At 41.9% G+C, this 120,340-nt stretch overlaps 6 protein-coding genes across 8 annotated transcripts in view; 3 read left to right on the plus strand and 3 right to left on the minus strand.

The window, feature by feature from the left end:
• Positions 1–10,821, plus strand: part of LOC135463440 (potassium voltage-gated channel subfamily KQT member 1-like) — a 161,597-nt gene extending 150,776 nt beyond the window's left edge. The window contains exons 8-12 of the mRNA XM_064740699.1: positions 1–99; positions 5,806–5,903; positions 6,703–6,907; positions 8,699–8,795; positions 10,015–10,821. The exon at positions 1–99 is cut by the window's left edge and continues 102 nt beyond it. Coding sequence (XP_064596769.1) covers positions 1–99; positions 5,806–5,903; positions 6,703–6,907; positions 8,699–8,795; positions 10,015–10,821 — 1,306 coding nt within the window. The remainder of the gene's footprint in view (positions 100–5,805; positions 5,904–6,702; positions 6,908–8,698; positions 8,796–10,014) is intronic.
• A 10,841-nt stretch (positions 10,822–21,662) lies between these two features.
• Positions 21,663–37,658, plus strand: LOC135463618 (bone morphogenetic protein 7-like). The gene is made up of 6 exons (XM_064740954.1): positions 21,663–23,836; positions 32,346–32,532; positions 33,446–33,594; positions 35,826–36,020; positions 36,466–36,536; positions 36,807–37,658. The coding sequence occupies exons 1-6, from the start codon at positions 23,446–23,448 to the stop codon at positions 37,065–37,067; spliced, it is 1,254 nt and encodes a 417-aa protein (XP_064597024.1). The 5' UTR covers positions 21,663–23,445; the 3' UTR covers positions 37,068–37,658.
• A 4,426-nt stretch (positions 37,659–42,084) lies between these two features.
• On the minus strand, positions 42,085–53,680 carry LOC135463441 (uncharacterized sodium-dependent transporter YocR-like). Its single transcript, XM_064740700.1, is given in 14 exon segments — positions 42,085–42,735; positions 44,803–45,046; positions 45,240–45,379; positions 46,139–46,273; positions 47,362–47,416; positions 47,419–47,467; positions 47,469–47,524; positions 47,994–48,195; positions 48,729–48,843; positions 49,892–49,962; positions 49,964–50,076; positions 51,211–51,240; positions 51,243–51,342; positions 53,666–53,680. Coding segments are annotated over 14 exon segments (1,635 nt in total). The 3' UTR covers positions 42,085–42,425.
• A 4,641-nt stretch (positions 53,681–58,321) lies between these two features.
• LOC135464168 (uncharacterized sodium-dependent transporter YocR-like) lies at positions 58,322–76,746 on the plus strand. The gene is made up of 11 exons (XM_064741668.1): positions 58,322–58,435; positions 63,077–63,236; positions 63,504–63,687; positions 64,661–64,775; positions 65,348–65,549; positions 66,405–66,567; positions 71,842–71,976; positions 72,815–72,954; positions 73,859–74,102; positions 75,497–75,626; positions 76,127–76,746. Exons 1-11 carry the CDS (start codon positions 58,403–58,405, stop codon positions 76,304–76,306), a joined length of 1,686 nt encoding a protein of 561 aa, XP_064597738.1. The 5' UTR covers positions 58,322–58,402; the 3' UTR covers positions 76,307–76,746.
• Positions 76,747–77,654: 908 nt separating this feature from the next.
• LOC135463555 (myosin regulatory light chain-like) lies at positions 77,655–104,958 on the minus strand. 2 transcript variants are annotated; one of them, XM_064740851.1, is made up of 4 exons: positions 104,862–104,958; positions 81,693–81,851; positions 79,150–79,390; positions 77,655–78,593 (listed from the first exon to the last, which is right to left on the minus strand). In XM_064740851.1, the coding sequence occupies exons 1-4, from the start codon at positions 104,955–104,957 to the stop codon at positions 78,412–78,414; spliced, it is 678 nt and encodes a 225-aa protein (XP_064596921.1). In that variant the 5' UTR covers position 104,958; the 3' UTR covers positions 77,655–78,411. The 2 variants fall into 2 exon arrangements, with proteins under 2 accessions (XP_064596921.1, XP_064596922.1); XM_064740852.1 differs by having other exon boundaries at positions 104,745–104,930.
• Positions 104,959–105,543: 585 nt separating this feature from the next.
• On the minus strand, positions 105,544–117,120 carry LOC135463557 (myosin regulatory light chain-like). 2 transcript variants are annotated; one of them, XM_064740854.1, is made up of 4 exons: positions 116,939–117,120; positions 109,155–109,313; positions 106,612–106,852; positions 105,544–106,053 (listed from the first exon to the last, which is right to left on the minus strand). In XM_064740854.1, exons 2-4 carry the CDS (start codon positions 109,263–109,265, stop codon positions 105,872–105,874), a joined length of 534 nt encoding a protein of 177 aa, XP_064596924.1. In that variant the 5' UTR covers positions 109,266–109,313; positions 116,939–117,120; the 3' UTR covers positions 105,544–105,871. The 2 variants fall into 2 exon arrangements, with proteins under 2 accessions (XP_064596924.1, XP_064596925.1); XM_064740855.1 differs by lacking the exon at positions 116,939–117,120 and adding an exon at positions 113,247–113,278.
• Positions 117,121–120,340: the final 3,220 nt, after the last annotated feature.

Genomic DNA, 120,340 nt, shown 5'->3' on the forward strand with positions numbered 1-120,340 from the left:
ATGTCCGCCCACGCCGACGACAAGGTACGGGTCTGGTCGACGTCATAATATTCCTAACGCCAACACGGACGAGAACGAGATTCCAGACGCTCTAAACAGGTATGGTAAACACACCACACACCGCCTACCACTTTGCGATGATTGGTCAGAGTGAAGAGGGGAGAATGCTGATTTAATATATGGTGATGTGGAAGCAAATTAACACTTGTGGCGATGTGACTCTCTGAAATTGTCTGATATATCTTCGTATAAAAACGATAATAAATTTTAATGCTCAGTAATTACCACAACACATAACCCTTTATACCCTAATTCTTCTAAAACTTGGGACAGATATTAATAGTGTTGAAAGTAGAATATTACATTTCTTTACCAGCCTTTTAGAAAGGTAAACATATGAGTATGTTGTTCATTAAATGGTGAGAAAAAGGAAATTCAACATTCCTGCTAGAATTACACATATACTGACTAAAATGAGCAGACCAAGTGTCCCAAATTTTAGAAGAAATAGGGTACCTTGGCATAACTTTCCTGTTTTAGGAAAGCTGGTTATTTACCTGTCCTTTAATCTTTTCACACAACTTCGACAGGGAATCTGTAGACCTCCCCGCCCTTACAGCTTCTAGGGCTTTGGTGGAAAAGTTCGTCAGTAACTTGCCAAAGGTCGATGGTTTACCCCGAGCAGTTCTGTTTGCTCCACCCATAAAACTGACCGCCATCGTATAAGTGAAAAATTCTTGAATATGGCGTTAAAGAGCAATCACATAAATAAATAAATAAATAAATAAATAAATAAATAAATAGTATAATATGAATGCATAGAACTCATTTCCCCACAAACATTTGTAGAATATTGTAACAAGGAGGTATTCCAAACCGAATCAATAATATTTAATAGTCACCTTTTTCTCGCTTCCCCACCCGTCATATCCTTGGAACCCTTCTTTGTAAACAACCCCAGCTTGTTAAATATTGTCTTGCTTGACCATATTTATAGCCATTTGTCACAAGTCATTATAGTCATCAGTTGTCCCCGTCGCCGATACACACTGAATTAAAGAATCAATCAATCAATCAATCAATCAATCAATCATTCATTCATTTATTAATTCATTCAGTCGATTAATCAGAGTTTCAAATGACTCCCTTGGTGACTTGGTTCGCTTGTAACGCTGCTGTCTTCACGCGGATTTCGTGGCATGGCGGTGCATGCGTACTGACAAGCTAGGGCAGCGCTGTCAACAATTGAGGCTGGACGAATACAAAGTTCGCCCTCTGTAATTGAAGATATTAACAATAGTTATGCATGTAGAAACCTATAAAAATAAACCAGATACATCCAAATAAAAATTTTAAATATTCATTCTTCATTTCCAAATATAGCTGTTTTAAAAATATTTGCGCAGGGTATTGTATATCAGCAAACGTCATATCGTCTTGGCGCATGCGTTGCGAGCAAGCTGGTGTAATGATGTACTTTTATGAAGAAGCCCTGCCTTTTAAACTGAAATAGTTTTGCCGTTCATTTTAACTTGCTCATCCGCAGATCATGATTCTTTACTTGAGTAAGTTTCAATCAACTGTAAACTAAAATTATATTAAGTGCCATCTTTAATGAAATGCTGCGTCCAAGGAATAGCTTTCTGGAACTCTCGTGAGACTTGCGTTATTTGAAAAGCTGAGAATGTTACAACAATAGCAGACAGTTTTTTTTCTAACACAGATCCAGTGTAACCTAACCACACGTGTTTTTCATGGGATTGTATTGATGATAAGAATTGAAAAGCTACGTGAGCACTACGTCAGCGCTACGTCAGCATACGTCACATAGTTCCCAACTGCACGTCGCTCTGCACGCCGAGTTATGTTTCATTGCTTTGCACGCCTGTTCATTGTTTGATTTCAGCGGAGTGTTTGAAGTTATTTTGTGTATCAAGATGTTCAAGTTTAACTTTGGCCGTTTTGTCGTGAACATTTTTTTACAGTTCCCTATGTCTTAAAGAAGTGAACTTGAAGGGGCATATGATTTTTGTTAACGTGTGCCATGGGTATTCTGTTTCATTCCTGATCTCATGTCATTTTAACACTGGAAACACTTAGCGAAAAACGAAATATAACAAGGAATGTAGAGACAAACGTGAAAGCTAATGATAATATACTTAATCGGGTAATTAAGCTCATGGAGTCATTTGTTTTCATTTTAAACTTTTTTGTTTGCAAGAATTAAAAACAAAATCTAGATCCTGGTGGCCGTTTGTGTCATGTCGTAAAGGGAGATAACTTACAGATATTGCCTCCCCATTTTTACTGATTTGCTTTCTTCTGCCTTTTCCACAATTTTTCCCGACCTAGTCTGATTAATCACACATGGTAAGACTTTCCCTTTCCTCAGTGGCTTTTTAGTTTCCGACATAGGACATAATTCCCTTGTAGTAGGAAATCATTTATCCCTGCACAAATTTGTGTGTTATTAAATCCTAACTTATTGTTCGTTGTGTTTGTTCATTGTGTTGTACCGTGTTTTACATATGAATTGTGTTGTTCGTTGGGTTGTTCATTGCGTTCTTCATTGCGCAATGTGATATATCGTGTTTTATGTATGAATCGTATTGTTCGTTGGGTTGTTCATTGTACAATGTGATGTATCGTGTTTTACGTATGAATCGTTTTGTTCGTTGTGTTTGTTCATTGTACAATGTGATGTATCGTGTTTTACGTATGAATCGTATTGTTCGTTGTGTTTGTTCATTGTACAATGTGATGGATCGTGTTTTACGTATGAATCGTATTGTTCGTTGGGTTGTTCATTGTGCAGTGTCTTATACCGTATTTTACGTATAAATTGTATTGTTCGTTGTTTGTTCATTGTACAATGTGATGTATCGTGTTTTACGTATGAATCGTATTGTTCGTTGGGTTGTTCATTGTACAATGTGATGTGTCGTTTTTTAGGTATGAATTGTATTGTTCGTTGGGTTGTTCATTGTACAATGTGATGTGTCGTTTTTTACGTATGAATTGTATTGTTGTTGTGTCTTGTATTCTGAAGTGTGTGTGATTTGACCTTCACGTAATTCCATTCCCAAGATCTTCCTAAAATGTGTGTGTGCACAAATTCTCTGAGAGTAACACAGTAGTGAACTATTAGCGTATTAAAGACTGTGGTGCATCTTATGGTTGATTGTGGTACGCTAGAAGAAGATTTCTGTAGGTTGGTCACAACACTAAACCTAGGCTCGTGGGTAAAGAATAAGCCGACATTTGAGGAGTCCCGCGAGTTCACGCAGATATAGACGAGGCAGGATGGGGGCTCTAGCTAACGCAGATAAAAGGCGAGACTTTACGGTACTTGCTAGACTGAATACACATCTCGCACAGCACGGTCTGTCGACCCGACGGCTTCGTAAAATCATGCCTTTTACCCGCGTTAGTTCGCGAGAGCCTCCACCCTGATTGGCCTCAACCTGCGTGAAGTCGCGCGATTCCTCAAATGCCGACTCAGTTTACACTATATGAATAACAGAGGAATGTTAAAATAGTGTTTTTAAGCGCGTGAGTAGTGAAGTAGTGGCATGGAAATGATACCCCTTAGCTCGGTCTGTGTCATGTATCTGGGCATCTACGTTGTGTATCTAAATCGTTTTGTATTTCTCATTTGATTGTATCTGTAATACACATATCATGTTATCTGTCATAATACACGTTTGTTGAGCAAACTGTCACCTGACAGTGGCATCGGAAGCAGTACGGATGGTACGACCATGGTTGTACCACTTTTCATAAAAAAAAACGTGAAAAAAGTGAAATCAAAAGTGAAGTCGAACCAATTTAATGGCGACAAACAGAATGAAGGCCCAAGCACACACTTGTGCATTATAGACTGTTAAGCACAAAAAATCTACAATGGATCTCCATGTATGTGAAAAAATAAAAGCCTTGTAAAACGATTTTAGTGCTTCTCCTGCTGTCAAGCATGCCAAAGCTTCCGGGGCCTCGCCTCGCCCTTTGTGTTGGGATAGTCGACGGATGGCCGTACTAAATTCGAATTGCTTCCGACGAGCCTGCCTGGTTGTATTAACCTCAAGAAACACACCTGTGATTTGTGTGAATTGTGTGAATTGATATAATTGTTTACCCTAATGGAAGTCCATGCTTCGTGGATATTTTGAGGCAACGTGGATGGAGTTTTAGCTTTTAATGTGAATTTGCCGTGTGTGGCTTATTCGTCGTCTGTTAATATCACCAAAGATGTTATGTTTCGCTGTGTGTCCGCTCACTCTCGATATCCTGGCTCTTTGCAAATGGCTCTAGTTACAAATTTACTTTTAGAAAACCCATCATTGGATGAGCAATCGTTCTTCAGTTACTTGCATATTTGCATAATACTTTCACATCGAATCGAAATGGCTGGTTTTCATTTTAGCGTTGTTAGAGTTATTGCTATAATATAATTATTGCTGATGTCTTAAATACAATAACAATTAAGTCAGATCTGGTTACATGTTTTCCCGTTAGAGGGCAGCAGCATCAGCCTTGTCATGGTGACCTGTACATTCTTTTCTGCGCATGCCTTTTCCGTGAAGATTTAACGGTGTTGCGATGAGAAGTCATATAAATACCGTGACATCGCCCATGGTGGTGCCCTCTAGCGTCAACTTCTGTCACTTTCGTTATGTTCCTATCTTTTTATCAAAAATGTTGACGTAAAATTTAACATTTGATTGATTTGTTTTGTTTTTTTCTGACTGTTGTTTTACGCCGTTTTCAAGAATATTTCACCTCCATAAAGGCGGCTTTAACATTTGGTCCAGAATTTTTTCCCTTTCTCCGCAATTCCCATTTATTACTGTAAAATAGCCATAAATGTGACTTCCCGATGGGAAATTACCGTTACTTTCTACTCCTGGAATTAAAAACCACATGAACGACTCATTTCAATATTTACAGATCATAAGAAAACATTACCCGTACAGCGTAAGGAACATATACGTCTTTGTCACAAGCCACAGAGCTCTTGCTGGCTTTCCACTCTGGTCGAAGTTAGGAAGGTCTTCCAGCAACCTGTAGATGGTCGTGGGTTTCTCCCGGTTTCCTCCCACTATCACTAACATCATTAAAATAAAAAAAAAAAAATAAATCACACACTACAATATCAGATTATTCTGGACTATGCTTTTGACAAACGCCTTTTCGTGAAACAAACAAGTTCTAATCAGCTCCATGCTGGGCAGTACATATAGCCTGGGTTTAAATTAGTAATTAAATTTGTAATTCAAGCCTTGATATATATATATATGATTGATATTTATATAAAAACCATACAGAGAGCAAAACTAAAGCAGCGACAGCGTGGCATAGTTACGAAATGGTCAGACTTAAGCGGTGAAATACGGCTTGTTGTCAATTTCTTTAAGTCAGGCTTTTACTCCGACTGTTCACGTAAATGCGTTAACATAGGAACAGCTTACGTGACCTATGAAAGCCTAAAGCCGAAATTGAGAAGAGATCGGTGTTTCATGAGTTATGAACTGTGACGGATCAGAAAATGTGCAGCATGATATATCAGAATTTTATCAAGTAACATTCGATTAAGACAAAAGCGTTATGTTTTAAATGGCCTGCGTTAAAGCTGGAAACATCTATAGATACTTCTGTAACATTAGCCTCATGTCACACGCAAGTCTTGGTGAAACTTGCACAGATTTGAAGCGGTTTTTATTTACCTATGCCGTTTGATTAACGTAAGTAAATGCCTGGAAATGTTTTTGAGTTTGGCTCTAGTGTCTGTGGTTTTTCTTTTACGAGGAGCCCACTAAGCCTAGCTGTCGGGGATAAAGAATCCATGTCGTCAAGCGTCCGTAAAGAGAACTCCGTGTCTTCCTTCTGCGGAAAAGACTCAGAGGGTAGGTTTGACTTACTTGGTCTACGTTACGTTCCCGCAATACAAACTACCAGTGCAATATGTAGACAACCTGTGTTGAAAACTTAACGGAAATTCCAAAGTGAGAATGTAAAAAACAATCCCTCCCCTTTCGTAAGGGCTCGTGTGATTGGCCAAACACCCGAAAAACCGATCCAACCGCTATCAATGGACAAATGTGGCCGTCGTCAAGTCAATCCCTCCACATTGCTGACCCAAGCTGCTTAGCTATAGAGCACATTTCTTGTAACAGGGGAGGATTGTAGTCTGTATATCCACTGCTAGGCAGGTTGAAACATTATGGTTTTCTTTGGTTCTTGATTTACTGAGTTTAATTGATGCTTGGAGCGGTATGTATCTGCATTAATGTATCAAAGTATAGGTTGAAATATTTGAAGATGCCCGAGTATTTGACTTAATGTTCGCCGTTTTTTCACGATAAATCCCGTTTGGCTAGATTGGCAAGGAATGATGGAAAGGTTCCACTGTAATTTCTTTGAATTTCTTAATTTATTTACTTATTACACTGGCCCTTGACGCCCTGTGCAAGAGCATTTTACTTTTACGACGGTGCTCAGATCAGGTTTACGAGGGTAGGAAACATCAATGATTAAAAAAATTATTTTTAATTAACCATTTTACAGCATTACCACGGTTAAATAGATCAACGGATAATGTTCAATCGAATAAGTAAACCATTCACTTTAGTAGTAAACGTGTCAAACCGTTAAAAAACATTTAATCAAATTTAATGTACATTTTTATCTTTTTTGTCTTTGCAGACGACGTGGACTCCTCATCACCCAGCATGACTCAGCTCACAGATACTCACAAAAAAGCCATCCGGGCCATACGCAAAATTCGATACTTTGTAGCGAGGAAAAAGTTCCGAGAGGCTTTACGTCCTTATGACGTCAAGGACGTCATCGAGCAGTACTCGGCAGGTCACGTGGACATGCTCAGTCGAATCAAAAACCTGCAGTATAGGTAAGATTTTCTGCTGGGCAAATAGTGGACGAATTCTCCAAGGTGGCACGGAGGGACGAAAGACGTCTTTAGTTGTTAAATGAAATTGGCAGAATGCTTGTACTGGTAGCTGCAAAAGTTGTATCTACTGTGTTTTAAATTAGATGAGTTCCGAGTTCGGGCTCTTTTATGACCGAAGATCAAAAAAAGTGTTACTTTATCATGTGACCGGTCAAAAATGTTTTACATCTATTTTGGATTCCATTGACTATAACATGGGCGTCTGAAAAAAGTTCCACAAAACGTTCTGTTGACGAACGATGGAGAAAATTGAGATCAACGTTTGTGAACTTGAGAAGCTCCTCAACGAGGTATCATTTGTGCCTCCGGAACATGGCCAGACAGGTGATCGGTAAATTAATATCAACAAAAGTTGCCAAACATTTTTGACAAATCACATGATTCAGTACGACATTTTTTTCCTTTACCAACAAAAGAGTTCGAACTCTATGCCCCCAGGGCCTCTGTGACCGAGGTGGTTAAACGCGCCAGCGTGGTCCAACGACCCACGAGCCTCTAACCAATGCGGTCGCTGTGAGTTCAGGTGAAGCTCATGCTGGCTCCCTCTCCGGCCATACGTGGGAAGGTATGCCAGTTTCCTCCGGGCTCTGTCCGGTTTCCTCCTGCCATAATGCTGCCCCCCCCCCCCCTACCCTCTGTTGGAACGGTATGCTTAATGAATTAGATAAATCTGCAGAATGTTTGAAATTTTTCATAATTTCATACTCGTCAGTGCATTTATTTTGTTGAGATAAAACTGTCTAATACCATAGGATGATCAGAGTACACTAAAAACATTATTATGTTAAATATAACACATGTATTCAATTAATTCAACATAAAGATTCTATTACTCTAACAGGATATTATGTTGATGAGAACCAGTACTATGTTATAATAAAAGAATACATTCTAGCATCACCCAGGCAACAGCCTGAGAATCCTTGGTAAAGTTAACAGATTAATTTTTGAGTGCATTACAGCCCCCAACTTAGAGACAGTAGAAATTGCTCTCTAAATTTAAAATTGTTGCAACATGATTTTCCTATCTGTTGATAGTAAAAATTGCACTGGAAATTCAAAATTGTTGCAACATGATTTTCCTATCTGTAGACAGTAAAAATTGCACTTGAAATTCAAAATTGTTGCAACATGATTTTCCTATCTGTTGATAGTAAAAATTGCACTGGAAATTCAAAGTTGTTGCAACATGATTTTCCTATCTGTTGATAGTAAAAATTGCACTTGAAATTCAAAATTGTTGCAACATGATTTTCCTATCTGTTGATAGTAAAAATTGCACTGGAAATTCAAAATTGTTGCAACATGATTTTCCTATCTGTTGATAGTAAAAATTGCACTGGAAATTCAAAATTGTTGCAACAGGATTTTCCTATCTGTTGATAGTAAAAATTGCACTGGAAATTCAAAATTGTTGTAACAGGATTTTCATATCAATTGATAGTAGAAATTGCACTTGAAATTCAAATTGTTGCAACATGATTTTCCAGTTGATATCCTTTATGAGCTTTATTATGTATTTCACAGGTACAATGGAATTCACATAAATCGTGAAATGTACATATGTATATGGGGAAACCCCTTTATTATGGACATGTTTGATGAACAAATAAAAACAAATGTTTTAAACATGTTTTAGCGGTTAGCCGTGTGTAATTTTAGTAGCTAGTTCACATGCATTGTTTTTCCGCATAGCAAGTTATTTCGCAAAAACAAATTTTTTCATTGCAGACTGGATCAGATTCTTGGAAAAGCCGGCGGGAAGGGTAAAGACGTCTACGACTCGAAAATAAGCTTAGCCTCTCGAGTAGTCAAAGTAGAACGACAGGTAAGCCCAATGGAGACGAGTATTGCTTTTAATATCAGACTATTTTAAGATTGCAACGAAATTATCTCCCCTTTTCGTAACTCTACGGTTCAGATATATATCTTTATCGTTGGGTACCAAAGTTCGGTTTCCATTGGATGACAAAAGCTTGACTCAAAAAACCTATTGAACTAAATAGTTCCGATACAAATAGAAATTAGTATATAAAGTACATATAGCTAGACGTTTAGACAGGGTGAATTCGGCAACTGCTTCCAAATGTCAGCTTACCAAATTCCTAGCTGTCATCCTATCGTGCCGAAATTTTCAAAGAGCATTTACCAACTCACATGTAATTTCGCTCTGGGACCTGAGATGCCGAGTGGTTAGCATGTTAGCGCATATGAATAACCCAGTAGAAGCGAACCAATGCTATGAGTTCAAGTCCGACTCAGGCTGGCTTCCACTATTGTTGCCCGTTTGAAGGTCTTCCAGAAAACTGCGGATGGTCGTTTGTTTATGTTACCTCCCGCTATAATGTTTACCGCCGACCTATAAGTTAAATATCCTAGAGTATGGCGTAAACCACCAGTCCAAAAAATAAATAAAAATACAGTAGATAAATTTCGTCCTTGAGGACCTGCATGTATGACTTTATTTACAAGTACATGTTCAGTGTTTCTGGTCTTCCGGACAATCGGGCACTGTTTACCGTTTATTCGAGGAATATTTGTTTATTTATTTATTCTATTGGTGTTTTATGCCGTACTCAATGAAACTTCACTTATACGACGGGCAGAACCCGGGGGAAACCCACGACCTTTCCCTAGGTAGCACTGTTACCATCAAATGATTCATCAACCTTCCCAACTACGGCTGGAGATGAAGCCAGCATTAGCTAGACTTGAACTCACAGCAACAGCATTGATGAGAGGCTACTAGGTCACTGCGCCGCGCTGGCGTGCTAACCACCTCGGCTACGGAGTGCCCCCTCCCGTCTTCTTGACACATGACTCTTAATTCTTTGTAGCGAATACTTTGAACCGAGGAGCGAAGGTTGAGTGTTCTGGTTCTGTTTTGCTTTTTTTTTCTCATATTCATCCAGATGAAGAAAACAAATTTTAGAATGTGTCAGATCCAACTTCTCTGAGTGTTGAGTAACCGGCTCAGCTATTTGCCCTAAATGTATTTTTAAATGATTTCATCCGTTATTGTGCTTTTTCACCACTTCGGCTTACAGGTGGATGATATCGAATCAAAGCTCGACCTCTTGATCGACATGTACCGAGAAGACAGGGAATACATGATGCAACAACAACAAGTGTTCAAAGCACTGTTACAATCAAATGACCAATTAGTAACGCAGAATGTAGTTACTGCAGAACCAAAGCCATTCGCAGCTCTGGCAAATGCCGGACATGCACGATCTCAGCCTATGTCAATCAAGCCAAGGCCAATATTAGTGGACAAATCAGCTCGTGGGGCCAGTGAACCGGCCACGCCCACCACGCCCATTTTAAGAAATCCTGTGCGGCCAATGCAAAGAAACCACTCCGACCTTGGCACCAGGGTAAAGAAAAAAGTGACTTACAGTGGCTGTTTAAACCTGGACGCCGCGCCGCTGAGACGTAAAAGAGATGTCAAATTCTCAGTGGAGCCTGTTCACTCCAGAGATCCAGAGCAACCGCGAAATACGCAATCCTGCGAAAATATTCCGCTACGCGAAACTTTTCCACTTCGCGAAGCCATTCCTCTTCGCAACATACCCTCGCCGCCAAAGCCCAATGAGAGTGAGGCGAAAACCACGCCCCTTCCAAGCGCGGACGTCGACGAGGACAATGACGATTCGCTAGGCACTGATATTTATTACACGGACGCTTTTGATAACTTGGACTCGCCCACATTGGACGTGACTTTCTCTACCGGCAGCGTCAGCAGCAATGACCAAACCTACACAGTGCAAGGAGAAGATAGTGATCGACATAGCACGTCAAGTGCCTGCGAAAAAGAGGCTCTGCTATGGGGTGACGACGACGGCATGGTGTAACCAAGGGGAGGCAACTATCACCGGATTTGACAGGGTTGTGCGTTTGATAAAAAAACCGAAATAAATGGACCAAGTGTTTCAAAACAAAATGGCGCACACAGAATATGCAGAAATAGAGGCTGGACCTAATCCCTGTGTAAATTCTGTGCCAAGTTGTGAATCGGGAAAGGCCAGCGTCTGTGAAACTTACGTGTGAAATTCATCAGGGTTTATGCGCTGTGTTTGATTTATTTATTTATTTGACTGGTGTTTTACGCCGTACTCAAGAATATTTCACTTATATAACGATGGACTGGACTTGAACTCCCAGCGACCCGCATTGGTGAAAGGCTCCTGCGTCATTACGCTGCGCTAGCGCGCTAACCAACTTAGCGGCTGTGTTGGGTCACAGTGTTATTAACTGAACGGAACAAATCTGTGTGAAAAAAACCCATAGATAGACTAATGTTTCCAACCCTAGGTCGTTTCTTATCACTTTTTAACATTTTCTAAAAACTATATCTGGGTCCCAAATCCCAAGTGATTCTCGTGGAAATTTATAAGTACCTTTTTATTCATCATTTCAACAATTTAAGAACAACAAGAAACACTTCTAAGGAAGAAAAAGGATGTTTGACATGTATTATAGTTGTTAATTAGTTTCTTACAGAATTCAATTTGATCAGCTGCGTTTATTTTGTAACCATGGATAAAGTCAACACCGTAAATTAAATTATGAAGTAATGCCTAATTTATGCGCATATTTTATGCGAGAAATTATACGCGTTTTTTCCATTAATGTTTCAGGAAATTGTCGCAAAGCAAACCATTTTTGGTGTTGAAGGTCACTTCAAATTGGATAAACTTGCTTGCCAACCTTTAGGTCAAAAAATGCACAACAGATGTTTCCCCAATCTGTTAAGATCGATTTGTTTTATTTGACTGATTCCTGTTTAAGAATAACGACCCATATTTCTTTCTGGAAAAGAATTCTGATTGACTTAACTGGACAAAAACGTAAGGCTCACTTCTTATTCACAGACTCAATGACTCAAAAAACCAGGGCAAGACACTGGCATAGAAAGCGAATAGTTATTCCCCTCCAAAAAAAGAACGGCTGATGAGCCTACTCATTAAGTAAAGCGTCATCTATTTGGTGTAATACCTAACTGCACAGAGACAATGGGGAAAAGTGTGATTAAATGTAATAAGAACTTGAGAGTCGATGAAGTATGCGTGAATGGTTGGCACTATATTACGTCACTTCGAGTGGCAAAGACGTCGCTCACATGTGATATTATCAGACGATGTTATTGTTCAGGTTCCAAGTTCAAAGAGGCATTAGAAGAAAGCCATTAGATTAAGTACTGAATGAGATTTGAATCTGAATTGCCCGATTACGTTGAGAATTTTTTCTATTTAATATTTTTTCATCTAATAAACCCTTTAAAACCAATATATACAATTCGGTATTTGCATAGTTTGCTTGTGTTAAACTCAGGTGAGGAAAGGTACTGGTTGTATGAAAGCGCAATGGTGGGTGTCTCACAGACACTTTATACGCCTTCTCCTTGACCATGTCCAACTATGTCTGCAACTGTGAAGGGGAGATAACTCTTCCAGTGATAGAGCCACGAGCCAGGGTTTGCCAGAGGGCGCTGATGTATACTTAGACCACGTGATCTTCCCATGTGTCGTTAAAAACTGTTCCAACTGTTCCGCATATTGTACATTCACAATGACATTTTCCACTTTGTTACAATATACGAGACAAAAAAGAGAAGTGTCTCAATTTTTTTAAGAATCAGTATTAAATATGCACATTACTACATTCTGTATCACCGCACCTGGTGTGTTAGCCAGGTTTTTTGTCTTTCATATTTCCAGTTGTTACCTAATGATGAAACAAGCATACAGATATAAGGTTTAATGTTTGTTATGGGAACGAATTTATATGTGAAGGAAACGGGTATGTGTACGGTGATATTGGTCAGCTATGAGTTTGTCGCACTATGAGTGTGCTCTATGAGTTGTTCTATATCGATGCGAATTTTCTGGATGTAGCACTATTTTCTCTCAAGCCAATCTATGTCCAGCAAACTCACTGACACACTTGGCATAATATAATGCAACTGATACTCCGAAGAGCGAAAAAAATTTTAAGTTGACTCAATATTTCGACTAGTTTATTCGGCTACAATCAGAAGAGTGCTGTTCCTGTGCAATATACAACAACAAATGAGCCGAAATACTGAGTCAACATGAAATTTTCTTTGGTCTTCAATTAAAGAGATTCTCTAATTAAATGCACATATGTTAAATAAATGTCGTTTACCTGTATTACGTTCTGTGCCAAAGCTAAACATTTTAAATGCTTTTCAAGCGCAAATAATGAATGTCCATTCTTTACGAAACACTAGTAAGTATTGTAAAAACTATGTTCTTGCTTTATTATTTTCTGTTATAATTAAGATCACCATGACAACAAGATCACCGCATGAAGGATTTTATTTAATCTCACGCATAACGTTTATAAGAAGCGAAATCACACGATCCTGACATTTTCTTGTTATTCGCAGACAAAAACATTATTTAATAATTTTCACTCAACTTCTCCAAATTTGAGGACTAATATATCCAAAATGATTCAAATTCTTTTTATCTACATTTTTCTTTAAGATTTTTTTCATTTTTCTTAAGATTTAACAGTTGAAGCACAACACTGATAATAACTAGGCACGCGTGCTTCAAATTTTATGACTTAAATTCAATTTTTTGGTTTGCCTAAAAGTTCAGGATTGACAACATAACAACATATATATATATCGTTTTTTTGACGTTTAATAAGATCAGTTACAAAAATGTTGTCTACATACCAAAGATATCATAAACAAAATGCTGATATTTGTCACAGATGTTCAAATAGATTGTAATTTTGCCCCACTCTTACTTAAAACAAAATCTATGCTTCTAACATTGTTTTTTAAAGGTCTATCTGACTATAAGGCATCAATGTTAACGCTTAAAAACTTCAGCAAGATTTACATTCAGTAAAAAGATAAAGAAATACCAGTGTCGCGAGTTTATGTAGTGTCCTGAACATGTATGTATCTCTTCTTGGTAGGCCATTTTTTTCTCAGATTTTCTTAAACTTCTGTGTGTTCTCCTTAACAAATCTTTTACTAGACAGAGTGGTGCGTCGAACACTATTATAAAATAGACAGCATAGGAGTTTTGAGATGGAACTCTTTTATTGCCAAAGGTGAAAAAAAGTTCTGATGTATCATTTGACTTCTCAAAAATTTTGGGTAGCCTTTGTCAAATTAAATCACTGGTATTCCGTCTCACCATGTTCCGTAGGCACAAATGACACCTCTTTCTTTCAGGAATGACTTTAGATTAGAAACACCCAGTTCCTTAATTTTAGCATTGTTCTTCGACACCAGAGAGCTTTTTCAGAAGTCCACGTGGTGGTAAATGTAATCAAAACATAAATGCACAACATTTCTAACAGGTCACACCGTACACTTGAACCTTTACCGATAAAAGAGTTCGAATTCAAAACTCAGTTTCCGTTCAGGGGAGGTAAATCTGTAATTAAAACTTGCTATGTGACTTATGTCTACCTTATTTGGTGGTAAAGTTGTTTTACTCATCCTATCTGTTTTGCTTAGCGTTAGCTGCAGTTCTCTGTATAATGTACCATTCCAAACACCACGCTGCCAATTTTTCGGTATATCGCCCACTCCCACACCCAACCCACCCCCACTCTACACGCCGCTTTCAAAGTCCGTTTACATCACTGCCACCACTAGCAAATTTTGTACAAAAATCGTGAACAAAGCACAGGTCACTGGGATCACGGGGACAAAACGTGAAGTGACGTCATAAAACACAAAAAGTCCGCTTCAGTCTTTGTTTCTGTTAATTCTTGATATACATGCTTCCTCTTCAGTTTAAGTTATGCACAGAATGATTCTAACTACACCTGAAACAATTTTGTTGATCATGCTGATTATAGTTCCGTGCGATGACGCAAGTAGTGAGGCTCATCCAAGGGTCAGTGTTGTAAAGTGTTGTAAAGCGAGCGTTCAGAGCTGCGCATGCGCTGTATACACTCTCTATGTTAGAATCAGTATACACTCTCTATGTTAGACATTGAGCTGTATGAAAATCTCTAATCAGAATGATTACTTTGAAGAGCTCGATTTAAAGTTTGACGGATAATGTTAATAATATGTTACTTTCGTGATATCTTAAAGACGCCAGTTTAAAAGGAAATGCTATCATCGTGAGACCAGTCGGAACTCCTCGTGTGTTTGCGTACAAGACGAAATAATTCCTCTCAACCTTACCTTAGCGGAATGACACAAACCAAATGACTGTCTTGGTGCATCAAAATTTACAAGCATCGGTGCGATTGAGAAGACAAGGTAAACTGTAAAATCGGTTTTACCGAAGAACGGCGGAAAGACCCGATAGAGTTACGAGCGGAGCATAGGGCCAATACGGGCAATAACTCAGGTTAAGTGACCCTGTGAATTAGATAATGATATTGTATCATCGCCATCAAACTTGTACAAAAAACATCACGTTATTGTTGAAATTCTTCTTCAGACTTGTTTTCAAATAAAGATGAAATATTAAACCATATACCAGGTCCTTAGTTATCAATTGTAGGTTGTTAGAAACAAAGCATTGAGAGTGTTTGAGTTTTTTTTTTGTTTTGTTTTTTTTTTGCTTATAATATTTTACCTTGCATTTATTAAAGTGTTAACACACCTCATCGGATGTTGCCTACGGGAAATCAAGGTTATGATTTTCTCTTATCTTCCTGCTACATTACCGGATATCCCGGACATTATACGGGCATGGTTTTCTCCTGTCATGTTTCCATATTTTTGTACAGGTATAACGAGCACGTTTTTTCCCCCGGTCTCGCTGCTACATAAAATTCCTAACATTACTGACATGCTCTCTCCTGCCATCCTACCGTATTCACACCCGGACATCATGGGTGTGTTTTTTCTTTTGTCACGCTGCTATATTAAAACCCGGACATTACGGACATCTTTTTTTTCCCCTCTCGTGTTTCATTATAACTACCCGGACAGCATGGGTATGGCTATATAAAGACCCGGAATTCATACGGGCATAGTTTTCTCCTGTCAGGCTACTATATAAAGACCCGGACATCATTCGCCATCATTTTCTCCCGTCAGGCTGCTATATACAGACCCAGACGTTATACGGGCATGATTCTCTCCTGTCACGCCGACATATAAAGACCCGGACATATTATAGGGGCGCGGATTTCTCCTATCACGCTGCTATATAAAGAACACGACGTAGCCGGCATGTTTTTCCTCCCGTCATGTTTCCATATTTAGACCCGGATATCTCAAGACCAGTTTTTTTCCTATCTTCTTGCTGCATAAAGTTGTGGACATTACGGACATGCCTTTCTTCTATCACACTGCTATAAACAGACCCAGACATTGTACGGGCATGGTTTTCTCCTGTCACTGTGCTATATACAGACCCGGGTATTAGACAGGCATGGCTTTCTCCTGTCACTGTGCTATACACAGACCTGGAAATTACACGGGCATGGCTTTCTCCTGTCACGCTGCTGTATAGACCCAGACATTGTACAGGCATGGCTTTCTCCCTCACACTGCTATATATACAGACCCGGACATTAAACGGGCATGGCTTTCTCCTAACACGCTGTTATATAAAGACCCAGACATTAGACGGGCATGCCTTCTCCAGTCACTGTGCTATATAAAGACCCAGACATTGTACTGGCATGGTTTTCTCCTGTCACTGTGCTATATACAGACCCAGGCATTAGACGAGCATGGCTTTCTCCTGTCACGCTGTTATATAAAGACATTGTGCGGGCAAGGTTTTCTTCTGTCACTGTGCTGTATACAGACCCGGACATTAGACGGGCATGGCTTTCTCCTGTCACGCTGTTATATAAAGACCCAGAAATTGTACGGGCAAGGTTTTCTCCTGTCACGCTGCTATATAAAACCCGGACATTACGGGCATAGTTTTATCCTGTCATATTTCCATGTTTAGGCCCGGATATCTCGACCATGGCTTTTTCCTGTCTCCACGCTATATAAAGTCCCGGACATTACGGGCATGTTTTTTCCTGTCACGCTGTTATATAAAAAAAGACACAGGCATCAGAGGAAGGTTTTCTCTTGTGAAGTTGCTATGATGCCTAGCCGCCATCAGGGGTACTCATTACTTCCGTCCTGCTGTTTATGCCTCTATACACCTATACATCAGGGGCGGATTCAACAAAACCAACGTTGACTTAAGTCAAAATTTTGAACCCTCTTCACAGTGCGTAGTTTTTGGCAGTGAAAGTTGAAAATGTGGACACAATTGGTTTTCACAGGCTTTGGTCGTAATTACATAACAACTCAGACATCACGGGCACGACATTGTACAGTAATGAAGGCGTCGTGAATATACTTGCTGATGACATGTTATTATATAAAAGAGGGCATGGAAAGGAAAAACTGATAAGGCTTCACCTGTATTTAAACTGTTAAGACCTCTGAGAAACCTAGTCAGACATACAGTCTGCGCATGCGCAAACCATTTCATAACCTGGAACACATGTACTCGACAAGACCACTGCTACATGATTTGTTCAAAAAGCCCTCAAAGACCCTCTAAACTCTCAAGCACACCACCCCCACACCCGCACACCACATACTCCGTTCTCTAACATTCGTGCTCATCAAACAAACCTTCAAATATTCCCCCCGAAACTTAAAGGACTAAATTAGCGGATATCATTTACCACTGAGGGTTCAGATTTCGCCCTGTCGACTGCCGACATTCCTTGTGAAAGGTATGGATTACAGTGTGTTTACATTAACCGGTGGTTAAACACAAAGCTTCAAATACTGATGCTGATAAACATCAAACAGGCGTTCCCAATAAAACTGTCGCCGGCTGGAAATTACAGCTGCGTCTTTGGGGGTCGCCTGCTCTTGACTGACCTCATGTCAGTCTTCGGTAAGGTTCGGTATTTTACGGATGAATTGAAAGCATTCTCATGACGCTGAGTTTGTTTAGAAACCTCATGGATTTCTGAAGGGCACATGTCCGAAATATTTCTTGCTTTTTGATCATTTCATAAACATTTCATATACTTTATGCACGACCAATGACTACCGGTCGTCTAGACCAGCTTAGATAATGTATGTAGATAAGTATACTGGGCTATGACATTTATATATGACGGCTTCAACTTTCATTTTGAATATTGACTGAAACGACTCCTACTCGTAGAAACAATGGAACAGTTCAGTTCATTGACATAAGTGCTTATTATAATCCTTTAAATATGATAATGAAAATGGGCAAATCTGTTTGTTTTGGGGGTTTTTTGTTGTTTTTTTTCTGTTTTTTTGTTTTTGCTGTTTTTTTCTCTTTTCACTACATTAAGGCTATTTTAAATAAATATAAGTGAGTGTAGATGGCTGAAATTTACATGGTCTCTATCCGAGACAAAAGCAAAAAAGATCCCTTTTTCATGGAGGCCTTGTGTTCCGTGTGTTGTCTTGGGTCATAAATTAGACCATTAATTCTACATGCCGTGAGATTCGAAGTATACAAAACTACACTTCATTTGAAGCTGCCTTTCGTGAATGATAAGTCTATCAACGCAGACGGCGTCGGTTTCACTGATGACCCATGACAAACACGCCTTTGCTCCTGTGTGCTCAGATCTGAGGGGCAACAGCGCTAGTTAAGCCTCTCCCTGGGGATTTAAGTGCTAATAGAGAGGGGTGAGGCCCACATGTGGCCTGTCAAACTGAGTTAAAGGAGATGATAATTAGACGGAATTTCCTGGGTTGTAAACTAAGCTTTCCGTATGAGTTGGAGGGTGTAAGTTCTCAGAAGAAAAGGCAGTCAGAAGAAAAGGTGATAAATACAGGCAAGGTGCCGCAGATGAATATATTCACCGTTTGGCTATCTACGTAGGAAAAAGGACTTCATTTTCGGTCCAGTATTAAAACCACGTTCACAGGGTGCGGCTTACAGAATGTATGTAGAACAAACCCTACTCCAGCACGTTTTGTATATAACTGAACAAGCGAAAAGACACGTCATCCTGATTTATTTTCAACGGATTAGTCGAATTCAACGATACGATAGGACCAGTCAGCACAGTGTTTTGAAAAATGGCAAAGAGAAAATTAGCACTTATGCAAGAATTTCGGGCTTCGTTGATATAATAACTAAACTACAATTGTCGAATACGGACACAGAACAATTAATATTTGATTGGCATTAAAACTAGAAATGATTTAAGGCTGCCTCATGTCAGACCACTAACCTTTGAGCACTAGAGTTCGATTCCACTTCTTGTCCGCGCAGCGTCGGCTTTCCCTCCGCCCGTGAATATGAACGCCGACAAAATGGACTAAAACACAGAATGAATTATTCAAAATTATGGTATAAAATGACTTGTGAAATATTACTGCGCAGTCTGTTGAATATCTGTTAGTTGCATAATCATTTATTTATTTACTTATTTATTTATCTCGATTTTAACGCCTTCTTCAATTACACTGCATGCCCAGAGTAAAGCAGGTGCCTGTTAAATACTCAAATAAGATCATTATGAAATGTAATGGCAACACAACATTTTGCGTCATTCCAGACCAGTGATGTTTAATAAATTGCAATTATAGCAGACCATACCAGTGATGTTTGATAAATTGCAATTATAGCATCAATGCGGTTTTGTCATATTGTCAGTCATACTACAACGAGGAGTCCTTAGGTGTGTGTACATATACTGAATTCAAGCCGCAAAAGTGCTTCCACCACTGTAGCTATACGCTGAAGACACCAGACATGACACCCCACCCGGTCAAAATATACTGACACTTCGCCAACCAGTCCTGTTTCCTTGCTCTAACCTCTCAGTGTACAGCTTGGAGAGTAAAGTCAGAACAGCGACGACAGTGTGATACCGTCAGATGGTCCCACGTAACCGGTGAAATACGGCCTCTTGTCAATTTACCTCAGTGAAGGTTTTATTCTAGCTGTTCATGTAAATGTTTAAATGGTAGCAAATTACACGCCCTCTTGCATTATGGCTTAAGTAGGTAAAAACTGGGCAAAGATTTTATCAGATTATATATGCCGGTATGCATTTTATTAGACATCACGGGTCTAGAATTACTCAAAACGACATACAGTAACATAAAAACAGTGTAACAACGGGGCCATACCTCGGAGATGCTTAGTCGACCAGCAGAATGTTTTATACAGCAATATAATATAATAATGCCCTTACAGCACAGAGAGTAACATCAAAGCAGCGACATGGCATATGTGCCGACTGACGTAAGTTATGCATTTAAACTGAGCGGAAATGGGTTTCAATTACAAACTGTTTCTGCTCTTCATCAACTCTCCATATTGATTCTACTTCACTTTCAAGGCACTGCGTGTACGGAAACTCTCAATTCACGAGCCGAGAGCGCGAGTTGATGTATATACTCTAGTCGTCAACCAGATAGGCCTAACGTAAACAAATCAATTCTTAAGTGGGCCGTACAAAACGTATGCTAAAGCCGTGCAAACAACGAAATCTACGGAAGCCCATATTGAAATTTCACGTTTTACCCGTCTGCATCAATCTGGCTACAAACTGACAGCACAGATTAAAGCCGTAAGGCGTAAAAGGTTTTAAAAATAGTCTACAGTATGTGATTTATTTATGTATATATGTTATATCAAAATTTATGTTCTAAACAACCCACCATACGCATTATATATGTCAGATGTTAAATATGCTGAATTACGGAATGGTCGATCTAGCGTACTGTATACAATTTTCGAAAAAAAAAACACTTTAGCGTCAATTTACAAAAGGATAGATAGTTGCTACTAGCCGGCCGTGGCTTAGCAAACGGAACAACGAATGATATGTATTAATTTACGCCATCTTCAAGAATTCAACTTATAGGACGCCGACCAGCATTATGGTGGGAGAAAACCGCACAAAGTCTAGGGAAAATCCACTACCATCCGCGGATTAACACGACTAATAACCTTTATCGCTGGATGTGTGTTGTATATATAAAAAAATTGCTTTCTGTGATATCCCACATGAAACTCATAAGCTGTCCAGTAAAGACATTTTATGGTTTGGTCATTCAATTAAATTTTCTTATTGCGGAAACATATGATTACATCGATGTTCGTTGTCTTTGGAAACACGGTAAATGACAAAAAAAATAAGCATAAGATAATGTTCGAAAAGAAATCGAATTCGTAATTATGACATGAGTTATGTAAATCATTCCATAATGTATTAACCTATACCTTCCACTGATTTTTCAGATTGCACCAACTGTAAAGAGTGAAAATATTTTTCACGAAAAATCCATTGATTGTAAACCCCAGTAATGATTGTACGTTTTTCATTGTTTAATGGACAATAGGCTTCACACTGGACTGTAGAAATGTTATGAGGTTACTCTGTACCCTTCCAATGAGCTCTGCCCGGTTTGCTCCCACGATAATGCTAACGTATAAGTGAAATATTCTGGAGTACGGCGTAAAACACAAATAATATAAATAAATAGACACAAAGGTGAAAATTTCAAGTATACTGATGTAAAACAAACTCAGTCGTTACACGGAAACAACGTCCAACTGGATTTTGTCACCAATGGACCACCATACCACATCCAAAAGGCAATATACAGCCCACAACTTGCACTTTACTGGTCACCCTTTTAGGATTTAATTTTCACCGTTAGTGGTCATACAAATTAAGCTTGAATAATGTCACAAACCGCCCACCGTAGATAACCAACTGAGGTTAGACATCAAGAACGAGGCAGAGCCATTGTAAAGCTCATGGCTCGGATTCTAAGTAGATTACAGTGTTATCCGAGATAAAAATGAGTCCGTAGCCCGAGGGCTGTGAAGTCGAGTCCACTTTTACAAGACGGCTCATCTCTCGTTTGACTTGTCTTCTCACAAAGCAGAAGTCTGCGGTTTTTATACACTGTCTTCGGTGAAGTTGTATCCTGCATACCGTCCGACTGTGCCTTTGATTTCGGAGAGAGAGGGAGAGTGCTAAGGGTAACTAAAGCAGACGAGATGCACACTACGATGTTGCCCTGGGCTAGGTAAAGACAGGTTCACTTTCAGCCGTTGTTATTTCCACGATTCCGAGAAGGGAGGGTGAACAAGAAACACGACGTTAAACAAACTCGGTTTTGAAGTGCGGACTGAGCACACAGAAAAAAAACCCTGATATGGGAAGCCATGCATAACAAACACGGAGATAAGGTCGTACGTGCCTGGCAAATCCGCCCCGCTGTTCTACTCTCAACTGGCACAGGGCATTGTTTAAAATTTCAACCGGGGGTGTGGTGGAGACTTGCGCTCGACATTGTTACTTGATGTGAGCACTGGACAACGGCCTATTCTGAATGAGAGAGCACGCGGAGTGATTTTGGCCTAGCGTACCATGACATAGATTCAACCCGATAGCAGCGTTTGTTGATTTTAAACAACGATCAGTGTACAATATCTGTGGAGTACTGTTTCTACATAGGATCGGGTGAACAGCGAGACAACAACAACGCCGTATATTGACATCCAGGCGCTTGTCTCTGTGGGCCCAGAGGGCTTGCATTTTGAGCCTAATTTTCAGCCCGCGGGACACATCGTTGACACAAGTCCGCTGCAAAACCGGAATATTTACCGTTATTTATGCTCGTGTGTCAACTACTTTGTCTTCTGAGAACAAATTCTAGTGCTCCATGTTTTTTGTCTCAGACCAAATCATTTGTGTTTGATTGTGCAATAACCGTTGTTGTTTACTTCTTTGCCGTTTTAATAGCCTGTACCTGCACGACCAGTGTAGAGGGTCAAATAGCGTGTAATGGTATGTGGTTTGCATGAAGGCTACTGGCGATTGGTGAAATATGTAATACGGTGGCAATCTAAAGGCTTCTCAGCTCGCCTGGTGCTTTGTTTGATCAGTGTACAAGCTGGACGAACCTATCTCTCTTTCTAAACACAGTGCTGATTAGAGGCCGTTTTAAAGCGGACGCCAGGAATACGGACCACAAGAGCAACGGACACCGAGTGCACAAGCCTTTAAAACTGTAGGGGGGAACGCGTGATCATTGCTGGGGAAGCTCACATCATAGTCGGCCGTGCTTTGACTCCCGCCGTCCATAGGGGAAAGCTTACCTGGACAGCCCGACCGGCTTAAATAGGGTGTGCCGAGGGTTACAACTGCAAGCGCTGAAGGATAACCTGGATTTTTGCTGAGCGAATTGGTTCAGATTTGTGACGAATCTGCATACTGATTTCCAACATTAAAGCTAGCGGAAGGAGTGTACCAAATTCTTGTGACTGAAGTGTTAACACTTTAAAAATTTACCATTTTTCAGCGAAACATTACACGTGTACCGTAATTATGTGGAACAGTCGTCTAAATCTTATTGAAACAACGTAAATTGGCTTTGTATTTTTTGACAACAACGAAACAACGAATAGATGTGGTGATTCTTTTTTCTGTCGTTAATTTAAAGAAAAGTGGACTTTCGCCATCCAAGCTCAACAACAATGGCGTCTGTGAAGTGTTGTGATAAGTTTGGTGCCCGGAATATACTGGGAATAATCCTTATGTTTTTAGCCTCTGTGGCACCTACCGCCAGATCCAGCGGGTTTTATGCGGACAACGGACTCCAACAGACGGTTGTCGTCAACCGACTTCCCGGGCGTGAGAGGCGGGAAATGCAGCAGGAAATTCTCACACTTCTCGGCCTACATCATCGGCCGAAGCCGAACTCTTTAGGAATTGACTTGTCGGCACCGAAGTACATGTTGGATTTATACCGGTCTCTCCAGCAAGCCGAAGATGATCCCCTCCATTTTATTCCCAGTCCGAATGCCACCGTGGCGCTGCTGCCAGAAATCAACACCTCTGACGTCATCATGAGTTTTGTCAATCACGGTACGTATGACGTAATAGTTGTGACGCCAAAGCAGAATGTGCTAGATTTAGGTATGCTGAAATACTACGTTAGTGACATACAAGATGTCAAAGATGTGTTCTGATATTTATGTCTTTGTTTTTAAAAATTCTATACCGTAGATTTTGGGCAAAGAAAATCGATCAGGGCAAATCTGATCGATTTCTACACATTATTTTAGAATAATAGCCCTAATAATTACCTTTCAAAACATATCAGCCGATTGTTACCTATTTTGCACGTGTTACCGTTTCAAACTTCATGATCATTGTACAGATAGTACAGGTACGAGCCTGATATATACTGAAATGCAATTCTTGGTAAATACAGAAAATTGGATTTTAATACAAGCGAATGTGGATTATTTCCCAAAAATCTGCGGGTATGTAACCTTTTTAAATGATCCTTCAATATCAGATCACAATATACCAGATCACAGGCGTTCCATCAATATTATATTCGCATTGTCTTTGAGTTAGGGTGAAAGTCCTTATGTGCAATAGGGTGTACATATCGCCTTTATGAAAAGAGTTACTTGCTAATGGCAGGGGGTTTAATCTGGTTTGTTGAGATAGTGTTATGGTCTGTCGCTATGTGCACTAAACCAAGACATTCTTTCGTTGGCATGGGAAGGTCTGATGGAATATTGCGGGTGGTCGTGTGTTTTCCCCGGGCTCTGCTCGGTTTCCTCCCACCATAATGCTGGTCGCCGTCGTATAAATGAGGTATTCTTGAGTACGGCGGAAAACACGGATCAAATATATAAATAAATAAATAAATAAATAAATAAATAAATAGATAAACTTTTTTGTTGGATATCCAACATATAGGAGAGTAAACTACTCTTGCGGACTACTAATCAATGAATATTTGAGCCATATCTAATGTGGACCACTCGGCTCATGTATGTTACATTTTACAATTACATTTTACAATTACAGTGAAACAATTCAGTGAAGAATGTTTTGGCCTTTTCACGAGAAGATTTAATTAACATCTTAATTAAATTTATTTTTCCAATCGGTTAATTCAGTCAAGTTTTAGGTGTTTAATGCTTCAGTAGTTTTGTGTAAAGTAAAAAAAAATTGGTTAATGTAAAAAGAACAGTTGTATCGCATATGTTTTATTTTGGAATCTGTTATGAACAAAACAATTGAATCACGAGCTTCTATCATTAAAAGTTTATTTACTATGAACGTTTAGAAGTAATGTTCCGCGGTCACTTGGCAGGTTATTATTTTATAACAGATTTTAAGATAAGTTTCTGGGTTAGGCACAGCATTCTTTCTCTCGAAATTCTCATACGAGGCAGCGGGCGCAGTGCAGGGCGGAACAAAAAACTGTCACGTCAAATACATCCTGCAAGGTTGTGACAAAAACTTTACGCCCATTTTGCTGAGTGTTTTCATAATGTCTTAGCTGTGCAATATGTCAGATTACACTTTATGGCAAACTAACCGGCTGTATGGTCTACCAAACACCATGGCTGTTCCGATTATAACGCAATTTGATGGGTGTCTACTAACCGCCATCCAATTCGCTGCGTCTACCTAATTCTATGGCTTTGTCGACTACCATATAAAACTATACGCCATGTTTGATAAGTGTGATGTAATTTTTGTGCGAAGAAAAACATGCGCACTTTACGCCTAACTAAGTCAGCACCTAAATTCCTTGACGAAACCACTGGTTACTGAGTTTTTACCAAATGGTATATTCCAAATGAAATACAATTATTTCATCATAATAATATTAGAGTTGTATTACAGCTCGGAAGAAACCATTACCCATCGCAAGGTACCTGGGGCCGATTCCTCAAAGCCATTTCTCACAACTAAGCCAGAATTTGAATTGCAGTATTAAAGCTCATTTTTCGGCTTTTGTAATTAAAATTTTGTCCACCTCCTCAATATTATCTGAGGACAAATGTGTCAAAATTTCAACTTCTACTGCCAAAACTTATGTGTTGTGAAGAAGATTTAAATGGCTTTGTGGAATCGGCACCAAATGATCTTCTGATTTAAGAACATGTCTAAGATTTCCCCACCCAAGAAATAGCTGCCTGTTATACATGCTATACGCCATTCTAATTTGACGTCTACTCTTTTATGTAATGGATGTGGCTTGTCTACCAGTCGATGATTGGCTAAGTGCATAGGAACGACTTTTTTATTGTTCTTTGCAGATCTTTAGCTGGGAGCATTCTTTTCAGGGGGATAAAAACTCCTTTTTCTGTGTAAATATTAAGATTCCCCACAAGAAAAAAGCTCTTGTAGGCTAAAGTAATTGAAGTACTGGCAACAAAAGTGACAGTAAATATTCCACTTGCGGTCACATAAAAAGAGGGAGCGCGGATCTCATTGAAAGCTTTTTAACGGAGTTCCTTACCGGCTTTTCTCCAGATCCAGCTTTTAAGTACACTCTTTCATAAGCTGTAAAGCTGGAGCTATAGAGCGTATTTCGCGGTCACTGTGAATGCCTGGGCGTGTGTGTAGACAGAAGCGGCTTCCATATAACACAAAGGGCTGGTTTTTTCATTTAAACTCGTCCCACATTCTGTTATAGGTATTAGATAACATCAGTTACTGCTTCGGCAGTGGCATTTCCTGCCAACTTAACGACACGTAATACGTCTTCTTTGAAAAGAAACGAGACATTTATTTGGTACAGAGAAACTTGTCAGCTTAGTGACTCCACAAGCTGCATAAGTGGTTACCGGCATGTTTTGGATCTCTGTTCTAGCTATAGATTTTAGCCAGATTATGAAATCAACCTGTCTTATTTCCAGTTTTCCCCATCTGCCCCATGTTAATACATGTCTTACATAAAGACACCCTCCACTGGCTAAACCTATTATTGCGGGTTCAAAACCAACCTGGGAGATCTCATCGTTAAATTACTAAAAGCAGTCGAAGATGCTCATATGCCATTTTTCCGGTTAATTGTCTTTCACCAGTTTGCGTATCTGTACGTCACATGTGGGAAAGTTCGTCAGTAAATTGCCTGTATGTCAGCGGTTTTCTCCACTCATAAACCTGATGGCTATCGTATAAGTGAACAATTGGAGAGAACGGCGTTAAGCAGCAGTAAACCAACTCGGTTGAACACTCTCTTCATTTCTGCAATTCCATTATTGTTATATTCTTCCTAATGCATGTCTTCGCTCATGCATGTTAAACCATAAAAATGATGCCAAAATCAGATGAAAAGATGAACTTATTTCCATATACGATCAATGAAAACATTTTTGTATGGTGGGTATTTGGGACCACCTTTTGGTATATATCGTCTTAGCATTATAATGTTCTCCATAAGGATATCATGCATGTCTAACAAATTTATTAAATGTGAATTTTGTTGGTTATATTCAAACATATGCATTCAATCTGAATTGTTATAATATTTATAAATGTATTAAAAATATAAATATGATCAAAATCCAGGCTGAACACATTTGTTAGCTGAAAAGACCAAATTCTAGGGCTTGATTTACGTTTTATGTTTTATCCACCTTTACGTTTAATTATATCATCAGTTTGATTGAATACGAACTGAACTATATGTTTATGCATGGAAGAAATAAGAGTACCCAGATGGAGCAAACAACTATTCCTCAGAAGATGTCTTTAAAACCTTATCTCTTAAAGTAAAACTGGTGGATTAGTGACGCTAATTGCGCAGAAAGTGTGTCTGTGAGACGTGGTGATGCCCATGATGTGAAATTAGCAGATAGTTAACACACTGTGGATAAAACAGTGTAACGTCAATCAAATCAAGTAAATTAGTTCTTTTTAATTACAATTCCTGAAACAATAATGAATTTAGGTGTTAGAACAGACATTCGTATGTCAACCAAAATGGACGTTCCGGTCAGATGAATTCCAGTGGTATTTTTATAGTGTGCATTCGTTTATGCAATATGTAACAGTATGAAAATGAAGGAATATGACACCACAACAGAAAAGAAAAACATATACTATTGGAAATAAAACCAGAGAGCGTTGCAAAATAGAACCATATAGCACGTTGCAAAATATAACCATATAGCACGTTGCAAAATAGAACCATATAGCACGTTGTAAAATAGAACCATATAGCACGTTGCAAAACCATAGGACGATACAAAACAGAACTTGTTGAATGTCTACCAACCGCAATATGTTTGTCTTCCATATCAGAGAAAAACAACAGATGTATACCCCATTCGTTGCATGTGCCGACATTCGTGGCTTTGTTGACTATTCAATGAAACGATACCTCCATTCTGATAAGTGTGTACCAAACGTGCAAAGAAAAACATTGCAGGACGGAACCATATAGGACGTTGTAAAACGGAACCATGTAGGACGTTGCAAAATTAACCGATATATAGAGCAGAGCATTCACCGGGTGCTGAAACTATCACATCTCTAAGTTATCCGAGCATGTCCATTATCACAATGGCAGACCGGCCTTACACGATCAGCAAAAGTTAATTGGGAGTTTGTTGAAAGTGTTACCCAACCGTAGTTGATTTGCGTTGCGCCCCTAAGTACATGTAATTTACTCCGCTTTGGTACAATTTCCAGCAGTTTCCATATACCTGGGTTGCGATCTGTGTTGGCAAACAGTCAAATCTCTATCATTCTACCAGTCTTTCCTCTGTTTCTGTTTAACAGTCGAGTTGATGCCACCTGGCTCGCTGAGTAAATTGTTTACAAGTTGTGATGGATAAGTCTTCCCAAATGGCCCCGTGTCGGCCCGCGCCATTAGTGGTCACGTGATAAACATCGAGGCCGTCTGGTTTTCGTGGACGAGTCTACTTACATCATCCGGGGGGTATCTGGGGAGATAGGTTCTCCGAGACTTTAAATCGGTGAAATATTTCCCAGAAGATTGTGCGGAAGTCGTCCTGCTTGCGTTACGCATCGTGCTTAAAGATTTCCCTCGATAGAGAAAAAAGCGTACTTACAAAAGAGGGTTATGACAGCGACTTGTTCATGAGGGAGACGACTTGCAAGAAGTGCAACCTACAAAGCCATTCCACCGCCCCATCCATCTTCCCTTTGCCTCAAGCTTCAATGTTCTACTAACGACTTCCTGCTGACAACTGATATGAATAAGATAGACCTTACTTACTTCGGTATATGTAAACATAAACAGACAGAGGCATTTGGCTAGTAGGCATACCAACAGTACAGAGGACTGGGTAATGTTCGGAAACCCTAAAGCTTAATCTGTGTATTTCGTCTGCCATTTTTGTAGAACTACCACATAATATAAGAACAGCATAGAGAGTAATATAATGAAAGACTTACAGAATAAAGAATAAGACCAGAGCAGCGACGACAGTGTGATAGCTGACAGATGGTCACACTGGCCTCTGGGCAATTTACCTTAAGTAGGGTTTTGTACTACCTGTTCATGTAAATGCGTAAATAGTACCAATGTACACACCCTTTACCACTATGGCTTAAACAATATAAGATGGAATGATCATGTTAGGTAGACGTCAATGTATTAGACATCAATGGTCCAGAATTATCTAAATGTTGTGGCATCATCGCATTTAATATACAATCAAATCAAAACAGTGCAAAGGGACCAGTCCGGAGCCGGGACGACAGCGTGATAACGCGTCACACGTAACCGATCAAATACGGTCTCTTGCCAGTTTACGTCAGTTAGGTTTTTGTTTTACCTGTTCCTGTAACTGTCACAAAACGAGATTTGTGTACGGCTTGTTTGACTTGTTGGAGCTAAGAATTTCTTATCACGGGTTATAGTTTCTTAACCTAAACATTACCACCGGTTTAAATGCATATGTTAATATAAAGTAAAACACTATGGCCTGGCGTGCATATGAAAGACTAATACAGAGTGAAACCCGAGCAGCGACGAGAGTGTGATTGTTAGTAAATGATTACACTTAACCGGTGAAATACAACCTCTTGTCAATTTATCTCAGTTAGGGTTTTATTCCAACAGTTGCAGGAAATGTTATCAAATAGTAGCACCTTACACACCCTCTAGTACCATAGCATCAGAAGGTGAAAAAAACAGTGACTAACAATTCATTAGACGTGAGTGGCCTTGAATTACTCAACATACTTTGCTATAGTCCTGGTTTACCCACCAGTTTTCTTTGCAAAATTTAAGGCCTGAATGAAAACGTGGCAAATTGCCGTTGGTCATGGGTTGTGGGTTTCCCTCGTGCTCTCACCCGGTTTCCCCCCACCATAATGCAGCCCGTCATCGTTTAATCTTGATTTATTTATTTATTTATTTATTTATTTGAATGGTGTTTTACGCCGTACTCAAGAATATTTCTCTTATACGAAGGCGGACAGCATTATAGTGGGAGGAAACCGAGCACACCTCAGAGGAAACCCACTACCATCTCCAGGTGGATGGATGACAGACCTTTCCACGTACACCCGGACAGGAAGCCAGCATGAGCTGGACTTGAACTCACAGCGACCGCATTGGTGAGAAGCTCCTGAGTCATTACGCTGCGCTAGCGCGCTAACCAACAGACTCACGGAAGCACTAACATTCCTGAGTACGGCGTAAAACACGAATCACCTTACTAACTGATAAGCTAGATAAAAAATATATAAGTAAATAAATAAATATTTTGTCCTACAAATACTATCCAACAGAAGTATTTTACATGACCCCAGGTGGATCTTTAAATCCACTTAAATTGAGTTCACATGTACCCGTCCTGAATGACTTCCATGTACTCCAAGGTAATGCCGGTGATTTATCTGTAATAGAATACAGAATTCCACAGAGATTAATTGAATGCTAGTTTTAAGAATGATAAAATATGTTTCTTTGAATTGTTTGTTTTGTTTTTATTTTGTTCCTTCCTGCTCTGGGTTCGGAATGTTTTTGGTTTCGTCTTCCATTTCAAGACCCACACTGCTCATTGCATTATAGTTTAAAACAAGAAACTATTTTAAAGACTCTGTTATTTTTAGTCAAGTTACACCACGAGAAGTCAGAATGTCTGTAATCATAAGACAAGCAACAGACGGCCATTCAGACATTCACCTCAGCAACTCGTGTGTCCCCACCATGTGCTACGTATGAATTTCATTTTTAAAGGGTATATTTTCTTAACGTTGCTTAATATCCTCTATTTATTGACATAGCTTGTTAAAAGAATTCCATAACAAATGAGGCATTGTGTAAATTTTTTTCATTTAATTATAATCATTATGATTGACAACGAAACCGGTTCATTTCAAATACATCAGCCTGTCACACCTGATGGCGAACACCTGCACGTGGTTATACTTTACATGTCAAATCTGACACTCAAATCCGACGCACTTCGACGTGTCGTTCATTTTTTTCTGTTAAATGACAGAAGAGCTTTAACTTCTTCATTGTACTTGATTTTTCCCAGACATTTTACAACCTGTCCGTCAAAAACATACATGTTTTATACTATCGTGAATCACGTTAATAGAGTGCATGTACAACAGACGTACAGCATCGGCGAGTTCTGTCAAATTCTAACTATGCTGAAAAACGACTCTTAAAGGCTGCTGCCATGTTGCACCGCCTTTTGCTTCCGATATAAATGTCACTGTTTTGACATGATCTACATACCGCATGGGTAGGCGAGTATTCTCGTAGCTTCACGCCTCAAAAACTAATATCGCGTTACGTCATAGCTGCCGTCGTGGGACAAGACGTTATTCAAATAAGTACTATTGTAGACATTCTTCTGCGAAGTGATGAGAAAGTGAAGAATAAAGCCTGTTATATGTCACGGGGTCAGTGTGTCAGTTTATCTGGTTACAAACGTGATGCTCAGCCTGTCTACTTGACCTTTAACAGTCCGACATATTTTTGTGAACATGGTCACACACACTTTGGATTCATTAGGCAGTTAAAATATCCATAGACATTTACATGTTGACTTATTTACACATTTATTTTCTCCCGGTTCCCCTCCTCCAGCACCATAATGGTGGCCGCCGTCGTATAAGTGAAATATTCGGCGTAAAACTCCAATCAAAGAAATAAATATTTACTCATTTGTTTGTTTATTTAGTTAGTTAGTTATTTAAACCATCGATCTTCGTCAGGTGCTCCCGGCTTGAAGTCGCAACCCTTCTTTCTCTCATCAATGACCGTCGAATTGAAAGCCTGTCAGTACAATAAAAGACTTTCGGAATAGAGAGTAAATTCAGAGGAGCGACGACGGTGTGATAAATGGCAAATGGTCATATTTAATAAGTCTCTCACCACTGCGGTCACAGCTCATGCTGGTTTTCCCTCCCGTCATACTTTGGAAGGTCTTCCAGCAATCTATGGATGGACGTGGGTTTCTCCCGGGCTCTGCCCGGTTTCCTCTTACAAGAGTCTTAACGGACGTCGTATAAGTGAAATATTCTTGAGTGCGGCGTTTAAACACCAATCAAATAAATAAATAAATAAATAATAAGATGTGGCTTGAGATCAAAATATACTATTATGTCTTGTTTTTTTCAGCGGGTAAAATTCACTTTCTTCGTCACGAGCGAGACAAGACGTTTTACTTCGACTTCAGCGAGGTCTCACCGGAAGAGACCACAACCGGCGCTCAGCTGAGGCTATACAAGGACAAGTCTGATCACGTGATCGGGAGACGGGAGTGTCAGCTCGAGGTGTACCGGATACGCCAGGGGTCGGACCCGGAGTAAGTGGTGTGGTTTTAGAAACATTTGAGAAATAGTAAAATGAAATCGCTATTCTAGATCGCGCACAACACTTCACTCGCCTGCAGCAGTGGCTAGCAAGTTAGCTAAAAATTAACATGGAAAGACCTGCGTAAATTAGCAATGACTTATAATAACAATCGGTAATCATGTTTAGGCAAAGCACAGTTCTAGCCTTATGTCCAGAATAATATAAACCTCCTTGCTCTTTAGAAAATATTTTCACCACCTTGAATAAAGCGTGGTGAAAATCGTAAATACCCGGATGTCGGCAGTCTGGAATATTCAGTGCAATGCGGCTCTATTTTTGATAGATATTACAGAACATATTTTCTTTACCCATATATCCGGCCGTACTGGTATAACAGGAAGCTGACGCGCTTCACAAAGATGCCCAAGTCTTTTACAACTAAGCGTTTCATGAGCATGCATGTACGTGAAAACGTGAAATACATAGCATTGTACCGCGTTGTAAGGAGGTATAAAAGTTTCCCATGCACATATTATCTGTACAGGGTTAAAGACCAATAAAAAAAGTAAATAATACCCACTGTCACAATCAAATACTCGAACAAAAAGTCACTGTTATACCACAGGTTGCTCTTGCTACTGTGGACGTGTATGGTATAGTTACCGAATGTTTTGCGATATTTTGGAATCTAGCACATGTTGACCAAGATATTGCATATAGCTAAAGAACAAATCAAGTCAAAAAATCGATGGCTGATCTTCATATAATCACCGAACTGCTTCTTCTGTAGTGCAATGTTGACACATCAGTGAAGGTATAACTGATTGTTTGACATAACATTTGGGTATAGTTTAATACCTTCCTGTTGTTGTTCTTGTTCTTGTATGTGTTGTTACTGTAAACCGTTATTTCGTCTTTGTCAGAGACAAGTACCTGCAGAGTGAGTACAACAGGACGGTGAACTCAGAGTTTGAGGGGTGGATCTCTGTGGACGTTACACGTGCCGCCGACTCCTGGACAGTCTACCCTCAGACAAACCTGGGACTCTTCTACCGGGTCATCTGTAGCAACGGTGAGCACATAACCCTTAGAATGCATGTGCCGCTGCAGACGCTCGCTTTACATCACTGCCACCTCTTGTTAACGGTCTTAGTTCATGTGATATTTTCAGCTAGTCAAGAGTTCGTCGTCAAGCTGAAGGCTATATTTCCGTCTCCGTCATATTATACTTCATTCATTGAAACATTCCAGTATGTTCAAGGATGTTCAAGAAAGGTTTCACCCACTTCTTGAGCCCATAAAACAAAAACAAAGGCAGATATAAGAATTAAGAAGATTGGTTTATAAACAAGAATCATTGTGAAATATTCTCTCAAAAAGGCTTTAAAATATTGGCATTCAATTGGCCACAAAACACAATGAAAGAGACAAGGGGTCAGAAGAAAAAATTACACAAAAATGTAAAGTTAACTGGCAAGTGCATGTAAAGTCACAGTATCCACAGAAATGAAGGACTACAGTCATCAGTAGCGAGTGTGGCCATCCTAGGCATCAATGCAACTAAGAACACGCCTCCGCATTGACGTCGTCAGTCGCCGGATGACGTCGACAGGGATAACTTTCCATAGGTTTAACAGAGCTTGCTCAAGTTCCTGTTGGTTAGTTGGAGGGGGCACCAGCTGTCTCAAACGGCGGTCAAGGTGATCCCAGAGATGCTCAGTGGGGTTCATGTCTGTTGAGTTGGCTGGCCAGGGCAACACGATGACGTTTGCGGTCTCGAGGTAGTCTGTAACAATGCGGGCAGTGTGAGGTCTTGCGTTGTCGTGTTGCAAGATCGATCCTCTTGGCTGTCGTTGGAGGAAAGGAACGACGACAGGTCTCAGTACCTCATCAACGTATCGCTGGCCAGTCAGATTACCTTGCACAATAACCAGCTGCGTCTTCATTTGGTCACAAATCCCTCCCCAAACCATGACGCCTCCACCTCCAAACGGATAAACCTCTCTTACGCAGTTTGGCGCGAGACGCTCGCCTCTTCGTCGGAAAATTCGAACTCTGCCATCGTTCCTGAATAGACAGAACCTGCTCTCGTCTGTAAACAGCACTCTCGCCCAGTCACGTCGCTGCCACCGACGTACAATACGTGCCCATCGCAATCTGCGTTGACGGTGTAAAAGGGTCAAGGCCATCCCACGGAAGGGGCGGTAAAGTCGTAAACCAGCTGAACGAAGACGACGCAGTGTTGTCCTGGGGCTGATGACATGGCCTAGTGCCGTCGCCGCTGTTGACGTCGCCGTGACGAATCGGTTTCGGAGGTGGATCTGCCGGATGTAGCGATCTTCAGCCGCAGTTGTTACCCTCGGTCTTCCCGATCTTGGTCTGTCTTGGGTCTGGCCTGTCTGCTGATAGCGTATCAACAACCTCCTGATGGTGGTTTGGCTGCAGTTGAACGTTCTTGCAATGTGACGTTGCGAGACTCCCATGGTGGACATACCGATGGCCTGGTCTCGTTGCGCTTGCGTTGTCTTGGCATACTGTTTGTGTTTTTTCGGTCACTGAATGTCTGCTCTTTCGAGCAAGAGTATTTATGCAACATTACTGCACGTGCATCACGAGCCATGCCTCAAAAGGACGCTTTGCATGTGGTCGCAATTTCACAATTCCAATTGCTGCGTTCGTGACGATGCGTTCTGGTAGAGGAAACGATGCAGTCATACACTAAGTCCTGCTTAGACTCAAACCCGGAACCGCGCTTTTACTGTTTTTATGACAAAAAATACGGTGAAACCTTTCTTTTGCCTGGTAGTTTATATGGTTTCCATGAACCACATGCAAATTTGTGCCTCCCTGACAACGGTGGAAACTGCTCTCTGCTTCTGTTCCTAAGTAACTAACTTCCACTACATTGTGATGCTAATTTTATTAGTGAAACTGATCTTTGAGAATTTGAATCTGGATATTGTTTTAAAAGTTGACAGCCTCGAACTATGATTTGGATACGTGGCTTATCACGTGCTATCGATGACGTTACATCATCAACTTGTTATATACTGTGAATCTCATATGCCACTTAAGGTTGTCTGAGCGAACAAAGATTTTGAGTTTACTTCACATTTCATCAGATCAAGATTGTAAATGCCATAACGACCATCTTTCAGTCTAGTTTCCTCCTTCATTTTCCATGAAAAAATCATGGAAGATTGTCCGTTAATAAGTTTAATACTTTTTTCGATAAATTTTTGTTCCAAAACTATTTGTAGCATCCAACAAATGTATATTAAAACTTTTGGCATCCTGTCACAGGTAGAGAGATCGATCCTGGGAGATTTGGCATCGTTGGGAGAAAAGGTCCGGAAGCTAAGCAAGCTTTTATGGTGGGCTTTTTCCGGGCAACGATGGAACTGCACATGCGTCGAACTCGTGCGGCCAGGCGGCGCCAAAACACGGATGTGACGTACGCTGACGAAGCAGCTGAATCATGGGGATGGGGCCAGTACCGTAAGTATAGACCGTACCGTATACATAGAGTTGTTGCAAGATGACACATTTCTCAATATATAAACATTCCAGTTGTATTATTGTTTCGCATAATAATGGAGTTGTGTTTTCCTGGTGACACTTTATGTGACAACTGTGTTGGGATAAAAATGACATCAGCCAGAACCTCTTTCTCATTTGAATGGAATTAAGAGAGTAAACTTTCTTAATGCAAATCAACCTGTACTGTACATTTCTAGAATGTTGACATAACGCTCTAAAAATCTAAGGGAGGTGTAAGCACCCTTGGGAATTTGACACTGGATGTTGATTTAAATCGGTTGAATGCCTGAATTGTGATTTAGACACTTCACCGGACACAAAAGCTTTAAAGCCGCTTTGTGGAAGCCTAGTAGCGCATTAATGTTAAACCCCATAGCACAAGACTGTGTTTGTTGTCTTACAGATTCCCAGTACAGCAGAAGAGCATGTCAGAGGCGGTCTTTATTCGTGAGCTTCAAAGATCTTGGTTGGCAGGTAAGATATATCTAAGCTTAACTTACCTCATGACGTCATACGTTTGTATGATCTTTGTGATTTTAAATGAGGGGAAATGTTTTTTTCTCACTATTTTCCCAACATTTCCATGTATTATCATAGACTCTGTTTCATCAGCATATATTTTGAGTTAAGCCTTCGTTTGTTTTACTTCATCACCAGCAGGTTTTTGTAAAAAAAAAAAATTAAATATTTGTAAGCGTGTTATGTTTATTCAACTATTCAACATTTCTTCTTCTTTATTTGCAGGATTGGATTATCGCCCCTGAAGGATATGCCGCGTTTTACTGCCAGGGAGAGTGTTCATTTCCGCTCGGCGCTCATATGAATGCAACCAACCACGCGATAGTTCAGACGCTGGTACATTTGATGAACCCGACTAAAGTTCCGAAACCATGTTGTGCTCCCACAAAGCTCAGTGCCATATCAGTTTTGTACTTTGACGATAATTCCAATGTTATTTTAAAGAAATACCGAAACATGGCAGTGAAGGCTTGCGGATGTCATTGAGGATCCCACTGATTTCAATCCCTTCCACTGTATATATTTTTTAAAAATATCGCAGATGTGTACTGCATTCGGCTTAAATGAGACCACAAAGAAACAAACGTTTTGGAATGCGACTATAGGAGTACTAATGGCATTTATATCTTGTTGAAAAACAGGATGTGTTAATCCAGTTAGCGTTATACGTCATGGGATGCTTTGCCTATGGAATTGCGGATATTGTGTACCAGTGCAGATTTGTGTATGTCAACGAAATATGAGTGACCCTTCGGATGAGCAATGCTTACAGTAACAGTCGATGCAATGGCCAACGATGTGTTTTGTTTAGAAAAATTGCTAAATTGTTTCAGGGATATAACTGTGTTATAATTCATGTTGGATTTGGATCGAGAGATGTCGTGTTTGGACTTTGAGCTCTTTCATTGCTTATTACAAAGCCAGCAGCATTTATGAGGACACATTATGGACACTGAGACAGTTTTCCTCCATAACAGCATGTGACCGGGGACATTTTCAAAATAGGAAATGAGATAGTAAAGTGACTGTGTGTGTTTATTACCACCAGGAGACGACGGCTCTCCTTGAAACTTTATGAGAAGGGCAGCTTTCAGAACGGTTCCCACCTGAATTTGTTGCTTTGAATATTGTCTGGGTGGGTGCACCTCATCTGGGCTTACTGGAGAATATCACGCAATTACAGAAAAAACTGTCTGAGTGTCCTTATTTAGACAGTCAGGAAGTGGACCAGAACGGCGCCAGTGTGAATCTGTTCCTTGACATATTTTGCGGGTGCTATATGCCACCGGACGTGTTTTAGATTTGCAAAATTATAAAACGAGCTACAAAAACAGCAAAGTGTTTCTAGACAAAAGAATGGACACATGAACCAGTAGTACCGAAAATTCTTATGACTGTACGGTACTTCAGATAATTTAGATTTCGCATTACTCTACATGTGTCCCGAGATGGAAGTGATTTTGCAATCAGGAACTTGAGCTCCAGTTGTCTACAAATGGTTGCTCCATAAAAAATAATGATTCGGATGGGAACACTCGGCATACTAGAGTGCGGCGTTGATGTTCTTGAGAGTTCGAGCTCGACTTTTCTGCAAATGTTTGACCCAAAAGAGTAATGATTCTGGTGGGAACGCTCTGCTTACTAGAGCGCGTCCTTGAGAGTTCGCCTTGTGGTTTGTGAGCCATGTTCCTGTTATGTCTAGTGGAATGCCTTTCCCTCCGCTGTAAACCACAACATTCGTTGGCCGTTCCCCTATGCGCAGCAATTAATTTCTACTCGCCTCAGACTTCACTCCGTAGTACAAGTCTCTAGTCCGGCTCCAGTATTGTACATTGACAGTTAGCATTTATAGATAATTAAAGAGGTTTTAAATGTAGAACTGGAGACAGTTAGAATTTAACCACTGTCCATTACTGTTATTAAACGTGTTTGAGTTACTGTGGCTGAATATCATTGTAGATAAACTGTAAGCGATTTCAACTTACTTATATTAGTTTCAGAATATTGCAACAATCTTATGCTGTTAATGATCACTGCTGCTCTCTTTTTTTTACTTTCTCTTTTCTAAAATTTAATAAAAAAAATTTCTGTGTATGTACTCCCTATTTAAATTTTTAAACACCTCATCGGCAACTTTGAGGCAAATCCTTACGAAAATAGTAAAGAGTATGGCGCAGCAATTGAGTAAATACATTTTGTGAGGAAGCAATTAACATTAGTTTCTGAATGCTCAAGAAAGTTATATAAAGTTTGTTTTGTCTGTTTCTTGTGGGAACAGGTCATTCAACATTACCTCCTGTATATCTGTAAGCATCCATGAAAAAGCCTTTTTTCTGGGACACCCTGCTCCTTGTACGAAGCGTTTCCGTAGACTATTAGACACAACACTTTGCCTTATGCTAGTTGGTCATGTGGCCAGTTATAGGCATGGCAAAATCACTCTGATTCCTTGATTGGCAGAGGTCCCTGACGGGACTTCCGGTCTGGATGCTCACAGATCTATAGATTACACATGGTGCTGTTGGGTACAAGGTTTTTCCTCAGAACTGAAGTGTGGAGTGGCACTGATTGCAGAATACTGCCACACAGACATTTTGGTTGTTGATACACTATAAATTTCTGTACTGTTGTTTTGCGCCTAGTTAAGAAATATCAAAACTCTGTCTCTTTTGGATAGAATTGAAAGCTTTTTGCCTAATGGTACTAACCTCTCCCCAGGAGGTTGCCAAGGTGATAAAATGTTATGACTTCACTTCACCTGCAACCGCAACTGAAAAAATGGAGGTCGTTCTAGGTATATTTTTGATGTGTTAAAGAGAACAGTGCACGCTGCAAGTGGAGGTATGACATGGTACCAAGCGAAAGTTATTGGTCATATGTTTTTAAGGCTGAGGATGACAAATTTACAGCATAAACAGTAAAGAAAATCAATGCGCGCGTGTAACCTAAAGAAGACATTGCCGGTGTTACCCTACATATAAACGTGGATATGATTTTAGTTAGACTGATATCACAACGGTGTCAAACTTTAACGCCGGCGGAAGCATTATTAGCAATACGGTTAGCTCGTTTTCGCCTCTACTATGTCTCACACTCAACACTCTGACATGAAGCGCGATTGTTTCAACAGTGTACTTGATTGGTGAGATCACTGACAGTCTGCTGCCATGGGAGCCCACAATCCAGGTTCAAAAATTTATGTATTTATTTGATTGGTGTATTACGCAGTACTCAACAATATTTCACTTATACAACGGCAGCCAGCATTATGGTTGGAGGAAACCGGGCAGAGCAGGGGGGAAACGCACGACTACTCGCAGGCTGCTGGAAGACCTTCCCACGTACCGCCGGAGAGAAAGTCAACTCTAGGTTCTGAAAGTTCACGCGTCTAGGAGGATAAACTTGTAAGAATGACAGGCAGAACGCCGTCAAAACCGGGCTTCCCAGCACTTTTTGATGATTTTTGTAGAGGAAAATTATGTCCTAAGGCATGAAAGAGTGGGAGATTTTTCGAACTTGGTTTCATTTCATAAATTGCTTTTTGAGCCGAGACCGAAACTCACCTCTGTCACTAGAGAGCACTGTGTGGGTCCTAACTGCGCATGCGGAAAGTTCAAATTTCGTTTGGTCACGTGTTGTTGTAGACGGGGATGATATCGCGATGGCCATAAATGACGCGTAGGAAGCGTAGCCAATCGCTGTGACAGCCAGTGTTCAGGATGAACGGTGTCTTGTCGACGACTTGCCTTCCAATATGTCCAGGACATGGAAAATCTACGTTGTCTGAAAGTCAGTAACGCGTAACGGATATTAGTTGACGATGGACAAGGAGCTCTATTGAAGACAATATTGACAAGTGAGGCAGATGTTAGAAACTTCTTTTTGTTTTCTATAAAATGGTCTTATCATTTGTGTAAACGCAATACTTCATTCCATCTGGGTTTCCCCCGGGCTGTGCCCGGTTTCCACCCACCATGATGCTGGCCGTCGTCGTATAAGTGAAATATTCTTGAGTACGGCGTAAAACACCAATCAAAAAAAAAAAATCATTCCATCTGCATTATTTCATGTGTGATGGCCCTTACGTCACTACTGCATCGTCAGAACATTGGCTCTGTACTTAATCTTTATATTTATTTCCACTTAACCTCGGATTAGGACCCTGTCAAAAGTCAGTGGTTTACTTCAGTTCACTCTTAATAGGAATGTTTTACACCATGATTGTGAGAAAGAGCTATCAAAGTTCAAGTGATCAGCTAGGTTAAAAAAACTACTAAAATATTTTGGTGGCTACCTGTTGATTTGCAACAACCCACATGTACCTTATGTTGCCTTATTTTTCTTTGGAGAGAGTATTTCTACAAGTGAAAATTCTCTCAAGCCAAAACTAGACGGAGCTCAGCAATCCGCCATGTGCGATTGTTAACACCAAGAACAGGGAGATGTTGTTGTTGTAGCCGAGACTTCTTGCCCGTTCCTGTTACAGGATTATTAGATGGATGGATGCCAGGGCAGTACATGGTATGACGTTTTGTGGAACTAGCTCATTCACAAACCTTACCATCATCATATCAGATGAACATTCTTGCATAAATTATTAAAACCCCGGGATAAATATTATGTACAAATGGTCAAGAAGAGCACGATATCGTGTTTTCAGCTGATCAACCTTTAGGCCTACCTACTCGTTGTGGACGGCTTCAGTGGCTAATGGTTAGAGGCTCAGCCTCGAAATCGGGAGGGAGACCCAAGATAAGGTGCCGACCAGGTCATACAAAGTACTCGCCTCGCCTGGTATGACATCACGTAGTAATATGACTGAATAATTGTTAAGTACGACGTAAAAACCGAAGCATACACATACTACTTACAGCGCAAGCGTCGCGCTGTACGTTCGCTTTACATCCCAGCCACCACAAGCAAATTTTGTACAGAAATCTTGAATAACCCCGAGGTTAATGATGTCACGGTGATGAGACAGGAAGTGATGTCAGAAACCACTTAAACTCTGTTTCAACCTTTGGTAATAATAATAATACAATATACACGTGGTCTCTTTATCTAAAATACTCCCTAACAAACACCTGGACGATTCTTGTAGCTGAATATTGATTAAAGTTCCGCGCGTGGTGAGGAAAAGCCTTAACAAACCTACGTGCGTCGCACAGGCTCCAAAGACTAAGCTTGCTTAGTTGTGGCAGTGGCGAAAAGTCGGCGTAGAGAGCGACACATGGGCTCGAAGCGGTATGAAGCATGCATGCACACCCATTCGACGTGAACGGGAAGTTACTCTACCGTATATCTAATTGTGAAAAAAACGCTTAAAGAGAGTTATGTCCCCTGCTCAAGAAAAACAATTTGATGTTTTCTAATACTACTAGCATTGTTACACCTTTACCATTTAACACAGCCCTGTCTATTAAAATGTCTGTTATTATTTTGGAATTGTAAGGAATACACCTAGAGAATTAAATGTTTCATGATGACAACGCTTTTTTCGTCTTTGATCTTTATTAATATTCATCACATTTTAGTTACACTGTAGTAATAAACTAGAGTAATATCTTCAGTATAGTGTTTGTATTTTGAACTGATTGGAAAATCGACTAGTAAACCTAGAATCAGTTAGGAAAAATTAATCACATGGATCCCCTGAGGTAACAAAGGATATGTTAACCTTTTAGGAACAAAAATGAATAAATTATTTTTTATAATCTACTAAATCAAAAAACTTCGTGACCTCGACCTTTAACTTTAGAATAACTTCTTTTAAATACGACGCTGAACGAAAACGGCAGACCAGTCCACTGCACGGTTTGACTCCTTTACGGTGTAATGCTACGGTCAGTCCTCCGATTTGACATACGCGTTCGTGTTTTCCACTGCACCGTAATCCTCGGGGGTTATTCTGTCCTCATCCAACTCCAAAGGCTTTTCCTCCGTTTTGTCCAGAGGTGATTGACGTGCCTGACAGTAAATCACGCCCACATTGATCCCGCCCATCAGTACCAGGAGGATCGCCCACTGTAGGAGCGTAGCGGTGAAGGATTCAGTGCTAAAAGTGTACCAAGGAATACCCTCGCTGACGTTTGTCATGATGAGATCCACAGCCCACCATATTAAAATGGCGAGAGCCTCAAGCGGTGCTATAAATCTACAAAATAGAGATTTTCAGTGAGTTCATAATTTAAAAAATAACTCCATACATGGATGTTGAAGACCATTAGTGTAGAATGGGGAGTGACCCAGGAGCCTTGCGGTCGCTGGGAGTTCAAGTCCAGCTATTGCTGGCTTGCTCTACAGCCGTACGTGGGAAGGTTTTCCAGCAGCCTGTGGATGGTCGTGGGTTTCCTCACCCACCATAATTTGTCCGATTTCCCCACCCACCATAATGCTGCCCGCCGTCTTATCAGTGAAATGTTCTTGAGTACAGCGTAAAACCCCAAACAAATAAATATATAAAATACTATAAAATACTGAACCAGTCCCGTGTAAACTGATTCAGGTCCAACCTGTAGTCTTAGCTTTGCGTCGACGACTTCTGGGCAATTGTTAAAGTTTTACTCAAACACTGAAAGAGAATAATTATCAATCCAGCTTGGACCCGAGTCGCCATTGCGCGGGAAAATGTACCCCATTACAAAGCAAAGTAGTTATTAAATGCACAGTTATCATTTAGTGTGGAACTTTTCCCCGCCAAAGTAATTCGGACCAAAGCTGTTTTTGATGGCAGATTTGTGGGCCGATTTGCGGGCAAAGCCGTAAAATAACACCCAAGAGGACTATGGCCAATCCAACTTAGACCCGACTAGAGATTGTGCGGAATAAACGCCGTTGATCACAAGCCTGAATTGATCAAGTGCATTGCACAAAGCTTGTTCACCTCGTTTACATGAAGTGTAACAACGTTATGGTGATTGTTTCAATGTTATCAGAAAATTGTTCTCTCAAAGGTATATGTTCATGGTAGACGCGGAGAAATAGGTAACGAAATGCACCGAGACCAGGCTTATGGACAGTCATCTCCACGCAACTTTTTTTCTTTTCTTTTTTTTGTTTCTTGTTTTGGACATAAGCCTGTTAGATAATTATTTGGGATTACAGACCGTGTATTATTTGTGGAAGAAACCCGGGTAGACCACCAACCTTCGGTTGTGAGACTGGCGAACTTATGACAAATATCATATTCGTGAATAGCATGTGGTCTCCATGCAAGACTACATTAAAAGGAATCGTCGAACGTCGGTTGCCAGCCTAGGCCATTAGGCCGATAAAAGCAGGAGAAACAATGAAAGTCTCTGTCCGGGAATTCATTTATCGCATTGTTGTTGAACGTTATGCCCAGTGGGTTTTTCACTTTACGTAGGGGTGAGTATGGCGTAAAACACCTATCACATAAGTATATAAATACTTGCAAACCTTGTTCACCCAAGCTTTTGTTCAGTAGCCTCCGTGGCTCAGTTGGTTAGCGCGCTAGCGCAGCGTAATGACCGAGGAGTCTCTCAACAATGCGGCCGCTGTGAGTTCAAGTCCAGCTCATGCTGGCTTCCTCTCCGCCCGTATGTGAGAAGGTCTTCCAGCAAGCTGCTGATGGTCGTGGGTTTCCCCTGGGCTGTGCCTGATTTCCTCCCACCATAATGCTGGCCGCCGTCGTATGTGAAATATTCTTGAGTACGGCGTAAAACACCAATCACATAAATAAATAAATAAATAAATACAAATATCCGTTGGGGTCAGTTTTATGGGTGGAGGAAATTTCAGTACCCTGGGTAAAAAACACAAACATTAGATTTCGCAAACAGCCACACAAGGTGTCGGCCATTTATTGTCACAAATGACCCAAGAAAGAAATGATCTTGGCATATATGTATGTAGTCATTATGTGTTTGTGTCTGTCCTCTCAAGGCAGATCAAGTTCATACCGACTAAGTCCAGACGCCGCTGAAGTATCATGCTGACGACACCAGATCTGACACCCCACCCAGTCACATGAAACTGACACCTAGTCAACCAATCCTGTATCATTGTTCTATGCTTGCAGTGCTGAGCTTCAGTGGAAGCAGCAGAAAGTACAATTTTTAAAGTCTATATTATGACCAGACCCCAGTTTGATCCTACGTCTGCCGTCCCATCAATCTTGTAATAACATCAGACTGGCATGGATTTAATGGTGACAGCAGGATATAACTTTATAATAGGATAGTTTCGGTCCATTACTTACTTGACAATCCACTCCCAGAGTTTTGGCAGATACCAGTCCGATGTGCTGTAGTCGTTTACGACGACGCTTCGGAATTTGGACGAACCGTATTTGATGACAAGAAGCTGAAGCATCAGTCCGCTGATCACCAGGGCAAACGCCCATACAAAGTCCTGATTGGTCAAAACTAATACGGAAAGTGCAGAAGGCAGTCCGCCAGCGAATATCGCAAAGAAACACAATGGAACTCCAATATACCGTGGAACTGAGAATAAAAAGAGGACACGAAAAATGACTAATTATAAACAATTATTAATTATTACACATTTTCAACAAAACTATGCTTCATTAAAGTTCTAAGCATAAATAATCCTTGTATAAATATCATACTATTAAAGAATGAAGCTAATCTATCAACTTTAACCCTTTCTTCAAATAGATATAAATAAAATCAATACCTCCTAGATTTCTCAAGGTCTGGGCTGCTATTTCAAAATAAGCGATCATGCTTGTTATACCGGCGAGGGACAAGCACAGAAAGTATATCACAGCCAAACATCTTCCTATAGAGCCGACAGATGAAAAGAGCACTGGCAACCTAAAACAAAATGAGAAATAACAAGAACTGTGCGTTAGATGCGATGTCAGCGTTTTGAGTAATTCAAGACGAGTGACGACAACAGTTTACACCTATCATCACTGTAATTGTTTTGCTACCCTCGGCTTAAGCTATGGTGTCAGGGAGCTTACACCTTGCAACTCTCATATGTGTAAATATGTACACAGTTAAAATAGAACCTTAACTGAGGCAAATTGGCAGGAGGCCGTGTTTAATGCTTACATGTGATCATTTTGCAATGCTATGGTCTTTTATTATATGAAACTTGCAGCTATCGCATGAATGAATAATTCTTAGGTGTAACGTCAAACAACGGTCAAATGAATAAATTAAAGGCCGAGATTGTTTTTTGTCTATACATCTTAGACATCTGCGCCAAGGATGATTATTCAAACAAACATATATGCTCTACACTCGCTTTACATCAGCGCCATCACTAGATAAGGTTGACCTTTGAAGCCTGTGTGACACATTTAGGCTTGTTTACGCTTATCCTCACCTCTAGTGTCCTTGTTCGGAACTGTTTAATCAGAATTCATAAATAATATTGTTTCTTTAGACAAAGAGAATGCATGTGCATTAAGTATTACCGGTATAAGTAATGTTGAGAGTTTTTCTGACATCACTTCCTGCTTCATTACAGCGACACCTGTGACCTCGGCGTTGTTCAAGATTTCTGTACAAAATTTACTTGTGATGGCAGTGATGGAAAGCAAACGTAGAGACTTGATACCCTACCAAATAAACGTCAACCCGGTGCTCGCCGGCCCGCTGTCTTGAATGACGTCCAAGATGTCGGTTTGATTCATTTCCGGTCTGCTTGTCTTCAGCACGGAGAACACGATGCTGAATATAGACATCCCACAGACTAAGCTGGAGGCAAAGAAAACATTGAAAACAGAAAATGTAGTGTTACGAAATGGATCTAAAAATTAAATTAACGCAACTAGACAATGTAAACCGGGAACATGTCAAATGGGTGATATGATAGCATGCCAACTAGATCGCCATTTTATATTTGCTTTAGTTATTTATTTATTTTATTGGTGCTTTACGCCGTACTCAATAATATTTCACTTATAAGACGCCGAGCAGCATTATGGTGGGAAGAACCGGACAGAGTTCGGGTCAAACCCAGGGCCACATTTTGAATTTCCATGTAAATTTCGTTCAGTGAATCCGCAATGGACTGTAGTATACTGAACAGAAGTGTTGATGCACCAATAGTTACAGTTCTTTACAACTTGTGTTTTGCGACACTTTCAGCATTATTTACGTCACAAAACTTGTTGTTTCTTTGTAACAATCCAGTCTCACTGCAGACGTGTTACTAGCGCTGTCTCACTGGTGGAACGCACACACGAAACGGTATTAAAGCGGTATTTTATGATAACAGATATCAAGGAAACTCAACACTTTAAAGTTAACGCCGACAGGAAACTCAACCTGGGTTTCTCTCACACAAAATAAGTTCCCAGTCTGACCATCGGAAATAATGTATGTGTTTTATTCAGCGGATTGCTATAATATTTACTGATATTAATATATCGCGCAATATATTTATTTATTTAGTGGTTACGCCGTCCTCAAGAATACTTTACCTATTTATTTCATTTATTTGAATGGTGTTTTACGCCCTATTCAAGAATATTTCATTTACACCACTGCATACAACATTATGGTGGGAGGAACCTGGTAGATCCCGGGGAAAACTCACGACCATCCGCAGGTTTCTGGAAGGCTTTCCACGCATACGGCCGGAAAGAAAGCCAACAAGGGCTGTACTTGAACTCACTGCAATTAACTCATTGGCTCATGGGTCATTGATCTGAACGCTTCCCACCTCGCCACGGACCACCCTCCACTTGCCCCACCCCTCACCCCCTCCAACCCACCCCAAATGTACTTTAGGCTTTAAGGCTCCACAGTTGTTGTTGTTGTTGTTGTTGTTGTAACCATACCTGATGAGGTTGTTACAGGCTGGGATGAGGGTAGCATACCTCACCACCCCGTTATTCGGCTCATGTAAGTAGAATAGGCCAGCATCAACCCCGATCCGGCACCCGTAATCGAAAGCATTCTGAGCCAAAGCGTCAACAAAAGTTCGGGGATCCGCCAGCGATTCTGTTAAAATAGAAAATAATACCATTGAAGTTGCAGGTTCAAATCCAACTCTCGCTAGGTCGGCAACATTTTTAAGTTAAAGGGTTGTCAGGCACAGTGTATACATGGAATAAATGGGTGGTTTGCTAAGAGCACTCCGGATTCCCCCCACCCATAAAGCCTACCCGCGTCGTATAAGTGAAAATTTCTTACGTACGGTGTTAAGCAATGATTAATCAAATAATGAAATTAGTTAATTTAATCTTCTTTCGCTCCACGTCAAAATTACAATTCAGCCCATACACCAAAATGGTACTCAAAGCCATACTCCCAAAGACCTGTTTCGGATACTGAAATGCCATGCATGCAGTTGTCATTTTTATATCATTCTAATAATTATTATTCACCTTGTCATATCCATTTCGTATTGTTAATAAAGGTATGCTAAGCAAGGCATTCTTTTAGCATTTCCATTTAAAACTGCACGTACCCCAGTTAGGCGTGAAGAAAAAACGTAATCCGTGGTCGGCGTATGTCCTGGATACTGCCCAGATAAACGTAAAGATGATGAGAACGAGAAAGACAGGTACAGTCACCATGTTCACCTTCTCTATCGTCCTCCCACCTTTGATAACGGAGAGCGAAGCGATGAGAACGGAAATAAAGTGAGTCAACACTGGCCAGTTGGATTCCTGAAAAAACGCAATAACACAAAACTGAGACAAATATTTTCCGTTTTATGTAACGGACAGAGAGGCGATGAAAACGGAAAGGAAGCAAGTCAACACTGACCAGCTGGATTCCTGAAGCGCAGAAACACAAAAACTGAGTCAGATACTTTCCGCTTAATACAACAGACAATGAAGCGATGAGAACGGGAAGAAAGTAAGTCAGCACTATCAAACTCTGTCAGTATTCATTTACTTATTTCTTTGATTGGTGATTTGCGCCATACCCAAGAATATTTCACTTATTCGACGGCGGCCAACATTATGGTTGGAGGAAACCGTGCAGAGCGCGGGGGAAACCCACAATCATATGCAGATTCTCACAGACCTTACCCTCGTACGGCCGGAGAGGAAGCCGTATGAACTTTGTCAATAGAGAATGAAATAAATTTAAAAAGTCTGCTATAACAAATTTACAATTTTCAATAAACCGTATATATGTTACTGAAAGGTATAGCATGTGAATGTTGGGGTGCCATTAGATAACAAATACTTACTACGGCAAAAGCGTCGAAAATCCTCTTGCTTTCAGTCTGGTTAGTAGGTAATGGTGTGGTCATACAATGAAAGGCATAATAAAAACACCAGCCCAGGACGACAGAGTACCAGCATCTGAACGAAAAAAAAAACACAATGTAACTGTCCATTTACTTTTGACTGGTTATTTTAACCGGAGTCAAAAACGTTTCAGTTGTAGGATGGATGTATAGAGAAAACAACCCCAAGAGAAACCAAGAAGGAGCTGTCGTTTAGTGTTAGGTGCAGACAAGCCTCCTCCTTCATTAAGAGTGGCAACAAAAGAGACAGCCAGACCTCGGTTTGAACTCACGACATTCTAAACTGATTTAGACCTACTGATCCAACAAAAAACACAGTGTGTCTCCAGATTTACCTTCGATTATGGTCAGCTGAGATTTGCTCAGGATATGGCAGAGATTATAGGGCTGATAATTGGCTGACCGAGTTTCAAACCAGAGGTCTGTTGGTCTAATGGTCTAGACGGTTGACATGTTTTATTGGCGATCGTGTGTCTGACTGAGGTCGCTGGTTCGAATCCCAGAGTTATCTCAGCCAACTATCAGCACTAGATTATGTGCCGTATACCCAGAAAATGTAAATCCTAAACAACTGCAATACTGTTAGATCTCTGCCGTTAAAATATTTATTTATTTAATTGGTGTTTTATGTCGTACTAAAGAATATTTCACTTATACGACGGAGGCCAGCCTTATGGTGGGAGAAAACCGACCAGGGCCCTGGAGGGAAACCCACGACCATCCGCAGGTTGCTGACAGATCTTCCCACTTACGGCGGGAAAGGAAGCCAGCATGAGCGGGACGTGAACTCAAAGCGACCGCTAACCAACTGAGCCACGGAGGCCACGCCGTTAAAATAAAAGTGCGGCGTACGTCGCCTAGTTGTTAGCGTCCTACTACAGAACAATGACGCAGGAGCAATCAAACTGGCTTCCTCTCCGAACATATGTGGGAATGCCTGGCAAAAACCGGCAGATGGTCGTGGGTTTCGTCCTGTCTCCGTCCGGTATCCTCGAACCATAATACTGGCCGCTGATGAAGGTGAAATATTCTTCAGTATGGCGTAAAACTCGAAATAAAATAGATACATAAATTAAAATGGAAGTTTTTGCTTCGGAACTTACCCCATTACGATAGGGATGAACGTAACCCATCCTCCCATCCAGATCGCCGTGTCTCCGAGAAACTGACGAAAATGATTGGACAACAGCTTTCCCAGTAAATCGACCAATCGCGTACTCGATAAGCAGCATTGGTATTGACCAGAAGAGAAGGAAAAGTAACCATACAAGTAGGAATACGAGACAGCCTGTGTAAAATATCAGTAGGAATTTTTATTGGCTGAAATGAGCCTCAGACCATATAATTCGCTGCGAGTACATAAGTTAGCAATGTTGTATAACAATTAATTGAATACACCTAGTAACAACCCTATTTCGCCTTATAATTCTCTCTCCAAAAATTGCAGTTTTAACTTTTGTCTACAGCTCTACGGGAAGGCAGCAATGTTGTTGTTGTTGTTGTTTTGGGGCTGATGATCTCCTTTCTCGTGAGGTGCAATTTTGAAATGCGTCTGCCTCGCAGAATGTGGACCTCACATCGACCCTTTTTCTTGTTCACAACTACATTATGGATAAATCCTTTACGAACAGAACAGAACAAAATGTTTCCTTCCAATCAAGAGGGGCCTTTGTGGCTCAGTCGGTTAGTGCGCTAACGCAGCGTAATGACCCAGGAGCCTCTCACCAATGCGGTCGCTGTGAGTCAAGTCCAGCTCATGCTGGCTTCCTCTCCGGCCGTACGTGGGAAGGTTTGTCAACAACCTGCGGATGGTCGTGGGTTTCCCCGGGCTCTGCCCGGTTTCCACCCACCATAATGCTGACGCCGGTCGTATAAGTGAAAATATTCTTGAGTACGGCGTAAAACACCAATCAAAGAAATAAATAAATAAATAAATAAATAAATCAAATCAAGACACAAAATTGTGTGTCACAAGACTTTTATAACTGGACTGTACCCAGAAAATAACGCTACAACAGTTCACCCACATAGTTTATTTATTTATTTCATTGCTGTTTTACGCCGTCCTCATGAATATTTCACTCATACGACGATGGCGGCCAGCAGGTTGCTGGCAGACCTTCACACAAAAGACCAGAGAGGAAGCCAGCATGAGCTGGACTTGAACTCACAGAGACAGCATTGGCGTGACTGTGACACTCGGGCAAGTGATACGTCTCTAAGTCACATTATTATGACACCAGGTCCACCAGTCATGTTTCCCTACTCTAACCTCTTAGTGATGAGAGCCAAGCCATGCAGCAATACGTTTAAAGTTTAAACCAGACCAGGGTTTGATCTCAGGTCAAATCGACCTCGAGGCGGACGCTCTGACATTATGCCACCGAAGTGGGGAAGTAAATAGAGAAACAAGCATGCTTACCCTTCCCATCACTGTTCTCTGCTACGATTCTGGGAACCTCCAGATGTTTCCTGTCCCTACCATACAGCCCATACAAGATAGGATGAGACCCAGCCGGGAGGAGAAACCCTCGTCCCCAACCCCCGGACCATCCTGTTAAAGGCCAAGTACACCTTGAGAGTTTTGTTTATACAAATAGAGCAAGAATAAAATAATTAGACATAAGAGCACAAAACCAGAACAGCAACGGTATTGTGATGGTTGGAAAATGGTCACATGACGTAACCAATCAAATCCGGCATTATTATATATGGCGACTTATTAGTGCCATGCAGCCGTACGTGGGAAGGTCTCCCAGCAACCTACGGATGGTCGTGGGTTATTTCAGGGCTGTCCCCGGTTTCCCCCCACCATAATGCTGGCCCTGCCATCGTATAAGCGAAATATTTCTTGAGTACGGCGTACAATCAAATATATAAATAAATATGAAATAAGCCAGATAGCTGTTTTAGTTCGTGCATCAATCTGCATGAGCAATTCTGGTAATACGTGGAATAAACAAAAGCACATTGTCATAAATGCCTACGCTACAAGCCAAATTGTCAGCCCAGGTCTAATTTGTGTGCTTATTTTGTCTGATTTGGACTTGAAACAATGATTAAGCCAATTTAATGACTTTTCTGTCACGAAGACTTTCATAAAATGCACGAAACGTGCTGAAACGTGCTTTAACCTAGCCACATGGACTTGTTTGTTCCACAGCGAAGAAATCTCGGTCATGCGCACTGAAAAAAGCTATCTTGCTAACTTCATTTTTCGGATGTTTGCCATGTATACTTGCTGGCAAGGCACCTTGTCAAGCTGTAAAATTAGAATAGTAAGTTAATCGGTTGAAACAGAAAATAATTTTTTTTACAAAGAATATGATGATGTACATTGTAGCCAAAAGCATTTGATTTGGCGAAAGATTTACCGTTAGAGATAAAGAGACACTGTTTGGTGGTCTAATAAACACCGTAATTACTTATGATTATTTTATGAAATCTTCTCAACAGATCATGTATGTTTTCTTTCAATAAAATTTTTCACCCCAAAAATACCACACTTGTAATCCCTTTAAACAGGTGTAATTTGGCTGTTTTTTAAACTTGGTGAACAATATCTCTTTTTTCTCTAATGTTAAACATTTTGCCAAATCAAGGGCCTTTTGTTTCAATGAAGGTTATCCCCTGCGTTTCAACATAGACTGTGTGGCTAGATGAAAGTGAATCCCGAATAACAACAGATATGACACTATATCATAATTCTGCAACCTGCGGATGGTCGTGGGTTTCCTCACACCGCAATGCTGTCCGCCGTCGTATACGTGAAATATTCCCGAGTACGGCGTCAAACACCAATCAAATAAATAAATCAATACATAAAAAGAATACATAAATATTCATGAAAATGAATCACGAATAACAACAGATATGGCACTATATCATAATTCTGCAACCTGCGGATGGTCGTGGGTTTCCTCCGGGCTCTGCCCGGTTTCAGCCTACCGTAATGCTGGCCGCCGTCGTATGAGTGAAATATTCTTGAGTAAGGCGTAAAACACCAATCAAATAAATAAATAAATATCATAATTCTGAATGTCTATGATAAGCTGGATGTTCTTGGAGTATATGTCGTTTCGACATATGCTACGTTAGTAACACGCTCTTGACAGAGCATGCGTTGCTCTCTACGTTCGCTTTACATCACTGTCACCTCTCGCAAAAATTTCTAGAGACATCTTGAACAACGCACGCGCTAGCGCAGCGTAATGTCCCAGGAGTCTCTCACCAAGTTCAAGTCCAGCTCATGCTGGCTTTCTCTCCGGCCGTATGTGGGAAGGTCTGTCAGCTACCTGCGGATGGTCGTGGGTTTCCCCCGGGTTCTGCCCGGTTTCCACCCACCATAATGCTGGCCGCCGTCGTATAAGTGAAATATTCTTAAGTACGGCGTAAAACACCAATCAAACAAACAAACAAACTTGAACAACGCCCATGTCACTAGGGTCACAGTGATGAGGCAGGAAGTGATGTCGGAAAACACAAAAACTGCGTCTTAACATGTGTTTCTAATTTTTCTTTATACACAGGTATTCAATTTGTCTAAAATGTGTACAACACGATTCCAGCCAACACCTGAAACAATCTTATTCATGAATGTTGATCAAATAGTTCAGCGCAAGGACACCGGTGATGAGGCTAAGTATAAACAAGCCTACGTGTGTCAAGCAAAGGTCAAGCTTGTCTATTGGTGGCAGTGATGTAAAGCGATAGAAGTGAGAAGTAAGGAGTATGCGTTAACAAAAGATTTACATTGAATGACACTACATGTATGGAGGGCTGTCACAACAACAACGCAGCTGTTGCCGAGACACCCGCGCACCTTACGGGATTTCTTAGCGCGGGGAATACCTCGAGTAGAGGGCGGAATTGCTTACCTGAATAGCTGTCATTACGTGACACCCTGGCGACGGTGCAAGTCTCACAAGAGGTCAATTCAATTTGACACCTGAAAGAAAGAGAGAGAATATATATCAAACAATCAGCAATCTACGCCTATATTTAACCGTTTACGCGAATAAAAAAAACCTTCACGATTGTTGTAAAAGACGCTGCCTTTTGGGATGCTAAAACGCTTCTGAAAAACAAATTTTTCAAAAGAACTGGCTGATTATCTCGTTGCAGTTACCTCAACTTTACATTTCTCGCACCATAATGTTGGGCGCCGTTGTATAGGATAAATATTTTGGGGTAGCCTACGGCGCAAAACACCAATCAAATCAATGAATATATCAACTTCACAAATCCCATATTTGCATCCAACGGCGAATGTGCAAGAAAATGTGTTAAACCCTAACATGATGTTCAATGTTCTTCACAGCTCAACTGTTTAAGGGTAATCGATATAGCTTCTTGGCAGTAAAATTCATGTAACACTGCACCAAATAGATTCGTATCACCAGATTGAATGGAAGGTGGATAAAACATCATTTTCTACCCACTGCGAGTGAAGACACGTGTCATTTCGTCGGCAAGATTACCTCTCAGGAGGAGGTCAGTCGCCACGGGCAAAATATTTTCCGTTCTGAGCATCACAGTTGAAATTCTGATATATTTTAACTAGGTGCAAAAACAGTACAGAAATTTATAGTGTATCAGCAAACTACAAGTATAATGTCTGTTAAGCAGTATTAGCCAATCAGTACGTGCCCCAGCACTGTGCGAGATTTCTTCTGAATAATTTGGGTAACTGGTTGATTCTCAAAGCTGTCAAATTCACCATTTCCACATTGGCAAATAACACAAAAACATGAAAATATTGTCAACTGGGATCCCAAACTTGTCACTTTCAATTCCAATGCCCTTGATCAGACTACAGCCATTATATTACATCGTGCAACACCCTGGTGTCAAAAACATGAAAAATTCACTCAATTCAAAACACACTCACCAGCATTTAAAAAATGCATTCAACGATCAAGAGTAAAAATGTACATCATCTCAAACAACTATAACAAACACATTGCCGTCCACCGATAGGGCTAGGCGCCACAGCTGAAAATATCTCGCTGAAATCAACTGTAAATAACACAAAATAAGCACTATTCCCTGAGTACTGTTCATGAAGACTACCGCAGAATACAATTAATATAGCTGGCACTCTAAATGTACAATATGAACATGGTACACCCATGCTGCAACAGCTGTGTAATATATACAAGTATCCTGGGGCAGACAATCAGGTGTTGATATTAGATTGATCTCCATCACCCCCAGCTAATACGCTTTGCCCATGGCCATGTGGTTAACACATGAAAGCCTCTAAAATGTGAAAATCAATTCCGTTTTTCATCGATCGTTTGCAGCGGAAAATATTGTAAAACTAAAAATGTTTCGGCCACTCACGCAGTCAAAGTGGATACGAAGTAACGGTATATTAACGGTATACATCCACGGGCAAGCTGACTGTACAGTTGGGTTAATATGTATATATACTTGGGTTTTTATGTCGTACAATTTTTAAGTCAAATGACAACGAGGAGTCATCAGGTGTGTATACATATACTGTGTCCTCTTGTGGCAGGGCGAGCTGACACCGGGTCAACCATTCCTGTTGCCCTGTTCTAATCTCTGACCTATCAGTGTTGAGTGCCAATCCAGGCAGCAACAAATTCCCTTTTTCAGTCTTTTGTATGAATCAACCTGAGCTTCAAAATCTCCCCAATCCTCCGCACTAAAATCGTCTTCCTATACGTTCACAGGACAGGAAACTCTCGCTTCCGTATGGCCACGGCAACAGTGCATAGAGCATAACACCGTGAGCTTCATATAAAACCACATCAATATCTTCACATGCATGGATAATTCCATTTGTTACAAACTGCATAATAAAAATCCGACATAATGTAATACACATTTCATCATCTTAACAATGATATTAATTAATCAACTGATAATACGATAATACATTAGACATCTGCTAATCTATGCTTCCAAGGGACTGCAATAAAATTACTATTTGCAGTCGAGAACTATATAGGCTTATTATATATGCATGTATGTGCTTCATATCCCAACCCTCTTACCTTTTAGTAGTGGCATTCGTGTATACCTTGTCCGGAAACTTTTTCAACGAGTTCGGCAAGCCATGTCAGAAATAAGGTGGAAATATTTCAAAAACTGAAACTGGTACTCACTTTGAATGAACTTAGCCTTCCGTGAAGACGATGTGTTCATGTAACATAATGTTTCACTGCATAATCTGAATCTTACCTATACAGGTTAATATACATCAGGTAAAACTGTCCGCAGTCAGTGGTTCTTCCGAAAAATCCAAGGGCAAATAACCCTTGTATAGCCCGGGTGTATTGTATATTGTATATAGTCCCAGGTACAGCAAATCAGGCTATCAGTTAGGCTCGATCTTTCATAATGCATTCAACATGCAATGCTTCTGTCCCTCTTCTGTATATACAAGTACAGTAATCCAAAACTTCTGATAACATTCATTCTCTAAATTGCCTAGAAACGGGCTAAATTCCGCGACCTGCACAGGGCTGTTGTATACTGACTCCATCAATTTAATCTGCGACTGGCTTGTAAGTGAACTGGTGTTAGGATTTAAGTTTTACATAAAACGGTAGAGAATGAGTGAGTACAACAGCTGTCCAAATCATTCGTAAACCAATCATGTGATCCAGTGTGTGGTAAACTCCACGCGGGCAACAAATGTATAACCCGCGACACCTGTTGTACCTTCTACAACGGACGTCATGCAGTTGGGGCTGCCCCGTTTGATACTTTCTGCAATGAACGTCAATCTGGGCCGCGGGAGTCCAGTTCACACTAGCTTCCACTCCGGTCGGACGTGTGAAGGTCTGGCAATAAAACACCAGTCAAATAAAATCAAATTCTATCAAATTCTATGCCGAAACTGTTCTCATCTATAAATGGTTCTCATTTATAATTATGCTTCTTGTCAGATAGACTACAAATATATATATATATATATATATATATATATATATATATATATATATATATATATATATATATATATATATATATATATATTGAAAAGTAATCACATCTAACGCTATGTCTAGTCTTGCCGTAATTAAACCCTTTTTGAAGCTTTTTTATTAAATAAAACTTAGTTTAGACACATATTTCACCATTCATGCAGTCCTCAATTACAATTATGCTCCTCGTGGAAGCACACTATAAATATACCTCCTAAGGGTAAAATCTAGATAAAGAAGAATATTCTATCGACTGACATTTGAGTACATTTTATACGCGGATTTAATATTCCCGGTTTTGTTTGTAAAAGTCCACATACAGTGAAAAATAAAATCTGTTAATTTTAACAGAAAGTCTGTTGAGTGATACTAGAGTGTATTCTATTATTAAAATATAATGCTGTCTCATATTCAACATATTATCCTGTTAGTCTAATAGAATCTTTATGTTGAATTAACAGAATATGTGTGTTATATTTAAAGGTATAATACAGAATACATTCTAGCATCACTCAGACAACAGACTTTTTATTATAATTAACAGATTAATGTTTTGAGTGTATGTAAAAGTGTCAGGTGACCACTTCTGATGCAATCTCATGTCCAGTCTGGTCTATTTATTTATTTATTTATTTATTTGTGTTTTACTCTGCATAGAGACAGTTTTCTTAACCATGGATACGTCTATGTTTATGGGTGGAGCAAACCGGAGAAAGTTCGATACAAACCAACTTTAGTACATGCGCTAAGAGCCCTTTCTAGATTTATTGATGGAGAGTAATTTAATTTGTGATATTCCGCAGATTTTGTAGAACATCCGTTGGGACGTTTTCTCCTTAAAATATACAATTAATATATAGATTCAAATTTTGATCACTTTCGGTCATACGAAAAGTGCTAAACATTTATGCCCTGATTTCTTTCTGTAATTATTTAAGAGATTCACATTAGAGTAAAGCACAGTCCTTGTAATGCATAGTCCATGGGTCGGCGGCGGCTTTAAGCCAGGTGATTTGTAAGGTTATCCATTAACGTGAGCGCCATCAAACTGGCCTAAGTAAACACATTCTGAGCATGGTTTTGAACTTAAGTCGTATAAATGGGTTAAACTATGAAAATAATCCATACATAGATAATATGTTTTAATTAAATCATCATTTTTCCAGAAAAAGTCATTAAGATGCATGCTATAAAGTGCAACAGTAATTAGAACGTATACCTGATTGTAACTTTAGATTTTATATATAGCAGACGTTTTGTATCGTTTCTTAACTGACTGAGTGTGCGTCAGTGTAACTGGATATTCATGTATCGATTACTCCGACTGTTATCATATCACCGGTCTAAAGTATATTTTTTTATCGTATATCTTATTTTTCAAAGTCATGTGCACATCACGTGGCTTCGTCTGAGTAGGAGTAGACGACGAATAATGTTTGAAAGCTTGGGTAATAAGAATAATGTGTACTTAGTCAAGTAACAGTGAACAAATCGGCGTAATTGCCTCGGGGAGTTACCGTGTTATGTTCTGCTAATCATTTAGGCCTATAGTTAACTTTCTGTTGTACCGGTAATGTCAGGAAAATACTACACGAGGTTCGGCTAACGGCATTTCTAGGGCACTTTGATTTTTAGGAACTAGAAGACCTCGACATGTCCCAAGGCGAGCGGTTTGGACTGCTACAGGTACTTTTGTCTGTTTTGTCTGTTTCATTTCAAATTATCAGATTAAGAAGTTCATAGTTGTCTCCCTTTGTACCACCCTTCAGTTCGTCGTTGTACGCTTTGGATGTGACAGTTATATATGTCGTATCCCAAAGTCCCATATGATCTGCAACACAAGATAGCCTCTCCCACACGACAGACTAATGAGGTCAGGTTAATACAGCTATCCACTGAGCACCCTTTAATTATGAAAACATTTAACAGTACCACATTTCTTACTTTCGATGTAAGAAATGGGGTGGGGGGGCTGGGCGCATAAGCTTGAAAGCGTTCAAATGAAGGGTAAATTGTGTCATTTATGATATTTATTTATTAATTTATTTGTTTCATTGGTGTTTTACAACGTACTCAAGAATGTTTCACTTATACGACGGCGGCCAGCATTACGGTGGGAGGAAAATGGGCATAGCCCGGGGAAAACTCATGACCATCCACAGGTTGCTGACAGACCTTCTCACATACGGCCGAAGAGGAAGCCAACACTCTGTATTCAGCACACAATAAATTAAACACAGCATTTTTTATGAATGACTGTAGCTGTAGTCTCTCGTTAGAGTAAACATTTCCAAAAAGCGATATAGCTATAGTAAATTAATGAAAGCCGTGAGATTATAATTATAAAAGCACTGCATATATTACATTAGCAAAATCTGCAATCTTGAGAGCTTTTATATATGTGACATTGATATTGATATTGAACTCCCCATGCACATATGTGTAACACATTGTATGAATAATAATAAATGGAATAACACTTGGGGTAATACATTGACCTAATATAAAATATATATCCCACTGGTCACATCAGCTTAATAAATATTTGTGTTTAATAAAACTGGTGACAAGTGAAGAATCAGGCGCTTCAATGAGCTGATGGCACCCTAAGCCACATAACAGCACCCAATCCTTTACCATAGCCCAAAACTACATGTATCTGACAGCTTTACTTACCAGATGTCTCTTTGTTTCGCATCTGCGTGTTGGCCTGTCTATACCACACGTGGGAATCCCCAACGTACATGTCCTTGTAACAATGCAGACTGGCATGGGGGATAGATATAGGCTGCATTTAACTGGTACATTCCCTTGTTGATACATATGTGTGTGTTGTCTGCGAGCAAACGTGAAATGTCAACCAATTATCCTTAATTATACCCATCATAATTACTGCTCGGGTATGACCTAATTCAATGCACAGAATGTATCGTCAGAAAAAAAATTGCATTATATGGGACCAAAATGCACATCCGCTGTATAAGCTGCGATCTCCTTTGTGAAGGGATCTGTTTGCTGTTTTGCCGTGGTGGGAGAAAACCACCGACCTTTGGCATTTTACTGACGGACGCCCACGTCTGACATACGGATTGCACTTCTTTTAATTGGAAAAGACAAGCTGTCTTCAGTGAATGCAAGACTGTTTAAACTAACACAAGCGTCGTTGTCCGTTTTTTGTCATAAATGAACAGCATAAAAGCAAGGTGGTCTATAAATTCCCTGTCCAAACCCGGGATTGAACCCGCACTGGTTGACAAAATTAAATTTTTAAGGAAGATCTTAATTTTTCTTCCTCCAGTAATGACTTAAATATTCCGGGGGCTATGAAACCGTTCCTGGATTCAACCATCTTAACTCTCTGGAGCTCGTGCTCCGTTGGGATCTGTCCAGGATGTCACCTGAGCAACAAAACAGATTTGATTAACATTGTTTACTTTTCATGTATATCAAAAAGTGCAAGGTAGTTCCCGTCTCTTTGTTATCCCGAAATTACATAGGGTTGACATTCCAGGAAACATGAAATTACATAGGGTTGACATTCCAGGAAACATGAAATTACATAGGGTTGACATGCCAGGAATCATGAAATTACATAGGGTTGACAAGCCAGGTAACATGACATTACATAGGGTTGACATGCCAGGTTACATGAAATTACATAGGGCTGACATGCCAGGTAACATGTAATTACATAGGGCTGACATGCCAGGTAACATGAAATTGCATTGGGTTGACATGCCAGGTAACATGCAACTGCATAGGGTTGACGTACCAGGTAACATGAAATTACATAGGGTTGACATGCCAGGTTACATGAAATTACATAGGGTTAACGTACCAGCTAACATGACATTACATAGGGTTGACATGCCAGGTTACATGAAATTACATAGGGCTGACATGCCAGGTAACATGTAATTACATAGGGCTGACATGCCAGGAACAAGAAATTGCATTGGATTGACATGCCAGGTAACATGCAACTGCATAGGGTTGACGTACCAGGTAACATGAAATTACATAGGGTTGACATGCCAGGTAACATGAAATTACATAGGGTTGACATGCCAGGTTACATGAAATAACATAGGGTTGACGTACCAGGTAACATGCAACTGCATAGGGTTGACATGCTAGGTAACATGAAATTACATAGGGTTGACGTGCATTTAGTAACAACATCACACTGGCGATAAAACGTTTAACACTATGGGTCAACAGGGTGATGGAATAACGAAACTTTAGTAACTGTAGCTATACGATGTACACTGATGTCACATTAACTACAGAGTAAACACCATCTATGGTGGGCGGAGGGTTGGGGGGTAGGGGGGATGCGTCCGAGTGATTAGCGTACCAGCGCATATATATATATATATATATATATATATATATATATATATATATATATATATATATATATATATATCCATATATATATATATATATATATATATATATATATATATATATATATATATATATGTGTGTGTGTGTGTGTGTGTATATAGGTTTCAACTGCACAAACATCTGTGTACCAGACGTCATACGAAATGGACTGACAGAGGCATTACTTATGGATAACAACTCCTGGATTTATTGTGACGTTTCGATGTAGGTTCTTACATCGTTATCAAACCATATGAACATACAGAGATACAAGACAACATATATACAGTAAGAGAGTGAGTGGTGTCAAAAACAGGCAACAATGTAACATAGATAATAGCTTCAGGGTTAATGGCTTCAGGGTTTAAGGCGGTCACTGTCTAATCTGATTAGGTCATTGTAGGCGCTCGGTAGGTGGTACCCGCTGTCTCGGTTAAGCTGTGGATTGTGTCGTCGGATCATGATGGCTTCCAGGAGTTTCCTTCTTTTGTAGTCTGATTGGTTGTTCTGTAGGGTATGAACTGTGTTCCATTGGAGTTGGTGTTCTGGATGGGCTCCAGAAGATTTCATCTAATTTTTCTACTGAGGCCTTGTGCTCTGCAATTCTGATATTGAGTGGTCTACCGGTTTCTCCAGTGTATTGCCGTTGACAATCAAAATTAATGCAGTACACAGATCCTTTGGGTTCTTCCCTATGGGTTGGCTGTTTCTTTCCATTGGCTTTGAGTAGGGTTTTACGGTTAGAGGCGGAGGTAAACGTTGTTTGTATGTTCAGTTTGTCATGCAGGAGTCCTCTTACCTGGTAGCTTGGGGTGCCTATATACGGGATGGTTATATATATATTGGGGTGGTCGGGTCTCGTTGCTCTGGTCTTGTTAGCCGGATTGAGGGTTTTACTGATCGTTCTCTCCACTAATTGTGGGGGTATCGGTTTTGGGTGGTGAAGGCTGTTTTGAGGTGATTTATTTCTTCTTGGAGGTTGATGCTGGATATCTGTATGGCTCGTTTTGTTAAGGTAGATATTATTCCTCTCTTGATCTGGCTAACAAGACTCAGCAGAAAAATTAGATGGAAAATCAGCCCTCAGTGACCACATCAGAGCCCATCCAGAACACCAACTCCAATGGAACACAGTTCATACCCTACAGAACAACCAATCAGACTACAAAAGAAGGAAACTCCTGGAAGCCATCATGATCCGACGACACAATCCACAGCTTAACCGAGACAGCGGGTACCACCTACCGAGCGCCTACAATGACCTAATCAGATTAGACAGTGACCGCCTTAAACCCTGAAGCCATTAACCCTGAAGCTATTATCTGTTACATTGTTGCCTGTTTTTGACACCACTCACTCTCTTACTGTATATACGTTGTCTTGTATCTCTGTATGTTCATATGGTTTGATAACGATGTAAGAACCTACATCGAAACGTCACCAACACAATAAATCCAGGAGTTGTTATCCATAAGTAATGCCTCTTTCAATCTATACCATCCCAATTCCTAAATGCCTCTGATTCAACACAAACTTCCAAAGAAAGTTATATGTGAAGTATGAAAGATGGACGATTTTATGGTATGGAGAAAAGCCGAGCACCTCTACATTCCTAGATTAGAAAATACGAGGCACGAAGCTTCCTCACTTAAAGGGATTCGCGTCACATATAAAAAGCGATGGGAGGGAGTGGGGATACGAAGTGCGCAGAGAGCACGGGGGTTATGTTTTAGCTCTGATTCTTTATCTTTGGCGACATGGTAAGAATATGCTTGGCTGGACAATTCAGATCTGCCAGTCGGTTTTAGGAAAATACGGCTTATTCCTGCCATGCAATTTCATTTAAATTTTTATGTAGATTTTCTACATTTAACAAATTCAGACAGAGAGGAATCAATGAAATTAACCGCTGTACAGTGTCAATTTCTATTGGATCAGAACACCAAGTTGCCTAGATCTGACTCCGCTAAGGATGAAAGTGGTCAAGACCATTTCAAGTCACGTGTCGGTCTCGTGCTATCGTGCCTCGGATGTGTCATCGGCACCGGAAACATTTGGAGGTTTCCTCGTATTGTTGCCCAGAACAGCGAAGAAAAAGGTACGAACTTTCCCTACACTCGTGCACTGTCATAAAATAACTTCATCTGTTTATTTCAATGTTGTGTAAAGCTCCGCACAAAACTTTTTCACTTATACCATGACAGTCAGATTTTTCAGTTGGGGAAAACAGAGTGTCCGGGGAAAAAAGGTTGCCTTTAGTAAGTTACTGACAAGTAACGTTACGTAAACGTATATAAAATATATTGCTGGGAGACAAGAGAGATTATCTGGGGACGTTAATATACATATTACCGTGTTATTTCAGGTGGACTGGTGTTTCTGATGGTCTGGGTGCTATTTCTATTTCTCTGGTCCATCCCTATGCTTCTGATAGAGTACACAATGGGTAGATACACCAAGACCGCCATTGTGCAGTCCTTTCGCTTCTTCATAGGCAACAAAGCCACGTGGTGCGGAGCCTGGGTTTCGTTCGTTCCTTTCGCCATCAAGTAAGATGACGAATATCTTGCAGAATTTATTTCTTTATTTGATTTATATTTTAAGCCGTACTCAAAAATATTTCACTTATACGACAGTGGCCAGCATTATTGTGCGAGGAACCGGGCAGAGTGCGGGGGTAACCCACGACCATCCGCAGGTTGCTGGAAGACCAATGTCTTACAGAAACTGCATAAGCTCTTTCTTTTAAAAGTAAAAATAAATTATAAGTAATACAACATGGATATTAGGCTTTGGTTTATATATTTATTTGATTGGTGTTTGAGTCGACCTATTTAACGTGCTACTTCACTCCTAAGAGAAGGTAGGCGGAAATAATAAAATGATATTAAGGATACCCTAGGGAACAGAGCTAACACCAGGGTTCAATAAACTCGTATGAGTGAAGAGTTCAAAAAAACAAAATTTTCGGCAATTTCCGTAAAATTTTCCTGATATGACGTGATAATGTTCCTTATGTCGAGTAAGGCAGTTATGCTGGAATGAAGTCACGCGCGTTTGAAAGTGCGACGTCATTTGCTGCTATACGTTTGATATGGGTGACGCCAAATGTTCTTGCATGACCTCACACCAGGCAAAATTGAATCGACAGAAAACTTTTGTTTCTGTACTATCCTCCGAAACTAGTGACAGTGGTTTTAATACATTGCTATTTTTTAGTAATTTAAGAAACCAATTCAGACTATCTCAATCCTTAACATTTAACCCTCCATTTAAGACATTCTGGTCTTCATACTGTTGTAGCTCTTTATGGACTTATGACTTATTCGACCTCTGTCATATTTATGTCTTTATTGTTTTGTGGGTTTTTTCACAATTGCAGACCGCACACACAAACAAGGCGAAGGATACCATACATCATAAAGATTTCCTCTCGCGATAATGCTGTCCGCCGTCACAAATCTTCGTAAAACACAAATGAAATCAAATAAATAAACAAATGTTTAACAAATGTCCTTTCAGTTCTTACTACTCGGTGGTGCTAGGATGGTGTTTTTACTACACGTACTACTGCATTGGTTACGAGCTCCCGACGACGAATCTAGACAGTCGTGTTATCTTCGACGACTTCGCCGTGGTAAGTTCTGCCTCCGTATAATCATTGTGAATTTGTCTTAAATATATGATCTGCACACGTAAATTTAAGTAATTCTGTTATAAATATGACACTGCAAGGGAGTGTCTATTTTTTATTTACTTGATTCGTGTTTAACGCCACACTTAAGGAATTTTTGCTCCAAATTTTCACATGGTGATATGGTTTGCGAGTGATGGAGAGCGGAGTAGCCGCAGTAAATAATTACCATTGCCAGAAAAACCTGCCGATTCAAAACCCCATCCGCACCAGCAAGAGCTGGATTTGAACCTGCTACACCATTGGTTCTCCACACTGAAACCGCATATAGATACATCGGCGTAACGGCGCTGGAGTTCTTTAGCGAACACAAACATGGATGGCTAGCGACCGATGTCAACATCGTATTGGATCTTCTTTTAGTTCCTTGAATTGGGTGATAATGCAAAATTTCCTCTTGTTATGGGAAGCCATGGCTATGAAATCGTAAGAAAAATAAACCTTTCTATATTTGTAACAAAAGATCTGCAAATGAATTATAAATTATTGAAACAAATTATATGTGTTTTTTTCAGAACAGCTATTGGCCGATTCTCACTCATAGCATCGCCATTTTGATAGCTGGTGTCTCCGTCATCCGCGGAGTGAAAACCATAGAAAAAGTCAATCTCTTCCTCGTACCCTTGTTCCTCCTTATCGTTCTCTTCACCTTTACGTGGTCTCTCACGAGGAAATACGCAGATCTTGGTATCAGGTTTCTGTTTACACCAAGCTGGGGTAAGTGTCAAAGACTGAAATGAATTCCTTCGGGTTCAAATATATTTAATGGAAGTTGACTCATTCTTGCTTGTATATAGCGAAAACAACGTTTTGGTAGAAATACCATGAATCCATGAATCTTTGATTTGATTGAGTGAATTATATATTTTTAACTTTGGCAATTTTGTATGGACATCTACTCCTAAACTCACCTCACATTTCCGCCAACTTTGGCGAATTGTAGTACTGAGTTGGCCTCTTTGGCATTGAGCAAAAGTTCCACTTAATACTCATTTATACTGAGAGTCTTTGTCATCAGCAAATGTAAATTCCTTTGCTGACTTGAAAACGCTTCATATTTAGGGCTAACCTACTATGTACTTACCTATGAACATTTCGGAATTTGATTTTGTAGGAAATTTCTAAACCCAATTCCTGCAGTTCGCACTTTATGAAATACAACGACACTAAAGCAAATACATAATTTTAATGTTACCGCTGACTGAATTTGTTTCCATGTGGGGTAAAATGTGGAGGTCTTCCAGCAACCTGCGGATGGTCGTGGGTTTTACCCGGGCTCTGTCTGGCTTCCTTCCACTATAATGCTGGCCGTCGTCGTATAAGTGAAATATTCTTGAGTGTGGCGTTAAACACCGATCAAATAAATAAATAAATAAATGTGGAGGTCACACAAAAAATAAGACTACTGCGTTGTTGTGGCCTTGTGCTTGCAAGAGGAGGACAACGTTTTCTATCCTGCAAAGTTTTGATAATACACTTTATCTTTCAGCACATTATGTATCAGAATGGGTGAAACAAAACATGTTCAAAACCGTGCACAAATCATCTAAAACTACCATTCGAAATTTTCAGACGCTTTCTCCGATCCTCGTGTATGGGTGGACGCGATCAGTCAGAACGCCTTTGACACGGGCGCTGGTATGGGCATGATGATCACTTATGCGTCGTACATGACCCGCAGTAACAGTGTGGTTAAGTATGGCACCCTGATCCCCGTGGGTAATAACATTGTCAGGTGGGTGACAATAACATTTCCTAAACAAACCATGCCCTTAAGCCGACTTTTCATCTACATGTAATCCATTAATTTCTTTTTTCGGTTACACTTTTTTCTAAAATGCTGCTGAATTGTTGTAAGACAATGTGAATTTCCTGAAGAGTGAGAAAACATTTTTTAAATACAAAATGCTGTGACAAATCGGGCATGGGGGCCATCTTGGAATGGAGTGAAAAGCGCTGATTACCGCCTGAACAAGAGTATAGTATTAGGTTCGCTAAGTTACGGCATCCAGACACAGCTAGAGTTTTATTTATTTATTTGATTGGTGTTTTACGCCGTACTCAAGAATATTTCACATATATGACGGCGGCCAGCTTTATGGTGAGAGGCAACCGGGCAGAGTCCGGGGGAAACCCACGACCATCCACAGGTTGCTGATAAACCGACACAGCTAAAGACACCAGTGTCCATGTCTCTGTGCGAACAAACCATCCGGAGTTTTTGGAGTTTTCCTTCTGAAATTTTAGGACAAACATCCATATCCCTCACATGGAGTGAGGACGTCATCCTCAGTATTGTGATCATGTGGTTAAGTATGGCACCCTGATCCCCGTGGGTAGTAATATTGTCAGGTGGGTGACAACAACATCCTAAACAAACCAAACCATATTCCTCACATGGAGTGAGGGCGTCATCCTCAGTATTGTGACCATGTGGTTAAGTATGGCACCCTGATCCCCGTGGGTAGTAATATTGTCAGGTGGGTGACAATAACATTTCCTAAACAAACCAAACCATATTCCTCACATGGAGTGAGGACGTCATCCTCAGTATTGTGATCATGTGGTTAAGTATGGCACCCTGATCCCCGTGGGTAGTAATATTGTCAGGTGGGTGACAATAACATTTCCTAAACAAACCAAACCATATTCTTCACATGGAGTGAGGACGTCATCCTCAGTATTGTGATCATTTGGTTAAGTATGGCACCCTGATCCCCGTGGGTAATAATATTGTCAGGTTGGTGACAACAACATCCTTAACAAACCAAACCATATCCCTCACATGGAGTGAGGACGTCATCCTCAGTATTGTGATCATGTGGTTAAGTATGGCACCCTGATCCCCGTGGGTAATAATATTGTCAGGTTGGTGACAACAACATCCTAAACAAACCAAACCATATCCCTCACATGGAGTGAGGACGTCATCCTCAGTATTGTGATCATGTGGTTAAGTATGGCACCCTGATCCCCGTGGGTAATAATATTGTCAGGTGGGGGACAACAACATCCTAAACAAACCAAACCATATTCCTCACATGCAGTGAGGACGTCATCCTCAGTATTGTGATCATGTGGTTAAGTATGGCACCCTGATCCCCGTGGGTAATAATATTGTCAGGTTGGTGACAACAACATCCTAAACAAACCAAACCATATTCCTCACATGCAGTGAAGACGTCATCCTCAGTATTGTGATCATGTGGTTAAGTATGGCACCCTGATCCCCGTGGGTAATAATATTGTCAGGTGGGGGACAACAACATCCTAAACAAACCAAACCATAATCCTCACATGCAGTGAAGACGTCATCCTCAGTATTGTGATCATGTGGTTAAGTATGGCACCCTGATCCCCGTGGGTAATAATATTGTCAGGTTGGTGACAACAACATCCTTAACAAACCAAACCATATTCCTCACATGCAGTGAAGACGTCATCTTCAGTATTGTGATCATGTGGTTAAGTATGGCACCCTGATCCCCGTGGGAAATAACATCGTCAGGTGGGTGACTACAACATCCTTAACAAACCAAACCATATTCCTCACATGCAGTGAAGACGTCATCCTCAGTATTGTGATCATGTGGTTAAGTATGGCACCCTGATCCCCGTGGGAAATAACATTGTCAGGTGGGTGACTACAACATCCTTAACAAACCAAACCATATTCCTCACATGGAGTGAGGACGTCATCCTCAGTATTGTGATCATGTGGCTAGGTATGGCACCCTGATTCCCGTGGGTAATAATATTGTCAGGTGGGTGAGAACAACATCCTAAACAAACCAAACCATATTCCTCACATGCAGCCAGGACGTCATCCTCAGTATTGTGATCATCTGGTTAAGTATGACACCCTGATCCCCGTGGGTAGTAATATTGTCAGGTGGGTGAGAACAACATCCTAAACAAACCAAACCATGTCCCTCACATGGAGTGAGGACGTCATCCTCAGTATTGTGATCATGTGGTTAAGTATGGCACCCTGATCCCCGTGGGTAGTAATATTGTCAGGTGGGTGACAACAACATCCTAAACAAACCAAACCATATTCCTCACATGGAGTGATGGCGTCATCCTCAGTATTGTGATCATGTGGTTAAGTATGGCACCCTGATCCCCGTGGGTAGTAATATTGTCAGGTGGGTGACAACAACATCCTTAACAAACCAAACCATATTCCTCACATGAAGTGAGGACGTCATCCTCAGTATTGTGATCATGTGGTTAAGTATGGCACCCTGATCCCCGTGGGTAGTTATATTGTCAGGTGGGTGAGAACAACATCCTAAACAAACCAAACCATGTCCCTCACACGGAGTGAGGACGTCATCTTCAGTATTGTGATCATGTGGTTAAGTATGGCACCCTGATCCCCGTGGGTAGTAATATTGTCAGGTGGGTGACAACAACATCCTAAACAAACCAAACCATATTCCTCACATGGAGTGATGGCGTCATCCTCAGTATTGTGATCATGTGGTTAAGTATGGCACCCTGATCCCCGTGGGTAGTAATATTGTCAGGTGGGTGACAACAACATCCTTAACAAACCAAACCATATTCCTCACATGAAGTGAGGACGTCATCCTCAGTATTGTGATCATGTGGTTAAGTATGGCACCCTGATCCCCGTGGGTAGTTATATTGTCAGGTGGGTGACAATAACATTTCCTAAACAAACCAAACGATATTCCTCACATGGAGTGAGGACGTCATCCTCAGTATTGTGATCATGTGGTTAAGTATGGCACCCTGATCCCCGTGGGTAATGATATTGTCAGGTGGGTGACAACAACATCCTAAACAAACCAAACCATATTCCTCACATGGAGTGAGGATGTCATCCTCAGTATTGTGATCATGTGGTTAAGTATGGCACCCTGATCCCCGTGGGAAATAACATTGTCAGGTGGGTGACCACAACATCCTTAACAAACCAAACCATATTCCTCACATGGAGTGAGGACGTCATCCTCAGTATTGTGATCATGTGGTTAAGTATGGCACCCTGATCCCCGTGGGTAGTAATATTGTCAGGTGGGTGACAATAACATTTCCTAAACAAACCAAACCATATTCTTCACATGGAGTGAGGACGTCATCCTCAGTATTGTGATCATGTGGTTAAGTATGGCACCCTGATCCCCGTGGGTAATAATATTGTCAGGTGGGGGACAACAACATCCTAAACAAACCAAACCATATTCCTCACATGGAGTGAGGACGTCATCCTCAGTATTGTGATCATGTGGTTAAGTATGGCACCCTGATCCCCGTGGGTAGTAATATTGTCAGGTGGGTGACAACAACATCCTAAACAAACCAAACCATATCCCTCACATGGAGTGAGGACGTCATCCTCAGTATTGTGATCATGTGGTTAAGTATGGCACCCTGATCCCCGTGGGTAATAATATTGTCAGGTGGGGGACAACAACATCCTTAACAAACCAAACCATATTCCTCACATGCAGTGAAGACGTCATCTTCAGTATTGTGATCATGTGGTTAAGTATGGCACCCTGATCCCCGTGGGAAATAACATTGTCAGGTGGGTGACTACAACATCCTTAACAAACCAAACCATATTCCTCACATGCAGTGAAGACGTCATCTTCAGTATTGTGATCATGTGGTTAAGTATGGCACCCTGATCCCCGTGGGAAATAACATTGTCAGGTGGGTGACTACAACATCCTTAACAAACCAAGCCATATTCCTCACATGGAGTGAGGACGTCATCCTCAGTATTGTGATCATGTGGTTAAGTATGGCACCCTGATCCCCGTGGGTAATAACATTGTCAGGTGGGGGACAACAACATCCTAAACAAACCAAACCATATTCTTCACATGGAGTGAGGACGTCATCCTCAGTATTGTGATCATCTGGTTAAGTATGGCACCCTGATCCCCGTGGGTAGTAATATTGTCAGGTGGGTGACAACAACATCCTTAACAAACCAAACCATATCCCTCACATGCAGTGAAGACGTCATCCTCAGTATTGTGATCATGTGGTTAAGTATGGCACCCTGATCCCCGTGGGTAATAATATTGTCAGGTGGGGGACAACAACATCCTAAACAAACCAAACCATATCCCTCACATGCAGCCAGGGCGTCATCCTCAGTATTGTGATCATGTGGTTAAGTATGGCACCCTGATCCCCGTGGGTAGTAATATTGTCAGGTTGGTGACAACAACATCCTAAACAAACCAAACCATATCCCTCACATGGAGTGAGGACGTCATCCTCAGTATTGTGATCATGTGGTTAAGTATGGCACCCTGATCCCCGTGGGTAATAATATTGTCAGGTGGGGGACAACAACATCCTAAACAAACCAAACCATATTCCTCACATGCAGTGAAGACGTCATCCTCAGTATTGTGATCATGTGGTTAAGTATGGCACCCTGATCCCCGTGGGAAATAACATTGTCAGGTGGGTGAGAACAACATCCTAAACAAACCCAACCATATTCCTCACATGCAGTGAAGACGTCATCCTCAGTATTGTGATCATGTGGTTAAGTATGGCACCCTGATCCCCGTGGGTAATAATATTGTCAGGTGGGTGACCACAACATCCTTAACAAACCAAACCATATTCTTCACATGCAGTGAAAACGTAACCCTCAGTATTGTGATCATGTCAGAACTGAAATCTTATTAACACACGAGGACTGATGCACAACCAATTTTGTCACATTTTCCGACACATTTTCTCCTTTGGAATCACTCCAAAACTGGAAAACTACCGGAAAACATTAATTTCATTTCACTTGAACGGTAATAATGACAAAAAGCTGTTGGCAGCAAATACTAGTAATTCGCCTCGGCATTCGTGTAACATTTTGCTCTCCTTGTTTCTTTTTTTGTGTGTGTGTTTTTCCAATCAACAGTCAAATGTTTAAAAACAGAGGCCGAGATACCGATGAGTTTTCTCATTTTCTCAGGATGCCAAATTGTACGCAAATTCCTGTCTACTATTTCAGCTTGATTTGCGGAATTACGGTGTTTTCCACTGTTTTCTCATCTCTGGCCCTCTCACAACCTCATCTGTCTCAGTCCGGCATCGTCGACATTCTCAAGGACAGCGGTCCGGCGAGTACAGGCCTGACCTTCATCTGGTGAGTTTCTTCTCCATCTAGTAATATGGTTATCTTAAAGTGAGTCTTACCTTCATCTTTGAATCTCACCTTCATCCGATGAGTGACCTTCATTTGATGAGCATGACATCCATTATACGGTTCTGACTTTCGTCTGATAAGGATGACCTTCATAGTTTTGAATCTGACCTTCATCTGATGTGTTTGAACTTCATCTCATGAGTTTGACCTTCATCTCATGAGTTTGACCTATATACTCTTAGCCTGACGTTCCCTTCCTAAAACATCTGCTGAATCTGATCATGTGATAAATCTGACCCTCATTTGGTCTCTTTCTGACCTTCATGTGGTGAATCTGAACTTGTTTTCATCTGATGAGATTACATAATCTAATCAAGGCCTTGTGCAGTGAGCGGGTGTGTTCAGTGACGCCTTCTGCTACAAGTAGCCTGAATGAAGCCTTACCCACAGCGTCATGATTGGTGGTGGGTGAGGTAAATAGACTGTTACCCTGTTGGGCTGGTCTTTTGTCACATCCATGACGATCAATAATGCGCCGTGCATGACACTGTCCATTGACCGAGTGCATTTGATGGTTGCACTCATCGTACACTGCACAGGCCAAATTAACGGATCATTTCGTAGATTGATAAAGAGCCTGGCTGCAAAGCTGACTGATAGTGCCCGTTTCGGAGAGCGTAGGTAGCTTTACGTAACATAACTACACTGACAACGCAGTACCTGCAACCATGGTTTGATTCCGTTCCAGTCTTAGTCAAATCTCACGTGCATTCACATGAATGTCTCATTTTTAATTATATTTCCGTCAATAAATCTCATTGTTTCACGTCTGTTGCAGGATCCCCGTGTTATTCTCCACGGTTGGGGTGTTTGGTCGCGTCTTAGCGGTGCTCTTCTTCCTCTGCCTCTCGTTTGCTGGGGTTACCTCCCTTATAGCGGGAATGGAGCTTAACGCTCACACTTTTTATGACTTTGGCAGTAAGTATAAGTGTTTCTTCTCAAACTGATAGTGTATTAATTAGCACTTCAGTATAGTTTTGTATAATATTTTATGTTTTGCTCATTCAACGTTAAGAACATCATTGGGAGTACATGTACTTCCGTTTTGATTTGTAGCTAAGGAGTATTGTGTACGTACGATTAGGGTCTTAAATATACGTCGTATATTTTGTCGGAAGGCGATGTTAACTCTTAAAGAAAGATTCTACAACGTTCGTGACACTTTACACCATGTATGAAATGATTCTTCTCCGTCGTATAAGTGAAATATTCTTGAGTACGGCGTAAAACACCAATTAAATAAATCAAATTAGTGTATGAATTGAAATTGGTTGCCCCACGTTGTCCAAGTTTGCTTTTTGTGGTTTTATCCAAACTATGCTGAATACCCATAAGGCGATGCTTATTAAGTTTGTATTAGCCTGAAGTTTGACAAGTAAACGTCTCTTTTTATCCTCAGCGAGTGTAGTCAGTAGCTCTAATATTCAAGATCTCTGTGCTATAATTCTCTATTGCGTAGTGTGTAAGTGAGTATTTTCCATTCAGGTATGCGAAAACTGTATAAGCTTATCTGGGTCGTTATCATTTGCCATAATTCTTATGAATTTATTGATTAAAACTGTAAAATTAAATAACCATGGCTCTCACTTGTTCATCCGCAACAATATTGTTGTCGCCTCTGCAGATAGGCTCCGGACAAAGAGGTCGCACGCTCGAATACAGTTCGCGCCAGTTAAGCTCCGGTCTGAAGGGAGGATGTTTGTTGGATGTCTGGAGGGGCGGTACACCACGGACACACCGATCAGTCGTTAAAGTGAAGGACATTTTTTTAAATCAATTAATCAGCCAATAAATGTGTCATGATCAAGCATTTTGCTTTCAGTTCCTCGGAGATATGGAATGCCAATTTCCGTCGTGCTACTTTTTCTGGGCGGATTAGCTTCTGCCTTGGACATAAACTTTTTGACCAGTCAGGACTTCGTGTGGGGATTTGCTCTCATCGTCAACGGGATGTTTTTACAATTTCTCGTCATTTATTTCGGATCATCTCGATACCGGGAATATGTCGTCAACCGGTATGGACTGGACGACTGGAACCTTCCGTTCATTTGGGAGATAACCGTCAAGTGAGTGGAATTTACATTTAAAACCAGATCAAAACTTTATATACCAATTATCCTCATTCTCTGCTGCAAATCTTTGATAAATGACGTTTCACTCCGGGCACATCGGTTTCTTCCACTGATATCACCCAACCCCCACCCACCGTCGTACAAGTGAGGAAATCTTAAGCGCAATTTTGTTTTGGAAGTTTCAGTATTATAATGAATGGTCAATGTACATTGTTTAAAACAGTATAAATTTTACATGTCTCATTCTGTGTACATTTTCCTGGTCATGTCATTGTATATGCTGTAATACAGACCCAGCATTTACCAACATGAATTCATTATTCAAGATTTTCTTTTGGCCAGTCAAATAATATCTTTTCTTCCTCACAGGTATACAGAACTTGTCAGATATTCACCACTTTTCTGAAAATCTTAAATAAATAAACACCAATAAGTCATTTACTCAATCAATTCATTTATGAAAAGTTATCAGAATGCATGCTCACTAAATTAAAGAACACATGAATCAACTATAGTATAATTTATGCATAACAGCTCGAACGTTTTTTACCTCACTGAAGTTAGATTCAGTAGACACTCCTCGTATACGCCGTCCATACAAGATCCGAAGTTAGCTATGCATACTTTCAGTTTATCTGATGACCCTACTTTAAAAAAAAACATAAATGTGTGAAGTGAAGAAGAACCGACTTCACTTCTTCATACATACATTATAAAAAAATTCGATTGGTCCGCGGACGGGATGGAAATTGACGTTGCTGTAAATCTAGTATCAGGGTGTCCTTTCATCATACTTGTAAGGAGAGCCAGTTAGATGTCAGTTCATTGAGTTGGAAACATTGTCCATTGAAAACGAATGGAGACAACGTGTAGATTTTCCTGTCTGATCAAATCATTTCGAAGCCTTCCGACCTTTACACTTTCGTATGGGACGTTGCACTCTTTGCGTATGTGTGCTCTTATAACTGTAAGATTTTACGCAAACATTGTAAAGTAACCATGCACACAACCTCTATGTTGTTCCGCAGCATGGCCTGGGTTTAACTTAGCATTTATTTGTTATTTGATTTGTATTTTACACCGTACTCAAGAATATTTCACTTATACGACGGTGGTCAGCATTATGGTGGGAGGAAACCGGGCCGAGCCCGGGGGAAACTCACGGCCATCAGGTTGCTGGAGGCCTTCCAACGTACGGCTGGAGAGGATGCTACAGAGGCCCCCGCATGACTTGGCGGGAAGAATTCCACATGCGATCCTTTTGTAGTAAGAACATAATACTGGATTATCTTTATTTCATTGATGCTTACGGTTTGCATCGATCTCATCAACCACAGATTCCAGGAAAAATTCATGAGCTAAACATAGAAAGACGTTTTATTTTTTAGATTTGTTGCTCCCATAGAGGCTTTGGCACTAATGATCTGGTGGGCAGTAGACCTGATCACGTCAGAGGCGAGAAACGGCCAGAAGTGGTACGAGTTCGGTACTGAGACGTTCATCACCACCATTACACAGGTTTGTGTTATATTCTTTGCTTTTTTTGTTTGCATTAAATATACTTTGTTAGAAGCATCACAATGTTATAAAATTATCGAACTAACTTCGATGAAGAATTTATTTTTATCACCCCCTTTAATATATGTATGTTGGTATGTTTGGGGTTTAACGTCGCACTTAACGTCATATGACGAAGAGGAGCCATTAGAGGTGTGTACATATATTGTGTCTTCCGCCACTGAAGTATCATGCCGAAGACACCAGACATGACACCCCACTTAGTCACATTATACTGACACCGGGCCAACCAGTCATGTTTCTTTCCTCTAACCTCTCAGTGTTGAGCGCCATGCGAGGCAGCAACAAGTACCATTTTTAAGGTCTGTGGTCTGACCGGTTTTATCCTGGTTTGATTCTGGAATCTACCGAAATCGAGACCGTCACTCCAACCAATAGCGCGCCGAAGCGGTCACCCCTTGCAATGTATTATAGTTAAGATTTCCGTTCGTACTTTTCAGTGGTTGGGAGTCATGGTTGTCATGGTTATTTTGAACGTCATCATTCTGTGTGTTAAACCCCGTTGGTTCAAACCGGCCAGCGAACGTCCTTTGGAAATCAGCTACGATACGTCCTTCAAAACATACGATTCCTTAACACAACGGGAGACAAATTTCGGGAATTCGGAAGGCCGGAGATGATGATGAGTTGTTACCCTTGAGTTGAGCAGTCATTCAACATGGATTCAACTGGATCTCGAAATTGATACAACTTTGACCAAAGACGTTTCCATGTACATTTTGACTAACAATGGCTTGTCAGTTGTCTCCCTTTCTCGAAAGTGTCTCGTTGTTTGTTTATGCAATTACTCTAAAATTAAGGGCCAAGACTGACATTTGCCAGTGGACATTTTTTCTAGCCAGACTATTTTGAAGACGTCCAAACTGTTTGGAGTAAACATTGGGATTCCTGATCTTGTTGAATCTTTGGCTTTGTGACTCAGTGTTATATCTATCGTAATGTTTTGCTATGATTAGTCACTTTGCTTTTTCAGTAAATGAGAAATCGTATATAATCATTTCCGTTTTCTGTTGACTATGTATATAATGTTGCCTCAGCAATATGAAGTGGTATCCAAGGAAAGGAGACAAGAAATATGAAACAATTGCTGGTGCTAAATTTTAAAAACATCCTTGTTATTTATTGTTGTTATAATGATATAAATATAGCACTTTATATCATGTACATATATGTATTTGTATGTATTTGGTCTGTTACAATAATTATCGGTATTCATTGAATACAAGCGCAAAATATACGCCCGAGGACTCCTGGCACATGTGTTTCGGGTTTGGTGCGGACATTGTCGCACTTACTTTATACGTAAGACTGGATCCACGAAGTGCTCGCTGGCCTCGTAGAATCTCGTTTGTTTCGCGTTACCGGCATGACGCTTAGCGGACAGTCTGTTAGAAATAATTGTCCAGACAAAGCTCGTGCGATCGTTTAGGTGGTTTTTGTATGAAGCCCTTTGATTTATTTATTTATTTATTTCTTTGTCTGATTGATTTTTTACATCGTAATCAAGAACATTTCACTTATACGACAGTGGCCAGCAATATGGTGGGAGGAAACCTACGACCATCCGCGGACAAACCTTCGTCCCTATAGGAACGGAGATGCGGGTGGTCGTTAAAATGTTACTTGTCAGAGATGACACATCGATGGCTATGAATGACGCATAATAGACGTAGCCTGTCGCTATAACCCTGTGTTCAGATTGCTAAATACGATCTTCAAGCTGTAAAGAAAAGAAGCACAAAAACTATTTCTTCACACAGTGACCCACTGACGGACAAATGGATGAACGTACTGATGAACTAACAGACAGGGCATAAACGTATTTTCCCACTCACCACACAACTTCCGTTTCCGGGAGGGGCTAACAACTAATCGGTATTCTGGCAGAATTAATCAACAAACTACCTGCATATTAAGTGATGACTCACAGTATCAAGCATCCGGCTGAAGAAAACACACATTTTCATGCAAATACATATTTATTTCAACAATATAGTGCAACAATTATTAGTAACACGAGTACATACATTTGTCACTTGGTCCCTGTGAAAGTGTAAATATAGCAAACAGTTGCTTTTCAAACTACATGCAGACACGCTAAACAGGGGCAGATAACTCTCAATGACGTGGGTCAATCCGGACATAATAGAAGGAGATTTATGTGAGATCGTAGAGCGTTGCTTTATAACACTGCATCTCTTCCAGGCGTGGTAAAGAATTTTCCAACGTCTCCTCATTTTGATATGTGTTTCCTAATACCTGTGGGCAGACTTTCGTCTGAAATTTTGGCCTTTTAAAGGAATCTTTGAAACGTTATACCCATCAGTGAGATATATTGCACAACTAAGTCCGGTTTTACCATTTTAGCTAATAAAGTTTAAGCACGTTTCAAGTGCCAAATTTTCTCGCGGTAAGATCGAAATAAAATGTATATAGCTTAATCTCTGCAAAACCCTCACAATGCATCGCGAATCTCGTAAGTAAAATTATTACACAACAAACTAAAAACTGCCGGTTGCAGTTCCGTTTCACAGCGACAACTGTCAGCTTGCAGCCTACTTAAGCATCGAACTCTGTCGACAGCAATCTAATTTCACTGTGGAAAGTTGTTATTTACCGCCTACTTTCCCCATTAACGACTCAACAGCTACAGTCCAATCTCCACACAAGAAACGAACGAACTTTACTTCTACACCTGTCAATCATGCATCACTAGGACAGCCCCTCACTTTTGTGCCTCCTCCTCTTTATCTTTATTCCCGTGTTTTATCATACGGGTAAACTCCATGTAGTCGAAGCGACCATCTTTGATCGGTGCCACGTGGAAGAGCTCGTCGATCATATCCTCAGACCATCTATCACCCATTGTCATCATCTTGTCCTTTAGAAATTCCTCATCTATCGCTCCTGAGAAAAGAACAAAACATCAATGCATCAAAGGGGTCAAAATATTGCTCTTTTGTGACAAACCAGCATAGGGGTAATGGTCTGGACGATCCGCGGGCATGTACTTGACAGCATATATGTGCGTTACCCAGAGGTCGCTGGTTTAAAAGCTTAGGGTTACTTGTACATCCAGCCCCCACCCAACCCCGACAGAATAATAACCACTATTGAACTGTTAGAAGTGTCATGTAACATTACCTGTATAAAAATATTTTTGATGGTTTTACAAGATCGATTGTAATTCATCAAGTTAAAGTATATCACCTTATCTGATAAGCTGACATTCATTAGTCGCTAGATTCCATGGAGGTAATTTAGCTAGCTCAGTTAATTCGGCTGAGACATTATGTTAAGGAGTTAATTTGTCAACCTTATTTTGGGCAGGGCGGTTCTCTCCACCCACAAAACTGGTCCATTAAAAAGTGAAAAGCCATTGTGTGTGGCGAAAAAACACTCAAAAACAATCAAAAAAATAAATGAATATCTTCCATGCATTCATGACGTTGCATTTGCTTACCTACGTTGAAGTCATCAAAGCATGAGAATGCATTCCTGATGACGTCCTCGGGATCAGTACCAGTCAGTTTCTCCTCGAACAATGTAATGAACATGGTGAAATTGAGGGGTCCGGGGGCCTCATTGACCATCTGATCCAGCTCCTGGGCCCCGGGATCCTTCCCCAGGGAGCGGAGCGTCTCCTGAAGGTCATCTCGGTCAATAAACCCATCTTGGTTCTGATCGATCATAGCGAACACCTCCTGAAAGAAAAAAGAATGCACTTCAACACGGATGTAAGTAAGAGGCTGAAAACCCTGCCCACTGACATAATAATACAGAAGCGGCATCAGCATGTAAATGTAAAGGTTTCACCAATTTTTGACCTTCTTTCCGGGAACTTTGTCAGGTGACTAACCAATTTAAGTTAATTAATATATGAATGCTATATACAGCGGAATGCTTAGATGTGTGGAGGTTTATAAGCTGTCCATTATGGCACCCTAGCCTATTACATGTAGTTAGCGGGCTCTTCAGCACAATGACTCAGTATCTTCTTACCACTGCCGTATTGTATAAGTAAAAGACCAATCAAGTATATAAATAAATATTATAGCTCTGGAAGCAGTCAGCTATGGTTATTGTCACCATGGAGTTCAACATAGTGTGAACATACAAATCACATAAAAACAATGCAATGGGACCAGATATTAAGTTTAGCCCACTAGAAGAATCCTGGTTTATGCAGGAATACAACACAATAAAGACGTACAGCATAGTGAGAAAAACCAAAGCAGCGACGACAGTGTGATAGACGTACAGCATAGAGAGATAAACAACGGAGCAGCGACGACAGTGTGATAGACGTACAGCATAGAGAGAAAAACCAGAGCAGCAACGACAGTGTGATAGACGTACAGCATAGAGAGAAAACCCAAAAAAGCGACGACAGTGTGATAGGCGTACAGCATAGAGAGAAAAACCAGAGCAGCAACGACAGTGTGATAGACGTACAGCATAGAGAGAAAAACCAAAGAAGCGACGACAGTGTGATAGGCGTACAGCATAGAGAATAAAACCAGAGCAGCGACGACAGTGTGATAGGCGTACAGCATAGAGAGTAAAACCAGAACAGTGACAACAGTGTGATAGACGTACAGCATAGAGAGAAAAACCAGAGCAGCGACGACAGTGTGATAGACATACAGCATAGAGAAAAAAACCAAAGAAGCGACGACAGTGTGATAGGCGTACAGCATAGAAAGAAAAACCAAAGAAGCGACGACTCAAATGATGACTCAAAATCAACTGATGGTCACACGTAACCAGTGAAATACATTCTCTTGTCTGTTTACCTCAGTAAGGGTGAGTGAGTGCATGGGGTTTAACGTCGTACTCAACAATTTTGAGCCATATGACGACGAAGGAATCATTAGGGTGCATGTACGTGTAATGTGCCTCCTTGTTGCAGGACGGATTTCCACCGCTCTTTTATTTAGTGCTGCTTCACTGAGACAACTTACCGAAGGCAAGTCAGCCGCCCCGCCCGAGCCATTATACTGATACGGGTCAACCAGTCGTTGCACTATCCCCTTCATGCTGAACGCCAAGCGAGGAAGTTACAACTTCCTCTTTTAAAGTCTTAGGTGTGACTCGATCAATGATTGATCCTGGATCTACCGGTCCCGAAGCGGACGCTCTACCAACTGTGCTATCCGGGCCGGTACCTCAGTAAGGGTTTTACTCTAACAATTCATGTAAATGCATAAATAGTAGCAAATTACACGCTCACTGGCACCGTGGCCTAAGCAGAATTGGATAAAAAAAAATGCAGTGATGTTACTTCCCTTTATTAGACGTCAATGATCTAGAATTAATCAGAATGCTGTGTTATCATCACATTTAACATACAATAATAATAAAACAATGTAAAAGGACCGGGCCTCGGGGATGCTTAGTCAATCACCAGAGCCCTGGTTTATGCAGGAATACAACACCATAAAAGACTTACGACACTTAAGAAGATTAGTACAGTAATGTCTTAAATTTGGATCATTCTGAAATGCACCGCACGGATATTGTTCTCCAAAAATCTCGGTTGTTGTGCAGCACAGCCATAGTTTGGATCATTTCGACCTGTTCTTCGCGGTTTAGAAATTAACCTTTCAGTTCTGAGAAGTCATCTGGATTTAGTGCGTACACCTAAAAAACTAATCCATTAATTCTAACAGGAAGCGAGTTGCCTGAGTGATGCCAGAATGCATTCCGGTCCCAGTTGTTCAGAAGTCACATTTATTTTGCGTAATATAAGACTGGTGTGAAGATTTAAGCCTGCCCTAAATTTAATAAACCTTCGAACAACTGATCCCTGCTATTGTGGCAGATTATTCTCATAAATATAACACACATATTCTATTAATTTAATTCAAGGATTCCACTAGATTTACAGAATACTATGTTGAATATGACAAAATGTTGTGTTCTAATAACAGAATACATTCTAGCATTCATTCAGGCAACAGGCTTGCTGTTAAAATTAACACATTTTTTTTAGTGTTCTCGTACTTTGAAATCCTGTATCTGGGCCTGATCAAACATGGCGAACACATTAGACGTAGTTCTCTGGGCTCGCTTCTTCTTCCCTCGCGTCTCTGACTGCTTGGCAACAGCCGCCCTGATGTCGACGGGAGGGATGTCACGGGATTCAGCAAAAATGGAAATATTCTGTAAAAGATGAAAGATATGCTCTATAAAAAAAATATTCAACTGATTTTTTTTATTGATTGAGTAGTATTGGGAAGGAGGGCCCTCCCCCCTCCTATCGAAATTTACAATTAGAGAGTTGATGTTATTAGTATAATGATGATATCGGCGCGTACAATGAGGCACCATCAGAAGCGCGAGCACTACGGGAGGAGTTTGAGACGCTCCTAGGTGTGCGTCCCATGTACCCACGGCCCCGCATTGCCTTGGAAGAACTGCAGGGGATCCTCGACAGGTATAAAACGGCTGTGGCTGAGTTGAAGTGGCTGCAAGACAGCAAGAACTCCTGAAGTAACGAGGAGTTGAAGCAAGACGTCAAGAACCCCCTCAGTAACGAGGAGTTGAAGCAAGACGTCAAGAACCTCCTCAGTAACGAGAAGTTGGATGAATTGCTAGGCGGAATACAGGGTGAAAAGAAACTAAAATTCACTAACACCGACCGGGCTATAAGGAATCTCCTCCGGGCCTGGCAGATGGGCGTACCCGAAGGCTTTTGGACGGACCCAGTAGCCTTCTTAGAAGAAATTCGAGCCATTATTCGCCAGAAGCTAGAAGAAGAGATCCTGGCACTCAACGGGGTTAAGTTCAAACTAGGCCTCAGGGTTCAGTTGCGAAAGGACAACGCCGATGGCAGTGAAGAGTATACCAGCCCAGTACTCCACAGCAAACAGGAGGCCCTCTTAGAGGCTGGTGACATTGACGGGGCTCTAGATAAGGCCTTCCCCACCATCCATGAGGTGCTGGAAAAATGGACACAGCGAGGGTCAGGGTGGGTTGTCAATGGCGTGCAAGGTATCAGCCACTGAGAGGCGGGTCCTAAATCCCCCTACCTGCAGCTGTGGGTAACAAGCAGTCATCAATGTGAAGAACAAAGACGACGACTGCCTCCGATGGGCACTCCGGTCTGCCTTATTTCCAGCCGCCCGAGACCCTCAGAGACCAACAAAGTATCCCACCAATCATGGTCTTGACTTTAGTGGGATCGACGCCCCCACGCCCGTCTCTCAGATCCGTAAAGTGGAGGAAAAGAACGACCTCGCCATCAACGTGTTCGGGTGGGACAAGGGTGTGATCGTGCATCGTCTCAGCAAGCAGCCCAGTGGCACGCCCCGAATCAATCTGCTGCTGATTGGGAAGGCAGGCAAATTCCATTATACATGGATAAAAGATTTCGATCGTCTCCTGTTCCAAGAAAGTAAGAAACGAAATCGCAAACACTTCTGCGAGCGCTGCCTACACGGCTACACAAGGGAGGACCTGCTCGAGGCGCATAAACCGGAATGCCGAGGGATTGGCCATACCGCGGTGAGGGTGGAAATGCCCCAGGAGGGGGAAAACAAGTCCTCCTTCCAGAACCACCACAAACAGCTACCGACTACGTTCATCATATATGCCGACTTCGAGGCTCTGACCAAAAAGGTTGAAGGCCCGCCGCCCAGACCCAAGGAGAGCAGCACTCAAAAGACTCAGCACCAGGAGCCCTGCAGTTACTGCTATGTTGTGGTGCGTTGCGACGGCTGCACAAAACGCCCCGTGGAATACAGAGGCCCTAACGCGACGGAACACTTCCTCAGAGCTCTCCAACAGGAGGAGCAGGAAATCAAAAATGTTCTAGCCAACCCTATAACCATGAATATGACTCCCGAGGACTGGCAGGCTCACAACAACGCCGCAACCTGCCACGTGTGTGAGAAGCCTCTAGGCGCCGATTCTGTGCGCGATCACTGCCATATCACCGGCAAGTACAGAGGCGCGGCCCATAACGCATGCAACCTAAAGTGGCGGCTGGGTCCCAAGACAGCCATACCGGTAGTCCCACAACCTACGGGGCTACGACGGGCACCTCCTGATGCCAGCCATAAGTAAGGTGGAGGGCCGCATCTCCTGCATCCCCAACAACACGGAAAAGTACATCTCCTTCTCGCTGGGGCAGCTCCGCTTCATCGACAGCGTTCAATTCTTACCGACTTCCCTTGACAATCTGGTAGAGGCCAACAAACCTGAGGCTTTCCACATCAAAGCCCGGTATGAGCTCGTCGAAGAAAAACGAAAGCTACTCATGCGCAAGGGTGTCTACCCCTATGAGTATATGGACTCCTGGGAGCGCTTCGGCGAGTCCAGCCTCCCACCCAAAGAGGCTTTCTACAGTAAGCTCAAAGTCGTAGGCATTAGCGATGAGGACTACAACCACGCTCAACAGGTATGGAAGGTATTTGACTGCACCAATCAGGGAGACTACACAGACCTTTACTGCCGCACAGACGTGCTCCTGTTGGCCGATGTGTTTGAGGCCTTCCAGAAGACTTGTTTACGGCAGTATGGATTAGACCCTGCTCACTACTTTACGAGCCCAGGTCTCTCGTGGGATGCGCTGTTCAAGAAGACCGGGGTAGAGCTGGAGCTGCTGACCGACTACGACCAATACGTCTTCATTGAGAAGGGGTTGCGAGGAGGTATCTCCGTGGTAAGTAAGCGATACGCCAAAGCCAATAATCCGCAGGTGGAGGGATACAACCCAGAAAGACGAAACAGCTACATCCAATACCTAGACGCCAATAATCTATATGGCTGGGCTATGAGTCAGTTCCTTCCAAAGGGCTGCTTCCAGTGGGTAGATGACGCGCGGCGTCTCGGCGAAACGATTGCTACCCACCCCCACGACAGTCCTTCCGGTTTCATCCTCGAGGTCGACCTAGAGTATCCGGCCGGTCTACATAACGCACATAACGGCTACCCATTAGCCATGGAAAGTCTGGTGGTCCAGAAGGAGTGGATGTCAGACTATCACCACGGCCTTCTCGGCAAGAAAGCGCCTACCGAGGTCGAAAAGCTGGTCCCCAACCTCCGCAACAAGGAACGGTACGTCCTGCACTACCGGAACCTACAGCTGTATCTATCTCTGGGAATGCGCCTGACAAAGGTTCACCGGGCCCTGAGATTTGCCCAGAGCCCTTGGATAGAACCCTATATCAGGATGAACACCGAGCTCCGAAAAACGGCCGCGAGTAAATTCGAGAAGGACCTGTACAAGCTAATGAACAACTCGATCTTCGGAAAAACCATGGAGAACCTTCGGAAGCGTGTGGACGTCAAGCTGGTACGCTCTGGAGAAGACGACAAGATCCGACGCTTGATAGCCAGCCCGAGCTTCGCACGGGCAAACATATTTGATGATGACCTCGCAGCGATTCAGATGCACCAGACCCGTCTAGTCCTAAACCGACCTATCTACGTGGGCATGAGCATTCTAGATCTCTCCAAGCACCTGATGTACGACTTCTTCTACAACCACATGAAGGCCCAGTACAGGGAGCGCTGCCAGCTCCTCTACACTGACATGGATAGTCTGCTACTCGAGATTCAGACTGAGGATGTTTATAGGGATATGGCTGAGAATGCAACCCTGTACGACACCTCAGATTACCAACAAGACCACCCCCTGCACAGCGTAACAAATATGAAGGTCTTGTGGAAAATGAAGGACGAGTGCGCGGGGCGGCCGATCGCCGAATACAATGGTCTGCGCCCCAAGATGTACTCCATTCTGGAGGCAGGTGGAGCCAACATTAAGAAGGCCAAGGGCGTGAAAAAGTTAGTTGTGGAAAAGCGCATCCGCCATAAGCAGTACAAAGAGGCCCTCTTCGAGAAAAAGATCTTCCGACACGGTATGAACGTGCTGCAATCAGAGCGCCACCATATCTATGGGCAGCACCTGAATAAGGTCTCACTGTCCCCCTTCGATAGTAAGCGCTGGATCGCCGAAGATGGTGTCCACACCTTGGCTTATGGCCATAGAGATGCGCCTCCTTGACGCAGGATGGGATATCCAGGAACTAATAGCACCGTAGAACCCCATCCAGGGGAAGCTGAGTATCGGGAGGCACTATAAGCAACTCCTTACGAACGAATCCCCGTCGTGGGCCATCCGACGTATCGTCTAGATAGTACAGCACGGGTTCATTAGGCTTTGTGACAGAGTGCCCAAGCCGATATATCTCTAGAGACCACACAGGATCAGTCGCGCGACGGCGGCCGCCGTGCAGCTCTCCAGGCTGATAGAGATAACGAACGCCAACAACCTCGGGGATCTTCCGCTCATTAAGTCCAACGGGACGACCTGGAACCGCCGAGGAAGGCTTATGGGGCACCCCTTTTGCCTTGATGGCGTCTTTCGGATTTTTACCGATCAGTCTCGTTGTCTCGTTATTCAGAGCAGCCACAACAGAGGGCAGCCGAGCCACCCATTCAGTAGATCGGTGTTCGGGAGGGAGGCGCATCTCCTGGGCGTACTGATGTCCAAAGAGCCGCTCAGCCAGAGTACGGTTGAAACGCTCCACTATGCTTTGGTCCCGGTGGATATCCACGCGGACTCGGCGGACTGTGACATCGTGTTTGGCCAGCAGTTGGCTCACCCCACCCATAAACTCGCGCCCAGGGTCAACTTGGAGAAGCTTCGGCCATCGAAGGGGTCCCCTCTTGTAAATGCGAGAGAGAGCATCAGCGACTTCTTTGGAATCTTTAGTAGCCAGAGGTTCCGCCTCCTTGTAGCGAGAAGCAACATCAACAACTGTCAGCGCGTACTTATACAGCTTCCGGCCTCGCCGATCATGTGGTAGAAATAGAAGATCAGCTTGGTCGATATCATTCGGCGTGGAAACATCGAACATAGGCCTCGGTATTTTTCGTGGACAAGGCAGGTATATCTGCCAGATAGCCTGCTTTTTCAGCCAGGCCCGGACCACATCTTCTGAGACTTTAGCCGCAGTGGCAAGTTTCTGGATGGCCGCGTGGCCCTTCCAGTACCCACGAGGTCTGTAGTAGATATTTGCCAGGCGAGCAGACACCTTACTAGCCATGTCATCAAGGTATTCTAGCAACCGTCTAAAAGATTTGCGACGAAAAAGATGTTAATCGTCGCGTATGCGCAGAACCACCTCACTACTAGGATGGTGCCCGGCGAGCAGCTCGATAGCGGCACAGTAAGTTCGGATTACTTGGTGAGTTTTGCGATTCCGTAACTCACACCCCCAACCACATACATTCCCAGGATGACGAAGGTCATCTCGCGGTGTTTTTGATCTTCACTAGACACATAGAAATCGGAGAGCTGTGGCTCTGAGCCCAGCAGCGCGTCGCGTGTAAGAGTTTTGCCCGTGACCCTAGAATACTCGCGGATTGCAGCGTCGACATCCCGGAACGTTTGGACAGCGTGGCCCTGGCGGCGGAGTTCATCGTTGATCCAGTCCAAGCGCTCAGTGCGCTTTCGGGCCCATTTTTCCTGGGCGGCTTGGAGCTGCTCTACAGCGCGGTCATGGTCTCTGCTCTTCGTCGACACCGGACCTCCTCAGCATCGAAAACATATAGCTGCTCCCGCTTAAGGCCAAAGCGTTTACGAGGGCGCCGCCCACCATCATTGCGATGGAGGCCATTACCACTTGATTATATTGGGAGGAAGGAGCCCTTGTTTAATTAGCAGGTCCTTCGAAAACATGGCCAGGCCTACATCTGCAGTGACCATGCCGACGTCACGGGGTGTTAAGTCCAGCTTCGGGAGGGCTCCTTTCAGGAACATCTGGCCGAGACGAGCGTACCCAGTAGCCAGGAGAGAGACCACAGCGGCGTGGTAGACCGCGTTGACAAGCACTTTTCGGTCACTGGGTGGAGTAGACATGCTGCTCTATATAGAAAGGGTCGCGACGTGTATTCAAATGCCGATTCTTTTCTTGCGGCGTTGCACGCGGTGTAATATCTGCACCTCGTGCTGTATAGCGGCTGCGCCACACGCGTAGCAACACTAGTACTGCAAGGCTGCCAACACCTAATAACACCAGGGGCGCCCTCCATTCAGGTTCCTTCGCGGCCTCCACCTTCTTCGTAAAATCCGGTTCCTTCGGCTGTTTCTTGGTGGAATCAGCTGCGCCAAGCAAAGCAGCCTTTGCCTAGCGAAGCTCATCCTTGAGCTTTTCAGCCTTGGCCTTTCTCGCTGCAGCACCCGCTCGACCCGCAGCGACTTTTTGGGGATTCTTCGCAGGGGCGTCATTCGTAGAATCCGCTTTCACCCTCTTCGGGACTTCCAGATTCGTTGTACTCATGTTCCTCTGGATCATACGGCTTTCTAGGACAGCAGTGGTGTTTAAATGAGCAGTGCTCAGTAGTGGTCATAGTAGTAGTATAGCCAGCAGCTAGCACTGCTAAACGCCTGTTCAACAAATGGGTCGGTGGCAAGCTGTGCCATGAGCATTGGTCGATTCTCGGGTGGGATTGGTAGGCCGCCCTTACATATGATGTCAAGAACATACCTCCGAGACCGTTAACCATCCGCGCACCGAGCTTAGCCTCGTACCGGAAGTGCAACCTTTCAACGTCTTCGTCGCTCATGCCGTCGATCTCAGCGGCTGTTACGGCTTTTCCCTGCCCATCCACCGCAAGTGCCGCCAGCCTATCCATGAGCTGCCGTGCATCATCTTGTTGGCTGGGGTCGGGCTGATGGCTTCGGCCGGGCTCTTGGCTGGGGTCGGGCTGTTGGCTTCGGCCGGGCTGTTGGCTGGGGCCGGGCTCCTCCTGTCTATCAGCTCGTCGGTGTCCATGCTTAATACGTAGGGGCGCCTACGTCTAATATATAATCTTAGATGTGTCGGGCGTATCAGTCATTAGCAGGAGCTTAGAATGCGGATTGTTCTTGAGCTTCTGTCGAACCTCTGCCTTTTCGCTCTCGGCCTCGATGATGTGGTTCTCCTCCAGGCATTCGTTGAACGAGTGCTGATCTTTGCAGTGGAATAAAGCCACCCATCTCTGCTCGCGAAAGTCTTTGAGGACGGCGTTGTATTTCTGAGTGAGGACCCAGACGCTTTGCTTTGCATGACGGCCCAAGAAAGCCATGAATGACAGCATTTTTTGTTTCTTCTTCATCGCCTTCAACGCGCTACAATCATCGATGATGTATAGGGTGGGCTCCCCCTCGAACAATCTGTAGAAAGCTCTCAGACAGTCGTTTAGCCGCTCGCCGGGATCAAAACAATAGACCTCAGGGTCAGACAGTATCCATCGCCGCCGGTACGTCTCGTTATGCTTAAGAATGGGGCACAGGATCACAATGTGATGAAAGAAACCGCGGAAAGGGCCCTCAAGCAGCTCCAGCACGAAGACTGCTTTGCCGCAGTTCGTCTGCCCACAGATAATCGCGCAGAGGGCGTCATCAAAAAAGCGCTCTAACGAATCTACCATTCTGGATGTGCAGCTTTGCGTCCATGATCACATAGAGATATACGTTCAACACGCCGGGAGCTTCTCTCTCTTTTGTCACCTGTATCGTAATCCCCTCGCTGGCGTTCAGAACGCGCCTCCCACTGCCATGCAGTTCGTCATCGTCGCTTGACCAAAGGTCAAGCCAAAAGGCGTGCTTGTGCGTCAAGAACTCTTCCAGCGAGACGTCTGCCAGGCCTAAGTCTTTAATGACCCTGGCCACCTCAGGGTCCCGCTTCCGTAGGGGTGAGCTGGCGAAGAACCTCTGGGCCTCGCCCCATTGCTGGTACGCCCGCATGCCCTGGCTGTACAACTGATTTGGGACCCCTTCTATTCTGACTTCTACTTTGGTGATCTTCGGGAGGCCATGGCTTTTTCTCCAGCATCGCCGTCATCTGCTTCCTCCGCTCCGACTCGAAGTTTAAGCATGTTTTCGCTGCCGATGCCTTGGTAGGCCGCATTCCGCCGTTCGTTTTTGGTCAGCCATAAGTCGCGTAGCAATGAAACACATCAGAGTCGTCGATGGACATTACCTCATTCCCGTTGATTCTGATCGTGGTTTTCTTGACTACTGCGCGTCCGAGATTCCCGACCACTGTGGCATTCGAGTCTTCTGAATTGATCGTGATCGAGAAGGCCAAGCGCACGGTACCGGGCACAATGACGTCATTTGGGCCGAGGTTTGGGGAGCGTACCAAGAGTTGTTGATTCTGGTCGATCGTACTCGGGTTGTTGGTGACGACCAAGGACTGCCGTACCCCTTGTACCCCCCGAGGCTTACGGAGTGTTCTGCGTCCGTATGCATCCATTGTGTGTATTGAAGGTATACCTTGCAATGTTCAATACGAGGATTATGGCAGACTTTGACCTAGATGATCCGTTCGTCGCCCAAGAGGATAATGCCCAAGAGGACAACACCAAAGACGACGTCGTCGAACAGACCTCTCTCTCGGACAACGCCAAAGACGACGTCGTCGAACAAACCTCTCTCTTTACAGGTGATGTTGTTCCCAAAACACCAATATTGGGTACGATCTACGAAGCCCAAAAACCAAGATTGGTCAAGAACGCCGTGATGTCTTATTACCAACTCATGGCGAAGGATGCTTGGTATCCAGACTTTCCCCCACTCCCTTTTAACGAAGAAAATAAGTTTATGCTTGTCAATGGGCGTCTGCGACTCGTGAAATACCCAGAACTGGAACTCACCAACGAACAAACTGGCGAACCGCTAGCCCTCACAACAATCGCCAAGAATGGAGGAGGGAGAAGGATTGTGTTACGGTATTGAAAACGGCAACAGAAAACAGACTCAGTGACTCAATATTACAATGTAAACAATGCTTTATATATAAAATGAGACGTACAGTTTTACAGACAGTTCAACAACAACAACAACAACATACACATCAGTATTACCGGTCATTACAAGTTTCCAATTCACCTTTGCATCCCAAGGAATGTATTCCAGGAAATCCAACGTAAAGACCATGGGATAAACACACAATTCACACAAGTCACAAATTGTCCTAGACAGGTACTTCGCCAGGTTAGCGAACACGAACACAGTACACAGGTTACACAGAACTGGAACAGTCAAGCCTTTGAATGACGTCACACCCGCAGAGCACAACACAGGGTAGATACAGGCATGGAGGTATAATCCACTTCAGATCAGTCACAGCTCCCGCAGAAGCTCACAAACGAGCCGTTCAGAGACGTAGAGTAATGTCACCTTGTGGCAGAACGAACGTCCTTTGCAAAACTGAAAACTTCAGTTTGGAGTCCTTGACGACCTTGTCGGTCAGGTGAGGTCAGCGTGTTAAACAAATTACACAGTCCACACTGTATAATCATAATAAAGATCCGAACACCACTAAACGTGACTTCCGCAGAAATTCGCATAAACCAGACATCAGTACTACTGTGGTACCCAAACGGTGCCGGCAAAAAAAACTGTCCTCCCAAATGAAACTGGCATCACCAGCTCATATCAAAATAATGGACTCGATACGAGAGCGTCGCACACTCTCCTGGCTCCCAGTGGATGCAGCAAAAATACCTCCCCTCTGCACAGAAAACACGGCTTATATACGTGCCAGGTGGATTCAACTATTTTTAAACACAGAGTTTAACAGCCAATGAACACCCAGTTAAAAAAACAGCATTGAACAAGGTGCTTTCGGCCAGGTCCGCGCTGTACATATATAACAGGGCCTGTTATGCTTTCACAAAGGTCCACAGACTAACAGTACATGAAGACGTTAAATAATCATACATAACACCCTCACCCTTCAGGGAAAGAAAGTTTTTGCATAAAACTTTCTTTAACATATTCATAATTATGAATAATAATAACGTTTACCACAGTCTTTAAAAACAAAGCTGCAGAAAACCAACTAGACACGTGACAAACAATCAGCAATCACATTATCTTTCCCTTTTATGTGTCTAATCTCTAGATTAAATTCTTGCAAAAGCAAACTCCACCGTAACAATCTTCGGTTTTTACCTTTTAGTTTGTGCAAGAAGGTTAAGGGATTGTGATCTGTATACACAACAATGGGGTAACTTGACGAAGTCACATATACTTCAAAATGCTGTAATGCTAGAATCAAGGACAGACATTCCTTTTCTATTGTTGAATAATTTCTCTGGCACTTGTCAAATTTGCGAGAAAAAAAACATACAGGGTGATCAACGTGATCTGTTTCATTTTCTTGTAACAAAACTGCCCCAGCAGATATATCACTAGCATCAACAGCTGCTTAGATGGTAAATTAAAATCAGGTGCTACAAGTATGGGGCCGCTGCTTAGCATGGCCTTTAATCTATCAAAAGATCTCTGACACTCAATGGACCACAAGAATTTAGCACCTTTCTTTAACAGCTGAGTTAATGGCTCACTAACAAATGAAAAGTTCCTACAGAACTTTCGATAATAACCTGCCATGCCCAAAAAACGCTTTAACTCTCTCTTACAACTTGGCACTGGAAAACAAGAGATAGCACTGATTTTAGAATTAACAGGTTTTACCTGACCCTGTCCGACAACATGCCCTAGATATGTGACAAAAGCACAACCAAACTCACACTTGGCCAAATTTACCGTAAGATTGGCTTGGGACAGTCTCGCAAATATTGCCTCCATGATATTTAAATGTTCCTCCCAAGTGTCACTGAATATAATTACATCGTCGATGTAAACACGACACCCTTTAAGGCCTGACGTAACGTTGTTCACAAGTCGTTGAAAGGTGGCAGGGCTGTTCTTCATCCCAAAGGGCATGACTTTGTACTGGTATAAACCATCTGGGGTAGCAAACACTGACACCTCACGAGCGCGCTGCGTGAGCAGTACTTGCCAAAATCCTTTCAATAGGTCAAACTTGGAGACAACGTTGGACTTTCCCACGGCATCGATACAGTCGTCGATCCTTGGAATGGGAAAGTTGTCTGCTTTAGTGACGGCATTCACTTTGCGATAGTCTGTACACATACGGTACGTCCCATCTGGTTTTGGCACAAGAATACAAGGTGAACTCCAGTTACTGTTACTGGGCTCGACCAGATCATTTTCCAGTAAATACTGAACTTCTTTTCTCAAGTATTCAGTTTTAGTTGGGTTCAGTCTGTATGGGTGCTGTTTAATCGGCTTGGAATCTCCAACTTCAACATCATGGTAGATGGATTCAGTCCTGGTTGGAACATCAGGGAACAAATGTTCATATCGACGAACCAAATCCTTCAACTGCTGGCGTTGCTGATATTCCAGATGACCCAACACAGAATCAATGTTCTCAAGAATACTTGAATTCTGGAGTTTGGCTGACCGGAACCGTAAGTCAAAATCTTGATCATCCCTAACAGCTGAATCAGGGCATAAATTAGAGGTAACAACTCCACTAGGATGTACAACATTGAGATCAGTGCTATCTCTGTCTACATATGGCTTTAACATGTTAATGTGACAAAGTTGTCTAGATTTGCGCCGATCAGGAGTGAAAATAATATAATTAAGATCACTTAGCCTCTTGTCTACTACATAAGGTTCAAAATAACGAGCCTCAAGTGGCTTACCACTAACTGGAAGTAAGGCCAGTACTTTCTGACCAACTTCAAATCTGCGTCTTACTGTCTCTTTGTCATACTTAGTTTTCATACTCTTCTGAGAAGCTGTAAGATTCTCTCTGGCTAACTCACATACTCTGTTGAGCTTAGTACGAAAACTTGACACATACTGTAATAGGTTAACATTGTCACTATCACCAGACACAAACTTTTCCTTGAACAACTGTAGTGGACCACGCACAGTATGGCCAAACACAAGCTCAAATGGACTAAATCTAAGTGACTCTTGCACAGACTCTCTTACAGCAAACATTAGCAAAGGTACACCCTCATCCCAATCTTTCCCTGTCTCAAAGCAGTAAGTTCTTATCATACTTTTCAGTGTCTGATGGAATCTCTCTAGTGCTCCTTGACTTTGTGGGTGATAAGCTGAGGATTTATACTGGCTAATATCTAGCTCATGCATAACTTGTCGGAACACACCAGACATGAAATTTGAACCCTGGTCTGACTGTACTGACTTAGGCAGACCAAACATGGTGAAGAACTTAACTAAAGCCTTAATTACAGTCTTGGCAGTAATATTCCTTAGTGGAATTGCCTCAGGGAAACGAGTTGAAGTACACATTATGGTTAACATATACTGATTTCCAGACTTTGTCTTAGGTAGCGGACCAACACAATCTATTAAGATTCTACTGAATGGTTCACCTATTGCAGGAATAGGCCTCAAGGCTGCCTTGGGGATTGTCTGGTTAGGTTTCCCCACTAACTGACATGCATGGCAAGACCTGCAAAATTCAGTAACATCTTTCCTTATTCCTGGCCAATAAAAATGACTGAGAATCTTATGATAGGTCTTATTAACACCTAAATGACCTGCTAACGGCGTTTCATGCGCTATGGTCAGTATGTCTTTACGATAAGACTTGGGCACAACTACCTGATGCTTAACTGCCCATTCATCCTCCAACGAAACATCGGGAGGCCTCCACTGCCGTATCAATGTGCCAGACTTGACATAGTAATAGCATGGGTCAGGTAAAGATTCACCATCTTTAGCTGCATCATTAAACAAGCAAGAAATACTTGGATCACTGTGTTGTTCAGCAATCAACTCAGTCCTACAAAATGGCTGATCACCACTAACAAAATTAGTATCTACTTCCTGCTGACTGTCTAATTTGGAAGAATCTTCATCCAACATGTTGTTGAGAAAAGTCTCACTCAAATCAACAGTACTACCCTGGTCTGTACTGACTTTTCTAGACATAGCTGTTGTAACAACACAGGACGGATATAAACCCGCTATCTCGCTTTCAACTGGCTCTGTGACTGAATTCAGAGAAGGCTTATCAACCATTAAGGGATCAACAGTAACTTTATCATGTGCTAAGTCATTTCCCAACAACAAATGAATACCCTCAAAAGGTAATGAAGGCTTAATGCCTACCCTGACAGGTCCAGATATCAAATCTGATGACAAATAAATATCATGAAGGGGAACACTGACAAAGTCACTAGACTCTACTCCTCTAATAAGGGCACGAACCCCAGAGTACGACTCTTCAGAAAAGGGCAGAGTATTCATCAACAACAGAGACTGAGATGCCCCAGTATCCCTTAATATCTTTATAGGGGTAGCACCAGACATGTTGCTTCTAAGCGACACTGAACTAGAATTGATAAACGGAGCGAAGCTATCCATAGAGCATTTGGGAATCTTATCCAATCCCGTATCAGCTAACTCAGATCTGCTTTTAACTGCTGATGTAACTTCCGGCAATGTTTTGTGCATTGCAACACAAAGACCTGTGGGCTTAGACTCATTCTGAGCTTCCCGTACCTTTTCAACTTGTAACATTCACTCATCACGTGACCTACCCGCTTGCAAAAATTACAAGTGACCCTATTTCGAGGACTACCATTCCAATCTGAACTACGTGAACCATGAGCTGTAGAACCATTGGAGCCTGGTGTAGAACTCTTCTGTGTAGAGCTACCTCTACCTGTTGCATGTGACTGGGTATTTCTACGTATAAATGAATTAAATGGCTTACCCGTGTATGTAACCTTATGTGTCAAGGAATAATCATCAGCTAAAATAGCCGCCTCTTCAAGTGTACTCGCCTTCTGCTCATCAACGAACACCTTTACATCATTATGAATACAACGCTTGAACTCTTCTACCAGCACAAGCTGACGCAAACTTTCAAAATCCTTGCCTATTTTCTTGGCTATACACCAGCGATCAAACAACTGCTCCTTAGCTCGACCAAACTCAACATATGTCTGATCTCTACCTTTTTCACAGTTACGAAATTTCTGGCGGTAAGCTTCAGGCACCAATTCATAACCCTTCAAAATTACCTCTTTCACATAGTCATAATTGGAAGCATTCTCTACACTTAACTGAGTGTAAATTTCCCTGGCCTTTCCAATTAGCACACTCTGTAATAACATAGTCCAGAACTCTTTAGGCCACTTCAAACTATTTGCAATTTTCTCAAAATGCAGAAAATATTTATCCACCTCTTTTTCCTGAAAGGATGGAACTAACCGAATGTATTTGGTCACATCAAATCCTGAATCCTGTCTACCGGAAGGACCCGGTTTCCCATCTCTCTCTACCTCTAACTTTTTCATTTGGAACTCCAATTCTCTTTCCCTCTCTCTTTCTTGCATTTTCAACTTTTCTAACTCTATCTCATGTTCCCTCTCTTTCTCCTTCTCTCTTTCCTCTTTCTCCAATCTCAACTTTTCTAACTCAAACTGCTTAAACTTAAGCTCGGCATCAAGCAGACGATGGATCGCATCCTACACAAGGATACCACTCTGGCCGAGCGCGTCCGCACCCTCTTCCGGGAGCATCTGGGTCTCCATTCTTACGGCAATTGGGATGGCGATCTCGACACTGGGGCTAGCGATAAAGTTGGCGCTGACTGGCGGGTCCGGCGGGGGCATCCAGCCAACACCACCTCCACCCGCCGGGCGTGGTCTTAACCCTTTGAACCCTGGCCATTATGACGACATAGACCCCCCACCCCACCCTGAGCTCCCCATTAATTAACAATAAAAAACAACAACACTGTTTACGTTTGTTTAGTGATGAAAAATATCTTATATTCTGAATAAAACACATAATGACTTTCCCACTGTTTTGACTTACTTTATCTCCAGTATTGGAGTTTTGAGTGCCAGTCATGAAAGCAATTTTTGGAAGGTAACCCCTATACACAAGAACACTTTACATCGGGCACACCGAAATACAGTTTTGCTCTTTTTGGAAGATCCTTATAAGGAGCATCTGGGTTAAAATTTTTAGCCCTGGTGTGCTTTTCAGAACAAACCACACATCTGTTATTTGTGGTAGCATGAGGGGCTCTCTGAACTTCATGTTGCCCATAGTCAATGAGGCGGTTCTCAATGTCTTGGCGGGGTTGTGGTGTTGGACACCAACGAAAGTCGCAAACTAGATTATGACATAGCTTCTCAATGAACATGTGGAATGTAAGCTGCCTGTGGCCCTGAGACATATGGGGGTGATAAAAACCTAATATTACATAGGCATTATATGCAGCCCACATAACTTCATCATCAAACGCCGAGGCCATTTATAATGCCGTCGACTTTTATGTAGTTTGGTCATTTGGTCGTTTTTGTCGGTGCCTCCCATAAACTGATTGTAAGATTGAACTGCTTTGGGGCATTTTACTGGCACCTTTTTGTGTTCTGTGCCATCATACCCGTTCACATGTACTTCAGGTTCAGAAATAAATTTTGATGACACAAAATAAATTGGCTTTTTGTCACACCAAACTATAGCTCCGACAGTTCTGTTATACACAATTTCCGAATCCCCACGGTTCATGTCTTTTTTCCTTTTGAACAAAGATTTGAGGAAGTGTTTCCGGTTTGTCATAACAGTCCCGACAAGTTGTGTCCCCATATGTTCAACTAACTACTGGCACAGAGGTACACTGGTGTAATAACGACCTACATAAACACAGTAGTTTTGATCCCTGAATGGTTCTATAAGCCTTACAACTAAATTTCCAGTAACGCCGAGGTTGGGGATGCTTTCAGAATCATCTCTTCTACCTGTGTACACTTCGGCATTGGAAATGTAACCGTTTGTGCTGTCACACACCAGAAATGTTTTGATGCCCCCACTTGATCGGTTTGTCCATTGCATACTGTTTTATTGACAACGCGTTCTTTGTTGGCACCATGCCTTCGTCAAGTGAGAGGTTGCTATCAGGTTTGTAATAACGTTGGAATCGTTCAAGAAGATATTTGAAAACCGGCCGGGACTTGTAAATTTTGTCTGATTTATCTAACTCTAGATCCTCTTCGTCAACACAGTGTAACAGTGTCCAAATTGCCAAAAATCTATCCCGCGGAAACACTTGCGAGCAACCAGGGCGTCACAGTTAGAAAATTGTCCTTCATTCGCCAATATTGTTCATAACGGTCGTTATGGATCAGCATCTCCATGGCAACACGGCAACCAAAAACTGCTTTCATTTCAGTTACACTGACGGGTAAAATTCTGAGCATAATAATGCTTTGGTCTTTTTGTCTGTTGTCTGACTGCCTCTTTGTTTGTCTCATCGACTAGAAGTTGCCACAGTACGTCGTCCCAGAATAAAGACAAAAACTCACTTGGCAAGCTGTCAGCATTTATAGAATCTGGGATGTTTTTTACTCCTGTCGGTTCATTAGGCTGAAACTGTTTGTCCACAAAACCTGATACATTAGTCCATTTCATTTGGTTGTCATTCACTGAATTTCGAACATTTCGCCTCACCTGTCCCACAGGAACACGTGCGTTACCTGTACCACGTTTATCACCATCACCTGTCCCTCCAATTCCATCACTGTCTGAATCTGAAGAATCGTTGTTCACAGCGTTGTTGTTGTAACTACAACTGTCCGTGTCATTTTCCGATTCAAAATCACTTTCATGTCCGTAATCACTCTCATTTGGGTCACTTTCGCTATCGGACAACACCATCTGTAGCGCTTGCTCAGCAGTAACACATGCGCGTCTCATATCCGCAAAAAAATTCAGCTCAAACTCGACAAAAAACGTACAATGTGTTGCCTATCTACGGTAACACATCTGTTAGAACTTCCGCCACACATCGAGGCCAGATATGTAAAACGCAAGCTGATTGGCTAAAACTCTGCCACAACTCATGTTTATTTATAGGCTTATGTCAAATGCCGGTAAACCGGCCTTTCGGGGATAGACGTTATAGAAGCATGCCGCAAAACTGGCCTCTCGGGTTCTACGGGTTAAAGAATGGGTGAAAAAGCATCTCCAGTCCCTGGCGCGCGCCCTTAGCAAGCTGGCTGGGAAGGCTGCCGCTGCGATTCTGGGTATTATTGGCAGTATCGTGTCCTGGCTACTGAACCTTCTCGGGAAAGCGGCTGGGTGGCTGGCCGATAATGTCTGGGCTCTAGTCGTCGCAGTAGGTGGCCTAATGCTCGTGGCTGTTCGCAAATATTTAACGCATAGTCCACAGCAGCAGTAAGCCGATACCAACCCCAGCGACGACGATGGCTGTCTTCTCCGCATCGTGATTCTTTTCCTTTGGAAATAGGGGTTCTGCGGCAGGAACGCGCGCGGTGGGTGGTGGGACGCTTTCTTGTGGCTCAACGATCCCGTGGGAAGGTGCGGCGGTGGGTGGTGGGACGCTTTCTTGTGGGCTCAACGATCCCGTGGGAAGGTGCGCGCCTGTGCAAAGTGGGCGGCACTTTAGCGTTCACACCCTCATTGGCGCCTAGCTTCTGGTCCTCTGTGGCCACGACGATTTTGTTGTTGTAGTTCGCCACATGGCCGATCTGCAGAAGCATGTCGCTGGGGGCCATATATAGGCCTATACCATACACAAAGTCTACAGCGCTCCCGGCATACTGTAGCACGTCCTGGTAGCGGCTGATAGCAGACGGAAGGTCGATCGGAGAGATTTGGGATTTGTCGACAATGAACGACGCCCAAGCCTCCTCGGCGTCCTGCTCGATGTATTCAACGTGGAGCACTCTAAGCTTTCTAGAGAACGACATCCTGCTCGCATCGAAGGTCCCATCCCAAATGGGGCTGTAGCCCTTTCCCGTTATGTAGTTATATGCCACTCCGAGGCCGTGATTCACCCCCCTGCGCCTCCAGTCTGTGTGCTTATCTACGCGGAATTCCCTACAAATCCTCTCATAGGCCCTCTTGTCGTGGGGGTTTTTGAATGCCGCCCACGCTCTGTCTTGCGGCAGGGGGGCCTGGATCTCTTCCAAGATCCGCCTAACTTGGTAATACACATGGAACGTGTACAGGGCCCTTATTTGTTGGTCGGGGGCGAGAAGATGGTCTTTTACAGAGACGCCACAGCCCGTGGTTGCGCACCAGACCGCGAAGTTCACTTGGTTCTGCCAGAATTGCATAGGATTGGTGTTCCAGGCCTGAACAATGTCATTGCTGGTTATCTGTGGCAGCCGGTATATAGCCAACACATCTGTGAACTGGACGGGAAAGGCCTTCTTTTCATCGATGTAGATGTCAAATCGCGTGAGCTGCTCTGCATGGGTTTAGATACTATGAAATGCCCCGGCCTTGTAAGTGGCCTCTCTATTGAACCTGTAAGCCTCGCTGTTCATCGTGGCTAAAATGTTCATCACATTGACTGACATTCTAAATGGGGTACAGCACACGCTGCCTCATGCCCTTAACAACCTCGACGGCCGCCTTAAAACCGCCCTTCGCGAGATAACATTCTACCCGAACTGGGTGAATATCCCCTCCGGAGTGGGCTTCTTGCTTGATGGCAAACATGTTGAAGTGCCGACGGGCTACTACAATGTCTGTATGCTGGACAAGGGTATATTCCGTCTGCATGTGGTTTCTCTGGAAATGAATGAAGCTACGGGCCGCCTAGTCCTTACCCTCCCTAGAAATGCCATCATAACGCTCCTAGAGCTTGCCCCCATCTTAGGGTTCTCTAACGGGAATAGGCCTAGAGAGGGGACTGTGGAAGGTGATAAGCCATCTAACTTGGTCCCGCAAAAAGAAGCCTTCGTGCATTTAGATGAACTGAGCACGTCAGAAAACGTGAGAATAACCTCAGGTTTCAGTGGCGGTTCCACACTACTTCAGGCCATCGCCGTGACTGGTGAAGGGATTAACTGCGGGAAGACGGTTTCATTTCCCAACCCACAGTACAAAGCCTTGCGCGCCGACTACATAACGCACTTGACCGTGGCGCTTTTAGACAAAGACGGCAAGTATATGAATGTAGGGTACCTCAGTGCTACCCTAGAAATACAATGAGTATGGCGGACGCAGCCGTTCCCAGGTCTGCGCGCCTGTCTTTAAGCGACTTGGCTGATGTGTCGAAGTTCGAACTTCAAGGCCAGGAAGGTAAAATCTACGCCTTCGAGTTTCAAAATGGCAAGTACATCCGCAAAAATATGGCGGGGGGGCAAGCAGAACCTGCCACGTTTGCTTCCCTTGAAGATGTCTCATCCTCTGTAGAGCAAGAGCGCAGGTCGCCGTTTGAGGTGATTGAAGAACAAAAACTCTCTTTAATTCGCTTTGAAGACCGCTTTGTTCTTGCCAGAGCTGGCGACCCCGATTGGTTTGTAGATGTGAAGGTGACCCCGATGACGGTCCAGACCACCGAGGTCCGGGTGAAAAAAGTTTTCAACTCCGGAACCTCTTTCGTGTCGTTAGTACCTATCAGTGACTGTCATATAGCTTTGGGTGGAGGAGGTTACTTCACACTATCTGCGGCGCCGCGTGTAGAGGCCGTGCGTCTTGGCGCGCAAACCATATCTATGGCCATGCTACGAATAAACCCTGGATCTATACTTATCTTCAACATCACACTTGGCGCGGCCTCTCAGCGCCGTTCCTCCTTGATTACCGGGGTGAGACTAAAGTGGCCTGCAGAGCACGATGAAAAGGCGCTCAGACTTATGATCCAATTACCGGCCCAGGGCGGCCCAGTCATCCGGAGCTCTCTCGAGGATATACGGGTCATTGCAGGGGGCGATGTCAATCTCACTGACATCTATTTAGAGTCCGGTATAAGACTTCGCAGCTTTCGTGTTAGTATTCCCGATGACGATTTAGAGTTTACCGACGTTGTTGATTCGTAGGACAGACAATATGGGACGACTGTACCCGACCATCACGGATGAAGACTCCTTGCCGACAATTACGGATGACCACCCCTTGGCCCCGACCGCGCCGACGATTATGGTTGAAAACCCCCCGCCGCCGGAGGGTGTGGCGCACGCCCATCGCCTGCAGTATATCAGCCTAATACAGAGGCAGCTTGAATCTGAGCGAGATCTCCGCCGGGCCTTGTACAAAAAGTACCGGCGCGGTGTCTTAGCCGCCGAGGCCTTTGATTCGGCCATGCTCACGGCCGGTTTGGGACTAGGGATTGCAGGTGTGGGACTACTCACAACAATAATTGCAGGCCCCTGCTGTCTTGGCCATGGAAGCTGCGGCCCTAGCTTGCGGTGTCTTAAATGCCGCCAGAAAATTCGTTAGCCGCCGACTTCACGCAAAGGCCAAAAAACATAACGATATACGGCTGTTGGCTGAGGCCAAACTTAACAGCATCCGTGCACAGGTATCTACAGCATTATCTGATGGTGTTATTTCAGGCGTAGAGTACAGGCAAGTCGTTCAAGAGCTCAAGAACTACTCTGATCTGAAGCAGGAGATACGCGCCAAGTCTCGTAAGGCATTCAACGCCGTAGAGATCGATGAAAGCACGAAAAACCAGCTTATAGATCGCGGCCGAAAACTAGCTCGGCAAGAGCTGAAAAACGCTCTTTCCGAATGATGTTCTGGGGGATGGCTCCCTAGGGAGGGTTATCTAATATGCTTATATCTTTCACGAAATGAGGCTGGGGGCCTCTATTTTGTTCTGGGGAGGCCCAAGGGGGGCGTGCGCCAGAACCCTCCTTCCCTATACTACTGATTGGTGTCAAATGCCGAACGAAGTAATTTACTTTGGGGGTGATTGAAACTCCGGAGTGCCCGGAGTTAAGGTTCATCCTTGGCCTGGTAACGGTACAAACCTGTCTAAAGGTCGCGGGCCAAACCAGGGGTCATATTTAGTATTGAGTAACCCTTAGCTATGTGTACTTTATATCTCTACAATATACGTTCTCATGGTAGTTAAGGGCATACTAAGTCATGGTAGATAAGGGCATACTAAGTCATGGTAGTAAAGGGCATACTAAGTAATGGTTGTTAAGGACATACTGTCATGGTAGCTAAGGGCATACTGTCATGGTAGTTAAGGGCATACTAAGCTAAGTACGAAACTGTGGCCCGGTCAAATATAACGTTTTAGGCAACTTTTCCGGAGAGAGCCCAAGAGCAACTTGTAATGAGGAATGGGTTCTAGCTGCGCGAGGAAAAAATTAAAAGTAAACGATGAGCTATATTTATTTATCGAAGTGATAGAAATGTACAAGTATATTCTGACAAGTACATCAAAAACGTTCTCTGTGGGATGGAGAAGTCAAAGATGCTACGTAAGCTCTTTGCATGGAGTCATCGTTCTTTGAAAGACTTTGTATGGCCTTAACCGTCAAAACACTGCAGAGCGCTCATATATGTTGATGCGGGTGACGTACTGTGAAAAATACTACATTTCTGTAAACGTTTGTAGCATAGTTCTGAAAGCTTTAGCAATGATATACACAGGCTTGTTTACAGTTTGTTTTGTCCAGAGTTCTAAGATAATCACATTCGACTTCAATCAATTTACATCTGTAACATAGTATTAAAGAGGCTTTGACAGAGATGTTTCGATTTAATCGATTTTTCGCCCAAAATTTCAGGTATAGCCTCTTTGAATATTACTACAGCATGTGATGATTTATTAGACGCGATATTTATATTAGTGATTTTTTTAAAAATCTCGATCTACATTCAAAGGATACTTGATATAATTTTTTTTTTTGATTGGTGTTTTACGCCGCACTCAAGAATATTTCACTTATACGACGGCGGCCAGCATTATGGTGGGTGGAAACCCGGCAGAGTAAAACAGAGAAGTGACAACAGTATGATAAACGTACAGCATAGAGAGTAAGCCAGAGCAGTGACGACAGTGTGATAGCTGGCAAATGGTCACAATGTAACCGGCGAAATACGGAATCTTGTTAGTTTACCTCAGTCAGGGTTTTATTCTAACTGATCATGTAAATGCATAAATAGTAGCAATTTAAAAGCCCACTAGCACCGTGGCTTAAGCAAAATTAGGAAAACAAATGCAGTGATGTTAACTGTAACTAAATAGACGTCACCGGTCTAGAAATATTCAAAATGATGTGTTGTCATCCATTTAACATACAATCACATGAAAACAATATTGAAGGGACCAGGCATCGGCATGCTTAGTCCGCCAGCAGAATCCTGTTTTATGCAAGACTACAATACAATTAAAGGGCGTACAACACAGAGAGTAAAACCAGAGAAGTGACGACAGGGTGATAGCTGACCAATGGTCACACGTAACAGGTACGGCCTGTTGTCGATTTGACTCAGTCAGGGTTTTATTCTACCTGTTCATGTAAATACGCTTGGATTTTATTTCTTAATAGGTAGTAAGTAAAGTGGCCTAACGTATGAATGTTCAAGAAGTTTATCAGTTTTTCTTCTTTTGGCGTAAACATAGCTCTAAACTCCCCAGTAATCATGGCGGAAATTAAGTAACCAGCTGCTGTGACATCAACTGTGATAGCTGTCAAAACAACTTTGTTTTGGGACAGTCCGAATAAGGAGCTAAGCCGGTCCCGCGGTGCCAGTTACGTTCAAGGGTGACGTCATTACCGAATATTTTCGACCATGGGCTATGCATAAAATACAGCGGTCAGTAGGAAACATAAAATACGCTTCAAAAATGAAAAAAATCTCAGTTTTTGTTTGGCATACCTTTCTTCATTTTCTTACCATACTCTTCGTTTATCATACCTTTTCATGTGTTCTTTAAGTGGCTCACTTGTTTTGTGTTGGGAACAATACATTTTACACTCTATGAAATACTCTAACAACCACATTCCATACATAGTATCTTGCTTTGCATAATGTAAAGGTGATAAGCTCTCAACTCTTATTTTATAAAGTGATATCGATTGCTATCGTAGTGATATTTAATATCTGGGAATATCTCAGTATATAATAGAAGTGGTGTCGTGGCACCTTGTCCCATGCTATTATCCGCCATAGAAAATAACCAATGTACAGTCACAAGCTGCGACGCATGCACATTCAAATGTACACCCAAACTTGACCAAAAAAAAAATATACACCATCCTCAACAATAACAACAACAACAACAACGTCGTCCTCAGTCAGGCAGGAGAAAGACCTCAAAGCAGTCCCTTATGATCACTGCGATTGTTCTTAACTTTTTCTGAGGCGAATGTTTACTCAAATAAAAAACCTAAGACGATGTGTGCACAATACAGTATAGAAAAAAAATAGATCCATCTTACACTTGACATTCCTATACGTACCTTTTCTCTGTGCCGTTCGTTGCAAAACTTGCAAAAGAATGAAACGGTTGATGAGCAAGACATAGAAAATACGCTGTTATGTTATGTTATTGTGTTATATAAGACAGATTACACCACCTGGAAGATGCAGAGATCTGGTATGAAAGAGGCTAATGGAGACTCCACGAAACGGACAAGTTGATGAACGTACTGATGAACTAACAGACAGGGCATAAACGTATTTTCCCACTCACCACACAACTTCCGTTTCCGGGAGGGGCTAACAACTAATCGGTATTCTGGCAGAATTAATCAACAAACTACCTGCATATTAAGTGATGACTCACAGTATCAAGCATCCGGCTGAAGAAAACACACATTTTCATGCAAATACATATTTATTTCAACAATATAGTGCAACAATTATTAGTAACACGCGTACATACATTTGTCACTTGGTCCTGTGAAAGTGTAAATATAGCAAACAGTTGCTTTTCAAACTACATGCAGACACGCTAAACAGGGGCAGATAACTCTCAATGACGTGGGTCAATCCGGACATAATAGAAGGAGATTTATGTGAGATCGTAGAGCGTTGTTTTTATAACACTGCATCTCTTCCAGGCGTGGTAAAGAATTTTCCAACGTCTCCTCATTTTGATATGTGTTTCCTAATACCTGTGGGCAGACTTTCGTCTGAAATTTTGGCCTTTTAAAGGAATCTTTGAAACGTTATACCCATCAGTGAGATATATTGCACAACTAAGTCCGGTTTTACCTACCATTTTAACTAATAAAGTTTAAGCACGTTTCAAGTGCCAAATTTTCTCGCGGTAAGATCGAAATAAAATGTATATAGCTTAATCTCTGCAAAACCCGCACAATGCATCGCGAATCTCGTAAGTAAAATTATTACACAACAAACTAAAAACTGCCGGTTGCAGTTCCGTTTCACAGCGACAACTGTCAGCTTGCAGCCTACTTAAGCATCGAACTCTGTCGACAGCAATCTAATTTCACTGTGGAAAGTTGTTATTTACCGTCTAATTTCCCCATTAACGAATCAACAGCTACAGTCCAATGTCCACACAAGAAACGAACGAACTTTACTTCTACACCTGTCAATAATGCATCACTAGGACAGCCCCTCACTTTTGTGCCTCCTCCTCTTTGTCTTTATTCCCGTGTTTTATCATACGGGTAAACTCCATGTAGTCAAAGCGACCATCTTTGATCGGTGCCACGTGGAAGAGCTCGTCGATCATATCCTCAGACCATCTATCACCCATTGTCATCATCTTGTCCTTTAGAAATTCCTCATCTATCGCTCCTGAGAAAAGAACAAAACATCAATACATCAACGGGTCAAAATATTGCTCTTTTGTGACAAACCAGCATAGGGGTAATGGTCTGGACGATCCGCGGGCATGTACTTGACAGCATATATGTGCGTTACCCAGAGGTCGCTGGTTTAAAAGCTTAGGGTTCCTTGTACATCCAGCCCCCACCCAACCCCGACAGAATAATAACCACTATTGAACTGTTAGAAGTGTCATGTAACATTACCTGTATAAAAATATGTTTTATGGTTTTACAATTCATCGATTGTAATTCATCAAGTTAAAGTATATCACCTTATCTGATAAGCTGACATTCATTAGTCGCTAGATTCCATGGAGGTAATTTAGCTAGCTCAGTTAATTCGGCTGAGACATTATGTTAAGGAGTTAATTTGTCAACCTTATTTTGGGCAGGCCGGTTCTCTCCACCCACAAAACTGATCCATAAAAAAGTGAAAAGCCATTGTGTGTGGCGAAAAACACTCAAAAACAATCAAAAAAAAATAAATGAATATCTTCCATGCATTCATGACGTTACATTTGCTTACCTAAGTTGTAGTCATCAAAGCATGAGAATGCGTTCCTGATGACATCCTCGGGATCAGTACCGGTCAGTTTCTCCCCGAACAATGTAATGAACATGGTGAAATTGAGGGGTCCGGGGGCCTCATTGACCATCTGATCCAGCTCCTGAGCCCCGGGATCCTTCCCCAGGGAGCGGAGCGTCTCCTGAAGGTCATCTCGGTCAATAAACCCATCTTGGTTCTGATCGATCATAGTGAACGCCTCCTGGAAGAAAAAAGAATGCACTTCAACACGGATGTAAGTAAGAGGCTGAAAACGCTGCCCACTGAAATAATAATACAGAAGCGGCATCAGCGTGTAAATATAAAGGTTTCACCAATTTTTGACCTTCTTTCCGGGAACTTTGTCAGGTGACTAACCACTTTAAGTTAATTAATATATGAATGCTATATACAGCGGAATGCTTAGATGTGTGGAGGTATATAAGCTGTCCATTGTGGCCCCCTAGCCTATTACATGTAGTTAGCGGGCTCTTCAGCACAATGACTCAGTATCTTCTTACCACTGCCGTATTGTATAAGTAAAAGACCAATCAAGTATATAAATAAATATTATAGCTCTGGAAGCAGTCAGCTATGGTTATTGTGACCATGGAGTTCAACATAGTGTGAACATACAAATCACATAAAAACAATGCAATGGGACTAGACATTAAGTTTAGCCCACTAGAAGAATCCTGGTTTATGCAGGAATACAACACAATAAAGACGTACAGCATAGTGAGGAAAACCAAAGCAGCGACGACAGTGTGATAGACGTACAGCATAGAGAGATAAACAACGGAGCAGCGACGACAGTGTGATAGACGTACAGCATATAGAGAAAAACCAAAGAAGCGACGACAGTGTGATAGGCGCACAGCAGAGAGAGTAAAACCAGAGCAGTGACGACAGTGTGGTAGACGTACAGCATAGAGAGAAAAACCAGAGCAGCGACGACAGTGTGATAGACGTACAGCATAGAGAGAAAAACCAAAGAAGCGACGACAGTGTGATAGGCGTACAGCACAGAGAGTAAAACCAGAACAGTGACGACAGTGTGATAGACGTACAGCATAGAGAGAAAAACCAGAGCAGCGACGACAGTGTGATAGACGTACAGCATAGAGAAAAAAAACCAAAGAAGCGACGACAGTGTGATAGGCGTACAGCATAGAGAAAAAAAACCAAAGAAGCGACAACAGTGTGATAGGCGTACAGCATAGAAAGAAAAACCAAAGAAGCGACGACTCAAATGATGACTCAAAATCAACTGATGGTCACACGTAACCAGTGAAATACATTCTCTTGTCTGTTTACCTCAGTAAGGGTGAGTGAGTGCTTGGGGTTCAACGTCGTACTCAACAATTTTTCGGTCATATGACGACGAAGGAATCATCAGGGTGCATGTACGTGTAATGTGCCTCCTTGTTGCAGGACGGATTTCCACCGCTCTTTTATTTAGTGCTGCTTCACTGAGACGACTTACCGTAGGCAAGTAAGCCGCCCCGCCCGAGCCATTATACTGATACGGGTCAACCCCTTCTCTATCCCCTTCATGCTGAACGCCAAGCGACGATGTTACAACTTCCTCTTTTAAAGTCTTAGGTGTGACTCGATCACGGATTGATCCTGGATCTACCGGTCCCGAAGCGGACGCTCTGCCAACTGTGCTATCCGGGCCGGTACCTCAGTAAGGGTTTTACTCTAACAATTCATGTAAATGCATAAATAGTAGCAAATTACACGCTCACTGGCACCGTGGCCTAAGCAGAATTGGATAAAAAAAAAATGCAGTGATGTTACTTCCCTTTATTAGACGTCAATGATCTAGAATCAATCAGAATGCTGTGTTATCATCACATTTAACATACAATAATAATAAAACAATGTAAAAGGACCGGGCCTCGGGGATGCTTAGTCAATCACCAGAGCCCTGGTTTATGCAGGAATACAACACCATAAAAGACTTACGACACTTAAGAAGATTAGTACAGTAATGTCTTAAATTTGGATCATTCTGAAATGCACCGCACGGATATTGTTCTCCAAAAATCTCGGTTGTTGTGCAGCACAGCCATAGTTTGTATCATTCCGACCTGTGCTTCGCGGTTTAGAAATTAACCTTTCAGTTCTGAGAAGTCATCTGGATTTAGTGCGTACACCTAAAAAACTAATCCATTAATTCTAACAGGAAGCGAGTTGCCTGAGTGATGCCAGAATGCATTCCGGTCCCAGTTGTTCAGAAGTCACATTTATTTTGCTTAATATAAGATTGGTGTGAAGATTTAAGCCTGCCCTAAATTGAATAAACCTTCGAACAACTGATCCCTGCTATTGTGGCAGATTATTCTCATAAATATAACACACATATTCTATTAATTTAATTCAAGGATTCCACTAGATTTACAGAATACTATGTTGAATATGACAAAATGTTGTGTTCTAATAACAGAATATATTCTAGCATCATTCAGGCAACAGGCTTGCTGTTAAAATTAACACATTTATTTTTAGTGTTCTCGTACTTTGAACTCCTGTATCTGGGCCTGATCAAACATGGCGAACACATTAGACGTAGTTCTCTGGACTCGCTTCTTCTTCCCTCGCGTCTTTGATTGCTTGGCAACAGCCGCCATGATGTCGACGGGAGGGATGTCACGGGATTCAGCAAAAATGGAAATATTCTGTAAAAGATGAAAGATATGCTCTATGAAAAAAATATTCAACTGATTTTTTTTATTGATTGGTGTCAAATGCCGAACTAAGTAATTTACTTTTGAGGTGATTGAAACTCCGGAGTGCCCGGAGTTAATGTTCATCCTTGGCCTGGTAACGGTACAAACCTGTCTAAAGGTTGCGGCCAAACCAGGGGTCATATTTAGTATTAAGTAACCCTTAGCTATGTGTACTTCATATCTCTACAATATACGTTCTCATGGTAGTTAAGGGCATACTAAGTCATGGTAGTTAAGGGCATACTAAGTCATGGTAGTTAAGGGCATAGTAAGTCATGGTAGTAAAGGGCATACTAAGTAATGGTAGTTAAGGACATACTGCCATGGTAGCTAAGGGCATACTGTCATGGTAGTTAAGGGCATACTAAACTAAGTACGAAACTGTGGCCCGGTCAAATATAACGTTTTAGGCAACTTTTCCGGAGAGAGCCCAAGAGCAACTTGTAATGAGGAATGGATTCTAGCTGCGCGAGGAAAAAATTAAAAGTAAACGATGAGCTATATTTATTTATCGAAGTGATAGAAATGTACAAGTATATTCTGACAAGTACGTCAAAAACGTTCTCTGTAGGATGGAGAAGTCAAAGATGCTACGTAAGCTCTTTGCATGGAGTCATCGTTCTTTGAAAGACTTTGTATGGACGTAACCGTCAAAACACTGCAGAGCGCTCATATATGTTGATGCGGGTGACGTACTGTGAAAAATACTACATTTCTGTAAACGTTTGTAGCATAGTTCTGATAGCTTCAACAATGATATACACAGGCTTGTTTACAGTTTGTTTTGCCCAGAGTTCTAAGATAATCACATTCGACTTCAATCACTTTACATTTGTAATATAGTATTAAAGAGGCTTTGACGGAGATGTTTCGATTTAATCGATTTTTCGCCCAAAATTTCAGGTATAGCCTCTTTGAATATTATTACAGCATGTGATGATTTATTAGACACGATATTTATATTAGTGATATTTTTAAAAATCTCGATCTACATTCAAAGGATACTTGATATAATACAGACGTACAGCATAGAGAGTAAAACAGAGAAGTGACGACAGTGTGATAGACATACAGTATAGAGAGTAAAACCAGAACAGTGACGACAGTGTGATAGACGTACAGTATAGAGAGTAAAACCAAAACACTGACGACAGTGTAATAGACGTACAGCGTAGAGAGTAAAACAAGAGCAGTGTGATAGACGTACAACACAGAGAGTAAAGCCAGAGCAGTGACGACAAAGTGATAGACGTACAGCGTAGAGAGTAAAACCAGAGCAGTGACAACAGTGTGATAGACGTACAGCATACAGAGCAAAGCCAGAGCAGTGACGACAGTGTGTCGTACAGCAGAGAGAGTAAAACCAGAGCAGTGACAACAGTGTGATAGACGTACATCATAGAGAGTAAAACCAGAGCAGTGACGACAGTGTGATAGACGTACAGCATAGACAGTAAAACCTGAGCAGTGACGACAGTGTGATAGACGTACAGCATAGAGAGTAAAACCAGAGCAGTGACGACAGTGTGGTAGACGCGTACAGCATAGAAATTAAAACCAGAGCAGTGAGGACAGCGTGATAGACGTACATCATAGAGTGAAAAACCAGAGCAGTGACACCAGTGTGACAGACGTACAGCATAGAGAGTAAAACCAGAGCAGCGACGACAGTGTGATAGACATACAGTATAGAGAGTAAAACCAGAACAGTGACAACAGTGTGATAGACGTACAGCATAGAGAGTAAAGCCAGAGCAGTGACGACAGTGTGATAGCTGGGAAATGGTCACACGTAACCGGCGAAATACGGAATCTTGTCAATTTACCTCAGTCAGGGTTTTATTCTAACTGATCATGTAAATGCATAAATAGTAGCAATTTAAACGCCCACTAGCACCGTGGCTTAAGCAAAATTAGAGAAAACAAATGCAGTGATGTTAACTGTAACTTAATAGACGTCACCGGTCTAGAAATATTCAAAATGATGTGTTGTCATTCCATTTAACATACAATCACATGAAAACAATATTGAAGGGACCAGGCCTCGGGCAGGCTTAGTCCGCCAGCAGAATCCTGTTTATGCAGGACTACAATACAATTAAAGGCGTACAACACAGAGAGTAAAACCAGAGCAGTGACGACAGCGTGATAGCTGACAAATGGTCAGACGTAACAGGTACGGCCTGTTGTCGATTTGACTCAGTCAGGGTTTTATTCTACCTGTTCTTGTAAATACGCTTGGATTTTATTTCTTAATAGGTAGTAAGTAAAGTGGCCTAACATATGAATGTACAAGAAAGTTTATCACTTTTCTTCTTTTGGCGTAAACATAGCTCTAAACTCCCCAGTAATCATGGCGGAAATTAAGTAACCAGCTGCTGTGACATCAACTGTGATAGCTGTCAAAACAACTTTGTTTTGGTGAGAGTTCGAATAAGGAGAGCTAAGCCGGTCCCGCGGTCCCAGCAGGTTCAAGGGTGACGTCATTACCGAATATTTTCGACCATGGACTACGCATAAAATACAGCGGTCATTAGGAAACATAAAATACGCCTCAAAAATGAAAAAAAATCTCAGTTTTTGTTTGGCATACCTTTCTTCATTTTCTTACCATACTCTTCGTTTATCATACCTTTTCATGTGTTCTTTAAGTGGCTCACTTGTTTTGTGTTGGGAACAATACATTTTACACTCTATGAAATACTCTAACAACCACATTCCATACATAGTATCTTGCTTTGCATAATGTAAAGGTAATAAGCTCTCAACTCTTATTTTATAAAGTGATATCGATTGCTATCGTAGTGATATTTAATATCTGGGAATATCTCAGTATATAATAGAAGTGGTGTCGTGGCACCTTGTCCCACGCTATTATCCGCGTGTACATAAACCAGCTGTCTGTCTCTTTTTGTACCAGCTAACTGAACGTTTTTTCTAGCCTATCTGTTACGCATGAGAGGTTAAGGCTATATAAAACTAAAATAGTTATATGTACATTTTGCACATGTGGTATACATTGATATAAGTAAGATACAATAGACAGTGCGAGTGTGGTTACGTGCATATACAAATCATATGTTCTGTATGTGAAGAGTAAAGGGATGGTATACTTAATTAAACGTGTGTCTGAATACTAAAACAAAGGTTTTTTGATTTTTTTTATATGTGGCTGTTGTGGAACGATCTATTAATCAGTATGTCCATATCTCCGGATATGCGGTTGTCATATAGTATCGTTATGTTCATATCGTTAAAAAGCTGTACAAAATGAAGAGACTCCTCAAGCTGTCTCAGTTCTCAACCTTTCTCAGTTCTCAACCATTCTCAATTCTCAACCTTTCAACCTTTCTCAATTCTCAACCTTTCAGCCTTTCTCAAGTTTTACTCTTTTCAGTGAATATACGGTGTATTGTTATAATTCATGCAAGCTTAATCAGGAATCTAAAAGAAATAAAAAAGAACATAGAAAATAACCAATGTACAGTCACAAGCTGCGACGCATGCACATTTCAAATGTGCACCCAAACTTGACCAAAAAAAAAATATACACCATCCTCAACAATAAAAACAACAACAACAACGTCGTCCTCAGTCAGGCAGGAGAAAGACCTCAAAGCAGTCCCTTATGATCACTGCGATTGTTCTTAACTTTTTTCTGAGGCGACTTTTTACTCAAATAAAAAACCTAAGACGATGTGTGCACAATACAGTATAGAAAAAAATAGATCCATCTTACACTAGACATTCCTGTACGTACCTTTCCTCTGTGCCGTTCGTTGCAAAACTTGCAAAAGAATGAAACGGTTGATGGGCAAGACATAGAAAATACGCTGTTATGTTATGTTATGTTATTGTGTTATACAAGACGGATTACACCACCTGGAAGATGCAGAGATCTGGTATGAAGAGGCTAATGGAGACTCCACGAAAGTAAAGACGTGACTTACCACAGCACTTTGTGGAGAATACTACACAAGCTGAATTCCGCTCTAAAGATCGTTCGTCGCGTGTTAGAATATAAAAGGCTACAGCATAGGAGGCAGATGGCGTCACTGTGGCTGAAGTATCACATGAACCTCCATCACCGGTTACCGGTTCGTGTCCGGTTACCAATTATCGCATTGTCGTCTCCTCCTAGCCTTATCTCACATCTTCATGCAATTTTTTTTTGTCAGTTGAACATAAACATTACATATATATATGCAATGCATGAAAACATTAGGAGAATAGAGCAACAGCACAGTGTGATAATTGGCGTCTTGTCAGATATAACTGGTGAATTATTTCGTAGAGCCTCATGACATTTTGACTTCAGTTCAGACTATATTATAACCGTTAATGCCAAAGTTTAAGCTGAATCATTGTGTAGAATGAACGGTTATGACAGGATGGGCTTTATACACAGAATAAGGAGTCAAATCCAAAAAAAAAATGTTTCGAAGAAATAACCATTACACTGACAAGTAAAACGTTAAGACAGAAGGCAGGGCAGACTGAGACGGCATGTGCTCGGGAAAGCTCTTTCAGAGGAAGTCGTTGGACTGGGAAAGTCAAGTGAAGTCACCAAGCTGTTCGCCTTTATAAGTACCGGTACGTGAATATAGAAACAAGACTGTGCAGGAGAAATAACAGTTCTACACAGTACCCAGTTCAAGTCATCCAAGCCAGTGTGTTAATCTGGGGTACACCTGTTCGAATCAACACAGGTCCCCGATGGAAGCGTAGCTCTCGCCGCAAATGGCCGGCATTTGACCTCCACGTGATCGAGTTCACTTCCCGCCGATACGAATGCGGAAGTTTGTTAGATTCCAAACAAAGTGTGGCGGTTTTCTCGGAAATCTGCCCGACTTCGTTCACTCCTGCCGTACCAGTGATGACATTTTTGCAGTGTACACTGACGTAACACTGAGAGCCATTTAATAAAAATCGATATACATGTAGGCCTACATTCGTGTATGAGTACGAAATTTGTACAAGCTTGGCTATTGCATTGTTTCATAATTTATATGTAGTGCTCACAATGTAACCACGTGACTCTGTAGTGCTCCTTCACATATAATATTTCACTTATACGACTGCGGTCAGCATTATAGTGGAAGGAAACCGGGCAGGTCCCGGGTAAAAGCCACGACCACACGCAGGTTGTCCTTCCTTTATAGGTCATATGTATCGTCATAACCGGCAGTTACAACTGTCCACCATAATGCTCGTCGTCGTCATATGAGTGAAATATTCTTTAGAGCGGCGTAAAACACCAGTGAATTAAATACCTAAATAAATAAACAGAATTAATCGCGTATAGCGAAGGTTCTATATCTTATGCCAAGAGGTGTTTATACATGTAATGACTTAACAGCAATTATTCGTTGCTTCTGAAGTGCTTCTGAACATATTCGAGCCCTGGCGTATATTTTTACAGTATACGTAAAACACTATTGGCCATTAATTACACATGCGGACACGCACGAGCTTGTGTAAGCCACGCACAGACATGTACGCCACAGTGTATAGTTATACTTGACGTGCAAACGGAAGCTTAGGAGTGTCCACATTCCTAGCAATACTATAAGCCAGTCCAAAATATCAACATGTGCTGAGTGAGGTTATATCCTTATATGCCTTATTTTCTTAGTCATTTGTTGACACTTCGCTGACCAAGTAGATAAATTGTTGCTCTCGATCGAATCTTTCCTGTGAGTTTACGGGTTCGAATCTAGCTCTCGCATGCTCGGCTGCGGGTCTACGTAATCTGGTTTATCAGGTATCAGGTGAGGGGGTTCCATTAAGACTCGACACCAAAACAGCACAGACATTTTTGTCTATCATCACACTGCCTTAGTATAAAATAAATAACACAATAATGTTACGCAATGTTTTTGAATGGTGTAGTATCTTATTTTATTATTAGTCATCATATACCACATGAGGTTTCCAGAACACTAAATACATATTTTTCTACAGTAAATATGACTAGTTATATACTACCGGACGTGCTTATGTGGGAATTCATTCCTTGCAATTGTAGACGGATCTTAGCGGGGTTTATTAATTAAAACCGTAGTATATCTGATAATAATATACTATAGACTGGACTGAAAACAGCCATTGTATGTGAGGGGGTTTTTCCGGTGCGCAAATTTAATTATAGAAAATATACATGGTATATATGAAAGCCCGTCAGTTGTTTAAATTAGAGTACATATGACTCAGACACCTCATATATGCACACACAATTACAGAGCACATGCTTTTGATCTAGGCATTTTTTATTGGGCAAATTAAAACAAACTTTATCAACTCTACGGTCGTGTTGATGAACCATACACTGTTGTGCGACGTAATCCTATACAAGTTCGTGTATGTATATCCGTCTTTGTCAGAGAAAAAAGTGGAAAATAAACCCCAAAATGTAGATGATTGTAATATGATGCATGAATCCGTCTGATGAATCATTGTTATGAGATGAAAAAAAAAAGATTCCCCAAGATGAGATACATTTATGGAAAGAATGGATGGTCATAGCTTTACGCCACCTTGGGAGTGTTGCATTGTAGTGAGAACGAGAGGCTTTTGGGTACAGCTGCACGTACAGATAAATTCAGGAAGAGATGACCGATTGTCCTGTTTGTGTTTTGTTTACGATTTTCACATAAATCAGTCAGATAGACCGCAAGTATTGATAAGTCACAATACAAAGCCAAACTTCTTGAAACCGGGCGAGCCCATGATCCGTATGACAATTTAATATCCAGGAAACAAAATTAAATGCCAGCTATTCTTAGGAATTATCCACTTATTTCATGACGAACAGTTTTATTGGTGGCGCAAACCGGAGTTCACGGTGTTAAACCACCGACCTTTGGTAAGCTACTCATGAACCTTTCAACGTGTGACCTACTAATATGAAGATCATATTGGGTAGACGACTAGACGTGCGTGGTAGTCGGCCACTTATTCACTAAAGACCTATTAAATACAGTAAGAGCGGTGAGTGTACAAATTCCCTGCTCAAGACCGGATTTGAACCTGCACCTCGTGCTTTCTATTGAACTGCAAGCACCTTAAAGTCTCGGCCATAACTCGCCCAACATTTCCAAAAAGTAGGTGCATGAGGCAAAACCGCTATATTGTTAAAACGTTTTAACATGATGTCATACTAGCTCCTGTCAAATGTTGAAAAGTTTTATTCATGCACTGTATTCTTGTATACAATGAAACTTCCGTCGTGTTTTTGTGACGGTCCATACAATACAGTCTGGAAATCGTCGTCTGGACATAGCCCCGTCACACGGAACGGAATTTAAAGTAAGGTGAACCTGTTTTGAAATTGTTAAGCTGGCGTCACTTTTACGAGCAAAAAAAAATAGTCACATGTACAAGCTTTATGATAAGTTGCTATAATTACATTTAATTTAGTACGGGTATATCTAAATGAAGATAACATTTTACTGAGCTTATTGTTTTGTTACCGTCAGACTGAGTAGGAATTTCTTTCACTGTCACTGCACGTATCATTATTGGAGCAGGTGAGTATATATAGAGAGAGAGATACACACAGACGGTATACTCACCTAACAAGTGTAGCCGCAACCGCTATGTTTCGTTATGACTGACAACTTCGCAACTGACAGGTATTCCAGAGCCGAGTGATTTAGTTACTGGCTATCTAACTTAAACTGAACTACGAAGTGCGCCACCGTGGACAAAATGTCAGCCAAACACAGGTATTTCTCTCAAATAATTAATATTCTTCGCACAGCTCCGTGACTCTCCTTTCGAACTGACTTAACGTATTTTAACGTTGAGGGTGCGAGAGCGGTCAACATGAGTAGATGTGGCCCGGTGGCGAAACCCACTCCGATTGACCCTCGTCATACAGGCGTCATCCTTATGACTAAACATTCGGGTCAAGCCCCCAGTTTTAATACATACTTATAGGAGGGGTTCCCTAGGATGGGGCGCATACCAGGAGATTCGTCTGTGACTCATTCCGTTGCAGCCCTTGACTAGGCAAGCCTCGTCCCCAACACAAAAGACGTCAGGCCTACCGTTCAGTGAATGAGCAGCGCGGGGGGGGGGGGGGGGGGGGGGGGGGAGGGAGGAGGGTGACAGGGGTATAATTTATGTCTTTTAAGGCGCTATCTGCAAACTTCCTTTTAGGGTAATCTTTAAACTAGCTGGGTTATGTCCGTTCCTCAGTATACATGTATACACTGTAAAATTTTGATACAGTGTGAATTTAATTGCCAGGTTATACGTACCCAAAGAAAAACAGTCCTTTAAAAGAACATTATTCGTAGATATAATCACATTGCCAAAACACATTTATGATTTTGAATGCCTCTTTTCATTTCACTGTTTAAAGACGATACATTACGTGATTTGACAGATACTATTTACAGTGTAAGTACGGGGTATATATAGTGCTTCGGTATAAGTTTATTGTATGCCGTGCGTATTGAAACGATAAAACGCAAGGTTTTGCTGACACAAGGCTTTAGAATTAAAGAGTCCTTGAATATGTATACCTACACACACACATACTCATGTCGACAAAATGGAGAGAACCTAAAGTAAATATACTTAGAGTTTTATGACAAAAGCCGCTGTCTCGATTTTCGTCTATCACAAACGCACTAGATCGTGACGTTGAATCTGCTATTCTTACAAGCCCTTTTGCATATAAAACGGGTTTTACAGCAATCTTAGTATATTTGTTCATGCAAGCAGACGTGTAGTCAGATATATATGTGTCCGTGACTTTTTTCTCGTTCCCAATTACAGGCTCAATTCTCCTTACAGCGCATGCGTCACCAATCTACCTTTCACTTCACTGCCATCAATAGCAAGTTCTATACACAAATCTTAAACAACGCCGAGGTCACTGGGTTCACGGTGATGAGGCAGGAAGCGATGTCAGAAAACACAATTCGCCTCAACATTTGTCTTAAATAACACTTTATACACATGCATTCTCTCTACGTAGAGTATGTACAACACGATTCTAACAAAAACCTAAAACAATTTTATTGATGAATGGTGAGTAAATAGGTCCGCGGGAGGAGACAAGGCTATGTGAGTCTCACGGGCTCCAACGGTCAAGCTTGTCTATTGATGGCATTGATGTAAAACGAAAGGTAGAGCAACGCATGCGCTGAAAGGAGCATGTGTAGAGCCCCTTTGACTGCCGATGACTGGGGTTGGTCAAGAAGATGTGATTTTTGAAGAATGATTGAAGGAATGGTGGGAGGGAGAGCGCGTACACTGGGGAGCCCCATGTGGGTGGTACGCTTCCGAACCTCAGGCAGTTCAATAATGCCTAATTTCTTTCTTATACAGTCTAGTGCTGCCTCACTGCCCTTACAGCATGCAAAGTGATGTTAGAATGTATTTCTATTATTGCAGAAGATTATTATGTTAAATATTGCACACATATTCTATTGATTCAAGCACAAAGATTGCGTTAGAACAACAAAATGCTGTTTTGAATATAACACAGTGTTATGTTACAATAACAGAACAGCTAGCATTTTATTAGCGTTCCTAACCAATGAGGTCGTCAGTTCGAACCCAACTCTGGCTTGTTCTACTGTGGATTTCTACCAGAATATTTTTCAAGTAAAAATTTACATTAAAATTTTGCCCCTTTATTTTAGATGTTTTCGGTTTGAACATAGTCCCTGTGCGTGTAGCATGTTTGAATCCACGCATCGCTGATATTTCTGACCACTCCGCCAAGTTTCCAGAGTCGGATCGAAGAAACAGAAGGATATTGCGCAATGTTTGGTAGTAGAGGCCTATATTGTCGTGATACAATTGTGCACACTTCCCAATAGCACTAGTAACCACGCTCTTACCCCAGTAAGTTCCGTTTGATTCATAGCCATGCTTGGCATAGAACCTCAAAATTCATAATAAAAGTTAGACTGTTAGAACACTTATTCCTCTGGATGAGCTCTGGCTAAATGTCAAACCACACAGTGAGAAATTTTCTTCACTTCTGCGGGTTTTTTTTTTTTTGGATACTGTCACTTTTCTCAGGATATTATCAGTGCATGTATCTTTTCTTTGCGGACACTACTTGTATGGTTTCCTGCGGAAATGGCGTTGGTTACATGTGCATATAGGCATTCAGTATACACTTATACAGCTTACTACATACAGTGAGAAATGTAAGCCCACATACATCTATGTCTACAGTCGATATGAAACAAATCTGAAGATGGGAATGTACTAAGATAATGATACTAAGATAAGATGGTGCATATAACTGCTCCAATAGATAGGCCGATACTAATTAAAAACTACAACATCCACGAGCTACATAGCTTCGTTTGGAATCTTTTAAAAAATCTGTCAACTAGCATACTCTGAATTCTAATGAAATGGGCAATAATATACATTATATCGAGAAAACAGGGGTTTAAGTGCAGGTCACGCGGGTCATCATGAATCAGGTAGAGATGATTATAAGATATAATTATATGTATGCAGCTGGATTTTAGATGCCACGTATAGATTAAGGGCACTGTCCATGAAAAGCATTCACATGAATTCCTTCTTAAAACATATGAGTAAAAATTCACGGATGTACATGTATGAGGGGACATTCCTTTGTCGTGCGCGAATGGAACCGTGATCTTGCCGCGTCCCGCAAGGCGCGACATAACGGGGACGAGGGCGATACCATTCGCGCGCGATTTGCCCCTCCTCTTGCCGCAGACCGCAGGGCGAGATGTCCACATCCGGCTTCCATACTTCAACAGTGCCGTGGCGTGTTCTACAATCGAGTAGCACATGTACATCCGCAGGCGCAATGCCTAACCACGAAGTATAGTAGGGTCGGGTTCAATCTCGGCACTGGACAGGGAATTTTGGGGATTCTTTTCTGTTCGTGGAGACCTTGGTATTACTATGCAGACGACTTGTGTTACAGTTTGTGCATTCTTACGTTCTTTGAAGTCAACTTGTAC

Source organism: Liolophura sinensis, chromosome 3 (assembly GCF_032854445.1).
Source record: "Liolophura sinensis isolate JHLJ2023 chromosome 3, CUHK_Ljap_v2, whole genome shotgun sequence".
In the NCBI taxonomy this organism is placed as follows: Eukaryota; Metazoa; Mollusca; class Polyplacophora; order Chitonida; family Chitonidae; genus Liolophura; species Liolophura sinensis.

Excerpts from the sequence above, each read along its gene's own strand:
- LOC135463618 (XM_064740954.1), top strand. The coding sequence starts at position 23,446 with ATGGCGTCTGTGAAGTGTTGTGATAAGTTTGGTGCCCGGAATATACTG. Across the intron at positions 33,595-35,825 it reads CCGGGTCATCTGTAGCAACG|GTAGAGAGATCGATCCTGGG; the intron begins GTGAGCACATAA and ends ATCCTGTCACAG. Across the intron at positions 36,537-36,806 it reads TCAAAGATCTTGGTTGGCAG|GATTGGATTATCGCCCCTGA; the intron begins GTAAGATATATC and ends CTTTATTTGCAG.
- LOC135464168 (XM_064741668.1), top strand. The coding sequence starts at position 58,403 with ATGTCCCAAGGCGAGCGGTTTGGACTGCTACAG. Across the intron at positions 58,436-63,076 it reads AGCGGTTTGGACTGCTACAG|AACACCAAGTTGCCTAGATC; the intron begins GTACTTTTGTCT and ends CTATTGGATCAG. Across the intron at positions 71,977-72,814 it reads ACAGGCCTGACCTTCATCTG|GATCCCCGTGTTATTCTCCA; the intron begins GTGAGTTTCTTC and ends CGTCTGTTGCAG.
- LOC135463555 (XM_064740851.1), bottom strand. The coding sequence starts at position 104,957 with ATGCCCTGTCTGTTAGTTCATCAGTACGTTCATCAACTTGTCCGTTTC. Across the intron at positions 81,852-104,861 it reads CAGATCTCTGCATCTTCCAG|AATATTTCCATTTTTGCTGA; the intron begins GTGGTGTAATCT and ends CATCTTTTACAG. Across the intron at positions 79,391-81,692 it reads CCCAGATACAGGATTTCAAA|GAGGTGTTCGCTATGATCGA; the intron begins GTACGAGAACAC and ends TTTTTCTTTCAG.
- LOC135463557 (XM_064740854.1), bottom strand. The coding sequence starts at position 109,265 with ATGGCGGCTGTTGCCAAGCAATCAAAGACGCGAGGGAAGAAGAAGCGA. Across the intron at positions 106,853-109,154 it reads CCCAGATACAGGAGTTCAAA|GAGGCGTTCACTATGATCGA; the intron begins GTACGAGAACAC and ends TTTTTCTTCCAG. Across the intron at positions 106,054-106,611 it reads CTTTGATGACTACAACTTAG|GAGCGATAGATGAGGAATTT; the intron begins GTAAGCAAATGT and ends TTCTTTTCTCAG.